General features: G+C 40.7%; 10 protein-coding genes across 12 annotated transcripts; 5 read left to right on the top strand and 5 right to left on the bottom strand.

Moving 5' to 3' along the window:
• Positions 1-733: 733 nt before the first annotated feature.
• Positions 734-10,453, bottom strand: cep78 (centrosomal protein 78). The gene is made up of 16 exons (XM_073467198.1): positions 10,350-10,453; positions 9,038-9,306; positions 8,700-8,875; positions 8,458-8,530; positions 8,248-8,351; positions 7,976-8,150; positions 7,737-7,850; positions 7,459-7,523; positions 7,239-7,341; positions 6,129-6,246; positions 5,767-5,809; positions 5,401-5,562; positions 5,198-5,275; positions 4,536-4,717; positions 2,339-2,501; positions 734-1,932 (listed from the first exon to the last, which is right to left on the bottom strand). The coding sequence occupies exons 2-16, from the start codon at positions 9,297-9,299 to the stop codon at positions 1,411-1,413; spliced, it is 2,340 nt and encodes a 779-aa protein (XP_073323299.1). The 5' UTR covers positions 9,300-9,306; positions 10,350-10,453; the 3' UTR covers positions 734-1,410.
• A 1,586-nt stretch (positions 10,454-12,039) lies between these two features.
• Positions 12,040-31,408, top strand: lifra (LIF receptor subunit alpha a). The gene is made up of 18 exons (XM_073465682.1): positions 12,040-12,138; positions 19,663-19,851; positions 20,020-20,156; positions 20,461-20,614; positions 21,035-21,310; positions 21,515-21,641; positions 22,833-22,951; positions 23,079-23,221; positions 23,495-23,648; positions 24,801-24,865; positions 25,077-25,311; positions 25,452-25,637; positions 25,818-25,919; positions 26,051-26,197; positions 26,462-26,599; positions 27,162-27,255; positions 27,377-27,443; positions 27,596-31,408. Exons 2-18 carry the CDS (start codon positions 19,764-19,766, stop codon positions 28,289-28,291), a joined length of 2,928 nt encoding a protein of 975 aa, XP_073321783.1. The 5' UTR covers positions 12,040-12,138; positions 19,663-19,763; the 3' UTR covers positions 28,292-31,408.
• A 538-nt stretch (positions 31,409-31,946) lies between these two features.
• spef2 (sperm flagellar 2) lies at positions 31,947-48,896 on the top strand. Its single transcript, XM_073465768.1, is given in 33 exon segments — positions 31,947-32,004; positions 33,399-33,501; positions 33,635-33,887; positions 34,126-34,296; positions 34,632-34,778; positions 35,300-35,376; positions 35,544-35,757; positions 36,137-36,325; positions 37,082-37,269; positions 38,240-38,408; positions 38,664-38,886; positions 39,023-39,096; positions 39,677-39,777; positions 39,934-40,175; positions 40,967-41,024; positions 41,126-41,295; positions 41,432-41,617; positions 42,084-42,217; positions 42,488-42,615; positions 43,000-43,138; positions 43,236-43,373; positions 43,550-43,688; positions 44,542-44,664; positions 44,890-45,028; positions 45,464-45,536; positions 45,711-45,867; positions 45,976-46,082; positions 46,372-46,554; positions 46,745-46,834; positions 47,165-47,335; positions 47,530-47,742; positions 47,966-48,088; positions 48,348-48,896. Coding segments are annotated over 33 exon segments (4,746 nt in total). The 3' UTR covers positions 48,414-48,896.
• A 1,233-nt stretch (positions 48,897-50,129) lies between these two features.
• On the top strand, positions 50,130-53,813 carry LOC140996175 (UDP-glucuronosyltransferase 3A1-like). The gene is made up of 9 exons (XM_073466472.1): positions 50,130-50,191; positions 50,281-50,401; positions 50,586-50,749; positions 50,952-51,116; positions 51,278-51,486; positions 52,217-52,362; positions 52,555-52,640; positions 53,064-53,283; positions 53,376-53,813. The coding sequence occupies exons 1-9, from the start codon at positions 50,158-50,160 to the stop codon at positions 53,641-53,643; spliced, it is 1,413 nt and encodes a 470-aa protein (XP_073322573.1). The 5' UTR covers positions 50,130-50,157; the 3' UTR covers positions 53,644-53,813.
• Positions 53,814-57,564: 3,751 nt separating this feature from the next.
• pdxp (pyridoxal (pyridoxine, vitamin B6) phosphatase) lies at positions 57,565-61,341 on the top strand. The gene is made up of 2 exons (XM_073465468.1): positions 57,565-58,259; positions 60,882-61,341. Exons 1-2 carry the CDS (start codon positions 57,662-57,664, stop codon positions 61,226-61,228), a joined length of 945 nt encoding a protein of 314 aa, XP_073321569.1. The 5' UTR covers positions 57,565-57,661; the 3' UTR covers positions 61,229-61,341.
• Positions 61,342-62,201: 860 nt separating this feature from the next.
• On the bottom strand, positions 62,202-65,240 carry kgd4 (alpha-ketoglutarate dehydrogenase subunit 4). Of its 2 annotated transcripts, none has more exons than XM_073465469.1 (5): positions 65,151-65,240; positions 64,785-64,884; positions 63,484-63,547; positions 63,149-63,357; positions 62,202-62,677 (listed from the first exon to the last, which is right to left on the bottom strand). In XM_073465469.1, the coding sequence occupies exons 2-5, from the start codon at positions 64,836-64,838 to the stop codon at positions 62,660-62,662; spliced, it is 345 nt and encodes a 114-aa protein (XP_073321570.1). In that variant the 5' UTR covers positions 64,839-64,884; positions 65,151-65,240; the 3' UTR covers positions 62,202-62,659. The 2 variants fall into 2 exon arrangements, with proteins under 2 accessions (XP_073321570.1, XP_073321571.1); XM_073465470.1 differs by having other exon boundaries at positions 64,785-64,881; positions 65,151-65,238.
• Positions 65,241-66,757: 1,517 nt separating this feature from the next.
• LOC140995466 (betaine--homocysteine S-methyltransferase 1) lies at positions 66,758-71,004 on the bottom strand. The gene is made up of 8 exons (XM_073465467.1): positions 70,930-71,004; positions 69,881-70,013; positions 69,645-69,757; positions 69,302-69,493; positions 69,073-69,220; positions 67,713-67,895; positions 67,353-67,581; positions 66,758-67,233 (listed from the first exon to the last, which is right to left on the bottom strand). Exons 1-8 carry the CDS (start codon positions 70,945-70,947, stop codon positions 67,056-67,058), a joined length of 1,194 nt encoding a protein of 397 aa, XP_073321568.1. The 5' UTR covers positions 70,948-71,004; the 3' UTR covers positions 66,758-67,055.
• A 377-nt stretch (positions 71,005-71,381) lies between these two features.
• Positions 71,382-74,547, bottom strand: LOC140995465 (betaine--homocysteine S-methyltransferase 1-like). The gene is made up of 8 exons (XM_073465466.1): positions 74,319-74,547; positions 73,377-73,509; positions 73,159-73,271; positions 72,681-72,872; positions 72,424-72,571; positions 72,139-72,321; positions 71,824-72,052; positions 71,382-71,736 (listed from the first exon to the last, which is right to left on the bottom strand). The coding sequence occupies exons 1-8, from the start codon at positions 74,334-74,336 to the stop codon at positions 71,547-71,549; spliced, it is 1,206 nt and encodes a 401-aa protein (XP_073321567.1). The 5' UTR covers positions 74,337-74,547; the 3' UTR covers positions 71,382-71,546.
• An 11,851-nt stretch (positions 74,548-86,398) lies between these two features.
• LOC140996008 (LHFPL tetraspan subfamily member 2a protein-like) lies at positions 86,399-102,084 on the top strand. Of its 2 annotated transcripts, none has more exons than XM_073466207.1 (3): positions 86,399-86,504; positions 98,500-99,159; positions 100,511-102,084. In XM_073466207.1, the coding sequence occupies exons 2-3, from the start codon at positions 98,748-98,750 to the stop codon at positions 100,765-100,767; spliced, it is 669 nt and encodes a 222-aa protein (XP_073322308.1). In that variant the 5' UTR covers positions 86,399-86,504; positions 98,500-98,747; the 3' UTR covers positions 100,768-102,084. The 2 variants fall into 2 exon arrangements, with proteins under 2 accessions (XP_073322308.1, XP_073322310.1); XM_073466209.1 differs by lacking the exon at positions 86,399-86,504 and adding an exon at positions 86,526-86,666.
• A 732-nt stretch (positions 102,085-102,816) lies between these two features.
• Positions 102,817-112,133, bottom strand: LOC140996620 (secretory carrier-associated membrane protein 1-like). The gene is made up of 9 exons (XM_073467060.1): positions 111,918-112,133; positions 110,249-110,329; positions 109,913-110,023; positions 109,284-109,392; positions 107,834-107,962; positions 107,530-107,689; positions 106,773-106,874; positions 106,566-106,683; positions 102,817-105,639 (listed from the first exon to the last, which is right to left on the bottom strand). Exons 1-9 carry the CDS (start codon positions 111,972-111,974, stop codon positions 105,484-105,486), a joined length of 1,023 nt encoding a protein of 340 aa, XP_073323161.1. The 5' UTR covers positions 111,975-112,133; the 3' UTR covers positions 102,817-105,483.
• Positions 112,134-121,896: the final 9,763 nt, after the last annotated feature.

The raw sequence follows: 121,896 nt of genomic DNA, 5'->3' as shown, positions 1-121,896 counted from the left end.
AGAGACGTGACAAACTGCCAAACAAAAAACAAAACAAAATCCCTACAGCTGTCTCTAAAATATCAGGTAGGTAACACAGAGAAGACATTATGAATGAACCACTTCATGCACTTTATGTAACCCTCTGCACAAGAGCTGCACGTTTGGCTTTTCCTGGTGTTTGGCGCTCACCACAAATGGAAAACATTACACATCTGTACAACAGAACACTGTGTCCCTCTCTTACCCAAAAAAAAAATCACATTCTGGTCCCACTTCTCTGTCTCTCGGCACTGCACCAAAAGTGACAGTAAACAACTCGTGCAGTCAACAGATGTTGGTCCTGGCAAAGGAGCTCACATGCTCTAGATTCAGTTTCTGCATCTAGAAAGCAGGTAGACACGGATCCAACATGGGATAATTCTAGCAATACATGCAGCACTGAGAATAATATATAATCCAGTAAAGCAGGGACTTTTTGTGTCACGGCACATTGATTTTATTCATCAATATTTCAGTGAGCAGGGGTGTGTGACTTCAGTATCCTGCACGAACTAACTCAAAGCTTAATTCCTCAGCACTACAGGTGTTAATGGCATAAACAGGATATAAGAGGGCATATTAAAAAATCTTCACAGGTTCACAGGTAAAGTTAGGTAAAGCCAGGCTCTTAATGCTCTGCGAAGGTGCATTATTAACATTTCTGGAGTGGCAGCAAAAAGCTTTTTCAATTTTGAAGCTTGGAAACACAACGTCAAACTGTGAAAATGTTTATTAAAAACATACATTTTAGAGTAGTGCAAAATACCTAACAGCACCAACAAAAGAACACTTCATCATAAAAGATTTTTTTAAAAAGGACAAATTCAATATGTAACAAAAAAATCTTTACAGTAGCATTCACTTTAAAAAATAAAATTACTGTTTAAAACAGCCATAGAAAGAGGAAATGGCGTTAATATTGTAATTTTCCTCTGAGACTTGATGCATTCTCATCCAAAATAGGATCACATTATCTGTAAATTTAGACCTGACTGAGGTATGGTTAGCTTGGAAACCCAAATAGCTACTATCACACTTAACTGAATGAAAAAGTTTTACTATAAATGACCCCAAGTGCAAAAACATGCTGCTTCACTAAAAAAGGATGAAATTACAATTAATACAAAAATATACATGGCATTGCATTTTTTGACACATTCGTCTCGATCAGTAACTGAATTTTTATTTTCATAGGAACTTCAACTCGACTACTCCTTTGGCTTATATGCAACAAGGTATTGAACTGACTTTGAATGCTTTCTCCCTAAAATTAAACAACCAAGATTGAAGATGTAAGAATTCTGGTATTAAATCCAGACAGCACTTCACGGAGAAGGCACTGTGAACACACATACAGGCAGAGCTTTTCATATTTCTCTGGTCAGCTGGTCAGAAGGATTCATCATCTGAGTGCCTTCCCAGACCGCTCAGGGACCTGATCTCCCTCCCAGGATAGTCGGACCCTTCTGACCCTGACTGACCTTCTGTCACCAGCCTTCTTTTCCCCTCATTCCTCGACCCCACTGATCCCACAGACTCTGCCTTGTCACTCATAATGTCACTAACGCTTGATCTTCCAGACAATCCACCATAAGACCCGTTGCTCCTGTGAGAGTTGCTGTTGGTGTGGCTTGGTTGAGACTGAAAAGTTCTACTAAAGTAAACCTTATCAAAGGATTTTTGGCTACGGTAACTGTGCTCCGAACCTGAGTCATGCTGGGTAACGGGCTTTGAATATCTATCTGGTTCCCTTTCTCCATCTGTACCAGGGTGTGCTGCAGGTACAGAGGCCTGAGTGAAGGTCACATCTAACAGCCTGCCGTCATGTGAGGACTCCCTGCCGGAGGAAGGAGATCTGTGAGTGTTGGTGTCAATCAGTCTACCAGGTGGAGCAGGCAGGACGCTGCCTACCTAAAGACAGAAATTGGGAGAGAAAATTTAATTAAATGGACAATTTCAAGTTATTCATGGGATACAGCTCATTCATCTCAACTAGAGAAGTACTTTTATTTAAAGTTTTCTACAAATTATATATTTCAATTTATACCAGTATATTGTATTTTACTTTGAACTATTTGATAAGCAAGTATTTGTCATTTTTAACATGATACTTTTTGGTGTATTTTAATTATTTGTATATGTGTAAAACAATAAGAGATGAAGTATAAAAGATAAAAAGATAAACAATTAATCCTTTAAGCAAAATGTAGTACTTGCTTATGCTCAAGTAGACTCACTGCTCCAAATGAAACCATGAGACTGAAGCACTGCTCGTATAATCACATCGCAACGTTTCCCAAGCACTGCAAACCCTTACCAATGAAGAAGCATCAGTTTTTGTCCCAACATCCCGATACTCCACTCTATTTGGCGATGCTTCACCAACCACATGTGGTCCTACTGTCGAGGAGAGCTGAGGTCTTCCCAGAGGTTGGAAATCTGACTTGTCAATTCCAGCCATTGAAGCTAGCTGACCGAGGCTACAAGAAAAGGAAAAAAAAAAGAAAAAGAAAAAATGTTAACAAATGCTACCTGACATACAGGTTGCCCTTTTTCTTTTTGCCACATCCATTAAGATGAATTTCTTAAAGATGTATTTAATCGGAATGGGTTGCAATGTTTTACTAAAACAAAGATTTTCTATTGTGTGGACGTCCTCATTTAACATTCAAGGACACTGGTTTAATTGTTTCCACTGGGCAAAAGAATACAATAATGGTTTACATGAGGAATGGATGAGTCACAGTACAAATGTATCAAAAAGCTGTCTTTAAAGAAAAACCGACTGCAGGGTGATTATGTCAAAGCAGAAAACACAGCAAATGAAGCTGTAGACAAGCAAAGAAAATGCAGGGAACAAAGATAGCAGCAGAGTAAGACCTAGCCTATGTTTAAGGAAAATACTGGGTGGATTCTGGTTTCCACCTATGGACTGCACCTTGTGACCTCGGTTTCATAACAACTTAGTATCCTTTATCGGCCATTTTGAGTATAAATCAAGGTAAACAATCAAAGAAATAACCTAAAAACAAAAGTAGATATCAATTTATGTCATGAAATAAATTAATATTAAAAGAAAATGAAATAGGTGGTTCTGTCACAGAGAAACTCTTCCTCTCAGAATGAAACTCTTGAACTGGGCTCAGTATCATGTTTCCGAACACCAACATGGAAACACAAAGAGCCTTTTGTTATTGAAGAGCATCTAAGAATGAAACAGAAAACAAGCACCACATTTACAGTAAAAAGTCACCTAACCAAAGACAGCCCAGCATTTTGGGAATTACACTTTTTCGCCACCGTTCCCTCGGTCACATGAGAGGATGTGTACCAAATAAAAGGTGTTGAAATACTTGACTGTTCCACTTTGACTTCGGATCACAATGCAGTCCAGTATGATGGACATCCATCCCACAACTCGATAAGGTCTTGCATACAAAAGCAAATTTCATGATGTATGAATATCACAAAATAGTTGATCAATCAAGCAGTTAATCAACAAATGTTAAAGATGCATGAAGTGATGTTTGTCCAAAAAGGGGTCAAAGGAATATAAAACAAATGCAGCAACAAAGCCGTGATGGACAGAGAACAACAAAGGTATGTCATTGGAGTTATTTAAAAATGTCCACCACAAAGAGTCCACTAATCCCTCGTCTTTTAGCTCTGGTTTGGTCCACCAACTCCTAAAAAAAAAAAAAAAAAAAAAATCTAGTTCCCTTTCTAGATGTTTGCCTCATTTTGTAGAGGACAGGTAACGCACACAGCGCCGGTACTCTACTTTAAATCATTCATTAGTCAGTTTATTCAGTTGTACAGAGCAACACAGACCTATATGTCACACAAGCTAAACAAAAGTAGGTGTGTGCGATGAATGAAATAACTGCAGTAGCACCCATGTGATACAGCTTTGTGACGTGTGTGTGAGCCAGAGCCGCTTGTTTGCATGTGGGGTGAACTGATAGTGCATCGCTATTCTATCTGGTAGTTGTAGTCGATCACGTGATGGTGAGACTGATGTGTTTACAAAAATGCAGCACAGCGACAATACAGACATTTCATACACGAGATGTATATAACATAAAGTCTCTCTCTCTCTGTCCATGCTATGTGGATAAATAAAGATGCTTTAAACAATGTCAGCATTTCTTTAGTACTGCATTCATTTGAAGTTCATGGAAAATTACCTTTCAAACCCCCCCAACACAGAAATACATTAAACTTGTGTTAAAATAAATCGCTGCTATTTAGTGGTTCCAACAAGGTGGTTCTCGACCGTGTCTGTTTGTTTGTTTGTCAGCAGGATTACACAAAACCTACTGAACGGATCAAAACACCTTTCAACTCAGATTCTGTCAAAATGAAACTGAACGTAAACTGAATGAACAGACACACATAATGAAAGGTCTGAATTTGAACAAACACGCTCTTTAAACTGCCTAGGCTCAGAACGAAACTGGCACAATCCAGGTCAAAAGAGAAACATCGTACTGGACAGTTTTAAGAGTACCCACCCAGCATCCTTGAGGAGATCCAGGAAAGCATGGAACTTGGTGAATGAGCTCTCAATGCTCTCAAGGACTGCCTCATCTTCAAAAGCACTGATAGCAGGTGGTGCTGATGTAGAGCCAGCACCTGCAAGGGCCTCTGACAGGGAGAGGTTGGTGTCACGAAGACGGGCATTCTCCAACTCGGACTGAATAGAAATAAAAAAAGGAAGAAAGCATAAACGGGAATCTTGAAGCCAGTCTTTTGAACATAAAACCATACTCCAACCCTTGGACAAGCATTACATCCAAATATTAAAGCATGTATGACTGTCTGTTGGTTTTGAGACACTGCAAAATTTACCCACCATCAAATGAGTTTCCACCCAATTTGAGTCTGAATAATAAACACTTCATCTGGAGTTAGAACCACTGTAAAAACCAACTTCAACATGGCTGACCGATCCTCAAATTACATAATGTTAGTGTGGCATAAATATCCTGCTGTCTCAAAACAAAGTTTGACACTGACTAGATCTCAAAAATAAGGACGACTATGATGTCCACAAACTTCACATCGAGAGTGCGTTCCACAGCTCATTCAAGCTGGCAACTGCTGCACAGAGAAGTTACAGTAGAAGAAATCAAACAAACAAACAAAAAATAGATTCAAGCATTTTTGAGATTACCTCCATGAGCCTTGACTCAGCTTTCAGTCTGGCTCTGCACTCCTCTGCCAGCCTCAGACGACACTCTTTTAGCTCCATCTGCAGGGCATTCACAAGAACACACACACACATATACACAGCAGTACTTCAAAATAAACAGTTCAAAAAAGAGTCCAAACACTTTTGTCCCTGTCCAGTTTTGGAACTAGCGTGATGTGACTAACCTGTAGATATTCAAACTGCCGTCCAGTGATCCTGTCCTGGAGATTTAGAGTAGGTGGTCTCTGCTCAACTTCTACCACGACTTCTTCCTCTTCCTCTTCCTCATCCTCATCCTCCTCTCCCTCCGAGTCCGACTCCACAGTAACCTTCACAGTGGCTGCACCCTAATGAGAATTTTTAACAGATGAAGATGATAATACTTTTGAAATTAAATGCCGTATTTGCACAATTCTTGACAGGGTCATCCATTTTCTACCACAGACCACCAGTCTCTGCCAAATACATAAATTATTTGAAATGAATTCAATCCATACTTGGCTGAGATGATTCTGATTTCACGGACAGAAGAAGAAAAGAAGAAAACTCACCTGAAAGGTCTGATCCATTACAGTGACTCCAGGAGGCATACCTCTGTAACAAAGGCATCCAACATAAAATTAGTCTTTTTTCCGTGAGCGTCATCACAGCAACACCTGAGGAGAGCTCTGTAAATATTACAGGTGTAATTGTTTTACGTAAAACTTTCAGTATGTTCTACAGACAGATTAAAACTGAACACCAAAATTTAAATTCACTTTCAAACCACACCCCAAAAAAACACAATCCAATCTGATTGGATGTATTTGTTCTATCAGTGTTTTCTAATAATAAGTGGGATGTCTTCAATTATAAATGGAATTCAGTATCTTTTTTGAACTTAGTGTATATTGGTTTGCCAACATCTCCTCACCTCTGGCGTCCAGCTCTTGCAGCAGCACGCCAAGGCACACAACGGGAGCGGGAATAGGGCATCTGTGTCTGAGCAGCCCCTGAACTCTGCCCACCAAGACATGATCCTTTACGAGGAGCTGCACCAGAGAGAGCGTTATATAGAGAGCTGAAAATTCATCAAGCCACAGGGAGTTTTTCTGGGAGCATTTGGGATTGGGCATGGTTGCAAAACAAAAATATGTGTAGTCATTGCTCATAATGGCTGCCAGGACACAGACGGGCCTATCATGAGTTAATTGATGCATAAATTACCAATAATAAGGTAATCATTAAATGCTTGGAGATCTACATCTACAAAAGGAGGGTCTAAACATCACAAGCAAAAGAGAATTATGGCTGTGTTCAATTGAAAATAATTTTAGTTACTGTATCAGTTTGCAATCTTCATCTTTTGCTTCTGATGTTTACGACTGTTTAAAGGTGTTGACTTTGGTGTCAGGTGAGGTTCTAAACAACTGTGTCATATATACATAATATATATTCATCAAAAAGTTAGACTTGTGGAACAATAACAAGCACTTAAAGGTCTTTTTACAAGTTTCTTTTTGCACTGGTTAGCAGAGCTGTCTGGAGTGTGAGGGAGCACAGCAAAAGAAATTAATTCAGTTCTTACCAGTTCTCAAGATGACTTAAAAGCCAAAAGGAAAAACATTTAAAATAATTATTATCAGTATGAGATAACAGACGCTATCCACACAGATTCAAACACATCCAACACTGAATGTAATGCCTGTTTTTGCACAGGCTGGAGCGTTGTAGATTTGTATTTCAACTATGGCTAAATGCAGTTTGGGAGTCTGAAAATCTATTTTAGATCAGTCTCTGAAAATGAACCTTTTTAGTCACAATAAAAGATCATTTTATGAGCCTGATGAAGTGCTGAGACAAAACCCTTTGCCACATAAATAAAAGAGAAAAGATTATGATTGTGTGGTCACCACCACAGAAATCTGTAGTATGTTTGTCTGACGAGGGATATCATGACCTTAACTGTTTGAATGAACAGACAGGTGCCTGTGTTTAATGTAGCCTTGAGGAAAAACAAGAAAATAAAAAAAAATCCACATACCTATCCTGAATGTAGTTTTCCCTCTGGCTGCACTGGGTAGTGCTCGCCTCTTTGGTCCGGAAGCTCTTTGTGGCTCTGTGGCTGCAGGATTGATCCAGCAGTACTAAAGTTCAACATGAAGAAGAAACAAATGTGAAGCTTGCATGAAGATACACAACTCATTCAATTCAAACTATTTCAATAATTTTTTTCTTAGACTTTGAATGATCCAGACGCTCACCTCTGGTGACTGTCCATTAGCATTCATCAGCACTTTCTCTATTATGGTTTTAATTAGGACCTTGTCTGTAAAAAAAACCCCAAAAAATTATTTAGCAAGGGAAAAAGTGTTTTCTTGACTTGTTTCTGAACACTTATACTATTAAAAGCAGTTATATAGCAATCATAGCATTTTTCAGTAATGAAAACAATTTTAATCATATTGAAAACTTGATTAGAATGAGCAATTAGAACACAGCAAACCAATAATTTATATTATAACTTTGGTTGACCTCTTACCAACTAAAGGGTTACTGCGAATGTCCAGTACACAAAGAGTAGAATTAGTTTTCAAGGCCTCCAACAAGCGACGAGCTCCTTCACTGGACAGACCACACCTCTGCAGGTCCACAGCTGTTGAACAAGTCACGAAACAGAAAACCTGAGCAAAATTCCTACAAAACAGAAATCAGCAACAAAAAAATAATATCTTCTCTTGTATTTCTCTCAAACCCACACACTACCCTACAAAAACTAACCTTTAACCCAGAGGTCCTCCGCCAGTTCATTAGCAAGAGCAGCAGCACCTCGGTCTCCGATCAAAGTGTTACAATTAAGGGTGACCCGGCGGAGACCTCCCATTCCCTCAAACTGTGGCTGTCGATACCGCAGAGACTCTGCCCATGCCGTACCGTGCCTCTGCATTCCCTGATGCTGAGAAAAACATTTCATAGGCCTTACGATTAATGATATATTACATGTCACTGCAGTAGAGTCCATAACGCAAAGTCTTAAAAATGACATACTACACCTTGATGATGTTGGCCATGTGCTCTGCCCCTCTCCAGGTGAGATTGCACCCCGTAAAATCTACCGTCCTGATGCTTTTGGAATACTTGACACTTTGGCAAATGACTGAAACATATGAAAATGTAAGTTACAAAGACAGCATACTCACATGCAGTACAGTAGTAGGGGCTTTCTGAACAATTTAAGGAAATAATACTGTGAATGTACACACCCTCTAAGCCCTCATCAGCTATTGGACAGTGAGCCAGAGACAGGTTTTCCAAGCAAACACTTTTTGCCAAACCCTGGAAAGAAATATCATTATTATTTACCAAGTAAATACATAAGTAAGGAAGATTCTGGTAATAAAGAGGGAAGAGAAAAGTGAAGAGTAAATACAAATGTGCTTTGGATTCGGCGGCATCTCTCTGACTTAAGTAAATCATTAAAGTTAAAACCTTAGTTTGTTTTTACCTTTGTCAAGGTGATCAGGTCCCTCTCTCTCAGTGGAAGCCCACTAAGCTGCAGCGTCTTGAGGTTAGGAGAGACAGTCAGACACTCTCTGAGGGCCTTGCACAACTTAAACGTCATGTCCTTGGAGCGAATGGCTGGGATCTTCTTCCTGAAGCTAGACTTATAGTACCTTCTATCTGAAATTGGTGATGATATGATTAAGGTTTATTGGCAAAATTGATAAGTCATTCACGTTTCTGATTTAACCTACATACATACACATACGCAATTAAGAGGGTATAAACTGTTTTTCCCCCACTGTTACTTGATGTACCAGGTTCATTTTTTTCCCCACTTACCTGTGTCTCCAGAACCAAGACTAGCTTGGTATGTGCTACTGATTGCAATGTGGTGCAGGTGTTTGTTGATGCAGATAGAGTTGAGAATGGGTGGCCAGTCTGTGAGTTTCACCCTGTCTCCATTAAAGTCCAGCATCCCTTTGTCGAGGTTCATCTTAACAGCGGGGAGAGGGACTAATTCCTGTCTGGCACAGGCAAAATCATAGTATGCCATAAAATCCTGGGCACCCCGCTGCCGAATGCGAGCGCTGTCTTGAACCATCTTTGACCTAGGAACATAAGTATTTTTAAGGTCAAGAAGCAAACATTTCCCTGGTCAGAATAATTCCAGATGAATTGGGCGATGAGATCTTATCCACTCCTCTTGTAGATGTGGTAAAACTGTGAATTGACAATGCTCTTGACTTCTAGGATAGGTTGACGATTCTTCAGTTTTGTCATAAAGGGGCTCTGTGGAACTTCTGTGTTGTGCTGGATGCTGGTCCTTACATTATGTCAGCGGACTCCATTTCTAAACTAACGTTAGCTACTATTGCTGTCTTGTAGTGGAGTAGAGAGAGACACTGTCTGAGACAAAGCACTCGTGAACGTACATAAAGTCACATCCTTTGGACTGTCATGGAAAAATAAATCTAGTTCAGCAGCCTTAAACAACTTTTAAAAAAGTTGTCCAGAGGCTTGTATAGGCAACTGAGAGAGACAAGGAAGGTCACATTTTCTTGTCACGTTACTGTCAGCTCACATATGGCCAATAAAAAGAGATAAATACATGTAAATTGCTACAAATTGTAACATAGAGCTCCTTTAAAGCAAGGTGCTTTAGGTCAGGTGCCCATATACATTTAAATGGGTTTTGCTTGCTGTTATCATTTCTCTGCTTCATACTGGCCATTAAAGATGCTTTGCAATGTGTCAATGTGATTACAATGTTACAGTCTATTGTGAATTTGACTGAAGACATGTTTGATTAGCCTAAAGATAACGGGTCACAGATTTAAATGCAACACCTGGACGACAACTTCCATACCTTGCAATAAATGAAATTGAAACAACTAAAAGACAGATTAGTTGGCTACTACCTTTAAAACCTAGCAAAGTTGCAACGAACTGTGAAGCTTTTAGTCCAACGCTATTTGATGCTACATGCTAAGTGTCAGTTGTAGTTAGCAAGCTAAGCTAAGCTCCTAGCAACCGTCGGTAAGGAGAGCTGCAAGTCGTAGTGCTGCTGACAAGCCGTCAACGGTCGTGATATTAACTGTGCTTTCATCCACTATTAAATAACATTTAATCACACTAAAATAATTTAATATACCTTCCACATGTAACTGGAGGCTCTATCGTCGTGCTACTGTTGTCTTGGTTATCCTCGACCACTGTCTGTAAAAATTATGTCTGTTATTGTTGTTGATGTGGAGAACCGCTCAAAAGCGGCGCTGTTGTGCCAGTGAAGCCCCGCCCACCTCTCTTCTTCACTGCGGCCTGTGTGCGTTCATCCAGAGACCTGCTGCCCCCTACCGGAGCGGAGACGCAAATTCATCCCCTGATGGAGGACTGCAGTGCGGTGTGCTGGAGTGTGTGCCGTGTTGAACATTCACAGAAATGTATTTATGAAAGAAAATAAAGTTTACAATGGATTTCATAACACATCAGTGGTTCTCAAAATTCACACGTGTCCTTAACGACTCTGTTCAACATTGCTCTTTGTCTCAGCCTGTTCTTGTGCTGCTGTGATAGCCTATGTGAATTTTTCACCTCCAGGAGATCATAAAGGCGTATCCAATAAATAAATAAATAAATACATAAATCTGAACAACACAGTATAGAACATCATAAAAAGATAATCAAAAAATAGTTTTGTTTAAAGGGGCAATATGTAAGAACCCATAAAACAGAAATGTGCAGATTGATATCATGATAGTGACTGGAACAATACAATATGTCCTATGATACAATTCCGATGCCATTGTATAACAGACGTACACAATCAATTGATACGGATACATATTACATATATGTTATCACGTGCTAAATATTATCATAAAATATTGGGTTTGTATTACAAGGCAACAATTTTTTTCTATTTCCTTCAAATATCTCTATAACTGTTACTCTGATACACTGTTTTTCACACCACGTCAAAGCACCAGTTCACCCAAAAGCGAAAACCTATTTATTATCTCCCCACCCCCATGCCAATGGAGAGCCAGGTGAAGTTTTGTAGACTGAATAACATATCTGGAGCTTCACAGCAGAACTGCATTGTAAATTTTTTATAAACAATTCAAGTAGAAGGGGACTTGTTTTAAAACTTAATTAAACAACGAAAAGAAAACATAAAATGTCTCAATACAGCTCGTCCAGTGTAATACAAGACTGAGGAAGCCCTGAGATCCCAAATTGATTTCAACAGACATTATTTAGACCCCTTTTTAAGGCTGGGGTAGAGCCAGCATCTTGTCATCGGAAGGTCGCTGGTTCGATTCCCCTGGTCCGCATGACAAAGTGTCCTTGGGCAAGATACTGAACCCACCTTAACCCACCTTCCATCAGCATGAGGCTGAGTATAATGACTGAACTTTCATTTTTGAGTGAATTTATCCTTTGAGAGATGCATTTACGTCCCACAATAATTCCGTCTACATTGCGGGGGTGTAACATGTTTTTGGAAAAGAAGTATACATGACATGTTAAAAAACATTACAGGAGTCCGTTCTCTTTGAAATAAACATCACTGAACTTCTTTCCACTCAGGTATCTGAGTGCAGATGCTCGGTAAAATCGGCTCCAACAGACTCGTGACCGCGGTCTGTAGGGGTGTTGTAAACATGGTCGTGACCCTAATTTGTAGCTAATTTTTCCTGTGTGACTTCAACGCAGCACGACAACGCCCTCTCTCCCATGCCAAACATTTTAGTCGGAGCTCATTGGTCAGCGCGACTGTCAATCAAACGCCTGGTTCGCTCTGTTCCAGTAATCCCAGCCAGTTCTGGGTTCAGTGGGAATGGTGTAAGTGCCCAGCACGGGGACGGGATTTTAAAGACGCTGGATTAGTGGATATATTACCGAAACAACAGTGATAAGGACTTCTTGCTACACCAGAGGTAAATGTGATTTGATTTGTGAACTCATATGAACGTTTAACCTTAGTTCGTTGGTGGTTACGTTAACGTTAGCGACTGTGAGCTAGCAGTATTTTTCCAAACATCAGTGGCCTGTCTGCGTGTGTGTGGTGGGGTGCTGCCTGCTCAGTGCATTTGAAATGACATTTAAGTCTGTTGGTCCAATTTAAGTGGCGTCACATTGCCTAACTCGATAAATTGTTGTTGTTAAAAATCATATTTATAATTTTAAAGTGTAATCACCGTCCGTCCGTTGTTTATTATTAGACTTGTGGTGGTGTACCCATCATGCTCCCCTAGTTGCTAATGCTAATGATACAAACCGTCCTGGGATGATGCAGTTTGGAAAATCTGCTGTATTAGCCTCTTTTACTAGAGGGGCAGACGCAGAATCAAAAATGACCATTACATATGAACATTTACTAGGTGTTGAGTGAGCAGACACATGATTTTATTCTTATTTCTGTGTAGTTGGGACCCCAAAGTGTACAGTATTAAGTGTATTTCGTCATCATGCTTCTCTTGCTCCTACACTACTTAAAAAATGGTTAAGGATATTTCAATGTTACACTTGTTTGTTCTGCTACTTATCTGAATTTTTAATTTGTGTTTTGTGAAATATTTTAGGTCACCAAAAATAATGCGACACATGCATATATACACCCATATCCCAGGATCCCTAGCTAATGTAGTCTAGTGTAGATTGAAGTGAATTAAATCAACTATTCTTTTTTATCTCAAAAAGGACCACCCTCAGTTTGACACTACATTGTGAACAAGTGCACATAAAATGAGTGTTTTTCTTCTCTGCAAAGACACAGTATGTTCTCACAGAAAACTGGGAATAGCAATAACGCACCCTACTCAGTAGTTGGTTACTTTCACAGGTAGGTAAGAGTACACAGAAATTATTACAATACTTTTCATGAGATCATTTCAGACATATAATAAAAAAAATATAGATATAATATAGAACTTGTATCAAAAAGAGAGGGTTAAGGTGGATCCATACTGATATTAGGGAATAAAAAAATCTGATATTGATACTGTATATCTGTCAATATGCACACGTTATTTGCAGTGATCTCTCAACTGTGGTTATCAAACACTTGTGATAAAGATAAATAATGGAGGAAGGGTGTTTTACAGTTTTATCAATACACTTTATCGTCTAAAATGACATCAGTGCACTGACTCCCAAACTCATTGGGAATTAAACAATTATAAATCATCCCAAGCATCTTTTTGTGCTTTATAGTCTCTTAAAAAATGTTTTCATGTTGGCCCATATCAGACGTTCACGCTGACGCTAATATAACTGTGAAATGCCACGGATTTATCACTCTGGCTCTAATCAGCAATCATTCCTTCACAGTACGCCTGCACAATTAATTGAAATATTATCAAATCTGCAATGTGGCCTTGATAAAGGTAAAGTGTAGGTAACACCAAAACAGCATTATAATGAAGTACTGTAGTGTAGCGATGTAGTAGAGATGCCCTGACCTGTTTTGTACAAACCCCAACAAATGTCCCATCATCATGATTTTAATATTTTTGATAAACAAAACGATTCCCGCCAATCGTGAATTATATCGCATTCATATCGTGCATATCTCACAGGTGGTTGTCATATTGTCTGCACCTGCATGAGGGAGACAAATAATGGCTACATGCATTTGCATAGACGTCTAACAGTTCAACATTAGCCTAGACTTATTTTCAGGAATAGAAAACACGAGTTGTTTGTGCTGTATCCTGTACCTAATGTTCTAAGGAATGCATCTAATGTAGTTCATGTGAGGGTGAATTGTAAAAACAGGTGGATAGTTTTAATGCCAAACTCGGTCATCCTAGTATGACTCAATATGAGAAACACTGAGCGTTAGTCACCATAAAAAAACTGGATGATTATTAGGCGCCTGCTTGTACCTGGCAGGACAATAGCTTTGCTGTTTGTGTTTTCCCAGCAGTCCCTTGACTGTGTTTGTGTTAAAAAGGGTCAGACTAGCTCGTCTCTTCGGGGGAGTCGGGTTGGACTTGCATGCCTTTGGTTCTCAATGTGTTTAATTGTCTTTAGCAAGTAATTTAGAAGCAAACATCTAACAGCAAATTGTGTATTTTTAAAGTGTTTTTTTTTAATTTATTTTTTTTACTCGCATCCTGTTCCTTCCAAGATTTACATTCATGAAGGATTATAGGGAAAGGGAAGGAAGGAAATGATGTTTGGTTGAAGTCCAAAAGCTACACACACAGGACTGAATGTCCCCTCTCCACTGAGGTCATCGTTCCGACATTTCACACAGACACACTCATCTGTTAACTCCCTGTTTTTTTTTTCCACTCTCTCTCTCAGTAGCATCCGGTCCTCCCCTCGTCCCATTTAAAGGTCACACATAATTAGAGGCAACTTTAGCTCATGTTTCAAAAAGTCACCGCACTTATAAAGTATACTAGAGGCACTGTGTGCTTACTTCTTTAGTCCTGGTGGTCATCGTATGACAGCGTAATGACAGCGTTGCCGAGTGTAGGCCCAGAAAAGACACACAAGTTTGTCAGGGTTTGGCTTCAGCTGCCTTCCCACACACTTTTAGTACAGAAAATACTGTCAGAGTTTCTGTTCTTTGTTTTTATGTGGTTGTGATTGTAAGGTGCTTTGAGGTTGGTGGCTGTGTATACTAGAAAAGTTTAAAGATCTAAAATGCTTATTTATTTTACGGAAAACGGTACAGCTTGGATATGTAAGGCGTCATCACGATTTGAAATCTGCTCGGATAGTGATGAAACTTTTCTCAGCTTGTTGTAGTGTTTTCCATGAGTAGTTATTTTTCTTTGCAAGCAGTTGTAGTTTGGAGTAATTTGGGCTTTTGTCCAGGTTTTGATTCTAGAGAAGATAATATTCTACTGTATACTTTAGGATAGGGACAGGCAATATGGCCTATAAATTATATTGTAATTTGTTTTAGGATATATCACAATACATGACGTATGTCTTAATATGTATATATATATATATTATTTCATATTATATATATATTTTTTCATTTAACTGACACAATTTAAACATATTTAAAAATATTTTCTGCAGATCTCACTCACTAAATCCACTTAAGAAACATGCACTTGTGCGCGCGCACACACACACACACACACACACACACACACACACACAGTTTTTAAATGCATGAAACAATACCTCTATATTGATATTGCATCAGTATTGTATGGATAAATATATTTTGCTTTCTCAAAATATTAGCATAAGGAGATTTTTGGTAATAATCATCAGTAATGTGGGTACAATGACTAAGTGGGTCAAGATGAATATTAGAACAGCTAGAATGGTCTCATGAGTTCAGAAAATTACATAATTTTACTGTAATTCAGCCTGTAAAGCCAGGAAAAGACAACATGTATGCCGTATCATGACATAACAATATCCAAAGTCTAAGATGATATATCAGTATAATATCGATATGTTGCCCAGCCCTACTTTGAGATGTCTTTATGACTGAAACCTGTGTTTGAATAGTTAATAGATTCATCTCAAAATAGTTATTGTGCGAAGTAAAGCGCTCCAGACAACACGACTCCAAGCAAACACACAGTTTTACATACGCCAGTAACTACCAGTATATATTTACTGACTTGCACCAGAACTATGTCAATACTCGGGTCAAATGAGGCCTTTTGAGTGAACTTTTTGAGAAATGATTGCGTCACATGACCGTCATGTGATGCAATCATTTCTGAGAAATGATTGCATCACGTGATGTTCAGTCCTGCACCTATATTTTGTGTGAGAGATTATACCTGGACATTTTCCATGGCTGACTCTAAAAGGCTGCCTTTCACAGCTGATTAGTCAAACAGAACAGTGGCAAAGTCCAGTGTGGACAGAGGAGGCCTGTTCCGAAGCCCAATGTTGTTTTTTAGGTGAGTCTGTTCTTTCCTAAAATAGGGCTACTGCAGACATACAGATGAGGTTTAGGCTAGGTTTTTAAGTAACAACAATATCCTTGTGGTTTTTGTAGTTTGTGGTCATATTTATTACTGCTGCGAGGACAAGGACCAGAGCGCAGCAGAGAAGTATTGATTTGTGTGTTGGTGTGCATTTGTGGCTATCAGTTTCTTGGGTAGATTTCCCAGAAACTATGGCTGCTTTTTCCCTGCTTCCCATCAGTGCACTCCCCCCCCCCCCAGAGCTCAGATAGTCGTGGGATATATTGAAGGTTGTTAAATGTTTCAGCCTGGTGCTAAAGTTGGAAAAATAATCTTTAGGCTCCAGGGCCACTAAAACATATAACCGCTCTTTTCATGTGGGGACCGGCTAGGCTTGCAACAGGTTTGGAAACCTTTCTGGTGCAGGCACATAAGTGTTTAAAACCTTGACTCCACACAGCTGTATTTATGTTGAGCCATGCCTCAGAATTTCATCTGGAGGTGATGTTTTTTAAGCCAGGAACACACTAGAAGCTTTTTTTAAATCCAGGCCAACAAATCCAGCACACATTTGGGTGAATAAAAGCAAAAGTTTTCCTATCCCTTCAACCAAGTCGACGTAAAGAAATCATAGTTAGATAGTTATTGTGTACTGTATTTTTTGGTTGGGTTGGAGCCCTGCAGTATTTACTTGGCAGCAGCAGGCTCCAGTACCATGTAAATGCACAGTAAAATCAATTATTGTGCATGCAAAAGAAACAACTGGATGTGACCTTGAAGTTCATCAATGTAGCCTTCATGTCTGAATTGGAGCTCTTTCAAAACCAGATGTGAAACCACTTAAGGAGCCAGTGGTAACAGCACCTCAGAGATTTGAGATTCCTCTCCCTCCTGCTGCAGCAAAATCTGTTCTTGTTTACATGTTTCTAATACTTGTCGTTATGTACTGGAGGTTTTCGGAAGCCCATTGGAGTACTTTTCTATCTGACCTATACAGATTTTTATTGTTTCCAGTATCCTCTTGGTTTTATCATTGCATTTTATTCCTGTATTTACATTCTGTCTTTCACCAGAGTTTAGATACAAATTAAACCAAAGTGGTGATGTGGAAATGTTGAGCAGGCAGTTAGATAAGCAGTCAAAAAGCTCTCAATGTTGTCCTTTCCCATAATGGAGGCTTTCTCTTCCTTGGAATCAGTGTGCCAGTGCTTATTTGTTTGTGTAGCCTGATGTGCACTGCTATTATGCCCTGCACGTCTCTGGCACCTGTAGCAGCTTGTTTTTCTCCCTGCATTGTGAAAGGAAAACAACTATATATTATTAATCCACCACGCTGTCGAAATAAAGATTGTAAACCTGCCTGGATTTGAGAGCAGGGTTGGGTTTTATTTATTTTTTAATCTATCTCTTAACTATCTTTTTAAATTAATCCATAAGCAAAGACTGATAAATGATGCAGAAAAACATGTCATTTGTTTCCTAAGGTTTGCTGTAGTCTAGCGTTGTACTGTTTGGTACATTGGTCACATTATGAATCAAATTGCTTCTAAGCTGTTTGAGGCCTGTCCTAACCTGTCTCAAGGGAAACCAGATGAACTGCACAGCAGCGTTTCGCTGAGATGTATTACATGCACAAATGTAATCATAACAATATTATTGCAACATCTCCTATTGTGCTTTAATCAGGGGTGTCGATTTTGCCGTTGTGTTTGTAGAAAGAACAACATTCACTTACTGTACTGATTTTCCACCCGCATGTTTTTGCAGTTAATCTATTTTTGATCATACTGATCAAAAATAGATTAACTGTAAAAACATTTTTGATTGATATGTCAGTCTGAAATACTGGAACACTTTGCAACTTGTTCCACCCCCCCTTGTATTCCTGTTTTGTCGTTAGTGTTGCATAAATGCCAGTGCGGTTTAGTTGAATTCATGCTTACGCAAGTATTTCATTGCAAATATTTGGACATATTCTTAATTAGGGCGGCAACTAATGATTAATAGCTTAATTAATCCTTTGGTCTTAACGACAGAGAACGGTGAAAAACGCCTACATTTCCTAAGGCCCAAGATTAAGTCTTTAAATTGCTTATTTCGTCAGACCAACACTCAAGAAACCCAAAGATAATCAATTTATTATCACATAAGATAAAAAACAAACAAACAAACAAAAAAAAATGCAGCAAATCCTCCCAGTTGAGATGCCAACAAATAACTGTTTGGCATTTTATCGTGGTAGCAAGATTCGTCTTTTATTAAAATAATTGATGATTAATTGTTAATTGTTTCTGCTCCATTCTTACTTTTGTTCATTTGTACATTTAAACTGTTTGCTTTAACTGCTGTAAAAGCTTCAGCAAACAGTAGATTGGCCCGCCACTTGTTTAGTCCATAACTTTGGTAGAGTAAACTTGGTAGGAGCATAAAATGTAAAAATATAAGAATGTGGTTGCAGTGGACAGCCAGTGAGAAGCTGTGGCAGAGCAACTTTCTGGCTAAGAGTATGTTGACAATAGAAATTAATATGCTGTGACCGTACAGCCAGTATAAAACAGGTTGTGGAAAAATAGTTTGTGTATGATGGTCTGTCATGCATGTAGTGCAAATAAAAACTTGTTTGAATTGAAGCTGGTGATATTATTCCCTGGAAGGTTTTCTGTGTGCTTTACACAAGTTTGGCAGTGTATATCTGTTTGATGTAATACTGAAACTGAAATTAAGGCGAAAGCGGTTGTTAAATGAGCTGGAACTTGTAAAGCCAGGCAAGGCAAGGCAAGGCAAGGCATAGCATAGCGCCTGATATACACAGAGTGCGTTGAGTTCATCTTGCAGGGACACAGCTGTCAGCCGTCTTTGTCGCCAGCTTTATTGTCTCTGTCTGCCTGATCGCCATCTGGCTGTACTATTGTACTAGCAATATGAGATACATTGGTAGCAATATTAGTACATAAGCAGCAAAACCCAAAGACTTCAATATTCACAAACTACACAAGTTGAGAAACGGGCAGGTGAACTGGAGCTTTATTTAAACTGCCTTATCTTATTTCTGTGTTTCCACATGTAGTCTGAAAGCAGCTGCCTGAGAGATGTCTTTTCTGGTGTTGATGTCAAACTTGGCTTTTCCTGGCAGTGGTACGCCTGCCTTTGGCATACATTCAGCAGTAGCTGGCAAGGAGTTATTGCAAAAATTGAAAACAGCGCAACAGATTGCAGCTCCTTTGGAGAACCTAAAAGGAACGGGATCAAACCAGCCAAATGTCAAGAGACATTTTATGGAATTTATGTCGGCATGACTCCAGCTTCACAGTTTCGCAACAGCTGCCCTCAGCACAGCACCACCTTCATAATATAAACTAGCACTCTGTGTTGACAGTGAGGGAGTTTTGTTTAAACTAGAAATGTTCCTAGGTTAGCTGACTAATCCTTACTTTCTCAGCATTAATTTGGTTGAATTTCCTCGTAATTTTGGTGTTACCCACTTGTGATGTTTGAGTTTAAGCAGATCTCTGTTGAACTCATTGCACATTAATCATTTTCTCTGTTCTGCTGTCTTTCTCACAGGCCACCCTCTGTCTGACGCTCGGCTCTCAGTATGGTGTTGCTGTAGCGGAGAGGACAGCCACCTTAAAATCTACAGACAGGGACTCGGCCAGTTGATCACCATGCCTCGCTCAAAGCCTAACTGTAGCTCAATCTGGCTCATCTGTCTTCTTCTGGGCCTCTTGGCTATATGCACTCATGCCAAAGATGGTAAGAACCAAAAAAGGAAAAATTCCTCCCTAGACATACTGATCAATCAATTATCGCCAATATTTAGTGGACATGATGTCAAAGAGCAAACATTTAGCTCACATGTTTGCTCTTTGGTTCTGTATAATTTTAAATCGCTTAATCCTGTCCTGATCTTTTTTTCTCCAGAACTTACTGTACCCCAGCAGGTGAGCCTGTCATCCAACATGTATACACAGCAACTATCCATATCCTGGCTGGGAGGAGCCGCCACAACCTTTGACCTCATGATTCTAAGAACTGAACTCAATGAAACTGTCTTTTATGTAAGAGCATTTACTCTATTTGTTCATTTGTTCTCATGCTTTTCTTATTGCATGGTTTTATTACAAGTCGGTTACATCCTGATGTGATAGGAGCTATAGCCTATCAGATTTTCTTTACTAACAAGTACCCTCATTTTTTTTAAACAATGGTGAAAAAGAAATGCACTGGGTAAATGATATAATAATTTAGACGACTTTCTTTCTTTTACCGCTTGAGCTATGACTGTCATCACCGACAATCAGCTACAAGCTTCATGTTGTTCTGGTTCATTCCCTCACTGTGTTTTCTGTGTGTTGCCTGTAGGAGACAGTGTCTGTGACGGTGAATCCAATGAGCGGTCGCCACCAGTGGAACTGGACCTCAGAGGAACCTCTGGAGTGTACCTCGCTGTCAGTCCAAATCCGCTCAAGAGATGGACAGATGACAAGTGAATGGAGCAATACTCAGATACTTCAAGGTCAGAGGCACAATAATTATATCCATGTGCTATGAATTATAGTATTATAGAGAAACATTAAGAAGGCTGTTTCTAATTCAAATTCAGTTCAGAGAGGCTTTATTGGCATGACTATACTGAAACACAGTATTGCTGTTGCTATTACAAAGCACCTTGTACAGGTAGTATGAAAATGAAAAAGTACAGTAAAGCATCATGATAACATCATAGTGCAAAAACACATGTCAGGATTATTTTGTAATGCAAATGACAAAAACAGGAACCTGGACATAAGTGATGGATATCAGCAACAATATGGAAATAATGCTTTGTAACAGTTTGCCAAGGAGGTGTGGGTGGGTGGGTGGGAGGGTGGGTATGCTAACTGTTTTAGTAACAAATTCAGGATGTTCTTCATTCTCCCTCACTCGTTCTTTTCAGGAAGCGATCTCCCCAGCAATGAGAAATTCCAGATGTACCCCCAGGACCGAGTTGTGCCTGTTGGGGCCAGCACCACCTTCTGTTGCATTGTGGAAGAGGGGAAGATCTTTGGCACCATCCGCACTGGCAACATAGTCATGAACACGACACGACTGAGTAGGCGAAGCTACGCTGCGACAGTGGCTAATCAGGGACCATCCGGCAGCACAGGAACCAACGTCCTTTGTTTTGACGAGCCGAGGACACTACTGACTGGAGCAGTGGTGTTTGTTGGATGTAAGACAATTAACTGGATGGATAAGAAGTGAAGTGTGAATGCATGTCATATCTAAGATGGTTAATCAGAAGAGTCTGCAGATTATTCCGGAGCTTTTTTTTTATATATAAATCTTGATAATTATGTATACCTATATAATCTTTATACATTTATGTATATGAGTAAACAAGTAAGTTAGTTTCTTCTTGTTGTCCTTTCCTCAGATCCACCACTGCCGACTGATTTTGTGTGCGAGACTCGTGACTTAACATCAGCTGTTTGCCAGTGGAATGAAGGACGAGACACACGCTTGTATGGCAGACGAGGAACAGTCTACTCTGTGAACAAGAGGTACCACATTCGCAGTCACACGCACAATAAATTACTTTTAAATATAGCGAAACCTCACCTGAGCTGTAACATGACCTGAAACCTGATACTTTGTCGAAAGCCGCAGAGGTCAGGTTGGGTGGCAGAGCTGTACACATTCACAAAAAGCAGGCTACAGTATGTAAAATATGTGTAGTGGGACACAAGCACCTAAATCTAAAGGAACAAACAGACCACACCAAACAAGTAAGGTGTGTTTCCCCACTGCACATAGTACCCCTTCTACGTAGGCAGGATTCATAACCGATCGTCACAGTGACATCATGTGAAACAGCTGTGACATTATCAACTCGACACAAACACATGAAGGATGTTAAAGGGGTGACTATTTGTCACAGCAAGAAAACAAACTTTGTGTTGGAAAAGGCTGAAGGCAGCAAGACAAAAGACTGCTGGAAAAAACAAGAGTGTTTCGGAAATCCTACATCAGAGCGCAGGTGACAAGACGACGCTGGTTGCGCCGTGTCTTGCAAGTGGCGGTTGTCAGTGATACAACAAAACAGTTACCAGTTAGACTTTTGCCATCTTGAGATATTACTACCTAATCACTCTCTTAATCCTTAGTTACATTAATCATACAATGGTTTCCATATCTGTGACTCAGCTCTGGAACGCCAAAGAAAACAGGAAAAAGCCCAGACACAACATATTAAACTCTCAGCAGAAAGACATAATGGTTGGGGACAGAGGTTACAGTGATGGATTTCTTTATTTTTTTGGCCAGATTCATAGCTGTTCAAAGACATGTTGGGATGTGGTACAATTTCACTTTGTCTGTGACATAATATCCCTGCATTATTTATGATAGTTTGCCATGCCTTTCTCGAAAAAGTGTTTTCTGCCCAGAAACAAATCCACCAAGAAAGAGAGGATGACAAGAAATATAAAGCACTCAGTCTAAGTAACCACTTGCTGCTTCTGTGTGTCCGTTTATCATTGATAGTGGATTGGCTGTGTGCCAGATCTTTTACAGGAATTGTCTGAAGGCGGGCCAAAAGAGAAGTTACATTACGAATGTGTTTGTCTGCATCTATAGTTTAGTTGCTGATGTGATTTTATTTTATTTTATTATATTGTGTTGTTTTAATTTTTACACTCTTAACAAATCTGTTGGTTAATAATTATTTTCTGTTTTTGTTTTGTTGGGGGCAGTCCGCAACAGAACCAGAGAGTGTATACTGTGAACCAGTGGGAGGGTAACTGGACACTGGTGGCAGTGAATCCTCTTGGCCAGTACAGCCTCACTGACTCTGCTGAACTCAGTCACAGAGGTAGGTAAACCATCCTTATTAATGGATGGATACACATTTATTTATTTTTTCACACAATTTTTCAAATTAGAGGTAAACATAGACATGAAATCCACCCATCTGATGTTGTTTCACTCTTTCTCCTCAGTGCGTCCAGTAGCACCAACTAACCTGTTCGTGTCTGTCCATGCCTGGAATGCCACTGTGATGTGGCAGTGGGATTACAACAACTATTTGTCACTGGCTCTTGTCTGCCAGGTAGAGCTTATCTCCCATGGAGACAAAACAAAGGTGAGTCGTGTGTGTTGCATTTGTCTGTGTGTATTAGTCCATGTAGAACCTCCTCTTTGTCTTTTGGTCATTAATGATTTCTGCACTGATTTCTGCACTTTCTTTAATATACAGTGTGACAATATCAGTTATTCTTCTACCACACTTTTATTACAATATATCTATGAGCTACCACATTTCTCTCATCAAATGTAAGCTAGTTTCAGTATGCATTGTCTCTTTGTGTCACCATCTATGTACCAAAAGGTAATAAAGTCTAATGTATGTGTCCAGCGTACCTTCTCTGGTGTGGGTCTGCGGTCAGTGGTTCTATTGGACTTGAATCCTGATGAGGATTACATTGTTCAAGTCCGCTGTGGTGCCCAGCAGAATTTCTGGAAGTGGGGAGACTGGAGTGGAGCACTTCCCTTTAAAACCAGAACTACTGGTAAGATATTTATTTGTTGCATCATTGAGATTTCAGTGTACAAGGGCTGCAACTGATGACAATTTTCATTCCTGATTAATGTATCAATAATGGTTTAGTTTATAAAATCAGTACAGGGTTTTTCTTGTCTTATCATTCGTCCAAAACCCAAAGTTGATATGAAAACAAATGCTGATTAATTTTCACATCCACTCATTGTTTTAGCCCGACCAAAAATGGGGATCAGTCAGTTGCACTACAAGGATGCCTGGATCAGTTTATGGTTAATGACTTTAATGTTTCAACATACTTACTTAATCTTATATAAATATTAGTAATTGTTATGAAGTATAAATAAAACGCAGAATTGTCTGTGGCATGCCACCTTTTGTCTGGTGTTTTCTGAATATACAGTGTATATTCATATTCTTATTTAATTGGAAAGGAAAAATATATACACTTTTCTACTTTTCCAGTAGACTGTAGTCTACTTACTCTTGACTGATTCAAGCACCCCTTTGTCCTCCAGAGAGAATTCCTTACAAGACAAGTCAGTTGTTTTGATCTTTGAGCATTTCTGAGGAAACATGCTGAGTAAGGTCGTTCTTATCTCCACAGCCAATAAAGAATTCCCAGCGGCATAAAATACAGGAGAATTTCATTTAGTCATCGCTCACGGGCTTAACCCACACCTTTTTTTGCTCCTCATTGTTTGTTGCACCTGCCCTTTTTTACAGGTTTATATTTGCATATGCCTAACCAACTGAGTATCACCAGAAACTAGCCAGAAGCGAGTTCCTGTAACGGACCGATTTAGCTCAATATCCAGGATGTCCTGCTCATAGGGACAGCTGGCAACCCTACTTCTAAAAGTTTGTTAGTTACAAAAGAGCTAGTGTGTTCCTTAAAGGCCCGATCACAGAACTGAGAACTTTCATCAACAGTTTTTTCAACTGTATAAATTAGAGGTATCTCTAAAAAAAGTTCCCTTGACAAAATATTCTTTACTAAAGTCCACTTATTGGAGAATTTCCATAGCTTTCAGCCACACTTGTGACCTTCCTCAGTTCTCCTCACGGAGATGGGTCAGTTGTCACATGACTTGAATTTTCGTGTGCACCTGTGTTGAGAACCATTTTTCTTTTTCATTGGTATTTCTGTGTCTTCTCTCAGTTCCAGACGCTCCTGAGGTGTGGGTTTGGATGAACAGAGACAACACTGGGCAGGTCGTTTGGAAGGTAATTATTTTGTCTTTGGAATTGAATTGTTTTAGATTTAGATTGTGGATTTACAGCATGTTCACATAAGTGCATTGCCTGCCAGGGTTCTTCTGTTTTAGTCTTATCCTCTCTCTCTTGCTTTCTTCCTCATTTCACTATCTTTATCCATTTTGACATAAAAAACTTTGACCTGTTGTGATTATATTCCCTTTCCCTTGATTTCTTCTAGCCACTGACTCAACGACAGAGCCACGGACAGCTCACGGGTTATGAAGTTACTTTCTGGAGCCCTGAAGAAAATCTACAACACACAGAAATCTTTTCGCCAGATACTTCTGCCGCTCCCTTCAACGTCACACAGTTCGCTGCCTTCAGCGGTAACAAGGTTACAGCAACTGTCATTGCAAAGAACAATGATGGTGTGTCTCAACCTGCGAGTGTGCTTATACCTCTGCATTTGATAGGTATGTGTGTGTGTCTTTTTCACTGTCTGCTTGTTTCCAAAGTAATGAAACACTGGTTAAAAGGCTAAAGCAGCAATCAGTTAGTTATAAAAGGAGTATATGAAGATATGGTTTCTACATTGCTTTTTTCACCATTCCAGATGTGAAGTCCCTTGCTGTGTCCAGGGTGGTTTATTCAGACAAAGGTTTCCCTTTATTCTGGCCGAGCGATACCAACGCCACCTGTGGTTATGTGGTGGAATGGTATGAAGCCTCCTGCAAGTGGAACTGTCCTGTGGAGTGGATCAAGGTGGCTGCTGGAAACACTAATGTCTCCCTCGAGTCAGGTACAGCCTTACTGCCTTCATTAAAAGCTTGGCAAAGGAAAGTGTTTAGTAAATTAAATTGAATTTTCAGCTTGCCACATTCTCAAACTTATTATTAATCACTAGTATCCACCAATAGAAGGATGTCAAATTTGAAATTATTCTGTATGATTATATAATAATCTCTTTCTTTGCCATCAGCCAACTTCCAGCCAGGTGTGAGGTTCAACTTTTCCCTGTACAGCTGCTCCTCAGAGCCCCCAGAGTTGCTGCAGCGCTGGCAGGGATACATGCAGGAGCTGGGTAAGGCTAGCACTGCTGCATGTGAAAAGCTTATCCTTTCGGAAGAAGCAAATGGCCTAAAAAAAAAAAATCACACTCTGAGTTTGAATTGCTGACTCTTTGTTCTCATTTTCTCTCTCTCACTTCCACAGTCCCCTCCAATCCTGTCTCTCTGTCAGCTCATCAGCAGGACTCTAATATTCTGCTCATCTGGGGAGACATCCCGCTGGTCAACAGAAGAGGCTTCATCTTGGGCTACAATGTTTATGTCAGTAACGGCTCCCAGCTCACACTTCTAGGTAAATGTCGTCATGTATAATGTCACCTCTGCAGACAGTACAGCGGTTACGGTAGAAAGCTTTAAAAGTGAATTGAATACAAAACTACACAATTAATGCTATCAGAACATTCATCCTGTTGCCGAACGTCCATTTTGTATCCTGTTAAACTAACTTACTTTTCTTCTCTTCGCTCTCTCCTTTGCTTCTCTTTTCTTTCTTTGTCTTTTCTTTCCTTTACCGGGCCTTACTCCCTTTTTGTTTTTTGCCCTGTCCTCTGAACAGCCAATCTGTCAGGCGTGGGAACCAGGAGCTACACAGTAAAAGGTTTCTCAGAGGGCTCCTATAAATTCACTGTCAAGGCCTACACAGCAGCAGGCGAGGGCACAGGCGCCCCTGCCTCCCTTAACCTGGAGCCATATGGTATGTGAATTTATTATGTAATACTATTTAAAGCTGAAGATGCTCTTCTATAAATAAGTTCACACAGTTATTTATACTCAAAAGAAGGGATGTGCACTAGTCTTTTAAATGCAGCTACCTCTGCTAGTCAGCACCAGAAATACTAGTCGATTAAACTTATTATTAGTATTTTATGAATGTACATATTTAAAGTAAATATTGACATAATTTGCACTGAAATTTCATGTCTTTGTTTAGTGTTGTTTTATAAAAAACAAGCATCCGTTACTAATGTAAACAAAATCAGTTAACTGTTGCGTCTAAGATGTATCCTTTGCGACGCGATTATGTGCACCAAATGAAAATTCCGTTGCAATAATCAACAACGTATCCTCAAGATTTTTTATTACATTGACTGTGAGAGTATTTTCTCACTTTTAGAGTAGTTGGTTAGTCTAAGTTTAAACCTTCATTCAAATTTCAGGGAAATTAGTCGTTAGGAAAACCTGTACTCAATTAGGAATTACAATCATCTTGCTTTGAGTCTGATATTTCTAATATTTCTACTGTTTTATCCTGACAGCTGACTGGCTGATCCTGGAAATCTTGGCTTCCCTGGGACTCACAGCCTTATTCCTGGTCATTGTCACCTTCATTTGCTACAAGAAAAGAAAATGGTGAGGCTTTTATGCTCATGCTGCCGTGTGCCTCTCTCCTGTTTGTGTGCTCCATTATTTGAATTTGTTTAGGCTTTTTATGATAATTTATGTTATAAGTGACATTTTGCTTTGTCACCAGGGTGAAAAAGGCGTTCTATCCAGACATACCTGAGCCTAAGCTGCCTGGTAATTGGTCCAGGACAAAGGTACAGTATTATCCTAATACAGTCTGTATACAGTCTCATGACTAAAATTCATTGTGTTCTAATTCTATATATTAATTGTATATTTTGATCATCCCTAATGAGAAGTTTAAAGATACTCAGTAAGGTGTTGAATCACTCTGTTTGTCTTGTAGGGGCCATTGGATGTGAAGCCACCTCCCCACAGTATGGTCCATATTGTAGAAAAGCCTGAGTGGGATTCTAGTAAAGAAATGCTCGTTGTCATTCCTGAAGAAGACGAGGATGATGAGGAACAGAGGATAGGAGATGAGCCGGTTGACACAGATGAGCCAACATCGTTGCGCTACTACAACCAAGTGGTAGATGAGCGGCCCATTAGACCGCGTTTCCCAGACTCCTCTGCTTCTTCCGCATCTTCTTTGGATTCAGCCCGTACCGATGTGACGTACACAGGGATTCAGACCTCGGGGTCCTCTTTGGTCTGGCCGATGGATCCACAGGGCTCCTCTGAGGGCCACCGACCCCTGGCTGATCTGTCCGTCAGCTGCGAGGGCGGAGGTGGAGGTTACAGGCCCCAGATGCAACCTCGAGCCCAAAGTGTAGACATGGGCCTGGCTTCCCCCGAGCCTTCTCTAGAGCCCCAGGCTGCCAGTGCTGGGGGCTATAAACCCCAGAGCTCCTGGCATTTTGACTCCCCCGTGGAGGCCGGGGAAAACAGCGGCTTGGCACCCTCCCTTGGATCCCCGACGTCCATTGCTTCCACTCAGTTCCTCCTCCCTGATGGAGAGGGACACGCAGAGGAGAAACGACAGCTGTCCTCATCGGCAGCAACCTGGTTCACCAACCTGCTGTCGTCCACAAAACCGTGATATCATCTCTCTCACACTACTAGCAGCCAGGCCAAGGGGGGCTAAACTAAAGCTTTGAGATTCATTACTGTTACCAGTGTCATGCGTCAAACAAGCCTTGCCTATATGGTTAAGGTAAATATCCCCTCTGATGTAGCACTACATCCTGACAGTTGCACTTTGACAGCAGGGTAATTATGCTATTTCGTGTCAAAGTTGATTTACACTTTCATGCACATATAAAAAATATCAAAATCTGTATATTTATACGGGGAAACATTTCTATTCTGACAACAAGATTTCTTCATATCTTGATATCCACCACCTTTACTGCGCCCCCTGGCATCCTGGTGGCTGTTGCATTCCCTCACTGCCTTTTCTGTGACTCCCTTCAATGGGCATTTAGCAATGGCATATCCTGTGTTTCAACTGAGTATATCGAGTTTTTAGCTTGCATTTCAAATGTCTTTATTTTTTTGTGATGTGTGAACTTTACTACACTACAGAAGAAAGCAGAAACCAAGAAGGTTTCAAACCAAATGACTGCACATTAAAAATAAAGGACATTTTTAGAAGACCACTACAAAAGAACAGTTTCAATAGAAGGAAGCTAAGTAGAGAGAAAACCTCCCTGTTATTAGTATTCATGTCTTCTGCTGATGAGCTACTGAATGGGAATGAAAAAATGGCTGTATATCAATACCAAGGTAGCTCCCATCCTTGCAGACGTCATCTCCTTTTCATATGTTACTGTCTGAACATTGAGATGTTGCAGATGCACAGTCATTATTTTTATCAGTTACAGGAGTGGTGCTTTCTATTATGGTCTGGAATTGTGTGGGTGATGAGCCCAGTGGATATACACTGATATAAGCTAGAATATAAACACAAACTGATGTAATTAATCAACGGACACACTATTGTGTTACTTTTGAGTGTTTTTATTGTTGTTTTTTCTTCATTACTTTTTTTTCTTGTTATGAAACACATTTCACAGTTAGGCCAGTGTAATGTGAAAGTAATTTGTTTCACACACTGCTTTGTTCCTAAATGTAAAATGAAAAAGAATATCTTACAGTAATTCAGTTGAACTGATCAGAAATGTATTGGACATACAGATTTCACTAACACTGAGCATAATGTCAAAAAAATATCCGTTTTAATCAATTTAGCACATGCACATATTTTTACATTTCGGTGACATAATTGAGGCAGTTTTACCGTCAGCCCTCAGTATATTTGTGTGGTTGTGAAGAATAATTTTTCTTTGGTTGCTTTATCTTCAAGCCAAGAGAGATGGCTGATAATGCATTTGATGTCGACTTGCTGCGCTTGGAAGCTTGTTTATTTTTAGAGAGATCTAAAGTACAGAAAGCACCTTTTTAAAATGCGATTACTTATCTTTTCATTGCAAATGTTTCCTGAGGCCTCCTTGGTAATGTTGTGATTGGAAAAGGGGACCAAAGGGAAAGCATGAATTGGGAAATGATAAAGAATTTCCAGAAATGCTATTATTTAGCTTTTGTTGACAACAATGTGAGGAAATGACCTTTGGCATTTCCGTAATGGTGTCAAACACAGGACACTAATAGCCCAAGTACAGTCCGCAGACTCCATTTGCTCCTCTCTGTTGTGTACAGAGTGGGCGCACCGTTGGTTAGGCTTCCCAAAAGCATCATTATGCAAATATTGTTCAGGATGTTTATTTTATTGTATACAGTCGGGCCCTGGCTTGCCTGTGTGGCAGCTTGTGGTCTATTGTTTCTCAGTGCCTCCAGCCAACAAGCTTTAAGTAAAACTACTGTGACATGAATGATGACTTAGATGAACTAATAACGATGGCTTCACTGATGAACTAATTACGGGCAGGCAGTCCTCTTTGACTACTGAGAAAAGTGTATCCCTTCTTTCTCTTTGTCTTGTAACACTGATCTGAATTTTAACTTGATTAGCAGGAGAAAAAACTGGTTGAAAGAATATATCGAAAGCTACAGTTTGCACCAGTCAAACAAAGTAATGGGTGAACTGGGCAATTGCATTTTTTGAGATCAGTGATCACTTCAAGGCAGTGGTTAAGTGTGGATATAGTTTTGAGTATTTAAACATGGCTGCAGATTGTTTTCCTTTGAAGCCTGCTTCCTCAAACAAGCAGGGCTTTGGAGACTAACCTATGAACGCTATGTGTTACATGCTTTTATGTTGATTTGGATCAACAAAATGGCACCTTTTTTTTTTTTTTTTTTAATTTTTCCTCGAAATCTTTGTTTTTATACAACCAACTGTACATAATTAAAAAAAAATTTTTTATTATTTTTTCCCTTACAATACATGTTGTTTTACATTGGAAGTAATATAAACTATACTACAAAAGGCAGATGTTGACTAACCAGCTTTCTTGGAAGAATAAAGGCATATGTTTGTGTTGATGGCACCATATCTAGAGTTCTATGAAATGTAGAGGCATCACACTGTATATTTGTTGTGTGCTTAAACACAATGGAATCATTTTTAAATATGTATGAAACATCTTGTAAACTGAATAAGAATTGTTATCCTGTCTTGATAGTTCAGCCTGCTTTGCATTTTTGTGTTGTTAGAGCATTGTCACTTTGCCAGACATTATAAGCATTGAGCCAGAGTACTCATCATGCAGACTTATACATGGCAACTGCTGACATGCAATTTTACTTTTAATGCCTTATTTTTGACCTTGTCCATCCATGTTTTCAATTGGAGTCTAAATTTACTCTGTAGAGCACTAAGATTTTGTGGTTTATACAGCAGTGTACACTTGCTGCCATACACATCGTCATCTCTAGCCCTGCATGCTGTATCACTACAAAAAAAGTGGCTTGTAAATCCCTTAAACTCCATGTTTATTTTACCCTCTGGCTTTAAAACACTAACACAGACTAATGTTGTGCATGACAACTGGACTGATTTATTGTGCACCTGGAAAAAGGCTTTCATTTCTGAAAATGCTTTACGTTACATGATGTTTTTGCAGAATATTTTACTATTGATTGATTGAAAAGAGACAGTGAACTGCTTCTGAGTGAATAAATTAATGTTAACACTAATAACACAAACTGAAATGCTACTTGTTTAAAGGCAATAAAGTTATTCGTCGGCCACTTGTCCAGTTGTCAGTGTTGCTGTCTTTTCCACTTGTCAGGTATCATCTCCACAGAAATGTAAATAACTGTCTGTTGAAGATCAAGGCGAATAAATGTGTTCAGAGTCACTTAGGAGTTAATTTTGAGGCCAGTGAATATAAGTTATTCATTTCTTTGGTTTTCCAAATTAGTGAGGGATGGCTGCAGTTGAGTGTTGCTAAAAATACTACCGTCCCTGCTGACCTTGTTAAGTGTGAAACTGCACAGGTCCTGGATCAGTGTGTTGTCATTTCATCCACGTGTTTTAGTGCCAGTGTAGATTTGAAAACTGATCCAGGGTCAGCTGGCCGCGCCCCTCCCATGAGCCCCCTCCTGAAGCACGACGGGAAAAACAGTTGACGTGTCACCATGGCAACAGTGCACCACTTAGTTTCCATCCGCTCCTGACCGTTTTCAGGCTTTACTAGCGAGCTAACGAGTCGTGTTATTGTCTAGTTAATGTTGGTAACATGTCAATTATTAGATAGTATATTATCTAAGTGAGAGTTAAAATAAAGAAGATGACGGATATATTATGCAGGTGGCTGAACGAGGACCTCCGGCTGTCACAAGTTGTTGGTAAGTGTGACCGAAGTTACAGCCTATCGAGCTGCCTGCTAGCTTAATCATGCTAACGACAGTAACTCGATGGTTTAGCTAGTTAGTTATGTTATCGTGACTTTTTTTCATGCCGATTTTTATTTATAAAGCTCAGTATCACAAATCACAATTTTCCTCAAGGGGATTCACTATCAGTACAGCATAGGACACATTTCAATAAAACTCAATTCGAATAGAGGAAAAGTTCCTTCTTTGAATGTACAAAGCTGACAATGTAAAAGCTATTTTTAGAAGGTACATGTCAAAGTTGATAGACAAACGATAACCTTGACAGCACAGGAAAGTGATATTGAGTGGTAGGTTATAGGGATGCTAATGATTAATCACTAATCGAATTGCTGTTAAGAATTTAATCGATTAAAAATGTATTAGCCGACATTTTCAGACATTTTCACAAATACATCGAAAAGTAGCTTGTTACAAATGAAGTATACTTGTTCAGGAAATATATCAAATAAAATCCAAAATACTGATATGAGAAATTGTATTTAATTCAAACAGAAGTCATTTGTCATTTTAAAATACAGCAAGACATTCAATACAGACTGATATCACATTTAAGCCAATTACTCGCATCATTATGGCTGATTTTGATGTTTACTTCATCTGTTTTTTTCACTCCTGATTTCTTCTCAAACTCTTCTTCTTAAACCTTAGAGGACGTTTGAGCACAAAATTAAAGGTGCACTATGTAGTTTTGGGGAAGAAATTTTAATCAAAGGAAAAAGATCTTCACTGACTGATTTTTGATGCCTATAAACTAAATAAACTAACTCTCTTTGTTTTCATGAATGAATAAACTGTATAAACAAACTGACCTTAAAGGACAACTCAATTTCATACTGTTTTACATTATTTATATTTGGCGGACCCTGCCACCTTTCTAGATTCAAACATTGTTCTTGGGAACTTACTTTCCTCTGAGAACAGTTTGTTTATTTAGTTATGGAAAAAATAAATAGTCATAAATAATAGCGTTCATATTATTACATCATTATTATTGTAAATATTAAAGCTCTGAATTTGAATTTCTTCTCCAAAACAACATAGTGCAACTTTAACTTATTTGTCAAAAATATCTGGCGAATACTGTTGCTTGGAAACGACTCAGAAAAAAATTTAATATCGTAAAAATGCCAAAATATCCATTTTGGCATTTTTACACGTGCTTTAAAAGAGTATTTTTGAAAAAATAAAAAACAACCTATATACAGATATATTATAGTTTAGTGTAACCCACTTACTTACATACATGCCTACGGACTTGCTTACTTACTTATAACCAACTTTAATGTGTATCCAACATAGTTATAAAGAAATGAAAATGTAATTTGTGTAAACAATCTTTACAGAGCCACAGACCTTTGCCAAGACTTTCTCCAATGGTTACCTAATCGGGGAAGTTCTGCATAAATATCAGTTGCAGAAGGATTTCAGTGTGTTTATGAAGAGAGAGTAAGTTGGCCTCTCTCTAGCTATCTATCCATGTTTTTTCGCTTTTTTCTGTAAAATATCTGACTGTTGCTTAATTCTCCGGCTCATTTAATGTGTTCATAATTACTAAAGTTAATCACACCTTTTCTCATAGCACTTCCGTCGCCAAACTGAATAATTTTACCCGCCTTGAGCCTACTCTCCAGTTACTGGGGATCTCCTTCAACATAAACACAGCCAAGGAACTGATGGAGGAGAGGCAGGGTGTTGCCACACGCCTCATTTACCAACTCTACGTCTCACTTGAAAGGAAGAAGAAAGCACAAATCAGCGGAACAGTGATGGAAATCATGCAGCCTGCAGCCAAAGCTCGCATGCACAAAAAGGAGCGTGAGATCTTCTCTGATGTAAGGCGGGTTGTATAGATGTATGTGCATGTTGTAAGGGGCAGTTTCTTTGTGCATGTTTTGTTCTGTAGATACATGTTGCGATAAGTCTTCTTACTCTATACCAATACTGTAGGGTGAAATATGGCAACTCTGGCTGTCTGTTAGTCTATTTTTTACATTTGAAGTTCACATTAGTTGTCTATCTAACATGAATAACCACAAAAACCAGCATCTTACTCTATCTCTTTTTATATAGCAACTACATCAGGTGGTGAAACGTGATGCAGATCTGATGCTGCAGAAAATATCTCAGCAGTATGAGGAGAAAAGCCAGCAATGGTATGACAAGTATGAGGTAATCCCTCCCATCCAGCAAAAGAGACAACTCAAATTCCAGGATGTCCAGAGCATGAAGAATATTGAGAAGGTACCAGGGACCATGGAAAGTAAAATATAGAGTTATAGTTATAGTGTTATAGTGTAAAAGTTTCCCCCTGTATTTCTCTAACATAAGATCGAAATGTATGACCAGACGTTAAAGCAGATTTGATTTTTACCAACTTGACTTTTTACATATTCTTTTGTCACTCTCAGTTGTCACACAGTTACCACAGTTACCATTTTTGATGTATTTTGGTGCTGGACATTACTTTAATACTATACTAGTACTGAGTGATAAACCTACACTTGAACCCCAGATGCTTGGTGATGGAGTAAAGTAAAGCTCATGCTACTAACAGTTGGGAAGTGTGTATGTTGCAGCTGCAGGTGTGTCACTGAAAGCACACTGACATCATGACTTGTAACCGGGCCACTCTTGTCCAGGTTCCCAAGCCACCTCCGTACCCTTCACAGCTTAACCGAGAGAGGAGTCAACGTCAGAAGCAACGCTTAGCACAAGAAGCTCAGGTGTGATCCAGCTTAAATATTGATAATTTACCAATTTACTCATTCTTATTTCATTTTTGGCTTGATGACACAGGGTGAGATATAGAGTGTTGTGTAGGCTAATGCTCGCTGACAATGGGCCTTAAATCTAGGCTGGTAGAAGTCCCTTTAAAAGCTCACATCGGTCGTCAGAATCTATTGAACACAATCATTAACACAGTAGAAAGTAGAAAGAACTTTGTATTTCTTCTTAAGTTCACCAGATGTTACCATTTTTACTGAAAACCAAAAGTTTGTTATTGCTCAAAACATTGTTTACAGAGGGGATTTGATTTCTGATTCACAAGGTTTTTCATGGGATTTTGCAGATTTACTTGGAATTCCAAGTGATGGCCAAGGAAATTATTTTGATACAAGTTCAAAAACATATTCTCCCAGTACATTAGTTACACATGTGTCGACAAAGAAGAAAACAAAGGAGTGAAATGAGTTTATTTGTCTTACTGTTATTATTACAATGCCTGTCCACTTTGTCCTTGCAGATGGTCCAGACTGAAATAGCCCAGTTTGAGGCGAAGAGGAAGAAATTATTTACTTATGGCTTTGCTTCCTCATCAAGGTGAGAGAGAGAAAAAACATTTACTGTAAACACTCACATCAATATTTTATTTATGTAGAATTATATTATTATTTATTTATTTATGTAGTTTTACAGCAACCTGAGATATTTACCAGCATATATTAGAACAGTGACATTATGTTTGATTAAAATCTTTTGGATTCTAGTGGTCAGCCCTTCCCTGGAGATTTTCCTCTTTCTGGCAGCAGTCAGGGCTGTGAAATGCCTGGAAATGGAAGTAAGCTGATCTTACAATCCAATAGCAAGTATATAGAGGATATCCGACATAGGCTGGAGGAGAATGCTGTAGCTCGTGAGCAGAGAGGGAAAAGAGTTGACAGATTCCTGGTGGAGCAGCGCAAGGCCCATGAAGCTCAAGAGGTGAAACCTCTCCTCTCCTCTCCTCTCCTCTCCTCTCCTCTCCTCTCCTCTCCTCTCCTCTCCTCTCCTCTCCTCTCCTCTCCTCTCCTCTCCTCTCCTCTCCTCTTATTGAGAAAAGTTCATGTATCTAATTCTAACAGAGATAAATACCTACTCAGGAGAGTTGAGAACTCATTCAGTACAGTCTGTTTCTCTACATCAAGAATCTTTCTCTAGTCATTAATATTTAGTCATCTATCCATTTGTTTCAGTAGACCACATGGAAAACATGTTTTAACTAAATCTAACATTTTTTTTTCTTTTACCTCACATGCTCTGTGTTATTTGACTTTACTTATTTTAAACCAAAATCAATCAACTGACCTGCCTCACCCTGCAGGAGGCAAAGCGAGATGAGCTACTGGTGAAGCGTGCAACACGTCAGACTAAGCAGGAGCAGCGTTTGGCAGCTCAGCTCCTCCAGATACGCAAGTCGAAGGAGGTGATCCGGGAGAACCGCCTGTTCAGAGAGCAGCAGTACCAGGAGCGGAGAGAGAAGGACTTTCAGGAAGCTCTGGAGAGAGAGGCGGTGAGATAGGATGAATAAGGAGGAAAAGAAATCCTCTCTATTGTCATTTCGTAATAGGCATAATAAGCAAAGGCTTGATTTTGTTAGTTCGTGCAGTATCATCAACAGAGTGTTAGGAGTTATGAAGAGAAGGACGGGGGGGTAGGAGGCAAAGTAAGACTATATGAACTATTACAGAAACAACTATATATTTATCTGTCATACTGTAGATGACAGATTTGGTTAAGAATGCACAGATACTTGGATAAACACTTTGCAAAGGATGAAGACCATAGTCAAGCATGGTTTCAGTGTTAAATACACAGTATGTTCATCTTCATTGTCAGGCAATCCTAGAGCAGATTGTCGCGCAATTAAGTTTCAGATTCTGCGGTTATTATCCGTTTTCAGTTCTTTATTAGGAGATTTAGGGAGAAAATCGCAGCAATCAAGTAAATGTCCATATGTATAAGGGGTCTGATAACTTATTATTATTTATGGTGTGTCCATTGGCAAACTAGGAAGCTGATTAAAATCTTTATTTCTTTTTTATGCAACCTTCAATATCAGTACTGACTACAAAATCTGATGTCTGTCATTTTGCGTAAGGATATTTTCCAGCACACCCTTACAGTAGTTATGCGTTTTGCACAATAAATGACCGATGTAACACCTCTCATCTTCATCTATTACTTTATCTAACAGTGGTGATTAGCAGGACCATTTATGTCAAACCTTCTCCACTGATCCCATCTTTCTGACCGGGGCCTGCTACAGGCTCTAGCTCAGCAGGCTAAGTTGGCAGCTGCTGAAGAGATCAGAATGGAGCTTGAATTCTGTAACAGGATTGCTGCTGAGCGAGCTCAGAGCAGACACAAGAAGCACTCTGCAGTCTGCAAGGACATTGTGGAGCAGATAGTGGACTTGGCCACCAAGGTTGGAGAATATCGACTGCTCTTTGAGAAGTACGTAGCACAATTGCTTTCAATGTTGCATTAGAAATATGTTTATGGTATTTGGGTTAACAGCTCGTAGTCAGTCAATTAATTATTATATCGAAATGTCAAAATGTGTTATGAAAATTGCATCTTTTGGTAGTTAACAAGTATTACTATCAGGAATGATTGTAAAATTTAGTTAAGAAAATCTAATTTTAAGAGTTGAATGTACCGTATTTGTGAAGACTTTGGTCACTCCCTGATCTGAACGATGAGATTGGGAGACTGAGTCCTAAACGATGTTTGTAAACTATGCTTGTTCACATTCAAACACAAAACATAACATAAAAGTTGTTTAGTTTTCAAAATAAAAGTAGGCACCTTTTTTGTCTTTTCAAAGAGACATGCAGTGTTCAGATAGAGGGTGAATAGAGGTGCTGCAGCAATGGACAGAATGAAAAAAAATTCATGTGTTTTTTGAACAGCAACATTTTCTAGCTGACACCCTAAATAAAAGTATGAACGTACAAATGAGCACAATGTGGGATATTTAATAGAAAAATAAGTATTGGTTTGTGTCTATCTTTATCAATGTTTTCTTCTTTGCTACAGGAAAATGTATTTTAGGAAAACATTAACAACCTGACATCTGAATTAGGACTGAAATCTGTCATGTAATGTTCAGTGCTTATTCAGATGCAAGTCAAAAACCTGTGAACAAATAACTTATATTGGAAACATTTTTGTACAAGTATAAATAAAATCAGATGTCAACGTTCTGTCTGCTTCTCATGACCCAATACCTCATTATTCACCGCCTGCACAACCCTGCATGTTGTTTAAGTGTGTTCTGCTACCCTAGACTTAACATATCCACCACACCAGCTCTTCTACTCATGGTTAGATTGACCATCTGTTGAAATGCAGGGCAGTTTAATTATTTTCAGGCTCAAGCTAAAAAAGGTTAGTAGTTCATTTTTTCTGCTGTCATGTCCAGTTTGATTCCAGAGAAGCTGATGAGAGAGTGGAAGGATTTGCTGTTCAGGGGTCTGCCTCTCTATGAGCCAATAAAGGGTCAACAGCCAGGGTTTTTCTCCACACCACCTGACCCTGTAGAGCTTGAGAAGCAGGAGATACTCAATAACCAGGACTATGATGAATACACTGTGAGTGTGAGACACGAGTGCTGTGTTTTTAAATATTTTTTGTTCTTGTGTGACAGACAGACTACTTGCATGTAGCTTGTCTGTCACGACTGAACCCACATTTTAAAACACAATCAGATTTTTCTAACATGAATGAAGTATGAAGTATGAATGAAAGTCAACCAAGCTACCTTTTTTGACACTGAAAAGTTTGAATTGTCCCTGAACTGAGTGCTGAAGATCCATTTTGTCTGAGCCATTTGTTATGTTTGTCAGAACATGGTAGGCGAGTGGACATGGCCAGAGGAAGCAGGGGAGACGCAATTAACCCCGACCAACAACGACATTCTTGGACATGTTATCCAGCGAGTGAAGAACATTGTTCATCCACCCCTCACGGAGCTCTGCTCACCTTCATTTCCTCACTTTACTCTGAAGGCCTGTGTCATGGGCAAATTTTGCTCGGGCAAGACCTCCTGCCTGGCCAAGATTGCTGAAGGTACACGGCTCACGGTCCAAACACAAACACAAACACAGACAACCACACACACAAGCCATGTGACACCACTTAATTATGTCTGACGAAAAATTTTATGGCTTATTTGTTGCTGAATGAGGTGTGTTTCCTGCTTTAGCCAGTGGCATCTATGTGTTATCAGCTGACACACTGATTGAGGAGGCCCTGAATGCTTACGTGAATGGAGAGGAGGTTAGTCACATACAGTCTCACCAATCTCTCCTGCTGGTGCTGAAAAAGTATTATCCTGTAAACATTTTATCTTTTAAAACAACTCTTTTTTGGACACCATTTACAGGCCACAGAGCAGCAGAGGGAGAAAGATAATGAGCAACTGATCACATCACTGAAACCTGGTTGGTTACTGAACACAGCCTTATTCTGTTTTATCCTATTAAAACTCTACATTAGGGTGTGTTTACTTACCTGTAACAACACTGCACTTCATATTAAGTGTTTCACACAGCTGCTTGTTTGATGTGATTTATGTCACTTTTAATTTCATTTTTTTAGAGCTTGACACTCAAGAGGAAAGTAGCGACAGTAATGTCAGAGTAAGTGTTGTTTGTTTATATGTTGCATCCGTGATTTTCTGACTCTATTTTGTGTTTACGTATACATAATGTAGCCTGTATTCAATTTATATTCTTAACCAGATTAAAATTTGCTTTCCTTGTGGATTCAAATAATGGCTGACTGACTGGCGTGTACATTTTTGGAATGAAATACTTAGTAACTTTTTTTCTGCTTACATGTGTCCCCTACCTAGCAGTCTGTCTGGGCCATGCATGGAGCAGCTGCAAAAAAAGAGCTGAAGAAAGGCAACGCCATCCCTAATGAGCTGATAGTGGACATTATAGTAGAGGCTATCAAGTAAGCACATAATATGTATTGCTGTAAAATGCAGCAATACATATTAAAAAATAAATAAATCACATAGCTAACATTTCAGAGAAATCTCAATTATACAATCTTACTTTTATACACAATGTGGACAAAATAAACAAATATTTGTTTTGTCCTTACAAGGCAGGTCCCAGCTCAGTCAGGTTGGATCCTGGATGGCTTTCCAGTGGACATCACCCAGGCATACCTGCTAGAGAAAGCCATGGGTGGGTCTGTAGATGTAGGGAATGCTGTTGTAAGCAGCAGGACGGACCTTGCTGCTGATTCTAACCCACCCAAACCTCCACCACCCCCAGTGCTGGACCTGGCTCTGCTGCTGGATATCCCTGATGAGTGTGTGGTCAGACGTGCATTCAGTCAGACAAGTACGTTACATTGGTTTGAGTTTTATGCTATATATCTGTGTGCACCCAAACATTATCTCTAAGTTAACTGGTTCCCAACCTGGAGGTCCTGACCCCCACGAGGGGTCATCAAAGTTCACTGGGGTTGTGATTCCTTCTTGATTTTAAGGGGAGGGATTTTAAGAATGATTTTTAGATTGTTTAGATTATTATTGAAGATATACACTAAACAAATAAAACAAACAGGATAAGGGCACAGTGAAGAACTGAACACAAGTAATATTTACAGAGCTGTCACTCTCTGCAAAACAGACCTGTCCTGTGTTCAGAATATAAACTGTTCAAACAACCAAAGAACTAACAGAACAACAGCCATGCAACGAGAAAACACTGAACTTGTCAAAAAAAAAAGAAGCCTATTAAGAATGTGGAATTGTATAAAAATTCCCCCAAAATATCAGGAAAACTCATTTTTGGTACGTATGCAAAGGAAAGTCTGCTAGAAATTCATCCACATTGCTTGTTTTAAACAATCATCCTGCAGTAATTTTGCTCACTATTGAGGTTAACTGTACAGTTTATCAGTTGTTCTGCACTGTTATTGTTATGCATTGAATATGATATGAAATATCCATGAAAAATGTCACTTAGTCAGGGGTCGGGAATTTACTTAATGATTGAAAAGGGGTCCTTTAAGGAAGTTGGGTGCCACTGTGTTAGATGGTGTGTGTGTATACATGTACAAGTAACTACAGAAATGTAAATTATATGTTTGTGTGTTTGTGTGGTTGCCAAACCTGGTGCCGGTACAGATACTTCTGCTGCTCGAACCTCTGATCCGACCTCATATCTGGCACAGATTCCACACAGGTAAAGAAAAAAAATCAAATAGGAAGCCAAACTTAAATGATTACATTACAGCTACTGAATGCATGTGGGTCTGTTAACTTACATTCTTTCCCCCCCTCAAGGATCACAGCTTTTCAGGACACCTGGCCCAAATTAGAGAAATGGTTTGGTGGAAAGCAAAACATTTTGGCCCGTGTTGATGCAGATGTAGACGAGGAGGAGCTTTACAAGAGGGTGGAGTCTATCTTGCAGCAAGTTATGATGCGAACACAGGAGGGTAAGTGGTTGTCATGTGTTTTAATGGTTAAGCTCAGAATCAGTTTACTAATTTTTCCATTAGATTAATTAACAAATAAGATTAAAAATAAGGTGTTTATATTCAGACACTGATGATGATGAACTTCTTTTTTAAAAAATAATTTATGCAGATCAAGATGTGGTGTTGGAGAGTGGGAAAGCTCCAGACTCCTCTTCAGCCACGTCTCCAGCTGTAGACCAACCTTTAAACCTCACAGACGAAGCCGCTGCCCCCACAGATTCACGTTCCAGCCTCAATGAGGAAAAAGCCCAAAGCGTGAAGTCACTTTCCAAATCCAACGCTAACTCCCCCATAGGTGATTTGATCAGTAGTCTGTGGATTACACTATTTAATTGTTATTTTAAAGTCACATTTGCACACAAAATATCTGCTTCAAAAAGGATGGATTTATAAATAATATATTTTGACCATGGACGTGTTTTTGTTTTTGTTTCTGTTTTTTTCAAAGCAATAATGACTTTTTTAAATGTACCAAAGTGATATAATAAGTAATTGGGTACAAACATAACCTGTGAGGCCACCAGGTCTGTCTGAATTGTCCAAGTTGAGCCCAAAGAATAGGGTCATCCATTTTTGGTTCCTGGCTGGTTAATAGCATTTTACTGACAAATGTTGACTTTGGCACATTTTGGCACTGAATTGTTTTCTCACTGCTGTAATCAATCAAAATTACAGTCATTATCAGTTAATTATTAGTAGTCAGTGATTAGCAGTAATTGTCACAGTGATGATTGATGTACTTTCTTCTGGCTTATCAATAGGGCACTCTCGGAAAGTGTCAACTTCCTCAACGACCAATGAGGACTCTCAGGGAGTCCCCAAGAACCCACCTGAGTCTGCCTCTCCCTGCCCAGGTTTATCCACCTGGGTCTATGTGGATGAACCACTTCCCTCTGTAGGTCACAACTTCTGTTTATGTTGTATTTGCTCATCAGAGTTGAAAATGCAGTCCTAATCTCTTACCTCTGTGCAAAATCTGGACATTCAAAATGACATTCAGATGCTGGGGGTTATCCATCACTGTTTCAGTCACGTGAAAATACATGTCATGTGGCATCTTTGTGAAATTGTTTGCATTACACTATATCTTGTCTTGTTTTATTGTCCTCTGTCCTTCCAAGGCCCCTGATTTGTTCGTCTCTGCCCTCCCCATCTCTACCTCTAGGAGATCCCAGAGAACCTGTGCTCCCATTGGGACGCAATGTGTGAATCTTATGTGAATAACATAAAGGCAGTGATGCAGAAGCTGCGCTCACAACAAACTGTTATTACCCATCGCCTATACAACAGCAGGTACTCTGCCAGGCCTGGAAGTGGTGTGAACATGTTTTTTTTAATATAGTACACTTAGTACTAAGCACATAACTACGCATTTGTTTGTACTCTGTAAACTGATTCTTACATCTGTACATGTGATTACATGAAAAGCTAGCAACAATGTAGGTAGCCATACAGCTTGACACACCACAAGCCATTAGCTAATCAACCACTATTAACAATCAATCAATCAAACACTAGGTTTTGTCATGAAAGTGTGTAGGTGCAGATGCAGTTTGAAAATTGAGCAGCTAAGTGTGGTTGTCATGGTCATTCTTATTTTACAAATGAAAGACAGATTTGGTCTGGTTTGATTTGGAAGTATTATAACAAGTGTTCCCTGGTTCCCTGTATCTATAGAGAGGACTACAAGCATTACCTGGGGCGTCCAGACTTAAAGCAGGAGTTAGTGACTCAGTGGCAGAAGGACTTCAATAGCATGCCTGATGATATGAGAGATGACGAGGAGACCAAAGCAGAGCTACACCTGAGAGTGGATGTAAGAAGAACATGTAATATAATACAATGCTCATATTCTTATTCTGATAATGAAATAAAAGGATAGAATATATTGAGATGTTCTATTATGTCTACAGGAACTGTGTGAACGTTTGTGGGAGTTGAGTGACAAGCGTAAGGGTGAGGATGAGCAAGAGAAGGATGCTCTCATGGGTGGAGGCTGGTTGGAGGACCACACTGTTGTCCTCGTCAACTACCACTCTATACTCATGCAGGTAAAAAAAAAAAAAAAATGTATGTATAATGATTTGGCTAGTTATGCCATTTCAGTTCTGAAGTTTATAAGCTTATGTTATGAACTTTTTTTTTTTCTGTGTCTTTTGGACCTCATTGTGTTTATTGTGTTTTTTCATGTATCTCTTCAGTGTCTTTGATTGTTTGTGTTGCATAGGTGGAGTTGGACCGTTTCCATACCACACTCTGTATTCTCAGAGTCTACTATTTGAGCATGTACAGTCAGGTGCTGCCTGAGCTACCCTCCAACTTAGTTCCTATCCACCTACTGGACACCCCAGAAATTAAGGACCAAGGCGAGAGGCAAGAAGCACACAATTAATAGCAACATGACCATGTTAAATAGATAATAAAATAAGATTACAATATTGTGAATAATTTATGGGTAGTTTGTGTTAAAGATAGTTAAACAGTTAAAGATGTATTTTGTTTCATTAGTACTGAATTTATTTCCCTCCTCCCCAGACTTCCTGACTCTTCTGGGACGGAAGGCTGCTCTCAGACTGAACCTGTCAAGGTCAAGGCAGGATTTAGAATCTACTCATATTTTACTTATCAAAGACTTCCGGAGATATTACATGTCCTGCTATCTTTGTTTATTGAAGTTGTTTCAGGTTGTACTACCTTATAAGACAGATGTTTTTTTGGTTCTTAATGCACTGCCTATAGTTTATAGTTAAAGTTGATCTGCTTAATTACATTATTATAGTAAGAGATGTTGACCCTTTTTCATTCATTAACTCTAGCCACCCCTTGAGAAACTGATCTCAGACCATGAGGAGGCAGTCACAGCCATCAACAAACTGGTAATGCTATGTGTGTGAGAGTTTGCATGAGCATCTCATGGAGGTTTACAGCATATACATTTATTTTCACTCCTGACATGTATGGGTTATACGTGTTTTTAGGTGTCAGCAGAAGCCCAGCAGGGGGAGACAAAAGAACAGAAGAAAGTGAAGGGGGAGGAGCAGGAGAAGGCCTCTGCAAGTGCAAACCAGAAGGGGAAAAGGAAGCAGTCATCAAAGAAAAAGAAAGGCATGTCTTTATTAGAGCATTAGGAATACTATGGAGCGGTGTCCTCTAAAGATGTGATGTATTTTTCAGTAGGTCCTCTACATCATTATCCATCTCCATATGTTGTTCCTTTAGGCCCACCATCCCCATGTCCTGCACCCAGCCCTGCACCAGCTGATGATGACTCTGAAAAGAGTCATGATCAAGAAGTCAAAAACAAAATACATAAAGAATATCTAGCTGCACTGGCTCATGAAGGTATGCACACATAAATGTTAAATATTCACTAGTTCACACTATCTTCAATCGTCATCTTAATATGAACTATTTTCGAAGTTGTCCTGTTTTACAAGAACTATGTACTATGAAGGATGTATGCAGATGAGTCTGTATCCGCGTGTACATGTGCGTGTTTATGGTCAATTCGCTTATATAGTTATGTTCATCTTTCTTTCTTCCTGCACGCATGTGTGTGTTTTCCAGAGAATGCAGCAAAGGTGCGCATTGCACTAGTGAAAGGTCATGGTCTGGTCATGGTGCACTCCCTGCAAAACAGGGCTGAACAGAGCTTAAGCTGCATGCAGAAGTGCTTAGAAGCACATTATCTTGCAGAAATGAAGAGGTAGGGAACAATATTAAGTTGGGTTTATGTATGGTGTATGAAATGGTGTGCATCACATGTTGATATAGGGGAAATAAATGTGAATGTTTTATTAGTGTTTTTTATTTTTAGTGTGTTTTCTATGTGTGTGAATGTATGTAATCCCCAGATTTTAATTGTTTGACTAGTGGGTTGCTGTTTTTATATTTATTTATTTATATGTCGCTGAGCATGCAAGATATCCAAAATAATGAAAGCCCCTACGTGCCCCTGAAGTCAGAAACTGTTATTTGATATATAAAAATACCTAACAGTCATGAAAAACTGTAGGTTATGGCCTTTACTGAGAATGAGCTATTTGTAACATCCAATCAACACATTTGGTGAGAGTTTTTGTAATCAGTTAAACAGAGAAGACATGGTTTATGTTTAATCTGTGTCCGTCTCCTTCCGTAGTATTGAGCAACTATCATTAGTGGCTCGCCATCACATAGAGGCTGGTGCTAAGTTGCAGAATCAGCTGGTGTTGGTATGTAATAATTTTATAATTGTATTAAGATATTGATATTGATTAATGTCTTCCCCCAGGTAGGTCTAGTGTGGTACTCACTAGTTACAGATTAGCTCTCTCAGGGTAACTGTAGGAAGAAATCTTAATCTCTCTTCCCATTTTTTAAGATTCTCTTTATATTCTTTTCTCCAGGAAGTTACTGACTTCTACCTGAATGGGGACTGTCTCATGTTTGCTAACCCACCTCCCCCTCCATGTCCACCTACTCTGGAGAGAGCCACAGGGTCTACCCTGACCATCACTCAGCTAGAGTCACTCCGTCAACAGCTATGCAGTTTTGCTCCATCAGGTGCACATGTGGGAGACAAGTTGTGATGCGATTGAGTCTATTAATCCTGCAATAATCTAAGATATCTATCCATCCATTGATCATTTTCCTTCCTTTTTTTACTTTCAGGCCTCATGTCCAGTTTTGAGTTCTCCAGCTTGTTCAGGGATATCACCTCTGTAACGCTGAGCAAAGACACCTTGCCTGAGCCCTGGATGGACATAAATGAAAGACAGGTATTCTTTAAAATATTATAGAAACTCAAATTAGGTTTATAATTAGTTTTTGCTTTGCTTCATAGCTCTAAATAATAAATTAAGGCAATAGAGTAGACAGTTTATGAATTATTTGAGTCAACTGACAAAACGTTTCAAAACCGAATAACTACATAAACTAGAAGCACTCTGCTGACTACTCCTGTGCAGAGAAAGCGAAGCAAGTCATAAAACATTCCTGCTACATACTGTCCAGTTACTTGTATAAAACACACATAGCATAGCTTGCCCTTTTCTTTCCTGTGCCCAGTTGATGGAGATTGAATCTCTACTGACGGAGAACACTGAGCTGATTAACTGCCGGCGGTTTCTTCTCAGTGCTGCCCTCCCTTGGCCATTTCCCTCCCTAACACAGCTGCTGGTTGTGCTACAACGTTTCAAGGCAGCAGATATTGGCAATGCAGGGTATATAAATGAGGAACAGTATCTACAGGTTAGTGTCTACACGCACAAACTCAGATGTACACTGCAAATTCTTTGGTCACACATTCTATTTCATTTACATGAAATTTACATTTATTTAGTATATATTGTACTGTTTATTTAGTATCAAGTGAAAACTGTAGCTCCCTGAAAGTAAAAATAAATGTTTAAGTTGCTTTTCTTGCCTACTTTATGACCAGACACAGTTGTGGTTTTCCAATGAGAGTCCCCCCGTCCCAGAGGATCCCTCTGAGCCTCTACCTTATGACCGTCTGGCTAATCTACGCAAGGTAAACTACCGGCAATGCCTGGCAACTTGCTTCTAAATCAAGGTGAAATTACTCTTGAAATGGGTACACAAAAAACACAACAGCCAAAAGAGGAATGAAAGAACATAAAGGCACAGTACAGTCTTACCCAATATTTGAAACTTTTACAGTAAAAATACCTTTCAGCCACAGTATTTTCAATGTAATCTTATTGTTAAAAGGAATTATTCTAAAACACAAAAGGATCCAGTCATCACAATGCTATCGATGTGGTTCCTAATCTCAAAAAGTCTCAACGGCATGTAAAAAATAAAATCAACAGTAATATTTGCCTCTGTTCTTCCTTCTTAGTTCTTTTTCCAGTTGTTTGCGGACCATTCTTTCTCTCCCCCTCGACTGGACTACGTGTCCATGCTGCAGTACTTTGCTGCGGACCCCAACCCCAGACAGGGCTTCATCAGAGCACTGAGTGTAGTGTTGGGACAACATCTCAAGCACTCCTCACCGGGCCACCTTGTCAAGGCGAGTTAATCAATGCACAAAGACAATTTTCTATTTTCAAGAATATTATTATTTGCTGTCAACAATGACTTCAGATGGTCCACAAAGAAATAGAAATATTATTTTCAATAATGGCCACTAAGATTTTGTAACAGCATATGTTTGAGTTACAGTATCTGGTCGTTAGTAAACTGTACTGTGTGTTGTGTAAACAGTCCATGCCCAGTATAGAAGAGGCTTCAGAGCTCAGTACCTCAGAACTTGATGGGGAGTACAAGGAAGATGAGACTCTATGTGCATCGAGCAGTTCGTTAGGGGAGGAAGTGTCCATCCCTGCTCTCCTTACAACCATCTGCCACAAAGTCACTAAGATGAAAGACTACAAAATCCTTCCCCCAGGCTGCCTGCGTCAGGAGGAACACACGGAGGTATTGCACTATATAGTTCAAACTGGGATTTTACGGAAAAATGTAGATGAATGGTTAAAGGAAAGACACAAATACTGACTACTGCATGAGTTTGCAGAATACCTTAGTGCATTTTAAAGGTTACAGGGTCTCTACTAAAAAAATGCATTTTTAAAGCATAGTCATTAATATAAATTAAACTCTTCCTTCATGGTAATACTGTTTATCTCTGCCGTCCCTCTAGCATCTGGTCGATATATTCAGAGACCTGGGCTACAAGCCTGAGGACTGTGTCCCCTTCTCTATTCTCTCTGAGCATCCTTTGATCCAGCGCCTGATTGAGACCTCAACACAATACCAACTTGTAGTAAGTCACTATGTGGACTCTTCACTTGTTATTTATTTCCCTTCTACAGTGTCAGGATTTCGCATCACTTATTCTCTGCTGTTCACCACTGTGTACATTAATATTCTCAATGCTTATTTTTGAACCTGACAAACCTACATAGGGCTTCACCTTCATCTGTCATCTCTGTCTCCTCTCTCCTTTCTTTCTTGTTGTTAACCCTTATTTATCTCTCAATCTTCTCTCCCTCTGCGTGTCTCTTTGTCTCCTTGTCTCTCAGAATATCCACAAAGTGCTACTGTCCCATCAGGATGAAGGAGAGACTAACAGCTTGACAGTTTCCTAAAGGATCAGACCTTTACAGTACATACATACTGCTATCTTCACCTCAATTACCTCCTATCGAACTAAAATATACCTTACACTTCAGAAATCCAAAAAATGTTGCTTTGTTCATTTTGAGGTATTCTCATTACTTTTACGTCTGAAATGTTTTCTAAAATGTATTGCGTACTTCAGTATTGAATAAACAGATTTGCTTCCATAACTAGTTTTAGTATGTAGTTATGTCTGTAACTGATATAGGTTTGGATGTCAAAATAGCTGAAATTGAACCTTCTTACTCGTTTTTTCCTCCCTGATACACACCAGCAGTTTTTCTAACTGACTTGTTTTTCTAATGACCTCCCTGACACAGAAAAGCATTGGTTGTGGCTACAATGAAAGCATTGTCCAGGATAACCTACATGTCAAGCCTGACTTGCCAGCAACTGCCTGCCAGGGTACCCACAGCCCTGTCACAGTCCACTCAGGAGTTATTGTAGCTTTGGTGGTCACTGCTGCCTGTCAACCAGTCAAGTTAGTGTGAATGCTGTTTGGAAGAAAATGACATTTTTTAAAAATAGGGACACATAAGTGATCAGTCTTGTTACTAAAGACAAAGAATTTATTAACACATAATTATTCCTAATTAGGTCCAGGTCTCACAACAAATATTAGCATCAATAAAGGCTGTCCTGTACTTATTGATGGGGGGGGTTGCATTCTGTCAGCAGCTTCGAGAGAACGTTACTCCTGTTGACATTTGTCTAATTTGATACGAGGGCTTAGGGAGCCCCCCCCACCCCCTGACCCACCACCCTTTCTCTCTTTCCCACCATTTCATTATCACTGCAGGTCCAGGGCTCTTAGACCTCTCAGTGTCTGACTTTTAGAGAAAGCACATGTCATATAGACAGAATCATACTTGCAGACTTGCATCCAAAACCTCCTGAGTAATTAGGGATAAATTAGCACCTTAATGTTGGACCATTTCCATTTGTTGCAAGACAAACCATACTGGATACAATCTAGATCCACTTAATAAGGATTTGGGATTTCCCCCCTATCAATTTGACACTGCAGACCATCTATATCTTCTGGCTCAAATGGATGTACTCAAAAGGTGATTTTACCATGATTTTTTTGTCGGTAATCCTGCGTTTGGTCCTGCGGATTTCTCCTGGAAAATTTGCTGATTATCTGGATCACAACTCTGTTTTAGCACCCGTCCGCCCCAGTCGCTCACTGGGTCTAACTCTGTAGCTGTTTTACGGAGTTAAAAGGGAAATCTTTCTCACACGGATATTGTTGTTCACACAGGAAGGTTTTCATTTCGGTTTATTTTTGAATCAGAAGACTATTTTAGGAGGACTTTGGATGCAGGTCAGTTTGTTGAACTCTGATAACAACATGGGGATTGTATTTTGGATGTTTTCTCTTCTGGCTCTTCCAGTACTTCAGTCTGCCAAGATCCTGACTGTCTGTCTAATTGGTGAGTAGTGGAGCAGTGATTGTTAAAGTGCCTTTTATTAGTTGTAATGGAGATATTTATTGTAAATGTTTGTTCAGAAATATGAGAAGACTTAGGTACAGGTTTTTAAAAGAGTTTGTGAAGGAAAGTATGTGTGTTATCTGCAAATGCACATAATATGTTGCAAACAGTGAGCCAGTGATAGCACAGTTATTTTTCCTCTCCTCCAGGAGGAAGCCACTACCTGTTATTAGATGAAATTTCTCATAACTTATACCAGCATGGCCATGAGGTCCGCATGCTTCTGCAACTGGGCAACCCTGTTATTACAGGTAAATTATAACAATGACAGCACAGCTTCTCTCTCATCCTTGCTCTGATTTAGTCACTCTAATTTCATACTGACAACCACACATTTCAGGTTTTTCCTATGCAGGTCGTGCAGACAGTTACCAGACGAGCAGCTGGTCCGTAGGAGAGACATATATCGAAGAATACAACAGCTGGTTCCTGGAGCAACAAACAGAGTTTCTACTGGGAAGGTATCAAACAGATACCCTTGAATTTTGTCTTTTTATTCTGTCATTTTGACTCTGTTTTAGACTTCCGAACCTTCTTAGATTAATGTAAATAGTTGAAGTTATTGGTCTATAACAGCACTGTATTTGATCAGATTTACATGCCTTTTTCTTACTCTCTCTTTTCCTTCCTCCCTCTTTCTCACAGGGATGACTTTAATAACTTTCTAAAATTCATGGGGCACCTGTCCTATCAGTGTGACAAGCTGTTAGGGGACAAAGAGGTAATAACTTTCCTCCAGAGGGAGCGCTACGACATCACCATCCTCGATGCTTTTAACCCCTGTTCCTTCCTCCTGGCTCGCAAACTTGGTACATCTGCTGTTCTTATTACTTTGATTAGTCATAATTACTATCATCCTTTTAAATCTTATTACATTGCTACATTACTACGGTGTTATAATTTCTGACAAATACACTGGCACTTATTTGTAGATTGAAGGTGTATTCATTCAAAATGTTCAATCGACAGCAGATGAAAAGTTCCATGCACTTTTCTCTTCATTTACTTCAGGTATCAACTATATAGCTTTCTATCCCGGCACTCTGAACGGTCCTCTGTCCATCGCTCTCCCCAGCCCAGTCTCTTACATCCCAGTCTTTAGCTCCCAGCTGTCTGACCACATGAACCTCTGGGGCCGTGCAAAAAACCTCTTCTATTCACTCCTGGCTCCTGTAGGTAAGAGTGGTGTTACAAGGGACATCACATATTGTCAAGGATATTTATCTGCTCAATTTCCTTCATACACTTTTTATTAATTAATTAAATCTGAATGGCCTTAAACAAACATTGGACATACAGTGGTGATTTTGGATTTTGTCTTGTGTCTCATATCAAAGGCCAAGAACTTGTATGGTCGACATTTAGGGAAGTAGCCGAGCGCCACCTTGACTCAGGCTCACCTCCTGGTGGTCTGGAGGAGTTACATCAAGGAGCCGAACTCTGGGCATTCAACACTGACTTTTCACTGGAGTTCCCACAGCCTCTTATGCCCTACAGTGTGCTGGTGGGGGGTCTGCTGAATAAACCTGCGAAGCCTCTGGAGCAGGTCTCTTTTCTTGACACACATGATAAACACATTAGTGAGACTTTTTTGTTGTTTTCAAATTAACTTCTTCCCCTCTCTCTACCTTTGCCAATCCCACTTCCCTCTGGAATATTGTTCTTCCCCATGCACAACCATCTCCCTCACATCCTGCACTATAAAAAATAATTATTAAATTAATTACTTGCAGTAAATTCATAGTAGTATAAAGTAATCATTTTACAGTAATATACATGAACATTACAGTAATGTATTGCATTTCTACAGTAACCAGACACAATTTTACTGTGGAAATACAGTAGTTTGAGGTAAAATCAATCATCTTTTATTATTGTAAATTCACAACAATTTGCAGTATGTTACAGCAGTTGACTATAACTCAACCACATTACTGTAAATCTGCAATAGGTTATTACTAAATTACTGTATGCCGCTGTACCCTTATCACAGATTTACTTGTACCGTAATTTACCATTGTTACTGTATTCTTACAACTCAGTCACCAGTAAATTCCTGGAAATTTATAGGATGTACACTACATTAAAACACTGCAATTTTTTTAAAAATTAAACTGTATAGAGGTACATAGAGGTGGATGATATGCTCTAAGTTTCATATTATGATTATGATATATGTAGCATTTTGACAATTAACGATATATATGATGCCTTCTGCAAATTTCCCTCTACATATTTTCTCAATTGCCCATACCCCAACCCTTTTGATCCCTCAGGATCTTCAGTTGTGGATCTCCAGTTTTGGAGAGGCGGGTTTCATTGTCGTAACTCTGGGATCAATGGTCTCTTCAGTCTCTGTGGACCATCTGCTTATAGAGCTTGTGGCTGGCTTCTCCAGGATCCCTCACGGCGTGCTCTGGAGGTTAAATATCATTTTAAACATTGTTTGTCACAGGTATCAACTTTTATGAGAAAACAGGAGATAAACAAACAGTATTTTTATTTTCAGAGTCATGAAAAGATGGGGAAAAAAACAACCAAAATAAATTTGGAATTTTCCGTTGATGTCAGGATGCTACGAGAAGCTCGTGAACCTGATGTGTTTTGCTTGCAGGTATGACCTCAGTCGGTGGCCACATCACTTGGACAGACCTCCTAATCTCAGGCTTGTGGACTGGCTGCCTCTTAATGACCTGCTGGGTAGGAACAGTCTGCCTCACTTATCATAACCATTTGTTACAAACATAAAGGTGAGTTACAATATATGGTAGATTGTCAAAGGGCTTGTTCAATGACTATCTGAAAGAGGACTAAAACAATGAATTTTGGGGGAGATTTCTGTCAGTCAAGACAACAGCAGAAGGAGGCTAGGTCACTGTTTCTCCATTTTTTCCCTTTAACCTCTTAATATTTACAGAAATACCATAATAATCAAGTGCTGCTTTTTAAAGTTATGTTTTATCTCATTAAAATTATAAACAAAGATACAAATACAGTGGGACTGATCATGGACGTACAATCTGGTCATCGATCTGTGCATTGTTTCATATGAATGAAAAAGACTGAACAAACACTATTAATGCCTCAGTAATGAATTCTTGTCATTTTTTTTGTTTTCCACAGGTCACAAAAAAGTGCGTCTCTTCATTACCCATGGTGGACAAAACAGCCTGCTGCAGGCAGTGTACCATGCTGTTCCTGTGCTGGCAATCCCTCTGTTTGGAGACCAGTTTGATAATGTGGTGAGGGCTGAAACAAAGGGACTTGGCCTCACCATCAAACCCACACACATCACCAGGGAACTGCTAAGCTCTGCTATTCAAACACTTATAAAGGACGTCAGGTATGTGGATGGTGTAGCTGGGCAACATTTGTGATGCCAGTACAGAGGTGTTTGTTTCTCTTTATTTTTTTCAACAATTGCTCCTTTTCTAGGTTCAAGTCTTCAGCTTTGTCCCTCAGCAAGATCCACAAATCCCATCCAGTCCCTCCAGCTCGTCGACTTGTCCAGTGGGTGGAGCACATCCTGCACAGTGGAGGTGGAACTCATTTAAGGCCGGTTTCACTGACGCAACCATGGCACCAGAGATACCTGTTGGATCTGGTGGTCCTTCTCTTCCTGGGGCTTCTTGGACCTGTAGTTCTCTGCTGGACGTTCTGTAGGAACAAGAACAGCAGGGATAAACGCAAAAAAACACAATAGCAGCAGTTAACATTTCCTCAGAGACACTTCAGGTTTATGCCTCAGTTCTGTGTTACATGTTTATCTTAAACTTATTGTGTACTGTTCCAGCATGAGAACTTGTAAAAAAGTGACTTCCCGCTACTCTAAAATACTGCAGATCTTCAGTAAATAAACCATGTTTGCTGTAACTGATTCAGACAATTCGTCTTTAAATACCTGAAACAATTGGTGATAGCAGGCATGTTATTGTAGGAGACATTTTTTCTGACACATGCAATGAACTAAAACTTCTTTATCAGCCCCGCCAGGACCAGAGAAGGTATCTCTTAAAGAGAAAGTCAACCAATTTTATACATAAAAGTGTGTTTGCAGGACTTGTAAACACACCTTAATGTGTGATAAATTGCCTCCAGTGATGTCACTCAATATCTAAGTTGCATTGTGGGTAATGTAAGCACCAGATTTTGAAAAGGACGAATTTGATTCAATTTGGTCATTTGTTTTTAAACTCCAAGAGTTCAAAAGTGTTATAGGAGTGCAAAGCCGGACCACAGGACTTTTTTTTTAAAAATGTTATGCCTACATTACCCACAATGCAACTTAGCCACTTAGTGACATCATTTGGAATTACATCAGATTATTTATCAGATTACATGCAGCTCCATCTGGAGCCACAAAAAACTTTATACTACTTTTTTCACATATGCAGTGGTTCTCCCCAAGACTTGTAAACACACTTTAAAATGTGAAATTTGGTGGAGTTACCCTTTAACGACAAAAATAAAATTTCAAAACAGGAGCTTTTTTCCCCAAAAATATGAACTTTAATTATCAAAAGTAAAGCTTCACTGCAAAGCAGACAAAATGAAAAAGGCTTAACTTAAAAAGAACAAAAATGTTTAAACATTAGTGTATAAATGTAAGTGCAACAGCCCTAATGCCAAGTGTCCTGGCCTTTCCCCTCCCAGCGCCTTCATGTCTACCAGACGGCTCATTTGTACCGCAGCGCCACAATGTCCAACACCTCTGTGCTGCTTTGACCTGCCTGCACTGCAAGCAGGGGTGGTTTACAGTACACACGCAAAATACGCACATACACCCCAACTGAGCAGAACTTTTTTGTTGCTGCACGTTTCCGAATGGTGGTAAACTGTGTTAGGAGATGAATGAATGCTGAGACTGTTTTTGTGTGCTGTTTTGCTTTGAGAGTCATATAATACTCCTACCTGCAAAGTGTGTGTGTGCATCATGTGTGTGTTTGTAGCAGCGTTATGGTCTGCTGGCTCTTCAGTTATTAACCACCAGCACCACCTGCAAGTCTCAACTCTGACCTCCACACCCTCCTCTGCTGCTCTCCACTGAGTCTCCTTCCCCTTTCTAAACAAGACACAAAAGCGCACAGCAATGTTCACGGTCAGCGCTCAAGCCAGACCAGGCCTAAGAGGACCCCCCCCCCTCTCCCTGTCCTGTCCCCCCTCTCATTCCTCACATCTGTGTTGGGGGTTAGCAGGGAGGAAAATATAGATTAGCAAGGAAATAATGACCAATTAGGACAGCTTGTTCTCTGTCCATTCAGCTGTCCATTCCTTTCCTGCATTTCATTTGTCTGTTTGTCTGGCAGTTGCAGGTGCCAGTGAGTCTTCCTCTGTCTCGCACGCAATCCAAAACAGGCCGGGCAAAGCAGCCGAAGCATGACAGGACAGGAGCACTGGGAGAAGAAAAAAGAAAAAGGGGGAAAAAAGCAAACTTTAATGAAGCAGAAGAAGAATACGCCAACTCAAAATAGAAAGCAGGAAAATCCTACAGCAGAGAAGAATCAGAAGAAAGAGTGATGAGCGTGCCAAAGAATAAAACAGAGAACACAGATAACAGTAATAGACCATTTAAACATTGTAACTGTAGTTAATTGACAGTTCTGTTTTTTTTTTTTCATCCAAGTTCGAGCTGTTTTATTTACAAACATGACACTTGGTTCATAACAGTTTTACCACAGGTTTTCTGCAGTGACAAGCTAATGAAATCTACAGATATAAAATCCTGTAATCACAATGTCGTATTCAAAGAAGTGCGATGGAGCAGGTGAAAGCTGATTTGTTATCGAAAGGTTTTACTTTTGAGTGTTCTTTTGAAGTCAGGAAGACATGTGTTGGGGGGAAAATGGATGATTAGATATAGTTTTAACTGGCATTAAAGGATAAGTTCACCCAAATATGAAAATTCTGTCATTATCTGCTCACACCCATAATGATGGAAAGTCAGTTGTGGGGACCCAAATTTTGATTTGAAAAGACGTTTTCACTGTAGCTGCTAAGCTAAAAGAGTTAGAATTGCACCCTGTCTGAAGTGGGTGCACAAGCTCGACCGCCTTAATGGAGCCATTTTATTTTATTGACGTTTTAAAACAAGTCCTGATCTACTTCAATTGTTTAGTGGAAGTGGATACTGGGTTGCAGACTTGTCACGTGGCTCTAGAAGGATGCCCACATGAGTTGTGTCTTAGTTATGATGAATATGGATTCAGAATCAGAAATGCAATAGTAGAGGGAACTGGTTGTGGCTGCTTATATAACTGAGGGTAAAAAAAGAGGAAATGAGAAATAAATCTGATAAGCTCTAATGTAAAACTCTGTGTATCAGCTCAGTGATTCCTCTACTAGTAACAGGCCCAACTGGGAGCCTGTAGAGTGCATGAATGTACTGTATGTATTAGAGTTCCTGGGGTTTTCACCAGTGTGTTCTGTATTTCAAATCTGTGTTGTTTTTGTGTCAGAGCCCCATCTAGTGACCGGAGAAAAAGTTGCCAGTGTGACTAGTTTCCAAACAATCCTGGCTTCCTGGATTTAAGCCTAATTCACAACTAGTCATAAAAAGAAAGTAAACAGTCAAGTATGGCTATGTGCTGGCCACTAGATTCATTCCATCACATTTTTCTGAATGACTGTACACGGCGTCTTTATAGTTGAAGATTATAATGAAAACATACATTCACTTATGGGTCTGTTTGGTCAAATACAACAGTCCTGCACTGAATGCGACTGCCATGAAGGCTATAATAACTGGTAACACACTTTATTATATAGGTCTGCAAACTTCATGGTAATCAGTTGGTAATTACCAAGAAACGTGTGAAATGTCTTTGAAATGATGCCCGAATTATTTCGGGGTGATTTCAAAGAAATTTCAAATATGTTTAATAATAATTAAACAATAATTACCACCTACTTTCCATGAAATTTGCAGACCTTTAAAATGAAGTTTTACCAGATGCTGCTAACACATTAGTGCCTCAATAATCAGAATCAGAATCGCTTTAATTGCCAAGTAAGTTTACACATACAAGGAATTTGCTGTGGTGTGTAGGTGCAAAACAACAAACAATACTAAAAATACCTAAAAGACATAATAAAAAAAATAAAAATATAAATAGAGTGTGACCGATTTTTAAAGTAGGTGAAGACTGTCCAGATTTATCCAGTAGTGCAAAAGGTTTGACCCGGATTGTGCAAGGTCGCAGTAGATACTGATATTGCAATGTGCAAATAACAATAAATTAATTTAACAAAATAATAATATAACACTTTGAGAGGGGTAGTTGTGCATAATGTTAAGACTTACATTACAACATTGACTTGTAATACAGTATTAATTGACGTCACACGTCTTCCACCACTGTTTATTTGGTGCAGCACTTTCACTGAGAGGTACTTTTATGACAACATGTTATATTTAAAGTGTCCACTGGGGGCGCCATGTAAATTTTTCAGAGGATGTTGCCAGTGACACACACGAATCTGATTGGTTGAAGTGCGGAAGTGTGATTGGTTAGTATTGACAGCGTGGGCGTGGCTAGACGTCAATGTTTATGTAGCCCCGCTGCCAGTGTATGTAACCGCACCAAGGACTCTGCAATGTGATTCCCTGACGTTGATTTGTTTTCATATCGTTTCCACGCCGTCTTCACCACGTTATGCACCGGCCTTTGACATGGGGGGCCACTAGCAGGTGAAAGACGGAGGAAACCGAGGAAAAAGCCGGGATGGCAGGCGCCTTTGGCTTCAAAGGCTGCCAGAAGATTCGAGGTCCGCAGCTGAGAAATCTGCTGGAGGCGAAGGACTTCATCCTGTTCGACTGCGACGGGGTCATATGGCACGGGGAGAACGCGATCACGGGCGCGGCGAAGGTGGTGAGTTCACTGATCCGCCACGGCAAAAACGTAGTGTTCGTCACCAACAACTGCACCAGGCCCCGGGAGAATTACGTGCACAAGTTCTGTCGGCTGGGCTTCACCGACGTGATGCTGGAGCAGATCTTCAGCTCGTCGTACTGCTCGGCTCTGTACCTGAGAGACGTCGTCAAGGTCCGCGGCCAGGTGTTCGTCATCGGCTGCGACGGACTGCGCAGAGAGCTGCAGCAGGCGGGCATCCCCTGCGTGGAGGAGGCGGACGACCCCGACGCCACCATCTACAACTGCGTCCTGGCTCCGGACGTCAAGGCGGTGCTGGTGGGACACGATGACCAAATGACTTTTCTCAAACTGGCCAAAGCCTCGTGCTACCTGAGGGACCCGGACTGTCTGTTCCTGGCCACCGACAACGACCCGTGGCACCCTCTGTCAGGTGGAAGGATACTGCCAGGTATGACGGTGGTGATGGGGCTCTCATTGTTCTGCACAATATCGTGCTCATTCCAGTCCAGATCAGGACCACCTCTGTGTGTTTGGGATATCACTGTCAGGGCCTGCTGGGCTCTGACCCAGGAGTCTCAGAGGTCAGGGGGCCCCTCAGATTGAAGTGACTGCATGCTTAACTAACAGCAAATCTATATTACAGTTTAGTTGATCAATTTAAATGCCTGAGGAAAATGTCACATACATAACAGGATTTCTATTGTCCTAATATTTAAAGGGGCACTATGTAGTTTTGGAGAAGAAATTCAAACTCAGAAATGTTTATTTTCCCATAAACGAGCTGTTCTCAGAGGAAATTGAGGTCCCCAGAACACTGTTTGAAGCTAGAAAGGTGGCAGGGTCCGCCACATAATGAAGATCTTTCTCTTCTGATTTGAATTTCTTCCTCAAAACTACATAGTGCACCTTTTTAAAAACAGAGTTTACAAAGTGCTTTGACAAACAAGCAAAGCAAAAAACCAGAAAACTCAGTAAGACCAATATTACAGAACATTAAACAGTCAAGCCAAACAAGGAAGCCTAAGTCTAAGGAGAAGTTAAGACAAGAAGGCAAAACACAAAATGCACGACACAAAATGTCAACATGAGTAATTACAAGTTTAAGGAATAAAAGCGATTTAAAACGGGCAAGATCACGAAAAAGCAATGCAGATAAAGAAATAAATAAAAGAATAAACTCAGTAATAAGACAACGTCACATCAGAAGAAATAAAAACATAAATAGATTAAGAACAGTAAAAGGAATAAAAAGATAGAAAGAGGGGAAAAATGTTGAAAAATGTGATGTAAAAAATCTAAGATGAAGTCTCATATCACGATTAGCCCCAGTTTACCCTATATGCTTTCGTGTTGTGTGTATCTGTGGAGACTTGGAGTGTCGGTGTGAATCTGCTGTGGCCGCAGGGTTTAATCTCCTCATGTCCGACACAAACAAAATAGTTTGAGCCAACAACAGAATTAAGGTTGAGGTCAACCAGCAAATTCTAGCTGCTGTCCTGCTGCGTCACACACTTATCTTATGGACAAAGAAATACAAACATGGCATGGTGTTCACTGTGATGAGTTACCCACAGCTGAATAGAGGGGCTCTCACTGACTGCCACTCACTCTGTGCATTGTTAATGTAACCCCATCACCTGTGTACAGTGCAGACTACAGTATGTTTAGCCTGGAAGCTCAGGGACTTTTGAAATACCACCTGGCCTCAGCTTTTGTGTCACTTTAACACACACATATATATTTAAAAATGAGCAGCATTATTTAAGTGACAGCTACAGTACACATCACTGCATCCTCCGTGATAAGGTCGGTTGGCCGTTATAATCACTGGTATCTGTTTACCTTTAAAGAACTGATTGGAAAATTACCATTGTGTATTATATAACATCTGACTTATATTGTTACCCTGGTTAATTTTTAACTCGCTCCAGTGGCTGGCTGGTTCTTCACGTACGTCGTGCCACGTCTGATCTTGGAAAGACTGATTTTAGTGTTAGTGCTGCAGTCTCTTGAAATCTCTACAACATGAACTAAACTAAGTGTTAAGTAGCTCTGTATTGCAACAGTAATTGGTAGTAATCACAGAGTGTTTGGTCAGTAACCCATGTCTGTCCTCCCCCGCTAATGCAGTAAAATATAAAAAAATCCATTTTTAACAACGCTGTTGTTTGCCTAATTACTTTACTCTGGTTTGCTTTGTGTTTGCTTTGCTTGATGTCTCTGTTCACGCACAGCATCACTGAAAATGAGGGCTTTCCTCAACTGATTCCCAGAGTCTTAAAAATAGGTTTGAATGAATATATTAAAAAAGTATTCAAACAGGGCCTCAACAAGAACTGTTTCAGGTGCTCAGTCTCACCATTAAAATATGCAATGGGGTTTTTTATTAATATGCCCGGGGGTTTTTTCCTGCGTGTCATCCATCCCCTCTCTCTCCTCATTTCCTAGCACAACCCTAGTAGGTAACCTCGAAGAAAGACAGAACAAAAATATTAAAAAGATTAGGTAATAATGCAGAACAAGACCTTTGCTTTACACATAATCAAATAAGCAAAACACAAAGTGAACTTTCAGGTATGAGATGCCAATTTTCCCTCCTCAGTAACCCAGAAACAGACCTTAACCAGTGGCTCTCTGGAAAACAGCAGTACTCGATTCGAGGGGTGGGACAAAGTATAAATACGGGAATGTATTATATCACTTCCTCTTGTGATACATCATTGATACAGTGGCACCAGATATCTATATTTTTATTAAAACATGCATGTGCTCTGAAATAATTCTCTTAATGTCACATACCAGAGTCCTCAAGCTCTCTGGTAACTCTATGCCCTCTTCTTTGGTTCATTGTGTCATATCAGTCATCAAATTTCATGAAACAGACACCACAATGCAGGAAATGAATACATAATAAACATAATTTATGGGGTATTTTTTCATCTTCAGTCACACAGATATTGTAATGTATTGTAGATGATAACTTGCACTGAATCAAGTATTGCAGAATAGTGTATCAAAATTAAATGTGTCCAAGGATGTCTAACCTTCCTCTTATCTCTACCCCCTGCAGGTTCTGGGTCCCTCACCGCAGCCCTGGAGGTGGCCTCAGGCCGCAAGGCCACTGTGATCGGCAAGCCCAGCCGCTTCATGTTCGAGTGCATCTCCAGTCAGTTCAGCGGGGTGGACCCCTCCCAGTGCCTGATGATTGGGGACCGTCTAGAGACCGACATGCTGTTCGGGTCCAACTGTGGCCTCGACACCATGCTCACTCTCACCGGCGTGTCTCAGATTGAAGAGGCCCAGGAGTACAGGAAGAGCGAGCTGACCACCAACCACAACCTGGTGCCCGACTACGTGGTGGACACCATTGCAGATTTCTTACCGGCTTTTGAGGAACTGGAAGATCAGAGCAATTGACGAGTCCTTTCGCCTCCAGTACGCAAACATGGAACACAGATTGCTTCTACTTCATTTCAAGTGCAATGTTTAATCTGGCGTTTGCAAAAAAAAATAAAAAATCCCTGTTCTGATCCAATTATCCAAAACTAAATGCTCCCCAAGAACAAGCGCTGTTTATGTTGTGACCATGACAGAATAATCAGAGTTATCTAGTGCATACCTCAGTGTTTCCTCCAGTGTTGTGCCCATTTGTGACTTGACGGTTCCTTGTTGCTGTAAGTGTTTCTATTAATATCTGAATATACTGCACTTTCTCGTTCATGAAGTTCGAATAGGTCGTGTTTGATATTGGGTTTTGAACATCAAGAGGTATTTTTGTAAAGCCTTGAATTGTTCTGTAACGGCATTCATGTGTTTAGGAGCTGCAGTAGGAGACGTACCTCAAACGCAGAACTGTTTTCTCATGTGTGTTTGCTTGAGTGTGACTCCTCCTCGAGGAGAAAATACAAACTGTGAGCTTCTTTCTCAGATCTGGTAGACTGAGGTGACAATCTGCCAGTCAGACAGGTGAAGTGTATATTCACTTTTGGCCTTTCTGTCATGTCTGTACAACTTGTGCCAATATTCATCTTGACTAATAAACAGCTTGCTGAATCTCATAGTTAGAAAACCATTAATGGTTGCCGCTGCACTGTTGTGAAATTTCAATGTTGTTAATGTTTACCATATAGAGCATGCCAGCAATGGTAACAACAATAAATTGATTGATCCTAGTTATGATGTGGTTGATGATGATGTCCTGTTATAAATGTCCTTATCTTCTGCTTGTCTCGTGTCTACGTGTCTACATCAAGCATGATAGGAACACCACAATCAAAATACAATATTCTTTTAATTGTTTAAATCCAGTAGTTCACAAGAACCCAACACCATTTCTTGAAATCCAGCATCTTTTCAGCCTTATTTAGCTCCAAAAAAACAGATCAGTGTATTGCAGTGCATGAAAAGCGTTTATTTTCTTCTATATACCAGAGCCGCATGCTTGGATTTGGGTATGATGGGACTGAAAGTGTAGCTCAAATAAATTATGACAAAATTCAAAAGTTCAAGTTGAGCTGGTATTTTAAAACCAAGGTTTGACATGAAACAAGAACTGTAAGGAATAGTTGCAGTGCCGGTACAGTCAATGAGGAAAACCTGGTAGTTTTGGTGATGGCTTGGTTGTGCGTAATACAATGAACATCCCTCAGTTTGGACTTAAAAATACAATAAAGATTTAACATCTAACCAAACAAACGTATGTACATTTTAACAGGATGTATGTAATAGTTTATTCTACATTATGTCTTATGTGGCATTAGGTTCTCTTGTGCTGAGGAACAGAAGTAAAGACACAAACTGATCTCCAACAGATAAGGACTTTGGTTGCAGTGATTCAGTCGCTTCATGTTACTCTGGTCCACCGCGCTGTGGGAAGGAGGCACAAAAGAAAAAACAAATCTGTTAAAAATACTCTCAGGAACATGAGATGAACGCCCATAATACATGATATTGCACATGCACTCAGTCTAAATAGGCCAAGTATATCTAGATTACATTTTCAGTTTTTGCAAAACTGTTAACCTGCTTTTCCATTACTGTTAGAAATCCACTGTGCGTGTCAGTGCAAAACAAACTTCCAATTTATTTCATCAGGTTTTAGTTTTGGAGTACACTGAAAAATTACACTACACCTACAGCAGCAAGGCAGACAACTCATGAGGGGATTTTTAAGGCCAAAAGGTTACTATGTATTGTTATCTCTAACCAAGGACAAAGGTTAGGTTCATGTAACTGTTACAAAATGTAATGTTCCACTGATCGTTTTGGCGGGACAGTTTCCCTCCTTTATCTGCAAAATGTTCAGGATACGGTCTAACATGTAAGTGGTGCCCTCACCTGGATGTATTCCATTTCGTCCACCGTCATCGGTCTCCTGCGGTACCTCGCAGTTAACAGCTGAATAGAGGCCAGGGTGTCTGGTGTGCCAGGGATCGGGGTCAAAGGTACATGAGGTCTCGATAACGGAGGCGGCGCTGCAGCTGAAGGAGAACCCGGAGCATTGTGCGGTGAGAAGTTAGCTGCTAGCGTTTTCAACGCCTCTTGGGCTAGAGAAGAGGAGAAAAATAGTCACTCTTAATAAAAGGCACCAATGACAAATCAGAAAGGGTGGGTTCCTTCATTTAGGCAATCATATAAACTATCGATCCATTATTCACTTTCTTCATACTCACCATTGGGCTTTGGGATGTCTGTTCTTTTGGGGAATTTGATCAGGGGATTATGAGGCCGAATAGCCTGCAAACACACACAAACACACACGTAAAATAAGACAGCTGTGTGAATTAAGAATTGTGTGTTAGTTAAAAGGTCAGTTACCCCAAACCAAAACAGATATTTTCCAACTTCCCCATGATGGATCTTGGCATGCAGATATGTTTCAGTTTCATGAGCTGAGTCTTTGAGGTATCCTGAACCCTCCCAGAAACAACAGCTGCCAGCAAGTTGATCCTGGCTTCACCTTTACAAATTTCTTTTTTTCTTTTTTAAGGCTATGAGCACCAGAGTAGTTCAGTGGCAGAAACCTCAAGCATGGGCAGTTAAAACTTGAAGTGTAACTCTTCAGTGATGAATGTGGCAAGTAAATTTGATCCATACCATTGCTGAAACAATCCGTCAGAGTGTCAGAAAACAAATGACAGACAACAATTTTTATTTTCTATGAACTGTTTAGATCAGAGGGCGAGCAGAAGTGGCAAAACATCGTGGTCCTAACCTCTAAAATTAAAATATTTGCTTCTTCTATTCACAGACATACTAAAATCTAATCAGCTAATTGAAATGAATCAAAAGATAACTTTGTATGCAAATAATCACTAGTTACTGTCTTAATATCCACACTGTTGACATAAAAAAGACTGATACAATATCTTTGTCACTGAGAATACAACAGTTCAGTGACTGATTTAACTTTTTGTTTATTTTTTACTCGTCCATGTTCAGCCTTGTCGTCCCTGTTTTTAGTTGTATGTCCATGCTATCGTCCTGTAAATTGTACTTGTGTGTTATGTAAATTACAATGAGAGCAACTTAAAACAAGAGTCAAACTCCTGGTATGTTTACGCACACCTGATCAATAAAGCTGTGTCTGATTTTGAATAACAAACAACAGGTCTGTCAGTTATCAAAGGTTACCTCCTGAACTGATCTGACTCCAGTGGTTAGCCGTGACAGACCGAGCTAACAACACTGCCAAAACGGTAAAAACTTCAATTAATGTCAACATTGTTTTAGTCAGTAAAAGACTGTTTCTGCTGCTGTCCCGACTCGATAACATACAGGACATGACTGAGTGTTTTGCGGTCTAACAAGGACATCAACAAGGGTACAACGCCACGTATCGCTAAAGCGGCCTCACAAAAATAACTCATCAACTGCTCACAACAACAGAAACGTGGCATTTTCACGACACAATATTCATCTGAGCTCTACGCACAGATGTCTGGAGTAATTTCAAAATCAGGAGCAACGTTACCTGGATGACTCGGGCGGTGGGGGCAGCCATTTTGGAGCTGACTTTGCTCCCCATGACGACCTCAGGTTCACTTCCGGTAAATAAAGGCTCCTTGTAGCTGCTGAAACGAGTCACAAGATGGCGCCGTTGTTATTATAAACAGTGAAGTCTCTATAGCATAATTCACACAGTGGTGCAGAGGATGCAGTTAAAGATAATGGTGCAGGTGGGCATGTCTACTGCAGCCTACAGATAAATAGCGTCAATATGAGACTTATATTTAAACTTTAAAGCTAACATGTTAATCTTCATGACACGCATAACCAAGGCTAGAAGGTATAAATTAATATTTTATTAGCTATTCCTTAACTCTAGTTATGGCTTTACCTCTCTGGCGTTTATGGTAAGCAGTCGACAGATGTGTTGTCACAAAGGTTGTCCTCCGAGGTCAAATCCTGAGGCCATACTACCGCCTGTTCACGCAACGTTAAGTTAGCCTCCTGTCAAGTAAGGACATACGAGAATAGACCAATAAAAGACCTTAATCCGATACAATGCGATTCCAGAAAGGCTCCAAAGGCTTTTTTTTTACTCATAAAGCAACCACGAGACAAGAGTATTGTTTGTGTGATACCTAAAAATGTCAGTAAAAGACTACAGTGCTAGGCAAAGGCAAAATATCATACCCTATCTTTAATTTCACTCCACCTTGAAAAAAAGAAAACGGAACGGATAACGTGGTCACGTGGGAAAGGCTTGCCCAATCAAAGATGAGGAAAGCAGCAGAGATCTTCTACCGAGGAAGATGTGTCACCCGCAGAAAATTCACAGTTCACTTTAAAGATATTCAAGCTAAAACATGAATCTCTCATGCAACAAAGCACAAATACTAAGTAATCACATATAATAATATAGAGACAGCTAGTCATTCTACAATATAATATGCCACTTAAACAGTATACATGAAAGTTAGCTTAATTAAATATACCATATTCAACATTGTTCTTTCATTATATTAATTTAAAGACATACAAAATTGGTCAAAATAATGGCAACAGAAGCTGGATATTCTGATGTTTTATCCCTGTTATGGATCAAACTGCCCTAGCCTACATTTACCATAATTTAACTTAAAACATCTTTTATTAGGCCTTCCCCGATGTATTCTAAACCCCACACCCCTAGTAATCATCTTGATTTGAACTTGTAAAATCAACAGAGGGCCCATTTCATACAAGATATTAAACCATTGATCAGAAAATACTGTGGAGCAGGTTTTATAGATTAGTTTGTGGTGTCTAAAATTTTGACAACACTTGGAATAAAGGACCACTTTAAACACAAGCGTACTGTCCCAATTTCATGTGATTGCTGCTAGCTGGGGGAACATCTTTCCTACTAGGCTCTTTGTGGCCAATGTCAAGCATATGGGCCATGATATCAGAACACTGCCATCTACTGGATTTGTAATTTGTTGCATGATTCCAGAGATTTCTATCTTTATTTATGTGTAATTACACATTCATAAATAATCTCCATCCTGTCTCCAGCCCTTGAAGCACAGCGCAGACAAAGGGATTTCCAAACCTCTACGGCTTGTGCTGACATTTCTTTTTGTAGACCACAGAGAGCCAATAATATGTGTTTGTTTCCTGTGTCTCACCAAACAGCCTTTTTTTCTCTTTTTTCATGGTAAGAATAACTTGTAAGTAATGAAAATCATAATAACAACTGCTGCACAGCTCATATAATATCTAAAATAGGCCTACTCATGAAATGGTAGCCCTTATTTTGAATTAAAACATGGCTCTGTTTAAGATTATATTATATTTGTCAATGCATAATAGTTCTTTACAGTCATAAATTTGCCTGTGGGCACGGTGCCATGATCATCACATCTTTACAGATGATGGAACAGTTAAAGCAGAGATAGAAAATGCCCCGCCACCCTGCCTTCATCCACCCATTCACACCAAGAAACTACATCTCAACAGTCAAGTGACCAATTCAAATTTTTATTTTTATTAAACAAACTGGTCCATGGAAAGCAAAAAAGGTCCCGATCTTAACATGGGCCGACTCTTAACTTGAGACACCACAGTGGCTTCATGTAAACTACATCCTTACAATCAACACATCCACAGAACAGTGCCAATCTCAATTGAAGATTCGGCCCTGATATTATGTTTGATAGGTGCTGCACTGTATTCAGACAGTGCAGACCACTGTGCAGCGTCAGTAGCTCCACGGCACGACTGCTTGATTCAGCTCAACTGTAGGTGATGAGTTGACTCAGTGGCTCTTTGACCTGTCGAACAGCTGCTTGAGTTGGTCCTGAGAGGTGGCCTCTTTCTGCTGCATGAGATCACTGTGGCCCTTGGTAACACCCCAGCCATCAGGGATGGACATGGAGGGACACTGAGGACGACCAGAGGCTGGCTTCAGTTTCTCCCAGTAGTCACGACGGGCTCTGAATGAGACAAAAAAACAAAAATACACATACGTTAGTACTCTCTCACATTTGACTGGGTTTAGGTGCATATATATGATGTTCAGTGTCACATTAACAAATAAAAAGTTGCCTCTGACCTGGCTCTGACCCAGGGCTTGGTGTGCATCTCCAGACCAGCACCCCAGTTGCCGTGTTTCTCTGATGCAGTTGGGAGGAAGCCTCTCTCAGGGGCCAGCTCCTCTGCAACAGCTCTGATGTGATAAGGCTCAAATCCACAGCAGCCACCAATGAAGCGAATGCCAACATTGTAGGCCTCTCTGGCGTACTTGTGCATGTCCCAGCGGGTCAGGATCCTGGGCTCCAGACCTGACAGAAGATTCAGGTTTATACACATTTAATTCTGTGTTGAATGGTTGACTTTGCTGCAAGTTAATGTAATTTTAGACACAATAACATTAACTGAATGTTAACATTTAAATGCAACACTGTAATATTACCGAAGGGGAATTCTGGCAGATCGATGAATCCCTGACAGCTGCAGTCGGGGGTGTGGTATGCCAGGGGCTGCACCATGTAGTGAGCCTTCAGCCCGGCCTTCTCCACTCCCTCCTTCATCATCTTGACAGTTTGCACGCAGGTCATGGGGTCAAAGTGGCAGTTGATTCCAATGATCTGGGCACCTACAGAAGAACGTACACTTGGTGTGAACTGACTGTTGCAGATAATGCAAATCTTGCAACCACAACTGCAAACCACAGTTGTTTTGTCCTCCTTCTTTGCCTGAGTCAATTAGACATTTCAATGATTCTTTTTAATGATTTTGGCACTTGGGACTCAACAAAATGACCAGAAACAGTGTTGGACAGTAGGCTGGTCCCAGTTAATTCATAATACCAGACGACTGACAACAGATCTGTCATATCTCATGTGTACCAGTTAGAAACCTTACGACACGCTACAGAGGGGTCATGTGAGGACAAGATGAGTTAATATGAACCTGTTAAGTAATTGTGTGTAAGTAATAGTAAATATATCGTGTTAAAATAATACTTTGATGAAAGTTAAAGTCACCTACAATTGTACTTGAGTAAAAGTCTTATAGTATCTGATATTAAATGTACTTGTAAGTGTCAAAGGCACAAGTAAAAGTAAATTAACATATAATTAGATGTATGTTTATACTATATTGATTGCTGGCCTGACTGATTATTGGATCAAATATTCTGCATTTTCCTCTTATCGTAATCTTTTTTATTTTTTTATTTTTCAAATCTAATGGATGATAAAATAAATAAATCAAACAATGAGGTACTTTGGCTCTGATGCAGCATGTAATCTGCAAATTAACAAGTAACTAAAGTTATAAAGTAAATATAGATGAGTAAGAAGTACAATATTTGCCTCCAAAATGTAGTAGAAGTATAACACAGCAGAAAATGGAAATACTCAAGTAAAGTAAAAGTACCTCAAAATTGTACTAGTACTAGTACTACTTGTAATAGTATGTTTAGCTTAAGAAATAAGGATTTTTTTAAACACACAAAGGAACACTTCATCCTTTATCTGATCAAAAACATTAGAAATCAAAATCCCCAAATAAAGAGATACGTGGTTTTCACTGGACAGGACGAATATGAAATCTTGTCATTGGAAAAGTAACAAGTACCTAAAGCTGTCAGACAAATTTAGTGGAGTGAAAAGCACAATATTTTCCCCTGAGATATAGTGCAGCAGAGGTATAAAGTACAAGTACTTTCATATTACTGTTTATACCATCTATCTAAAAACTGTGGGCTATCCCTTTTTAGATCTACAACCTGTTCTGATCATCAGTATATTACAGAACACTGAACCCACCAGCCTTCACCAGCCTGACGGCACACTCTGCAGGCGAGACACCGTGCATGTCTCCCTCTGGTCCGATGCACAGACAAGCGGCCACAGGCTTCCCTGTCTCCTTCAGCACCTGCACAGCCCACACGGCCTCTTCAACATGCTCAAAGTACTGCAGGACGGAGAGGCAGAGACGTCAACACAAACATCCACCAGAAATTACTAAACAAAGAGGAATAGAAAAAATCTCTACCTCAGCAATCAGGAAGTCCACGTTCTTCTTAATGAACACATCCAGCTGTTTCTTGAGGATGGCCTTCACCTCTGTCTCACTCTTGCAGCTCAGGTAGGATGGAGTCTGACACACTCCTCCGGCAACCAGAGCGTCGCCCTCATTGGCAACCTCACGGGCCAAGTCGCAGGCGGCCTCGTTGATCTGAGCCCCCTGCAGAACAAAACCAAGTTATGGTGAAACAGAGGTGAGAATCAAGTAGTAGTGGGAACATAAGTTCATTTGAGTCGTCTTAGCTACTGTTTTTCTATGTTTTCGATGTTCTGCTTATTCTTATGTAAGTGCGATGTCCCATTTAACTTACGGTGTGGGTGAGCTTGTTGCCCCTGTTCTCCAGTTTGTCATCACTGGCGTAGAAGGTGAAGGTCTGCATAACGTTGGCCCCAGCCCTCAGGAACTCCCTGTGCAGCTGTCGCACTGAAAAACAAACACAACACATCATAAGGAAAACATACTGACAAATCCATCTTAACTGTGGCCCAGAATGCTTAAAGGAAGGATAATAAAAAAGCCATTTGATGTTGAACTAGTTGTTCTCACCTGCTTCAGGGTGCTCTGTGGCGGCCTCAGGGGTCCAGGGACCGGCCTTCACATAGCCTCTCTTCTCCAGGGCAAACACGAAACCTCCATCGCCGATCACGATTTCCCCAGCGTCAAGACGCTCCAAGACTCCCTGTGAGAGTGGATCTATGTCAGCTTAGATTGACTAGATTACTCGGGCCACTGAGGCCACTGAGGCCCAAGGGTCTGCAGGTTTTCATCGAAAGAACACTTGACACCAGCTGACACCAGCATACTACTTTCTAATATAGGCCCTGGGCAGAGTTATGGCCCTTCTTATGGCCTTACGTTAATCATCCTTGAGAGCCAAACATGTTGGCTTTTTATTTTTGGCTTCAAGTCTGTATTAGAAGGGTTATATTTTAAGGAATATAGAAACTAGAAATACGATTTACATTATTCCTCTTTCCCAAATCCATTCCCATATGCCCCCGTTCTCTCAGTGCCCCCTTAGCCATGGAGAAAGCAACACATGTTGAGAACAGCTGCACTGCTCACAACGACTGATCGTCCTGCGCCTTTTGGTTCCAGCACTCTTGGCTGTCAGAGTTTAACATGTGTGACCATTTCAGCTTTATTTATTGCACTTTAGACTCCGTGTCTGCAAAATCCATCTGCATCCACATTCAGTTATAAAGTGTAAACTTTTAACAAAAGAGAATCACTGCAATGAGTTTGAATTCACTGCAGTTAAGCTGTATATTGATTGATTGATTCATTCACAAATTTTAATCTAAGAAACACTCCTGCCTGTGTATGAAATCTCATACACAAATATCTCAGATACAAAATGCATGCCACAACATACACAACTAGAAAAAGTTAGGAAACATTTTTCTCTGTAATCTGTCTTAATCTACCCTTGAATTACATGCATTTGTTCAATATGTTGATTTAGTTTGGAGCTCAAGAGTCTTTACAATTACACATCACACATCATGGTTATTAGCATCCCACAAAACTATCAGTTGTTATTCCCTTGCATGGATATTCTGCAAGTCAGTCTCTCCCCAAAAGTCAACACATACCTTCTTTCCTGGTGCCATAATCCTGCAGCTGTGTGGACCCCTGACTGCTCAAACTTTGAGATGCAGAAGCGACATTTGAGTGGAGCAGAGTGCCACTATAAATCTCTCTGAGGAAGGGGAGGGGTCTACGTAAGAGCCACTCTGATTGGCAAGAGCCAAGTTACACAACCACGATGTTTACTCCTTCCCCTCCACCCCTCTTTAACTGAATGAGAGTATTGTGAGTTTGTGCTACTAGTTCGGTCCGGATTAATTACGCTTGTTGGTGTTTGACTGTCCTTCTGTGAGTTTGGGGGTTTCTGGTTTTTTGATAGTTGGCAGCCACTTTTACAGACCAGTCAGTATTGAGTAACTTCCAAGTCAATGAATGTGTGACATGTTTATACCTACAGACAGTTTTATAAGTTTCTTTGAATGAATAAGACTCATCCCACAATGACAACATGCAAAAATTAAGTTACAAATTCAGATTTATTGTTTTGGGGTTTACATGGTAATACTCCACAAGTGGAGCATCGCTGTTACAAGTGCTTTTTATCTCCAAACAGAACTGGGAAAGACTCCTTCTCCCTCGTCCCTCTGTTGTACTGAAGGGACGGGTGGCTCGGTTTTCTTGCTTATGCAGTGGACTTGGCCTTCTTCTGCATCTCCAGCACGTGCTTCATCTCCTGGCTGCTGGTGGCCTCTTTGTGCTGCAGCAGGTCAGCGTGGCCCTTGGTCACACCCCAGCACTCTGGCGTGGACAGGGATGGGCACTTGGGACGACCGGATGCGGGCATCAGATTCTCCCAGTACTCACGACGGGACCTGGAGGAGATAAAGACGCAAGTTAGACACAGAAGAAGAGATTCACCAAATAGTTCTACTCCTAAAACTGTTCCTGGGATGGTTTACCTGGCTCTGACCCAGGGCTTGGTGTGCATCTCCAGACCAGCACCCCACATTCCATGTTTCTCTGAGCCAGGGGGCATTATCCCTCTCTCGGGGGCCAGCTCCTCTGCCACAGCCCTGATGTGATAAGGCTCAAAGCCACAGCAGCCACCAATGAAGCGGATGCCAGCCTTGTAGGCCTCTCTGGCGTACTTGTGCATGTCCCAGCGGGTCAGGATCCTGGGCTCCAGACCTGAGAGCAGAAGGAAAATTTAGGCAATCATGAAAAGGTGTCACCTGATGATGTTTTATTTTTTATATGTCTAAGCAAAATATTACCGAAGGGGAATTCTGGCAGATCGATGAATCCCTGACAGTTGCAGTCGGGGGTGTGGAATGCCAGGGGCTGCACCATGTAGTGAGCCTTCAGCCTGGCCTTCTCCACTCCCTCCCTCATCATCCTGACAGCTTTCACACAGGTCATGGGGTCAAAGTGGCAGTTGACTCCAATGATCTGGGCGCCTGGAGAACAGAGGGAAATGATTGATGCCATATCAGATAATACTGCTGACTTAAATGTAAACAAAAGGATAGATTTTCATGCAGGGTAGATTAAATACGTACCAGCTTTCACCAGCCTGACAGCACACTCTGCGGGTGAGATGCCGTGCATGTCTCCTTCCGGTCCGATGCACAGAGAAGCAGCCACAGGCTTTCCGCTGGTCTTCAGTACCTGAACTGCCCACTCGGCCTCCTCAACGTGCTCAAAGTACTGCAATCACAGGCACAACAAGAGTCACCACTGAGCGCCGTGTTTCATATTGGAGTAGATCTGACACGACACGTGTATTAAAATCTTCAAAAATCAGACGTGAATTCACCTCAGCAATCAGGAAGTCCACGTTCTTCTTGATGAACACTTCCATCTGCTTCTTGAAGATGGCCTTCACCTCCGTCTCACTCTTGCAGCTCAGGTAGGATGGAGTCTGACACACTCCACCAGCTACCAGAGCGTCTCCTTCACTGGCCACTTCTTTTGCCAGGTCACAGGCCCCCTCGTTGATTTGTGCCCCCTGAAAGAGTTAGGCATGTTTTTGTTGATGATCATGCTCTTTTCGAATTTCTTGACTTGCAAAGTTATTATTTGAATTGAGTCCTGTGTGTAATCCATGGCACAGTTCAAACGGGATCAACACGTTGTCTCTTGCATATTTTTTTTCAAAATAAAATCCAATGGGAGATATCAGAAGAAGACGGACTTTGCCTCTTCATGCACAATCAGTACAGGATACAGTGAATTTTCAAGATCTGCAAAGTCTTGCTAATGTTGGCTTTAAAGTGCTGTATTTGAGTACTCACAGTGTATTTCAGAGTCTGACCCCTGTTCTCCAGTTTGTCATCACTGGCGTAGAAGGTGAACGTCTGCATGACGTTAGCTCCTGCCCTCAGGAACTCCCTGTGCAGCTGCCGCACTGATGGAAACATACAGATTTTGTCATATTAAAGGTAAATACAGTGTATCTCTGGGCTTCATGTGGTTTTGGATACAATGTGTGTACGTGTGCTGCCTGTCTTACCAGCCTCAGGGTGTGTAACAGCAGCCTCGGGAGTCCATGGCCCGGCCTTCACGTAGCCCCTCTTCTCCAGGGCAAACACGAAGCCTCCATCACCAATCACCACCTCCCCGGCATTCAGACGCTCAAGGATTCCCTGCACACACATCAACATCTATACTGAAGGACACATACGCTTTTTCATATTCTGTGGATAACTTAAAGGGGCTCTATGTAGAAATTTACATGTATTAATCACTTTTTTATTGAGCGGATTGTAACGAGAAGTGAAAAATGAGACCTCAGTTGTCTATACAAGCCTTTGGACGATTTGTTTTAGTTGTTTAAAGCTGCTGGACTGTGGATTTCTTTCTGAAAGTCAGATTTTCCACGACAGTCCAAAGGATGTGACTTTAAGCATGTTCTCGGGTGCCTCGTCTCAGTGCTACTCTCCGCTAACAGAGAGCAACAGTAGCTATTGTCAGATTAGAAATTGAGTCTACCAATATCCAACAGTGTCCCTTTAATATCTCTAGAAATGCAACTGCAAAGAAAGACAATAATGTCTGGACAATATATACGTGATTTAAAGACAATATATATAGACACAATATGATAGAGGGACAAATATCTCTGTGAACAATGAAAATCTTATGATTCTGAACGTGTTTATGTGAGAGACGCTTTGGTTCAGGTACAAAGGTAAAAGCACTTTTTCACCTAAGATTCTCCAGCGGGAACTGCTTTAGTCTGGCTGTTTCACCAACCACAAGTGCAAGCACACACACACGAAACCTGCACCGTCAACCTTTTCCTTACAATGCCACAGTCCATCAACCAAGAGGACAACTATGACGTAGTATGTATTTACACTGCACGATGTTAAAGCCTGAGGAAATCTCTGTTCTAGACAGAATAACAGAATTCAAAATATATACAGGATTGTTCTCCGAGAGGTTGTTTTACCTTCTTTACAGGTGCCATCTCTTTTTCCCAGTTTCAGTTGCAGCACTAAGCACTTGGTAACAGTGAACCCCCTCTTTTGGGCAGGAGAGTGCCGAGAGAAGCTCCTCGCCCGTTTTATACTGCTTGGCGACTATGGGAGGATTTCATGTCGGTGCCACAATTCTGTATAATTGCCAAATTTCTGTTTGGAAATTGTGCAACGTAGTCTGGCTCACAGATCAATGAAGACGCCATGGGTTGAAACAGGCAGTTCAGGTAAAACAGGGATATGTGACAGAGAGAGCGATCTGTTAATGTGTTTAAAATTTAACTTATTCCCAAACCATGTGGGATTTGTTGCAAATACAAATTGTGGGCATCATTAATGTGTAACACACACAACTCTACAAGAGTTTATTGTGCAAATTAGCTTCATTGAGTTAAATGTTCGTACACGTTCATGACCTCTTAGTTAACCATCGTGATAACCTCAAAAAGAATCCTTCAGGCGTTCGTCTTCCTCATGCGACCCCTTAAATGTCTGATGCAACTAGGGACTTTACAGACTGGCTGTGTCCTCAGAGTCTGAATCTTTTGCGAATGCCTGAAGAGATAAGCTAGTGTTATGCACTTTGTCCATTTGGTAACGTTCCCCTTTAGTCTTGGCACTCAAGACTAAACAGTGACAAAGAGAAAAAAGCTTGGTGGCATCAGCTTCTCCTTTGTGAGAATCTGCTGTTCTTACTTGTCCGACATTTAAGTAAATTCAATTTCTTTGGACTTTTCTGTTGACAAATATAATTATTTTCACGTCTCTTTGTAAAACACTATTAGAATGCTTTCTTAAGTACACTTACAAAAAAACATACTTAACCCAGGTTAACCAGTAACACCTCTATTCTTGGCCACATTCTTCACTGCTGTCCTTATTTTTTTTCCATGCACAGTACACAGACACACAATAAAACACGTACACACACACACACACACACACACACGCTAGATACTGGGATATTGACCTTCAGTAGTGTGGTGGTGTGTAGCTCTGTCAGCTCTGGGTCTATCCAGTTTCAGGGGGAATGTTACAGATACGCTTCGGTGTTTATCAACAGAGTCAAAGTTCAGAAAAACGCCTCTAATCTATAGTTCACCATAGGATTTCACCAGTTTGTATTGGAGCTGCCCTGATCTTGTGCTGTTACTGATGTAAAAGGACTGTTTACTGCAGTAGTTAGACGTGATTCAGGCATTCATTTGGAAATGTGCTGTTCATTTTACACTTTTTTTACAAACCCATGCTGCGTAGCCAAGCATTAGTCAAACGGTAATGACTTTTTTTTATAAAGTTCGAGTGGAGATTTCAAAGTTTTCAAATATATCAAATAGGTTGTGCTTTTGGAGAGATGTGTACACAATGATGCTACATTTTTGGCCACAAAATGGTGTCTTGGATTTGTATTTGTCACTCGATGTAAACATCACACAGCTTCAATGAAGAGCTGGAACAAGATGATCTTCAGGGGCAAATCAAAGGGTCAAACTGGATTTTACATTTACAGATTAAAAAGGAATAGTTCAAGATTTTTTTGTCTCTCTTTCCAAGATTTCAATGACGAGATATCACTCTTGAATCTGTCTGTTTAATATGACACTAGAGCAGGAGATGGTTAGCTTAGCTTAGTTTAGCACAAAGACCAAAAACAAAAACAGTTAGCTTGGGGAAATACTGCCAACCAAAACTCAATAAGTAACACATTGTGTGCTGGTTGCTACATGTTGTAGCCTATTAAAACATCAAGTTAACCATTTTTTGGTGTTTCACAAGGACTACCTGGAGTCAGCCTCATGTTGACAACAGCACTCCATAAAGTCACCGTGCCCAGCCATACAAATCCCCTGTAAAACCACAAACTGTTGTTTTTACACTTACTTTGCACACAATAAAAATATATAGCATAACATTTTAAAGGAGACCTGTTATACTTCGTTTTTTTCCCTTTCCTTCAGTGTTTTATATAGGCTGTGCATGTAAAAGCTCCGAGCCTGCACCAACGGGACCTCCTCTCTCCCTCTGAAAACATTGCTCCTGAAGTGCCGAAATGCATTGTCAGTAAATTTGTGACTTTTTGACATCACATATGCCTATATTCACAGTGGAAGTGAAGCTAGCCGGAAGCTGAAAACACAAGAGAGCCAACCGGAGACACGGTGAGCAGTTTGGCTTAGGCGTGTGTGAGGTGACCAATCAGAGCAGGAGAAACATGAAGGTTAGCAAAACTGCGAATCTGTGACCTTTAACATCTAAGCTGTTGCCAAACAGAGCAGCATTATTGAAAAAAAAGTTGCTAAAAATTATGTACCTTGAACTGGGGAAAGGTAATGACTGTATGCATACAATCCAGCCATTCATCAAACAGAAAATCAAATGTCATGTTATGTTGTCCCGGCTGTATTTAGAGGGGAGTGGTCGGTTTTCTAAAAGGTGTAACAGCTTCACTTGCAAAGGCAACACCAGAGGGACTGTTTAAATGTGCAAGTGTGGTGCTCATGTGTTTTATGGTGAGTGTTTGTCAACTCGTTTGCAAGTGTGTGCATGTGTAGAAATAGCTCAGATGTATCAAGTGTCACTTAGGTGCTGAGTCAGGTGGAAGAGACCCCAAACTCCAAGTGCACGCTGAACTACGACCCTGTTCAGAAATGAGCCTCAAACACACCAAAGTGAACACTGCTCACCAAGCCCACTCCCCACATTACCTCATGTTCACTGACCTGATGGCTTATGCAACACAAAATAAAGGGACCAAAGAGGTTTGGAAAGATTTTTCTAAAGGGGTCTTTCACCTTCTTTTTGCATACAAAATTCAGAGCTCCTTCTCTCTGTCTCCTTCTGAATGAACCATGTGGGGCCTTGTGAGGTTACACTATAGATTCACTTCTATGAAATCTATTTACATGGTTATTTCTGCCATATCCTGTTTCGTCTGAGATATCCTAGGTATTCCAGTTGGAGTATCAGGCGTTGACCAGCAGCTGTACTGAGTGACATTTTCTTTTTTGCAGCCACAACTAGTTCACGCAGGCTGAGGCTGGAAGTGCAGTTGCAAAGGGACCAAAGGCTGAAGAAGAGGGTGAAAGGTCAAGGAGCATCGACTGATGGCTGATTTGGGGGATGGGAGGCCAGATTTAAAGGCATGAGAGTGTAGGGAAGCGGGTGCATGATATCATACGCGGCTTGCACATTTAGAATGACCTGGTTTGACACTGATAAAGTTGTGGTTAAATATTGACTCCTAATGGAGTGATAACATGTTGGACTTGTCACATGCTCTTCTGGCCAGATGGCAACAGAAACGGAGCAGAGAAAAGTTGGTGCAATACCCCAACATGCTGATCTCAAGTTGATTATTGATGATCTTACCCAGTTTCTTCATCCTTTAACTGTATGCACTGTGCATTCATGTTTTAGCCAGAAAACGCTGTGTGTCTGAGCCTGTGGAGCCGATACTAACCCGTCTCTCGACGTCTTCTCACAAGCTCTGTTTTCTTTGTTGCTTCACCCTCTTCTCTCCTGTTATAGGGGGACTCTCTGTGGCACTGCAGCCTCCTGTTTACCTCCACCCCTTCCTCTGGTCCAATCACAGTTCAAGCTGAAGAAGACATTCTGCTGAAACTGTCCATTCTTTGTGGATTTGTAGGCCACAGAACGATAAATAGGGAGAGAGACACTGAGTGAGTGAGAGAAAGAGAGAGAGAGAGAGTGCACTCCATGACCTAATACACTCACTGTAGTCTTTATATGTTTCTTATCTCTCTTATCGTGTTTAAAGACACTTATTGTGAGAAGCGGCATCTGGTTGCAATGAGTCATCATGACCTACTTGTTTCTAGGTTTTAATGTTAAACATTTACTAAACAAAAAGAGGGAAATCAAAATGACATGATGTAATACTACTCTCAGACACAGGAGGGCGTGATAGTACACTTTCTTCTTTTATGAGTGGAGAAACATACAGTAACTACCATCATGCTTTCATGCAGGACACCAGAGGTCACTGAATGGTTTGATCAGTGTGATTTGGCCTGAAATATCCAGTTTAAAGGGAAGTCTGAGCATATAGTGACTTTTAAAAAAAAAAAAAAAGGTGGAAAAAAACAAATAAGGGTTATAACAACACTCACATTTTATGCCTTTTGTTGAATGTAATTTGTTGGGAATTCAGACAGAAAACAACAGAAGTATAAAATGGGGTGAGTGTTCAATACAGAGAAGTGAAAGAAATGCTTTGATATACTTAGTTTGTGCACAAGTGCAGACATTAAAGGGCAAAACAAACGCAAAAACGCCTGAAGCTTTTGTCTTTCTCTGCCTCTCCAGTTTCTGCTTTTGTGCAAAAAATATATTAAAAAACATGTTTTCACTTCTCTGCATTTAAAAGACAAGTCCCCCCCCCAAAAAAAAATGAAAATTCAGTCATTATCTGCTTACCCCCATGTGGATGGAAAGTCAAGTGAAGTTTCATAGACCACAAAACATTTCTGAAGCTTCACAGTGCGCAGCATTCTCCTACACAACTGAAGTAGATGGGGACTTGTTTTAAAACATAACAAACAACAGATGAAACATAAAATGGCTCATCTGGCAAGTTTTTTTTTTACTCCCCTTTTTAAGCTGAAATCTTCACTGTATCTGCTGAGCTACAAGTGCTGATGACACCATCTGTAGTGGGTGCGCGAGCTTGACCACGAGTTGAGGGTGTAAATAACGTCTTTTCAAAACAATTCTGGATCTCGGATCTCGGACAAGTGGTATGGAGCCATTTTATGTTCTTGACATTTGTGTGTCAAGTGTTCTATAACCTTTCATTTGTCCCTCAGCTACGAATGTGTATTTTCACCATAATAACAATCAGCTGTACGACACGATATGTGAATTAATGTTGATTCAGCACATCAGCTATTGTACAGAAACACACTGATTAGTTTGGGGTGTACAGGTACAGTAGATGCTTCACAACAAGTGAACATAAACTTAAAACACACTTAAAATAAAGTACTTTGCTGTAATAAATGGTAACCCTTCAATTACCTCTTGGTGAGCAAATGCTATAAATATATATCTTTTTGTATAGTTTCACAGCTGTGCAGACCCTGCCACCACTTAAATGCGCATGAAAAGATAATCAGTGCAGGAGATTATATCGTCATCAAATTAGCCAGATGAGTGGAATAAAATCTTGACCTTTTATATCCAAGAAGAACCTGTGAATTTTTGGTGTCAAACACAATACTCCCTCTATTTCCTTGTGTTCATTTTCTTTATTAATAAGCTTGGAAACGATGAAGAAAATCCCGAGTTCACTGGTGTTTCTCTTTTGTTTGTTAGCAACCACTGATGTGTTGTCCAAACCCAATCCACCTGCATCCAAACGTCATGTTTATTTTGGCAGCTGTGTAACTGTTGATGCTTAGTTAGGTTTTAATGTGATTTTCACGGGAATGAGTCCGATGATGCTGTATGTTTGCAGGTTGATTAATATGTTGACATTAGCAGAAGAAGGTTTGTCAGATAAATAAAGTTTGGCTAAGCAAAGAGTCAAAATATTTGTAGAGTTAATGTTGAGCCAAGGTGCACAATCACCATATAAGATGATCTCTGGTTTACATATTTGTGTGCACACTCATGAGTCAGACGCAGATCGAGTAGCCCTGCTGTTTTTGTTGTTCAGATGAAATGCTACAACTTCGTTAATCATCATGTTGAAACATAATACATGAGACATTATTTCCTTTCTTATAAGGTCATGACTTCACTCACGCTTGGTTCATCCCAGGAGGGCCTGTGTGCTCTCATCTTTTATGTTCGTTTTTGTTTTTGTGGTCCAAAGTCTTGTGTCACCTCTCTGTCATACCTTATTTCTGTCTCATGTGTGTCCTGCTGTGACCTCATCTCCAACATCAAACTGTGCACTGCTGGGAAATCCCCAGCAACAAAAAAGGAAATGATGGATTCTCCTGTTTTCTAAATGCCAGGTCTCTGACCACACTGCTGCCTACTGTATGTTTATGTTTACCTCACTGAACGGAGGCATTTCAACCCCTAATTAAGTGGATTCTTTCTTCCTGGACTGGTAGTATGTGTGTAAAAAACAAATGAACTCACTGTATTTTACGAGGAAAATTAAGTCCTGTTTAGGTGCACTCACATACCAGTGTAGTAATGAGTACTGAGTGGTCATGGGTCGGAACATGAACATGCTGATGGGTGTGGTGGCTGCTGTGATCCCAGTGCAACAAGGTCTCTAGTGTGACGATGTCTTTCATGCTGTCAAGGTAAAGTGAGTCTGTGGGCTTTCTACCTGGGAGCAAAAAAGTAGATTATTAACTTTTGACTGTATTTAAAAAAATGTCATGTGTTTACTGTCAATAAAATCATGACACAGTGTGTTCCACAGCTGCTGAGCGTTGCCTGGTAAGACACACCTTTAGACACCTGACAAGCCAACTTCATGTTTCTTTAGGCTCAGTTTTCAGTGTTCAATCTTGTGTCAATGCAGTGGTCATCAGGGGCGCTGCCAGGGATTTTGGGCCCCATCACCACAGACCACGCGAACCCTGTGCAACTGCTGTAACCACATCTCCAGGACCCCATCGACCCATTCAAAACTGCACATACCTCTACCTTTGCATACTTACAAACGGAGTCACTCAATGCTTCAAACTGTCCAGCATCCATTACTGTTTTTGTTTCATATAATTATCATTATCAATAATCAATCAACAATCAATAACGTTAACGATGGCTCCATACTATTCGGTGTCCCAGCAAGACATGTCTTTGAGTGAGCATGCACAATACCATGGATTTGGAAATAGCTTACCTAAGTAGAATGCAGCCATCCTTCATGTTATAAGTTCCACCTGTGATTTACCTGCCTTGACAAGTCAAAATGTCCGCCATGAAAAAGTTCTACTTCTATCTGCTAGCAAGCACCGCTCAGGCAAGCACTGTTGCACTCAGGCAGGACCATACAGTCTCATGCAGATATAGGGGGGTGGTCAATATGGACGTCTGGCGTCCCCTGTCAGTCATGGGCCCTTAGAATCGTCCTAACTCCCCCCCCTCCATACAGCGCCAGTGGTGCTCATGCTATGGTTAGGTTTAGGCACAAAAACCACTCGGTTAGAGTTAGGAAAAGAACACGTTTTGGCTTAAAATACCTGTTTTGATCACCACAAACACAGCTTGAAATTGTCTCGAGGTCTCCTTAAAATATCCAGTGGTGGCTCACTTACAAATGTCGAAACGCAGTCTCTTACTACAATACAATCCCTGGCTTGGCAGCACTCTCATCTGTCACTCCACCACCATCGCCTCCCCCTCCGTATATGAAAGTCAGGTCATAAACATGTCATGTGAACGTGACATGTCATGTTTTATAGAAATGTTAATATGGTACGCAGTCACAAACAAATGTGAACATATCTGTGGTTTGCATAATTGTTAACTGCCAACATTTTATCCTGCTGCCCAGGACACATTCACATACACACTGCTGAACCAATGTGGCCATATGGGTCCCAGACCACCTCTGAGTGGTCTGGGACCCATATGGCCTCAAATCTTCATCTTTGCTTTAAAAATCTGACATGATTTAACTATTGCTGCAAGAAATGCAATTACACCAGCCCTTATTTCACAAATATTTATACACACATACATCAGGAATGGCATCATGGCATCATTTCTGCACAGAGACTAACTTTATCCCCACAGCCACTAACCATCAAACCCAGTCATCTCTCCCAGTGTCTCTGTCTGATTTCCCATGGAGTTGCCCTGCAGCTAAGAACATCTTCCTGCCTCTGAGACCGGAGCGCTGTCTTGACCACACTTCTCTATTTACAGACCTCTCTGCCTCCCACAGTGTTCTCACCAGGACGACACACACACAGACAGATCTGGTGTGGAAAGAGGAAGTCCTGAAGGCAGGGCTCGACCAAATGACACAGTGGAGACGCGAGGCGCCGTGTGAGCGAGGAGACAAACTGTAAAGTCTGTTTGAGGCTGTGAAGAATGTGAGGAGGGCGGCGTGAAGGCCTGCACTCAACAAGCTCCCACTGCAGCATCCCAGGGAGGAAATGAGAGCTGGTGTTAACAGGCTGGGAAGAGGAGTTGATGTGCTTTTTTTTTTTTTTAGGTTTTGTATATGGCTTGTTCAAAATAACAGAAACAGCACGCAGCGAGAATGCAGTAAATACCAATGTGGTGAGACTCATTATGGTTGAGATGCAGAGTCACAAACACTGCAAAATATGAGGGCGAAGCTGAAAGAAATCAGGATGGTAACAAGTGAATCAGTCCCACAAATGCTGACACTTTATGGGATCTTTGTTAATCATAATTTCTGATAGTCTCAACAAAAACTAGAGTGTATTGTAAATTATTTATACAATTTTGTGCAATCTATATACATAACTTGTGTTTAATAAACAGACGCATGCGGAGGAATCTACTGAGAGGGAGAAAGTGATGATGTTTTATATGTCTTCTGCTGGAAAGGACAGAAAAATACACCAAGGAGACATTTAACATCTAGCACACAAGCTACTTTTACTCAGTTTTATCAATATAACAGCTTCTCCATTGGCTCAAGCATGTTGGAATATGAAGCTGAACAAGTACAAGAACTTGCAGGGGATCCCTCAACCAGAGTGAAGAGGGTGTCACTGTAATATGTGAAGCCATGCTTTAAATGTCTGGTGCAGTGCCCGTTCAACACATGCTGTTCAAGAATAAAACATATGATGCATTATTATTCTTTAAACTATTTCGCATTACATTCAAATTAAAGCTTCAACTTGAACAGACATTTTCCTTGGGCCAACACTTCCTCAAGAACACACCCAAGGAAGAGAAGTTACAAAGCCCCCACAGTGGCAATGTTGTCAAAGTGAACTGCATACAGTTAGTTGGTTGGTTTGACCTCCCTGCTGCAGTTGTAAAGTAGAGCATGGATTTAATTAGCAGAGGTATTTAACCGGTAACGTTATTAGTGTTTACTATCTGGTACAGTGAGAGATTTACAGAGTCAGTCTTAAGCCTCCTGAGCTGCTCACAGACTCACCAGGACCGCCCTGAAAACATCAAACAAGTTTGTCCGTGGAGCTTCTGTGTTGTGGTTAGTTAGTTTATGTTGGCGGGCTCCATTTCCAACTCTATTTTCTAACGTAAGTTAGGACTGCTGTTGCTCTTCGTTAGCAGGAGAGGCACTGAAACCAGGCAAAGTCAAAATCTTTGGATTGTTGTGGAAAAATCTGTCTGTCACAAAGAAATGTATTGTCCAGCAGCATTAAACAACTTGAACAAAGTGACCACAGGCTTGTATAGACAACCGAGATGTCTCTTTTTTCACATCACGTGACAAATTTGCTCACATATGGCCAAAAAAAACATGTTTAATACATGTAAATTGCTACAAATTGTTACATAGAGCCTCTTTAAATCTGGATGATTACATCTTTCAAAGCCAGACCAGAACAACCAACCAGAGAGGCATCCTGCAGCAGCTGATGGTGCTGCCATGCAACTGTAAACTTTCTAGCCCTTGAGGCTAACGTCATCTAGCACACTAACAGAAACACATCCAGTTCCTGCTGAAGAATAAAAAAAACCTGCTTTGAATGTGTCTCCCCACTCATCCAGACTCGTTTAATCCCACTGCTTTTATTTTTTCTCAATGCAACGTGTCACTACAGCAAGTTGTTGCGACACACTAATCTCTATTTTGTTTACGTCTGCTTCTCCAAGACATCATAGAGCGATGTTTATTCAACATTCATTAATAGTATATTTGCCTACAGACAGACAGACAGACGGAGATCCCCTGCTTTATTGTTAGATATCAAAGCAAGTCTTCACGGTGAGTTAGATTTCAGGTGGAGTCTTGTATCCTCAGCTACAGTGTGTGGACCATATTAAACAATACTGGGACTGTTAGCCGACTGCTGCTTGATGATTTGAGGTTATAGACGAACAGGAATATTTTAAACATGTTTCTAAACCAGTGCAGAGACCTGAGAAAAGACCATATTTTCCATCTAGCATAAAAAAGCATGACATTTTTCCAAACCTGTCTGTAAATGATCCCTCTGATACTTATTATGTCGAGACTCACATGACTCTAAACAGAATAGTTCAAGGCCTCCATGAATCTAAAGGGACTTCCTCCGGCGATTTATCCCCGTCACCATTTAACATTACTTACGAGCCACACGATCCTTCATAACATGCAGTTGGGGCCCAGTGTCGTTCACTGTTCCCTGCTGCAGTGTATCTGCCCTCCCTAAAATGCTCATATGGTCCCAGTGTGACAGTCTTCCCCGAGTTGTCACAGTTCCACAGACCACATTGTAATAAGTGTGGTTTATGTCTCGAGCTCGGCTCCCTGAGTGGGAGGAAAGGAAAGAGCGGGAGGAGACACAGCGTGCAGGAGGAAGCTTAAGATCTGAAGCCCTCAGTGAAGAAAACAACTATGATTCCACAGCCAGTAATCAGAGCTGTCATGTCAAAGTTAAGTCTCAGGCGGTCCTGAAGCAATCTCAAGTGAAATTTCAATTCCTAAATATGCTTTTTCGCATTCTTTCTAAGAGTTTGATGAGACGATTGCTACCACTGTCATGTCTATGAAGCCGCAGCCGGCAACCAGTTAGCTTAGCTTAGCACAAGGACTGTAAACGGGAAAACAGCCAGCCTCGGTCGCTAATAAACATGTTTTTATCTTGTCAGTGTAAAAATGACATGATGTGGTTTTACTGGGTTGTTATGTGCCGTGCTATTTCTTAGCTTTGGACAGTGCCAGACTGTTTCCCTCGTTATGCTAAGCTAAAATAAGCTAAACAGCAGCTGACTGTAGCTTCACACTTAACATAATAACATGAGATTGATGTCAATCTTCTCATATAACGCTTTAAAAGAAAGCAAGTATGTGCATTCAGTTGTAGGACATTAAAACGACAGAGCTTTTCAACATTTTCTTTTCATGGCTGTGTTCGTATTCATTTATTTGGAAAATGGAAAAACGGCACACGTCTCCTTTAAAGTTGCAGCAGGTACTTTAGCCTGTATACTGCCAGGTTGCTTAATGTGTAACAATATATGATAATTCATTGTATGATTATATAATTATTTATTAATAATCTCAATCCACAATGTAACTGGTGACGTAATTATGTTCACTCCACTTTATGTAGAGTTATTCATATTTTTGTTGGGATGTAAATTTTAAGTAATTTCTTTAATCGATAGTCGGCTGCCTTAACAATCAATAATCGATTAATCATAAATAACGTATGAAATATGTTGAACCACTGACTTGATCTATGTTTGATGTAAAACCAGAGTCGGCTACATTAGGAGCTAAAAGAACAGTTATTGAATTTTAAACGAAATAACACAAAATAATGACAGAAATCTGATCCTTGTGTAAAATGTCTTTCTGTATTTTTAAAATTTCAAATTACTTGTTATTAAATACATTTTCTCACACCAGTATTTTGTGTTTTATTTGGATATATTTGAAAAACAAGCATCTGTAATCTGTTATTGTCGATTAAGACATTTTTAATCGGTTAAACGGCGATTAATCGATTAATCATTAATCAGTAACATCCCTTGTTGTTAGTCACTGTATTCAAAAACTCAGTGTTAAGAGCTCAATGTAGATATTAAGTCGCTTCCTATTAAAACACAGGCCTGTACTTCAACATCTCTGAGTGAATCATTTGGAAACTGAAAGGGAGAGTTGTGATTTATCAAAAAAACAAACACACAAACGAGGAGAGCCTGGAGGAATAAATCAGTCTCGACGCGTTTACGCGAGAAGTTTCTGGGAAGGGAGACTCCAGGAACTCATCATCATCATCATCATCATCATCTGTGCAACTTTTCCTCTTGTTCGACAGACGGGGGTGGGGGAGGGGAACCGGGGGGGGGAGGGAGGAGAGAGAGAGAGAGAAAGGAGGAGAAAGGACGACGTCAGGGAGAAGTGGGATGGCTTTATGTGAAGGAGAAGGGAAGAGAGAGGAGCGTCCTGAAGAAAAGAGAGCAGACTGTCGGTGAATGAATCCGGGAAGCGACAGAGCTGCGCCGGGAAAACAAAAAAGCAGCGCTTCACCAACAAAGGACAGAGCTCCACACTTTGACTTCCTGTAAGTAGAAAGACAAGAGCGACAGAGAGACGAGATGCGGCCGCTTTTAGCCTCTTGAATTCACACAAGTCCTGTTTTGGCTGGCAGGTATGAATCCTGCTGCTTCAAGTGTCATTTGGGAAGTTGTTGTTCACACTCATGCAAGTGCATCTAACGCTACCTGTGAGTAAGAGCTCATCTGATCTCATGCATAAGAGTTTAAATGAGATGTTGTGTCCTTGAACTGAGTGTTAATGCAGTTTACATGCATCACTGAGATAGTCAGTCTGAATTATGATTTTTTTTTTAATGTTTCCTGGAGGGATGTGCATCCTCTGACCACTGTGTGAGTCCAGGTACAACATCAGGTAACAGCTGGGCATCGCAGCACAGTGCCTCTAAAAGAAATCACCTCATATTCTAATTGTAAAGCACTTTTTTTTTTGTTTTTATTTCCCAACCTGTCTTTTACACATGTCCACTCAGCTTTTCCTCCTCTTTCTTTGCACCACAACCTCACGTCCTTGGAAGTGCAGGGAGGAGGTCCAGCTTATGTGAGAGCCACCCATGCAGCTCTCGCCTGATACCCACTGCACCGAGAGGGGAAGTGGTGCTCCATCATAAACTAAACAAAACCAGGAAAACGCTCAGTGTTTATTCTAGCCGAGTTCAAGGACAAACCGTAGTGAAATGATGGGAAGAGGAAATTTTTCCCGGCCTGCAGGTTAAACGAATGAATGACCGACCAAGTCAAGGATTTGTTTTATGATGCAATTTTAACTGACTTCAGTGTGACTGCCCCAACCTGCCAACTTTTCCCAGGCTGAGTTTTGACAGCTTTCAGATGACAGGTGCGAGCTTGTTTCATGTCGATGGATTGAGCAATGTGATGTGAGGGCAAAGAGAGAATTTCTTGCGTAGTGAAAAAAGAAGTTGTGGGTAGTAGTTTCTACACGTCAGATTTATCTGTTGAGGTTTTATATTAGACAGTAGAGAAACTGGTGACTCTGCTTCTTCTGTCTTTGATTTCATCCTGTGCAGTCGCCTACTGTTTAAAGGTGCAGTATGTAAGAATTTGCAACCCGTCTAAGATGTATCACCAAGTAATCGCTGCTAACATAGCTGCCTTTAGCTAGTTAGCTCAGTTAGTCATCCAGATTGGGAGCTCTGAGTGGTATTACAGCACAGCGTGGGCCGGGGCTAGCCTCTTAGCATGCTAACTTCAGACGATATATCTGCAAACGATACACAGACCCCTTTGATGTTACATCAAAGTTGTTATTTCTTCGCATTTTGTTGATATTTCTTTTTTTCTTAACGTTTTAGACAAAAGTCGCCTCATGTCCGCTGAGCCTCGGCCAAACGCTGCACTTGAACACACCGCTAAGAATACAGCTGGTGTCCAACAAGCTTGTACGATCTGCACCAGCGTGAAATGAAATACCTCTCTGCCAAATGCAAACCGTTGTTATGATTAAGCAGCGTTTTTTGACACCACTCTCGCTGAGATAGCAGCTTCTGATTGAGGATGTTTCTGATCAAAATTTTCAAATGGCAGTGGTGGATAAAAGTCAGGAGAAGCCGTGCCAGACGAGTGAAATCATGCATACTACAGCGACAGGCTCGAGGGGCTTTCCCTTTCTTTTTCCGTTTTTTGTCTCCTACACAGTGATTTCTCTCACAGACGAGCTGCCACTGATTCTACATGCTCAAAAGGCCAAAATGCTGCCAACAAGGGCTGTCCAGTGCCAACTCCAACAACAATGCCCGCCAGCTGACCGTTAGCCCGGTTTGTCAGGCCGTTAACTCGCTGCATGAGATTTAAGGTGTATTTATTCATTACGTTAGTACACAGTTATAAAAACACTATTGTTGTTGGAGGGGAAGGAAGATGAGAAATGTCACCCTTATGGTTAAGGTGTCCTTTGGGGGTTGCACGTGGGTGTGTGTGATGGCTGATTGTGTGGGGGCAGTTTTAACAAGGGGCTGTTAAAAATGAACAAATCGCCTGTGTGTACCATGTGTTTTTGAACATCATCGGAAGTTATTAGTCTAGGAAGAAATTCAGTGATTTATGAGTCGGATTAGTAGAAAGCTTTAGAGGCAGCCACCGCACAGCTGGATCCAAAAGTTCTCTATCCAACTGTTCTCACAGGCTAAGTAGTATTTCCCATGACGGCTAAACTGATTTTCTTATGTAAAGTCAGTGAAGTGCTCATTTACTGCAAGAAAGTTCCTATTTTTCAGCTTTTTTTGTCCCCCACCATGATTGTTTTACATGCAATTGTCTGCCAGTCTAACTTGTTAATGCAGCAGACTTTCATCTCAGATAGGGGAACATCTATGAATGCACCAACAAGATTTTGTACCCGGTCACAGACGCAGTACCCCTATATAGTAACATGATCATGAAAAATGTTTGTTGAGAGGGATTACATATATTAATTACAAGTATGTTTCTGCAGGTTTTCAAATTGTAGACGGGGAAATCAGCAGCTGCTTGGAAGGTATAAATCTAAACCAGTCTAAAAAATTATGTATCGTATAAAGTAAAAGCAACTAGCTAACATGCAAAAAACACCCATGAGGCGAAGAGTTCACTAGAAGTAGAAGAAAAGAGAAGTTTGTTTGTGCATCCATCATCTTTTTAGAAACAAACGAGACGGCTGAAGAAGTGACGAGGGAGCACAGCGAGGCCGTGTCATGCCTGTCTTTGTGCAAGTGAAATGTGAGGGTCACTGAGGGGCTTTGTGCGTCACAAACTGTGGGGCCTCCACAGAGTCAGCGCGGGGAGTGAGGGGGCCGGAGTGCTGCACAGATTGAATAGGTTAGGGGCCACAGCGGCCTGTCTTCAAGAATGAGGGAGTGCATTCTGGGCCGACGGTGGCATGTCTTTGAGAGCTGAAGAGTGAGTGAGGGGGCCGGTGTCGGCACGTCTTTGTGCAGCCTTTGTTGAGCTGAGTCGCTGCAGATGAAGAGAGCCGTTTTTTTTTTACATTCAGGCTTTTTTGGCACATGCACACACAAACACACGCACACACACAAACGAGCTTGGCCAATACTTTTCTCCGGGGAAGTCATGCGTTTTGATGCAATTACACCCTGGATGAGTGAGCACAGGCTGGCACCTCTCACAGTTTATGGGTGTGTATTTGTTTTTGTGTTTGTGTGTCACCAAAGTGAAGTATTGTTTCTGCACACTGTTGGAGGGCTCCTCACTGTTGACTTGTTGTTTACATTTTGGGGCCTCTTATTGTGATCGAAACCTCAGGCCCCCCTAGTTGTATTTGAAAGCTAGAACTGCTGGCATGTCTTCGGTCTTCGTACCCAGTCAGGGGAAAACGTTGAATGGCTTTTTACAGCTTGAATTGTTTTGTAGTGTTTAATCTGGGTCTGTAAAATAAATCTAAACTAACTCTGGAGCTCTAAACATGCATTTGAAGGCCACCATCACTCACTGGCTGGACTTATTAGACAGAGGTTGTGGTAATGCCTATCCATGGGAAACATTTTCTTCTCATTGCAGCTCTTTCATTCCCTGTTTATGGAGAGCTACAAAAGCCGTGGTTCACATGGTTATGGTTAGCAAGGAGGAGTTCTTGAAGAGAGCGGCTCGGCTCGTTTCATAATATCTGGGAGGATTGAGAAAGTTTCATTGAAACCAAAAAAAAATCATCTTTGTGCTTGTTATCTTCGGTGCTTTGTGTGTTTTGCATGACTCACTCTTTCGCTATCTGCCCTCGGTATCATGGAGCACGCTGTGAAAGCAGGTGGATGTTTGCTTACCCCAAGGCTACAGGTTTAGGTGTGACAATCAAAGGGAGCCATAATGTTCAACTCATTAGCGCAACTTGCCTCATATTTTTTTTGTTTGGAAGGTGTTGTTCTCCCCACCTGGTTTGGGTTTCACAAGTTCCCAAAGCTGCCTCTCAGACTGCTGGGGGGCAAAAACATGGCGTTGATCTGTCGTAGATACAAACGAGCTGTGATGAAAATTTACGAGTTATCACTGCAGGGCATGGGTGTCGCTATTCGGGCTAATGTTACAGCTTGCCTGCTGTTCTTATATCATCTTCTCTGCCATGACATGACAGAGTCTTGACGAAGCGATGCGAATGAAGACTTGAAGATCAATATAAAATTGGTTGGGTAATACAGAGTCGAGGGTGTGATATTTTCCCAGCGTGTGGGTGGTGTATGTTCAGTATTCAAGCTACATTGCTTCATTCACTCTCACATCACCTCCAGCTCAGCTGCTTGCATTCTTTCATGAAAGAGGGATATGTTTGGTCCTGCCCCACTCTGACTAGTATCATACTAGTTTCATATCTCTTGTGGTATTTATTTTTATTTTCCTGTTCTTGGAAAAGGGAATGAGACCCTCAGTAACGGCCATTGATTTCGTCACTGTCCACATTTTGTTTGAGTTGCTGTGTATCCCCGAAGAGGGTGAAACAGCCTCTTGTGTGGTTTTGGTTTGAGGGCCTTCCTCCTGGCAGGTCCAGATGCATGACCAGACCAGACGCAGCAGCTTAGGGAACAGATTGCCTTGGTTTGCGGTTTCTGGTTCAGGATCTGTGAGTTAAGAAAAAATGAGCTAATGGAGTCCTCCCAGCCCAGATCAACTGGGGGGGTCATCTGATCTGGGTGGGTGATCCACCAGTTGAAATATGCCTTTTCTAAACAGGGACGAGCTCATGGCCATTTTCGAGAAACAAAAGCATTTCCATCCTCTCTCATAATTTTTACAACCCTCATTCCAAAAAAGTTAGAAACACTGATGATTTGCTAATCCTTTTTGACTTATACTCAAATAGTACAAAGACTACAATGACACTCAGTAGAGCACATACCTCCGCCAAGGCCTGACAGTCACCTCTTTGTATTCACTCATAGATACCAGCCACCTGAATACGCCTGATTTTCTTCATCAAAATCCATATGTGCGACCCGGAGAAAGTAACGACAATGTCAGTGAAAATGAGAAAAAAAAATCCTGGATCCGAGGACTATTCTGGGCCAAGACCCATCCTCCATCCAAGTTCTAATAGTGCTGGTGATTGGCTGTCCTGGAATAAACCTAGGTTACGCCCAGAGTGTACGTTGTGTCATGTAATCTTTTGTTAAAACAAATTTCATAAAATTGGTATCGAAAAAAGTGTTCAGGAACTGACAATGAAGTCGAGGTGTTGGTGTCAGTAGTGATATTGAATTTCTTTTTTATGATACCTCGCCCCAACTTTATTGATTTTTGTAAATATATGCTTATTCTGAATTTGATGCCAGCAACACGTTTCAAAGAAGTTGGGACAGGAGCGACAAAAGACTGAAAAAAAGTTGCTGAATGCTCAAAAAGCACCTGTTTTGAACATTCAAACAGGTTCATTGGTGACAGGTGATGGTATCACCATTGGGTGCTGGAAGGGGCCTCCTTGAAAGGCCTCACAAGCAAGGATGGGGTGAAGTTTACCAGTTTGTGAAACACAAATGATAACTACATGGGCTCAGGAAAACTGTTACAAATGATTGTAATCTGTTTTTATTTCTGTTTTCAGCAAGGTCTCAAGGCAGTAAATTCATGCCCATGAATGGCCTTATTTCCTGCAAACTCTCACTGGCTGTGTCTAACCTCCCCTTTAAAGCCCAATCTGGGTCAACAGTACTTTAGATCTCTCCACCACCCACCTTCAGTCCTCATTCACTTTCACCCTCTACAACAGTGGCCTGCACTCATTACCTCAGCAGCTTGGCATGCTACCAGAGCCTTTGCTGATATCTCAGACCAATTACTCTAGATTTACTACTCAGCGACCTCCTGTAACCAACGGCCAACTGACTGACCCACATATGCCTGCTTTGTCTGGAGCTTTTAAAGGCCTCGGCTCTAACTGATGTTACGCTTCATTAGTAGAAATTTTTATTAAGCATATAAACTGCTCAGCCAACAGAGTTTCACAGCCAAACTCGTAGAGCACATGGCTGGCTGTCGGCCCGTGGATTGTATTTTTTGTAAACTTCCTTAAAGAAAGTTTGTCTAAGAGCAGCAAGGAGACTGTTCGTGTTGGCTCGCTGGATGCAGGATTGGAAAGCTGTGTGTAAGTTGGCTTCAGCTCCCTCACTACATGTAGTAATCCTGTGTGGCAGGCTGGGTTTGTGTCAGGACAGCAGAGCAGTGTGGGACGGAGCAGGAGCCGGTCCAGATCAGATGCAGATGTAGCGTATCTTCCGTATCATCTGTCAAACTCAGCATCACGGAGGACTCATGAAAGAAGCATAAGACTCCGCGATCTGTCAGTGTTGGTGATGATACATATCCATGACAGTGACTCCACAGGCACACGGAGAGCTGCAGTAACCAAGATCTGACAGTTCGGAGATACATATCTATAAAAAAAGCAACTGGGAGGCAGAGACCTCTCACCCACAGCGCCTCGATCGCCGGCTTATGAATAAGTCATAATTCTGTGTGTCTCATGTGCCGTGAAGTGTAAAATACTCCTCCCTCAGCGCTCGCGAAGAAAACACACAGAAAATCTTGACCTTGCCAAGGAAGTGCCGCTCATGCACTTTCCCAGAAGTCTGTTCAACAAGCAGCAAACAAGCGGAAAGTATTCATCAGATTCAGGATGTAGTGACCTTTCTACACTTTCAGCACACACACACACACACACACACACACGTAGGCAATCACACTTGTGCTGAACAATATGCAACAAAAGTGTATTGCCATTAATGTGACAGATGTGAGTCATGATTTTAGTGGGAATGGTAATTTTTGCACTTAATATTCACTGAAGAAATGTGAAAGTTAAGATTTTTTTGGTAGGTTCTGTAACAAACAAGCACTTTCCCTTACATATGTAGATCAGGATTTGTAGCCAGGGGCTACCAAACAGTAGCACCGACCAGGTGCATCTGCAAGTTTGTACAAATCAGCTGTATAAGTAGGCCTACATTAAACTGGAGAGGTTGCATCACTATCAAAGAACGTCTCTCTGGAGAAGAGCGAGGGCAGATTGTGCACTACTTAATCGATCGTGGATGCTCTTGTTCTCTCGTAAAATAAAAGCAGAAAATGCTAAAATGGGTCACCAGATATACTTGGGCGGCCCGTCTTCTGCTGTAGCATCAGTTATATCGGGACTGCAGAATTTATTTCAGTGAAACAGGAGCAAAGAACAACACCGAAGGCTTTTCTCACTGGAAAAGACGTTTTGTCTCTTCTCTTGATTGACTTCAGGAAGAGTTTGATTTACCAACTGGTGCTCTCCAACGGTTGATCTGATTGGCAGAAGTTAGCCCGTGATAGATGGTGTTAGACAGTTGGTTTGTCCAATCACCTGCCAAGTGTCTTTTGAAAGCATCTGTCCTTTTCAACAGTTTTTAGTGGTGCATTTCCAGATGGTGCTGTGTGGAAAAGTTGCTAATGGGGCTTATTGTGTTTGTTAGAATCAATTAGCATGGCAGAGTCTTTAAGTCACAATAAGTCTGTGCTAGCAGATACATCTGTAATTGCTGGAACGTCTCATCTTAAAAAAAGGGTGATTAAACCTGACTGCACACTTCCTCAAAATCATCTGCACTTTACCCCACTAGAAAAAAAAGTCCCTTTGAGTTCTCTTCTCCCTCTGAGCGCAGTCTTAAATGAGACCACAGGGAGCCATGATGAGGTACGAGTGAAGAGATTTCCTGTAAGAACCGGGGTGAGATCACAGAAGGTGCCTGCTGACTGCCTCGACAAGGTATGTTTAGGCTCCATCCCTGTAGTTTAGAGAGGCAGAGCTGCTAATTTGAGGGCATTGTAGTCTTAACAGAGAGCACCATGCCCGGCCTGGATGGACTATAATCAGCTGAGTCAAACTGCACTGAGAAACCTAAACTTGTGTGGCTGAATAGAAAAAACTCGACATGTGCACATATATATATGTACATGCAGTGTGCACACTTAGAATATAGACATTTACATCACATACATTTTCTGTGTCATAATGGTTGCTATAAATAGTGCTAAAACACCGGCTGTGTGGTGAGTCAAACTGAGTGAGTGCTGTTGTGTGAAACCACTGCAGAGTGGAAACTGTGATAACAATAAGGAGAGCCATGGTTTGTGAGGGTGCCTGGAATAACCTCAAGGACTATAATAGAATAAGGCACACCCCAAACCATTCTCCAACACATAAACACACTTCTAAAACCTGATTACAAGTATACTGCGCTCTGCCTTTTCCTTACAGTTGAAATTCCCTGGAAGTAAAATCACAAATACAAACATTCCTCTTACACTTTTTGCCAGAAACCTGTGTGAGGGTCGAGGGCAAGGACGCTGGAAGTCAGTCGAAATGACGTCATAGTAAATAGTGCGCAACAATTATGTATTTTGTATTAATTTGAATGGTCAGGATAACTTAAAGCAAATAATTATTTACAACCATTTCTAACAGTTTGAGACCAACATGCTATAGGTCAGCTACAGTCAGCAACAGCAAGGAGATGAAGAGGGAAGGAAATTCCCCAGACTTCCTTGTAAAATCGCTCAATTGTGAGTGTTGTTGAGTCAGGAGCAACTTTATGAACATTGTGAAACGCTCACTATGACAAATTCTTAATTGTTTGGGCCTTTGTGAAAATTTGGCTTATGTTACACATGAATTTATTTCTTTATTTTGCGTAAAGAATAAAAGTGGGAAAGTGAGACACATTGCACTTTTTTGAATCAATTGATTGTTTTTCTAATGACTTGTTTTAGGGGGCGCTGCAGCCTCCTCAGCACCCCTTCTCCCTGTGTCCGTGGTCGACGGTTTAGATTGGCAGAAGATAGGCCGACAGATCATCTTCACAATGCATGACTAAGCCTCAGAGGCTGTCAGACAGACACTGATGCTTCCTGTTTGCTTCCTGTTTACATCTGCCGTTTCCTTTTTGGCTGATAATGAATAGTTGTCGTAGCGTCTCTGTCCTGTTGCTGTGAGTTGACCCGGCTCGGTTGTAACTGAAATTCACTCCCTCAGTTTATCTTCAAGCTAGGTAATTATAATGCAGACAGTGTATTTTGGCTGAGGGTTCATACAATCTGTAATTAGGATGCAAAATTGGAGAAAGAGAATGAATCAAATTTTAAGTGGAGATGAACTTGACTGGGAATGTTACAGATAGGCATCGCTGTCAAACTCAAGACAAAGCAAACCTTTGTTCAAAACTTCATACCGATCACAACTACAGCAGAACTTCTTGAAAACACAACTGTGACTGAATCCTGCTGACCTGAATCACACCCGCATCTTAAGTGTTTCAAATCTCATACCTGCGCCTCAAATGTTGTCATGCCTGTGTGACTTTGTTATCGTGACCCAGTTCTGCCTTCACCCAGTTGGCCTTTTTAGCTGCATGAGATAATTCTCTTTATTTTGTGGCCTGGGAAACTGCTCAAGTGTTTTGCCTCGAACTGACTCAGATCATATCAGACACTATTCAACATCAGTTTTCATTCCTTACAGATGTGGCGAGATGATTTAGCATCCTAAATGGAGGCTGGCGGGGACGTTATGTGTAACCTAATCCCACACTTATTCCCCCGAGGGCATCAACGTGACTTATAACTCTTAATGAATGTTTGTGCAGTGAACTCTTCATCACCAACAAAGTGACACATTCAGTAAGAATTAGGGCGATAACATGATGGAACAGCCTCCCTTCCCTTTTATGTTCATCTGATAACTGATACAGAGTGGAGACAGTTTCAAAGAGTCGCTTCGCCCCAAAATATAAAAAAATTACTTCTCACTATCAAGCCACGCAAAAAATGTTGGCTTTCATGTTCCCACATATTAGTCTTTGAGATTTATGTCCTCACCCTAACACAGACGAGTTGATGGTTCTCACAGAATTAAATAATTACATTTAGATATTTGCCAGCAACTTGTTTTATGTCTTATATAAAATATAATCCTGTTACTCTGGATAATCCGCAAACCCCACTGTCTTTAAGAAGGGACTGTTTCTTCAGTAGAATGAATGGAAATACTGGAATGACTGAATGACTGAATACTGGTCTGGCCTTGTGCTCATTGATGGCTGTCCCCCCCCCCAGTAAGCAGACATTTGTAGGCGGGGTTGGAAACTGGGATGTCATATTCTTTAGCTAAAATAAACAAGAAGTGGATTTAGAAATGACGAAAGCAGAAGAAATCATTGCAACTATGCATTGTTTGGAGTTTAACTAACAAGTGAACTGCTCGACCTCAACTACGGCTTTAGTGTTGAATAAAAATGACGTCGGTGTGATGGGTGCTTCACTCACCGCTGATTTGTTAGGGCCAAATTAAACAAAGTTATCCCCCCACTTGCAACACGTAGTCATGCTCAGGGGCTCGCAAAATGTAGATGCCAATTTAGTGAGCCAGAATATGACTAAAGGCTGGACAGGAAAAGACATGAACCTTTGTGGGATTCGTGATTGGTCTCATAACGGCGTTTAAGATTAAAAATTCCTGGAGCACCAAATTCTCCTGTTTGTAGGCGAGGCAGATCACTGTATCTGTTCCCCCAAGGTCTGACCAAGTAAGAGCTGATCGATTTTTCCTGAAACCTCCTTTTCACCTCGACCATAACTTGTTTTTTTCCATTGGGGTTCCATCACTGAAACTATGGGAGGCGCCAAATCGCACAAAACACCAGTTTCAACATAACATGCTCTAAGGCTTATCTTAAATGTATCTTTGTGCAAGTACAATCATTCCAAGCCAAGCCAAGTCACTGGCAGAGTGACGATGTAGACGGGTGTTATTAAAACTAGGTTTTTAAAAGTATTGAAATAAAATGATTATTATGTTTAGCAACTGCACAAAATGGAAATCGTTTGACCTCTATTGTGGAGACTTGACGTCTAAATAAAGATAAAACCAACACTGAGTCCAGGAAGTGTTCCTACCCTTACAGTTTTTCATATAAGTTTAAGATATTTTTTGTAATTTGGGTGAATACACCCTTTAAACTTCTCTCAACCTTGTTGTGAGGACACACAGACTTGGAGATAAGAAGGTTCTCCTCCTGACTCCACCAGTGAGATCCACCAAGACAGCATTAGCCGGCCAAACTGTATTTAAACCAGATCCCACATATTTTCCCGAGTGTATCATAATGCTGGATCATGACATCAGACGGCTTCTGAGAAACCCTGGTGCTCTCATGGGACCGTCGCTGTGTCTAGGCCAGTGTGGTCACAGCAACTAAAAATCATAACATAGCAACAGTATGATAATCGCTTTGACTGCGACCAATACATACAGAGGATTAATTGCTCTGAAAATCTGTTACAGGGTTTAAGATATTGGTAATCAAGTTTGGATTGCTCTTCAAAGAGACATTTACTTTTTTTGCTGCAGCATCAAAAATAACATCATAAAATGCTCCAATACAGCCAATAACCACTCCCTCTAATGTATTGCACTCATTCACACTGTGAGTGATTGGGCTCCAGTACATGTCATGTGTGCGCTTGCCACAGCGGTGAGGATCTGGCATGTGTTGCTGTCAGACGCGGCATGCAGCAACAGAGCTCTGCATTGATCTGTGTTGACAGCTGCTCGGTGGCAAGCAACACAAGGCTCCAGTTGTTTTGCAGATAAATTCAAACACACAAAGGCCAAGTTATCATGAGTGGAACGATGACAGTATGAACTAAGATGTGTGTGTGTGTGATTCATGTTGACTCTTCCAACAGACATCTGGAAGTGTTGCTCATACAGTCACAGCTGGCTGATAGTGAATCTGAAGTAGCACTCTGTGGGAAGAAGGTGGGTGAGGACGGGTCTGTTTGATGACAGTGGTACAAATTAGACGTCTTGTGGGGCATCCTGCAAACACGAGGGGGCTTGATGAGTCATAGCGGATGGGAAATCTTGTCGCTGTTCATCCCTCATGCGCTTCTTCTACTTCCCTCTTGTGTACGTCAGTTACTCCCACTTCATGTACACAGATTGTGTGTGTCTCTGACCCTCTTGTGTCTCTCTGTGTGTAGCTTTTCAAGACCATGGCCGAGGGAAGCTGCTTCGGTGCGTTGTAGCCGTTTGGACCTTGCTTCAGAGGAGGGAACACATCTGCTCAGAGAGGATAAGATCAGCACTCACATCTGGATCTGAACAGGGAACCTACTGGACTTCACTCTTTGTAAGGAAAGGAATTTAAACTCCCCGATACCAGGAGCTTTAAAGGGCTTCAAGGATTTTTATTTTTTTTTATCATCAGTTATCAGAAAGACTCACCACCATGTGCCATGTTATTGTAACATGCCGCTCCATGCTCTGGACGCTGCTCAGCATTGTGGTGGCCTTCGCTGAGCTCATTGCCTTCATGAGCCCTGATTGGTTGCTGGGATTCCCTCGGTCGGACTCCAGCACGAGCGGTGCGGGAGTGGACTCCGGGGAGTACCGGCCGTCTCTTGGCCTCTACAGCCGCTGCCTTCGCATAGGGAAACGTGGTTTAGGGGTGAGCTGCGGGCCCTACGCTGGGACATTTGGAGAAGTGGCCAGTGGCTTCTGGCAGGCAGCCATTTTGTTTCTGGCAGCGGGGACGTTGGTGCTGGGAGGAGTGGCCTGCATCTCCATCTTCAGCCTGTGCTTCCAGAGCATCATGAAAAAGAGCTTATTCAACATCTGTGGGCTGCTCCAGGCTATCGGAGGTGAGACATCTACCTCTGTGTGTGGAGAAGGGAGTATGGGTGTCTGACAGACAAAAGAAAAGATCTTCCACAAAAACTGTGGTTTCTAATTAATTTCTCAATTATTAATTAGTAATTATTAGTTAAGTGTTGTCACGATACTGAAATTTCTAACTACCTTGAAAAATATCAATATTTGATATCATGTTCGATACTGCAGGGAAAAATTGACACAAGGGCATAACATTTTAGACTTTTATTAAAAGATAAGTATAACAAGGCTTGTTTATTGTGTTTTAAGCACAACAGCATTTAAGATAATATAGTTCTTCTGACCATAGTCAGAAGAGTGGGAGGAGGCGGGCTTATGTGGACACTGCAGCGGTGTCCGCATAATTATTAGCTAATTAGTTGTTTGATCTATAATATTTCAGAAAGTGTTGAATAATGTTGATCAGTGTTTCTGAAAGCCCAAGGTGACGTCCTCAAATGCCTTGTTGTGTCCACAACCTGAAGATATTCATACTCATAAACTTTAATGTTTTAAGAAGTTTAACTTTTTGGTGTAGTTCTAATTCCCTAACGTTTATTTAATGGTACACATAAGTTGCCTGTCTCTCCCTTAATAAAGGCTGGTGTACTGTGAAAACACCAGGTGAAACATAGAGATAAGTTGAGGGATTTATTGTTTTAAGAACAAACATTTTGACTTGCTTCCTCTGGGTCCACACGTTCAAAGTTCTCAGTTGAAAAGGAAGGAAATCAGAGTTTCCCACAGTATGTGCCTCCTGTATTTATGCTAATTAATATGTGTATAATCTGTTTACATGGGTATGGTGCGGTTTCTAAACTCAAGAAGTTAAACAGATTCACCTCCCTTGTTACAGAAGCTAATGCTAATAATCTGTGAAACATAGTGTATAGTGGTAACACATCTATGCAAGCATATAACTGTATTATTTATAATGTTGCCTTCAGGGACCTTCAGTGTTTTCTTGAGATTCAAGTTGAAACATCTGCGTTTACAAGTTGGCAGCATCTTGTGACATGCCAACAAACATTTCCTAACTGGAGGTTTGATGTTCCAACCAAACTTCGCCAAGTCTATTTGCATGTTTCTCTCAACAATGGGCTCCCACAGGTGTGTTTGGATGGACATGCCTGTCGAGTGTGTAATCTATCATCATGTGACATCACTGTAGTGGCGGTCAAATGGGGGTTTTCTTTGTCAGTTGAAAAAAATAGATGTATTCTTCACCAGAGCTGAGTCACCGTGTTCCCAGCTGCACTGTGATCTGTTTGTACTTCTCAGCCCCGATGTTTACACGTACGTGACTAAACCCCTTCGTCTCATCGTGTGCTCTCCCTCCAGGCCTGTTGCTGATGGTGGGCCTCATGCTGTACCCTGCCGGCTGGGGTTCAGAGAAGGTGATCGGCTACTGCGGCCTCGAGGCCTCGCCCTTCAGGCCGGCTCTGTGCTCGCTCGGCTGGGCGTTCTACACGGCGATCGGAGGGACGCTGGCGAGCTTCCTGTGCGCTGTTTTGTCTGCACAGGCTGAGATCGCCACCTCGAGCGATAAGGTTCAGGAGGAAATTGAGGAGGGGAAGAGTCTGATTTGCCTGCTCTGAGCCTTCGGAAACCTCGGGAAACTCCAGGAAATATATGGACACCTGTACATAGCCTGCATAAAATCAGCTGATTGTTGAAAAGCTAGAAGCCTTGGTAACAGTTTTTTAATTGATAGGCATGGTGCTCTCTTTTGAGAAGCCTACATGACGATACCAAGACGAAGGTTCAGGCTTCAGGTTAAACTGCCAGCACAGGCTAAGGAACATTACCTGTACATTTATCCACTACTTTTTTGACCAAGATACTGTTTATTTTTGTAATAATTCTTGCGGTAAACCACTGTATTGAAATAGCAGGAGATTAGTTAATAAAAGTGGCAGTGGATATGTCGTTAGTGCTATTATGGACAGGTTAAACACTGCCAGTAAAACAGTGTGTAGGGTTGTAATGTTCATTCACATGGTTCACCTGCAAACCTCAACACACCACTGAATGCTTGCAGATGCGGTCCCCAAAAACACCCAATAACAGCTTGCATGTGTTCACTGTGTGTAAGAGTGTGTGTTTTCTAAATGTCCTCATGCTTTGATTCACAGCAGGACGGCTACCTTTTAAACATGCCACTTAAGGGATTGTTCACTTTAAAGGGAGTTCCTCCTGTTAAATGGATTGTTTTGTGGGTCTATTGCAGCTTATTAACCGGCAGAGTGTTTGCAGAGACTTTGCCATATGGTGATCTTTCATGAGGGGGATGTTTGTTCACTGCAAGATAAAGCAGGCTGCCTTATCATGACGTACCTTATGGCACACCATGAAGACAAGATCTGGCTTTGTAAAGTTGTCCACAGCTCAAAAAAGTGAGTAAATATTCATCAGTGTGCTTTGGACATTTCTTTTACACTTTTCTTTTTTTTGTTTGGTACATTTGGAGTAACCCTATACCGTCTTTTACCGTCGATACTGTCTTTTGCACTTGTTCTTAATTCATTTCACATAGCTACGTATTTTGCTCACTTGTTTTCATTTGTTCTCCAACAGTGCTCCATTAAGTTGTGGTAAATGTAACATCATGTGATTGCGTTTATTCATTGTAGATGAGACGTGCAATAGTTGAACCTTAGTGTGTATGCTGCGAGATTGAGTGGACTGAAGAGTGAAGTCACGACATGGATTTGTATATAAAAAAGAAAGCATTCCTAGTCTGTCTGTGCTTAAGTTAATGTGTTGTCTGTCCAGCTGTTTTTGTTACATTAACAAAAGAGTAACAGCATCTGTGGCACTTTGTGTGTGATGCTGCATGTATGAGAGGTTGATATGTGTGAGGAGAGATACAGTCTGTGCTTTGTACTCTAATAAAACAGGCCTTCTTTAGTAAATCTGTGTGAGAAGTATTATTTGATTCTCATGTGCGACTTCCATATTCCTCTCCTGTAAAACCCAAACTTCTTGAGGAAACACTGACCCCTAGAGATGGAAAGTAGACAACACAGAACAGCAGCTTATTGTGCTGAACCAGCCTGGGTTGCATAGAAAGTTTAGTTTTTTTTCTTTTTTAATTAAATGCTGAAGTTTTACTCTATTGATCCTCTAAGAACTGCTGAAGTGTAAGAGTTTGACCACAGAACATCAACTTATTGGTTGAACCGCTTGCACCTCCTTATAACACAAACTGTGACAAGTAGTCATGAGTAGACTTTGCTTCATTTTTTGATGGCCACATGCCGAAAATGGCTGGGAACCACTGGCTTAAACCATCGATCCTACAAGGAACATTCATTTCTGAGTCTAGATGAGCACAGATATTGCAGGATGCACACAATGCATCTATTTCTGGCAATGTAAGATTAATAACTGCAACCTGATGAGGAAACTTTGTTTTAATGCCATACCACCAGACTACAGACCAGCATGTTTCCTCAGACTGAGGACTCTTCAATTCATCCTCAGCACTCAGTAATAAAAAAATTGTTTAATTTTGATTTATCCGACCTGCGCGAGTCAGAATCCAACTGTGACAAGCATTAAAAACAACTGTAATTACTATATCGTTTTAAGAAGCAGATTAAAGTTATCTTACTAAATAATCGTTTACTAAAAATCCACAAATGTTTCTTTCAAATTTTATTTCATGTTAATACCATAAATATACAAAACTCAAACTATTTCACATGCAACAAAGGCCAGACAAGAGTGCATTACGTTTTCTTTTTACATGTGATTGATAATGGGGATCAAATTTTCAACTTTACAAAATATACAAGTGTCCCTTTTGAATGAGTTTCTTCTCTGATTCAGTGAAATAACATGGTCACAGGTCAAAAACACAGTTTTGTGTCAGCAAACTACAGACACGTCGCTCTGTACTGCAGACCAGCTCGTCAAATACATCAAGAGATCACCAACTGCAGCATGGCTTCATATAACAGCTGTTTAAAACTGGAGATGAATCATGTGGGTGTCTGTAGCAAAGAAAAGTGGTGTAATATCTTATGGTAAAACATGGCAAGGGAACACATCACAAACCGAGATTTAAAAACAAATCTATATGGACATTTGGTAGATTTCTCACAGCTTTTCAGGACATAGAATAACACTTGAGGGAGATATCTTTTTTCGTCCTTTCATACCAACCATGCACGCATCCTCATCCACACACGCACAACTCTTGCAGGGTCAAGTTGCAAAGTCATTAAACACTTTTAAATCTAGCTGATGCTATGATCATGTCATTACAAAACCACACAAACGTAACACACAATATGAAATCAAACCAAAAACAAAGCTGCAACTTAAATTACACCATAAATAAAAACATGTTTGTCTTTTGCGCTAAGTTCAACGTAATACAAGAAATGTGCAGTGAATTTAAAACAAAATACTTCCAAACAAAAACAATACTGTCAAGATGTAGGCTGATTAATTTGTGACAAATTATTGACCATCAACTTCTCACAGGAGTTTTTTCATCCGCCATAATGTTCAGTCCATACATTTAAAATAACAGCAGTACCAGTCATCAGTCATCCATTGTGCACATCGTCAGACACTCACCACCACTATGAGAGGTGCTAAAGCATGACACGAATGTAACCCACGTCCATATTTCACTCCAGTGACAGTAGTCTGTACAACTTAGTGCTGAATAACACTGTTATTATCGTATATAAATGAATGTATCTTAGTGATATCACTGAATGTGCATCAAGTCCAATCCTCTGTTGCCTTAATCCAATGCTGACAGAGGAAAAGTCACTGGACTGACTTTTTTTGTCTGTAAAAATGCAAACGGACTGTTAGTCTATTAAGTGTACATATACACAGTATCAATGTTTTTACTATTTTATGTATGCAGGTTAATCTCAAGATAAATCATAGCTTTATCACTGTCCAAGGCAGGTCACTTCTCTCAGTACTCCCTATGAATGTTACAGGAAACATGACGGCAGGAGGCCACGAACAACTGGCTCTCAGATTCATAGCAGCGTTAGTTTTGAACCAAATGTGAGGGACTACAAAAACAACAGCCACATAGTAGTCTGTTAATGCCATACATACAGAAATGAAAATGTGAATAATTCTCACATTTTTCTCATTTGGCCATGAAAGCATCTGAACCCTTTGTGGTGAGAGCTGGTGACCTGGGTGTTCAGTGTGTCTTCACAAAAAGATCCAAACATCATCAATCAGTCAAACATGCAATAACTTTACAGCTCACTTCTCACAGAAACCAAAGGCAGACATTCCCCCGAAAACCAGTCTGTAGCCATCGAGAAGTGGACAGAATGAATTTGCCAAAATAAAAAAAGCTACCTGGAGTGTGCTAAACATGCATGTCGTTATCATGCTGTCAGATCTTAGTAAGCCACAGAGATGCTGACCCAGCCCACTTTGCCAATCAAAGTAGCACACAAAGCGGGAATAATTGTTCAACCGACAGGTGTCACTGGAGCACAGCTGGGGGCTGCGGGCAGGTCCTTAAATAAGAACATACTGACATATTTCTATTTATAGGGACTACCAGGATTAGTCAAGAGTCTCAGAATAGAAGCACAGATATAGGACGAGGTACAATTTACCTTTCAGATCTCAATGCCCAAGCACTGGATTATAAAAAAAAAAGAAAAAAAGCCAGAGCCACTATGTCCTTGAAGGGAAGTACACATCCACACACAGGCCCAGCCATTCAGACATACACTGTACTTTCAGTATGTGACCAGGAAAACAGAACTATGTGCAAAAAACACCATGATCAGATTATCACTTTATCATGACTCTATACTGTATTAACCAGGCAGGTAGCTGTTTGGAGGTCATCACCGTGACAAAAAATAAGGTATGCTAGAACTGCGACCTCTGGCTGACCTCAAGATGACAAGAAGAACAGGGGAAAGCGAAGGAGTAGGATGAAATCCCACACACTCAGAGCACACCTCGAGTCACTTAGAGGATGTTTCAAGGGATGTGAGCAGACCAGTCATCTGACTGAGAAGCAGACAGGAAGGATGTAGGAGAGTTTTTACTGAAACTTGATTTTAAGTGAAGGCGGACAACTCTGGTCACTTTATCTGACTAATTTCTCTGTTATTTCTGGTCTCTGACTCTTTGCACTTTTTAGGCAAAGTGTGCAGGGCAATCTTAGCAGAACGACATTCATAAATAGAATCAATTTGATTTGAGAGCCTGCAGGGCCAGAGTTGTGCACCTCCATCTTTTAGGAGTATGTGTATATGCATGTACTGTATTATGTGAGTGTGTGCATGTTCGTGTGTGTCAGTTTATGGTTTGAAGGCCCCACGAGCAGCATTGGTCGCAGCATTAGCCGCAGCGTTGGCAGCTGCAGTCTGAACGGTCTTGTTGGACATCACCCCAGTTGCAAACTCCTGCTGAGCCTTCTCAAAACTGGCACCGGTGGTTCGATACAGTGCGTGCACCTGGAAAGAGCAGAAGGGAAAATTAGCTGGAATCAAGTCAAAAGATTGAAATCTACCACAGGGTCTTTTTTGGCAGATCTTTCACTTCCTGGATAATCGTAACATTGATGTTTGGCCAGTGAATAATAATGACACACATGTTATCACCCTGATAGTGTTTGCTTGGGCTCACATTTCCTGTCATTGTCGAAATGTTAGTACTGTCCACCCTCCAGTATTGAAACAATATACAGGGGACCTCCCCATTTTCGATTGCCAAATTTAACATTTTTCAAGCATTTTCAAGGGGCATTTTCAAGCTTTTCCACCATCTTGCAGCTGTGGTAAAATACATATTAAAGTACATTTATATAGTCTTTCAACCCAACCCGTCAAGGCAGATGGCAGCCACCATGAGTCTTGGTCTGCTCCGAGTTTCTGCCTTTAAAGAGGTAGTTTTTCTCACCACTGTTGCTAGGTGCTTACTTGGGGGGGGGAAATGTTTAGTCTCTGTTAATTAATTAATTAAAGAGTATGGTCTACACTTGCTCCAATTGAGAAGTGTCATGATAATTTCTATTGTGAATTGGCGCTACGACTATACAGTACATATAAACACTCAAAATGAATTATTGTGCTGTAAACCAAAATACGTGTAACCTGTTTGTAAGTAGACTTGGCATCCTATATAACCCGTCTGAGCCAAAATAAGCCCATCTCTCAAACAGGCAATTTACTATCAAAGTAAGTGAGTTACAATTTCAAGCTGTTTCCAAGCCAGGATTTCCAGCAGTGGTACAACCTTGAACGTAAACATTTACTGATACTGTTTGAACCTGCTTTAAACCTTATTTTTAAGGTCTACCTACTGCCATTTTGTTTAGTGCATTTCAGGTCTATTAGACACGGCAACACTAACATGTTGGACTTCTTTGTGATCGTCTTACCTTTTTAAACATAATGAGCGAGCCCACAGAGAGTGCGGTGAACAGAGCTGCAATCAGTAGCATGATGATGCCCACTGGGATACTGGTGTTCAGCCCAGTTAAAGCTGCGATCCAACCACTAGCAAAAGAAAACAATTGTGACAATATGAGTGTACTTCAGTACACGCTCATCAAGGCAAAGAATCAGTAAAAGCACAAAATGCTCACCATGTTCCCCAGCCGGTGATGCCGATAGTTTGTAGGACGTGAACTCCAAACTGACAGATATAGACGAAGAAGAAGACAAAGAAGCGGAATGAACTGTCACTCCTGTAGTGGAGACAGAGAACAAGGTCATGTGAAACAATGTGCAGGCAATAAAATGTTTTTTTAAATACTAATCACAGTGATGTATCTGCAGAATGTACCAGTTAATTAAAAAAAAACTATATGTTATTAATTGTTCAGGGTGAGAAATTAACAACTATGAATTATTTATTGAAGACAGTTGTAGCACTTTGCTTAATTCACTTTGCTTTGATTAAATAAGCTAGTTTTCTTTCAGTAAATCAGATGCAAGGGGCTATTATAATAATTAGACTGAACCCATCCTTCACTTTCGTGCTTTCTGTTTGACACCCCTTAAAATACATATTTATCAGTAGTAAGGCGCTAAATGTTTTGATAAATTACTCTTATTGGCTTTTAACTCCCAAAGCTTTTATTGCACTTTCATTAATGAGATTTCACTCGCCAGATGGGCAATGTACTTGATTTGGTGCTTGGCATGTGTTAATAATGTAATTATGATGTGGTCGTGTATGTGTGGCAGGGTTAGGGTGTTGATGTGGACAATAGTATGGTCCATCTGCAAAACCCTAGAGAGGAGGATAAATAATGAGCTGGTTGTCCACTGAGACATGTTTTCACTTCGCTTCTTACTACTGTTGCAGAGGGCCGTGTAAGGTTCCATGTATCTGCTTACCTGAACGCCCCGTAAAGTGGTCTGTACCAGCAGACGAAAGAACACGGGGTAAAAAGCAGAAACCATAGCATGGCCAGGCCAAAATCTACACCACGAGAAGCATCCACACAGAACCAGGCCAGGCAGCCAAACATGTTCACAAAGAGTGTTCCTGCATGAACTGGAAGAAAAACAACAAAATGAAGACCTTGAGTGTCATTTGAGCACAAGAATGCTGTAAACTGTCATTTATTTTCAGCAAAATAAATACAAATTTCCTAAGGTATAGGAGGCAATACTTAGATGTATCAGATGATACACTTACACATCCAAAGGTTGTACATGATCTTGACGGTCTTTTGGAACTCTATAGGAATGTCCACTGCAATATCATGGTAGAAACACGGGCCAACGGGGAACTTCTCTGGCAGCGGAGGCCAGTTGTTCTTACGCCCTGTGTGGACAAAGGCAACAAGATGATCAGCTATCAGTGCATTAAGAGAGTTTTCACCTCTAACTGAGTCAGTACACTATGAAGCATACTTATATCAAGTCTGTGTCAAAGAATCGGAACAAAAGAATGAAGTAGAGTACATTGCCATTCAAAAAATACAAGGGACTGACTGATGACAAATAATTAGCACCGATATTTTGCAGTTAAAATGAAAATCTTGGTGTCAAAACCAGAAATGGAAAGTAACATTTACTCAATTACAGTTTTGAGGTACTTATACTTGACTTGAGTATTTATATTTTATACTTCCACTCCACTACATTTATTTGATCACTTTAGTCACTAGTTACGTTACTAATTCAGATTATTCAGCGCTGATTATCTATTACTCGTGACATGTACCCAATCAGAGATATTGAGTAAGACCACTGAGTGGTGACAGAGAGGATGCTGCATCAGAGTCCATGCAGCACATTTTATATGAATTTATGTACAATCAGACAAAAACAGAGATTGCAATATTCGGTAAAATGCTGAACACTGGATCCGATAATCAGCCGGGCCGATAACATCCCTTGTTAATACCATGTGTTCCAAACTTTTTGGTTACATTTTAAGAGATGTAATCTCCCTATTTATACCCTAAAACAAGTAGACTGTGAGAAAAGTATGGGTGTGAGAGACTGAGAAATGTTTATTATGAAATATTATTGGAAATTACCTGGATAGATTTGAAAATTGCTTTAATGTTTTTGAGGAGTTTGGAACCCAAAGTGGAAAAAATACTCTACATTTGTTTTAAAACTAATGCTAGCGTATCTTTTTCAATCAGAACTCTTCTCAGTTTTGATTATGTTAGCCACAGCACATTAAGCTGAAATAGCACTTTCCCCACCGTATCAAAAGTTTTATTCTCTGATAGTACAACTTGACTTTTCTCTGCTTGGACCTCATATTTGTTTCATAACTACTTAGTGTCTAAATAGTTGGATATTATGTAGATATTTTGCAGAAACCTCAATTATTTCAAACCGAATCTTCCCAATAAGATGATTCATTTGCAGCAGAGAGAAAAAAAAACAAAGGTATATTCATGCCTCTACTGAATGCTTAATAAATGAATGAACATTGTCTTATGTGTATGTAATATGTGACTTAGAGAGTTATAATGTTCATGTATTTTAATGTATGTTCATATATGTTGTCGCCATGGTAACACATAAACTTTCTGAGTCTTATCAAGACAATCATGAATCTGGCTTTGACCGGGAAGGACCCTTCAGACTCTGAGGTTAATGAGGTGAGTGATGGACTGACTGACCTGCGGCTCCGTGGGACTGTAGCTCTCTCTCCCGACGATCGAGCTCTGCTGCTTTCTTCTCCAACTCCTCCTGCCTTCTCAACAACTCAGCCTGAGCACGCGCTTGGTCCTAACACAGACACAGAAATGCTCTTAAAACTCCCCACCCAACATCTGACAGGTGTTATAATAACCAATCAGGTGAGTAATGAAGGTACTTTTCCACTCAGGTAAGCTTAGGTGCGTTAGTTTGAGAGAGGGGGCAAAAGGGGTTACGACTGGAAAAGCAATCAGCTACTGTTGTTTGCTTACTTGTCTTCTTTAGTTAGTCTTAGACTAGCTCTAAAATTGTACTGCAAGTGGAAAGCTAGTAGTGGGGAAAGGGCATTAAATGAATTCACACTTTTGGAGACAGTGACAAGAAGGCGTATGAAAACATCAGATGACAGACAGTACCTCATTACGCCGCTGATGAGCCATCAGAAAACAGATGAATATATGAAGGACAAGAGGAAATGTGAAAGAGAAGCCAAGATAGAGAGTGTCTTAATAATGTTATAGCGCTGTGAGTAAAAAATGTCTAAAGAAAAGTCAAAGGTCAAAAGAAAACTACATGGTTCAATGTATATAAACATGTTTCTGTGTCGTACCTGAGTCTGTTGCTGTGAGTACGCCGGTGGCTCTTCTGTGGGCTTCATGATGGCCGGTTGTGTGTTCTGGGCAGGGGCAGGAGCAGATTTTGGGGCATTTCCAGGGGCCGCCTGTAAACCAGCACAGACCCGCTACGTTAATATTTGCACAATCAAACGACAGTGAATCAAAACTGTAATTAGGCCACAGTCATATTTTGCCAGTTAAATCCTCTGTGACTGAGAGGTGCAGGAAGAGAGAAAGAGGGTAGCGGATAAAATGAGGTCACTGACTCAGAAGCACACACACCCCCACGCAAGCACACACTCATCAATAGTGATGCTAGTTGTGCTGACCGTTCTGGCGTCTGTGAAGGGGTTATACTCCTCCAGACCGCCAGGAGGGGCAGACTGGGTCACCTGCGTCACCGAAGGATCCTATGGGGCAGAGAGGAGCATGAAGGGTTTCAGGGTGTAAGCACTACAACCACAAAATCACAGCACGTTCACCGCTTCTATGAATGTTCTGACCAGATATTATTGATGTGTTAACAACAGGTAGGCTGAAAACACAGAGCAGATGTTCATGCCACATAATAAAAACATTCATGTTATTATAATCCACCTGAAGTGGCCTTTCTTGAGCTTGTGGCCATTCGAAACAAGGGATAGGTATGGGAGGATACAAGATTTTATCGCGGATTGGGATAAAAACACTCAGGATAAGTTGATTGTGGTGAATTTGCATTATGGGGTTATCACGAATCTCCTTTCCTGACGTGACTTGAAAAGCTTTATAGCTCCTTAACATACAGTCATATCTCGATTTTCCCTTTGGCCAGCATTTATTTATCCTTTGTTTATACGGGGGTGACCTCATGATTTATGATAAGCTCATCTAAGATAGTTTGATTGTTTTTAATTAAAAAAGGATGTTGACTATAAAAAAGATGTGCACTGCTTCTGATGCAATAAAATATTTGTTTCTTGACAAAAACGTAAGATCAAGCGATTCCAGTATGTTTGATTATCGGAATAATATTGCGAATTGCAATCATTTTGGGCAGCATAATCATGAATTTTTCAGCTGCAGAGGGAACTGGAAAGTGCCACTAAATGACATGCTTGCATGACAGGACAGTCTATCTTGCTACCATGTGCAATGAAGAGCCAAAAAAGTCTGCAGGTTTTCATCCCAACCAAGACTCCACCCACTGATAAACACGCTGTCCAGGGGAGGGAACAGTTAAATCACCTGCTTAAAGGTGTTCAGTCGTGATGGACCCCTGCAGACTGGTGCCAGCCTCTGCTCTGTGGTTAAAGGTAGGCTAGTTTACAAAGGGGGATTCAATCTGCTGGAGCACAACACAAATAAACAGCGTGTTGCCTGCACCTGGCCCTCCGATGAGAAGGAATATTAACCATCTGAATTAGTCTTTTGTGTAACTACACTAAGTAGAAGTCACTACTTGAAGTCAACATTAGTGTGAATGTGTTTTACGACGTGTACGCATGCAGCGTATTAAATAAACGCAAAGTTAAGTTTAAGTGAGACAATATACAACCCCAGTAGGACGTTTAAATCTCCCGAGCCTGCGTCTCAGAGAGATGATTATTAATAACTGAAGGCACATAATGTACCTAGCTGACACTAAACAGCCGGTTAGCTGTTTACCAAGCTAGCAGGTACCAGCAAATGTTTACAGACGGCGGGCACAGCGAGCTATCATCATGTGTCTTTGTTCTGTTGGCATAACCACTATTACAACGCTGAAAACACCCTTTACAACAACGTGCTACACACTCATTTATCGCTTCCTTTACGAAGTGAACAGCCAAATAATGTGAGTGATGAGATAAATAATGTGATGATGATGTGTTCACTCTGCTACCTAGCCGAGGAAAACCTCTAGCTAGCTGTCAGGCTACTAGCTAAGACAGTTTAGCGGGGATGCTAAGGTACGCCTGGCCTCACTGGGCTTCGCAGCGTACGCTTGCTAGCTAGCTAGCTAGCTAAGTTAGCTACCTGAAAGGGATTGCTGAAGTCCGGGTCTGCAAACGGGTTGCTGTCAAAGTCGGACATTGTACAGCCTTTCTAATAACGGGTTCCTGTGTGGAAGAGCTCCCTGGTTCTCCAGGGAAGGTTCAGTCTCGTAATGTGACTGCCTCTCTCTCTGCTGCCTGCGGTCTTCTCCGCCTCCTTCTGATGGAGACCCCTCCGTTAGCAGGTTAGCCAGTAGCACAAAAATGGCAGCAGACGAGAGGATGCGTGATGAGCGGCACCCTGCTACGTCACCGTTTCAGCACCGCGGACAGCGTGACGTCTGCACAGGTACAGTGCATGTGAACACACCGGTGCTGTTTACTGCCCTTTGTCTATAGATCATATATAAAATCATGATGTTTATATTTGATGCTTGAGCACTGATGATATATTTAAATCACAGAGATTATTACTCATTTTCCTTTTGAGACAGGGCCAGGCTCACACACCAGGGCTCCCCGTTCACCTCCAGCACCACATCTCCCACCTTATGTGCATAAGGTATGTACCCACCTTGTTCCCAAGTTTCCCACAAGATGCTGGAACACTACACTGTACTTTACTTAAGTATAGAGGTCGGCCAGTGTGTTTGTTTCAGGGCCGATACAGATACCGGTTATTATACCTGTATGTTAAGGTCACTGGAAACCATTATTTGGGGCGGATACTCAAAAAAAATTAGTTACTCAAAATTTAGAACAACCAGTGATGAAATAAAGTACAATTTACTCAAGTACTGTTCATAAGTCAATTTTCAGGTACTTTACTTGAGTATTTCCATTTTCTGCGTCTTTATACTTCCTCTCCACTACATTTATTTGATACATTTTAGTTTTTTGCTTTTTGCAGACTCTGATTATTCAGTGTTTATAGGCTGTTATTTGTGATGTGTTACCCATCAGATATTGTAGTGGGCGGAACATTGTGTGATTGCTGAATCAGAGCCAAAGTAGCACATTTTTGAATTAGTTTTTTTCCCCCGCAGTCTGACAGAAAATTCACAGACACTGACAATCAGAAAAATACTGAATATCAGCCCAGATAATCGGCCAGGGCCGATAATCGGTCTTTATACCTTTCCTCCCCTAAATTTCAGAGGGAATATTATACATTTTTATAACATCACACTGATCTACTTACAACTGCAGTTCCCTTAAAGATTGAGAGTTTAAATGTAAATATATATGATGAACTTATAAAATATGATGTGTAGCTTTTGATAAAAATGTCAGCAATTATTTAAAAGTATCCCAACTTTACCAACATTTATGCACACACATGGATCGATCATTAATAAGAATACACCTGAGTACTTTTGCTTTTCATATTTTAAGTTAATTTTCTTTTTATCATTATACGTCTGCTTCTATTTAAGTACGATTTTGAATGCAGGACTTTTAGGACTTTTCATGGACTATTATTAAATTGAGTTATTTGCAGTTAAGCTCGCAGCAAATACTTTCCACTATTGTGTGCCTGTAGTCCATACACTGTAGGGCTGTGACTGATGTCAAGATGTCAGTCCAAATTTATAGCTGTTTACTTTTACTGTCATCTCCATCTTTGTTTCTCAGGCACACTGCAAAAAAATCCAGAATTAAAATTTTATTTAATGTTCCCCTAAAGGGAATATTTCTACAAACATTAAAACTTTAAATTTTAAACACAATTGTAGCTAAAGGCAGGCCCCGCCCACCTGGGCTATGTTGTTGACTAAAATAAAACAAAGATCTCAAATTATTTTCCCCAGATTTGATTTTTACGCCATCCCCGCATTCATTCCTGTATGCACACAACACAGTGTTTGATCTCCTGTAGGTCAAATACCACAGCAATCTCCTCCACTTGATGATTATGATGATTATGTTAATGATGATAATGATGATGAGGAGTATGATGTATGGAAGTGTCTGCCGGCTGAGTCGGTGCCTGTGCGAAAGAGCTGGAGAGGCGAACCCAGACTGCCTCCTTCGTGATGTGTAACAGTGACCTCTTTCTCAGTGGCAATCCCAGACAATTTACCAGAAATCATTTTATTTCACTCGTCCCTATAAGAAGTATCAGACCCCCTGAGAGCTCCTGCGGTGTGTGCTTTTCCACATTGGCTTCGAGACTCTTTTAGTTGCCCCAAAATGGCCACTTGGGGGCGCTACGATCCAATAGGTCTCCTCAAACTCGTTTTGCAGAATCCTTTCTCATTTGCCATCAATTTATTTTCATTCAAACAAAGGGTGACCATGTGAAGAACATCACATCAGTTGACAGCCTGTAAATGTGATTTAAACATTTAAGCACCATTTACCCAGATTAAGTTTCAATTGAAGAACAAATGCTATTAGGAGGAAATCTTACAGTATGTGGTGAATGATGGAGGTTAAAATATTCCTTTTTATTGTCGAAACCAATTGCTCATTTTTGAACAAAAGGCACTGTGTTCCTTTGCTTTATAGTAGCCTCACACCTAATACATTTAACTTGTACTAACGTGCTTCTGTTAATAAGTAAATAAACACCTCATACCTCTGCCTTCCAGTATACTGTACCTATATAACATTTTGCTTTGATAGAATCTGGATAAACACAAACTGTGGATTTATTACGATTCAGCCCCTGTCCGCAAACACATGCACGCAGGCCCACAAACACACACACACACACACTCACACACACACACAAAATGAGCATCGGTTCCTTCCCTAATCTTGTATTAATGGACCCAATCACAGACTCTATGAATAATCAATGGCCAGTGGTCTGCAACCACAGTGCTGAGACCTTGAGTGAAACTGAATTTTCCTAATAAGACACACACACACATACACTCACACACCTTGAGGCCCTAATAAGCACTAATGCACTGTGGGTTGAGAATACGTCACATGGTTTGTTTGCTGCAGAATGTGAAAGATAAACACGCCGTGCCAGGGCTGTGCAGTGTGTGTGTGTGTGTGTGTGTGTATCTATGTACTGTATATGTGTGTGTATGGAGAGCTGTCTGTCCTTGTCCACTCTCTCCTGCCTCTCTCATGCGGCTTTTCCACAGATGACTCTGTGAGGAAACAACCTCTTTGGCTAATAGCTGCTACATTAGTCTCTTAACCAGCTGGTCATGGCCATTTAGAAATGTTCATTAGGTCGCGGACCAGAGTGGGTAGGTGTGATAGTTCACTCCCCGCTGTTGACTGTAGAAAGACGGGAAAAGAGACGGAGAGAGGAGAGCGTGAGGCAGACAGACAGACAGACAGACAGATGGAGAGGGAGAGAGAGGCAATTTACTGGGCAACATGATGACCGAGTGTTAAAAGCCGCAGATGCAATTATCATCATATTGCCCTGAATAAGAACCTTGTGCATAATTAGATCTCATTAAGGTCTATGAGTGTTATTTTAGGGCTCTGAAAAGGTTGGATAAGCAGGACGTGATATTATGGGTTATTAATGCTGCAACATCTGGTGCCATTCTGGCAATAGTCTGGTAGTCCTCTGAATGAAAACTCAATGTTGAACTAACGTTACGGCCATATAGTAAATACAGTGTGCTATTTTTGTATAGATGTATGGGTGGAGATAAATAGATAGATATGTGGGAATGTAAAGCTTATATATATGTGGTGTGTGTCTATGCATGTGAACCTGTTTGTGCTCTTGACCAGTCAGAGCACATTACACACCGCGGAGGGAAACAGCCCCTCTGTCGCCGGAAAAAAGCGATTGATTCTCCATTTCCATATTAATGAGCAGATTTGTTAAGAGCCTGCAGGAGAGGGAGAAAATAACAGGGTCTTCATAGGGCACGACATTTATAAATAAAGCTGATGCAGAGAAAAATGGAAATTAAACCTTTTAGTTTAATAAATTTGAGGCGTCCGCTGCAAAGCGAGCGATTTGCATTTCCATTTGTGGCCAAATAATGAGAGTGCGAGTCCATGATGAGCCCGCTAGTGCTGCTTTTGGGTCTCAAACAGTCAGACAATCACTCCAGCGTGCAGCCCTCCACATCATTGTCATTAGCTCAGGCCTGTTAACCTCGCTACTTGGCTTTCTAAGATTATTCGGCGAACTAGAGATTCTTATTGTCACTTTGAATGAGGTATAGGGTTACTCTCAAAGTAAAATATATTTACTTCTATATTTCCCAACGTGGATGCATCTCTATCTTTCCCCTTAAATATTCAACATCCTCTTGTCACTTTAAAATGATCCTTTGTTGTTCTAAAACAAACCCTGTCAGAAAGAGTCTCTGTCTCCAGCTCTGAACACTTGCACTCAGACACACACGACTCGCGCACACACGTGCACACACAAAGCATCACTGATTGAATTTATTGGGGAATGGATGTTGACTAGACCACTCCAAGTAGGCTAGATTGTTGTTGTTCCCAGATTGACAGACAGACCCAGAGCAGCTGATTGAAAGTGCCTTTTAGCTTGCTCTCACTGTATATTTGATTTGGCAAAATGGAAGGGGAGTCCAGTCTTTTCCCAGGATGCAAACACAAGTCCCTGCGTTTGTGTGGGAGTATGTGTGTGTTTGTGCGCGGCATGCGTACATTGACGAGTGGATGCTTTAGCAAATGCTGCATAAAATGTAGCCCTTTCAGGTATTAATTGAATAATGCAAGCACTCCCCTTGTCAGCCATCAAGTGGGCCACTTTCTCAGTGGCCTGTGCTGCTCAGCCTGCCTGTGAATTGACTAGATTTATCTGTGTTGTTCCAGCCAATGGATGCCATTTGTTCCAAATGTTTGACATAAACATGCAAAGAGCAGAGGCGTGCACTCATAAAATAAGCTTCTAGACTGTTGTTTTACAGCCCAAAGGGACCGATGTGGGGGGGGGCCTCTCAGCCTATCAAATCATGTGGAGCTCTTGCTGAGCCAACGGCGTGTTAAAGTTCTCTTTCAACCAATGATGTGATGAAAAGGAACAATTGCCGCCATAAAGAAAGAAAGGGAAAGGAAGAGGAGCATGGAGGAGGGAGACAGAGTGCAGTTGGAGGAGAGATGTGCAGCGCTCGGCTAAATATGCATACTTATTTTCCATGCCTTTAATGGGACACATCTCATTGGGCGCCTTATGACTGCTTCCAAACTATAAAAGATATTTAGCTTTACACCTGCAGAGAAATTCCCCATAATAAAGACAATATTGGCATATGGAGACTTTGCAGAATCCGCTCTATGCTTTCTAGTGCTGGCAAGACACCTATAGTAGTAATGCAGCTTGAAAAGAATTACACTGATGACTTTAGAGGTTTTATTTGACTTTTATTTCTGCATGGAAGTGACGAGAGAATGAGACTAATCAGGATATCCTTTACTGTAAGTGCTTTGTAGCGGCAGAGACTCCACTCAGATGTTGTCTATACTGTGTGTGTGGATTAGACTCAGGTGTGTGTGTACATCGAGGTTCGATTTGCTGATTTAGCACCTCTCTAATTTTCCACAGGGTAATATTTGCCTTACCTACCGGCCATCTGTTTTTATTACCCGGGTGAATATGTTTGTCTAAGGATATCAATAATCATAAACAAAGCCATGACTCTTTCACCTCTCCCTCTGCACACCCCTCTCGCTGTCTCTCACACAACACTGCTCTCAGCTCGCTCTCTGATTGCACACAGTATTTCAGTGTGTAATTGGTGAAAAGCAAACATTATCAAGCCTGGTTTCAGTCAAACTACGCGCACACATACAGTACATAACCACACACACACACATAAATTCACTCACACTGTGCCATGGCTCGTGCCTTGACTGAGTGTGTGCTCTCCTATTACAGACAGTAATTACCGTCAGTCACCCTGTGTGTCCATAACAAGCCAGCATAATGCCCTAATCAGGCCTGGATTAATCTAACCCTCTCTCTAATCACTCTAAAAGTGATTTATATTGTTTTTCCTGTTCGGAACAAATGAAATCTGTAGCCCAAATTAATACTGGCTTTTCATCACTGGGAAGTTAAAAAGCCAGTAACCATCACATTCTTGTCATTAAGGCTGCGTCTGAGGAGACACGGACGTGCGCAAACACACACAGGCACACACACTCGCTCATATGTGTGTTTAAGTTGGAAGGAAGAAATATATAATGTGATATTCCATTAACTTGGCAAACTAATAACATTAGTCTTCTGCTGAGAAAGGCTTTCAGACCATCAAATGGGGTCATCAGACGAATAAGTAAAATTTTATTGCTACTATTTCATATTCCATATCCTGCTACAATTTAATAATTACAACCACAGAACGGGTGCTGATAAATTACTTTCACATTGTGTAATAGCATCAAGAACTTTTTTGAGCTGTAAATTAAGCGCACTGAGAGTTTATTGGCCAGCCTCACGTGTGTCAGCAAAGAAATATTTTTGCGCCGTAATGGACGTGAAATCATTTTTTTTTTTTTTACCCATCTACCAATTATTCTGATGAAAAATGCTCTATATCCTTCTGTACAAGTCATTTGTCAAATTGTATCAGCCACAATCTTGCAATTTCTTGGTCCCGAGCTTTCATTTAAGATAGCATGCCTCCTATTTTGGTCCATGCCTCCTACTTTGTTTCATTTCCATTGTTAAACAAATCAATTCCAACCCTGACTCGCTTCCCATTGTTTTTCATTATGAAGAACGAAGGCCGGACACGAATCATAACAGAACCCTGAAATTTCCTGCTCACTACTCAGTTTGTGCTCGGAATACAAACCAACTCACAAGACGCACATTTAACAAATGCAAATTGTGAGCCAATCTGGTGGAGCTATCTGGGCTGCCGGTTCCATATTCATTTCCTCCACCCCACTGTTCACAAACTCCAAAAACAATCCAGGGGTTAACCTGAAAGGGAGAGGAAATGGAGGTCTGACAGTGTCCACTGTCTCGCTCTCTTTTCTTCTCCTTTATCTCTTTCTCTTCCACACGGTCTCTCACCTTTGCTCCCCTCTCCTTCCTCCCCTCTCCTCCCCGCTTCTCCCCTCAGTCCCCTCTCCCCTGTTCTCTTCATGCTGTGTAATTCTCATCTTACACACTCTGTTGCTCTGGACTATGAATAATGCATGGTGTGTGAGAAATCCTCAATCTCATGCTTGGCTCCCAGCGAGCATTACGGAGCTTGCATCTCTATTACGGAGATGAATAGGAGAGAGGGGAATATCGCATAGGATACGCTCTAACTTCATTCTTTGTTTTCAGCATTAAAGCCCCAATCTGGGATTTCTTTAAGTACATATGAATTATGTATATAAATATACAAGGAGACGCTTGCTGATGAAAAATAATATCGTCAAAACTTTTGTAATCTGCAATATCGCCACCAGAGCTCCATTTTTCTCCAGTGTCACAATACAAATAAATATGAACAACAAGAGCAAACTATTTACAGCATGAGAATAGATTTTAAAATTCATGCGCTCGTATGCTGCCAGCCCTTGAAAAATAATTTATTTTCAGTTAATCAATTTTTATAGAGAACTACTTTAAATTCAATCAAATAATGCTATAAAAAGCACCTCCATAACATTTTGGTGTGTTTCAATTCTGTAGGGTTTTTCATTCTTACCCTCGCTGTGATTTGATTTTATGGAAATGATAAGATGGCAACTGCAGGGACAATTCATTTACAAATACAGGAGTGCGAGTGTACATGAATCTTCTTTCCAAGTGAGTCCCACCGTTTGGAAATTTGTTCACAGCTGGAACACAACAGATAACAAAGCAGAATCAGGCTGCTGCTCCCTGTGAAACGCTCTGAGAAAAGGTCAGGTAAAACTTCATTATGTTTTCGAGCCACAGTCTCATCACACTTGGAACAAATGACTGCGCGAACGTTACTGTAGACACTGTGGAGAATGTAAACTTAATGAAGCGGCTGAGCTTAAGGTGAGAACTGTAAAGATGTAATATGAAACATTTCTGCATTGTCTGACAGCAACTAGACCAATGTAATATATATTTTGTTGTCTTGTGCACTTACATCAGGCTTTCCCAAAATGTTTCAAAAAATGTTCAAACCCATGTCATTTTGCTCAAGGTAGCCCATCGCTTTAACTTCTGACTGAGGAAGGAAGGAATACGATTTTAAAACACAACTACAGCAACTATGTCTATTGTTTGCATTGATAACCCCAATAGCAGAAAATACATAATGCGCCCTTGTAGCATTAAATATGTGAAATTTAATATAGCAGCAAACAGTTCTTTGCTATGTTAAGCTATATGGAGATAGATGGAGTAACGGTGTCCTGACAGAATTACTTCACACATGATGTTTAACCTTTAACCAAATGAAAACGGACCTCCTGTGGGTGGCCTACATCTGGTCGCAGGAGATTGTTGTTTACATTAATAAAAACCATAACAGCCAGAGCATCCATTCTTTTTGTCACTGAAAAGTCTTCCACCTCATCACGTTGTTTGTGCGTGGTGACGTCATTACATTACATGACGTGCAGTGCAAAACGTGGTCCAAACGAGAGGTGGATTACCCTGAAATGGCCACAGGAGATTGTTGTTTAGATGTTACTGTTAAATGTTACTGTTAAAAGCTAAGGCTTCTGTCATCTGCCTCATCACACTGTACACTTGCGATGACGCCTTTATGTTACATTTATTGCAAAACGTCGTGAGAACGTGCGGAGTGCCAGGAAAGGGAGCAAAGAAGCAGGTTGATAGAGGTCAGACGTTGAGTCAGTAGTTTTGAGCATAGTGTATTTATGGTTTTTGATTATAGTGCATTTTGTAGTTGTGAGCTTATTCAACATAGGAAGATACTCCAAGAACTAATATCATAATAAGCAACAATACCAAGGGAAGCTCTAGGTGTATAGTTCTATTGCAGATGAAACTATCAAAATGCCTCGGTATAAAAATGAGCATATCTCAAACCTAAAACATGTACATAGTTCAAAAGAGTGAAGGACTGTTAAGGAATATTTTGTCCATGTTTCTACATTTACAAATCTTTTGGATCGCTATGTTTGTGTTTTTATTTAGTAAAATTTAACGTCAGATTATGGGTTCTTTTTCACGATAAGCAAAAATACCATTGTATGCACTGGCGGATCATTTCTTCTTGAGTTCCAACAGTTTTCAAACCGTTTTGAAAATCTTTCCTCGATCTCTTCTTTGATTTTAGATGAGGCCACAGCAGGGGACACTGACAAGAACACAAAGATTTTGCTTTCTACTGAGCGAGCGTTATGTATGCATTACGTGTGTGTGCGTGTGTGTGTGTGTGTGTGTGTTTTACTATACTGTACATGTGAGCCGTGCTACGACACAGAGCCATGTTTTATGGGGTGTGTACATTCGATAAAAGCACTGAAGAGTTAAAGTGCTTTTCTACCATGCTCAAAGCCATGTGTCAGCACTAGACCACTAAATCCACACAATTCCCTTGAACAGTTTCCCTTCCTCTGATAGTCTATCATGCCTCGGTTTCAGGTGGCTGGCCACTGTGGCTGACGGGGCCGAGTCCTTGAGGAGATCATGTGTCTGTGGAAAGTACAGGACAAGCGCTGATGTTTGAGCTTTCAAACCGATGTCCCAGATGTTGCCTCCTTTTCCCTCTTGTCTCTGCTGTGTTTCATTGCCAATGTCTTTATGATATGAGGTCCATGGCTTGGCACATACAGTGGTACGATGTAATGGAACATATGCCATCATGAATACATGTTATTAGTGTAGATTTTTTTTCTCCTTTTTCTGATACTCTGAAAACATGTTCCTCATGTTTTTACCAATCTTTATATTTTCCATCTTTATGTTCTGCTCTACCTCGTATCGCACATCATTTGTAACATAAAGCAGGCAGAGAGAATATTATAGATAAAAACCTCCCCATTATTCCATGGTGCTGAAATCTTACAGAAATATGCCTCCCATTCTGGTAGACATGGCTTCCTCTTTTTGTCTTTTTCATGCCCATTTTGGATGACGCCCAGATGAATCACACTAACGACCTGGG

This window comes from Pagrus major, chromosome 5 (assembly GCF_040436345.1).
Source record: "Pagrus major chromosome 5, Pma_NU_1.0".
Lineage (NCBI taxonomy): Eukaryota > Metazoa > Chordata > Actinopteri > Spariformes > Sparidae > Pagrus > Pagrus major.
Note: the sequence above shows the minus strand (reverse complement) of the source record. Positions and strands in the feature narration are given on the sequence as shown.

Coding starts and splice junctions, on each gene's coding strand:
- cep78 (XM_073467198.1), bottom strand. CDS start 9,299: ATGGTTCAAGACAGCGCTCGCATTCGGCAGCGGGGTGCCCAGGATTTT. Junction 8,531..8,699: donor ACCTGATCACCTTGACAAAG/GTAAAAACAAAC, acceptor ATTTCTTTCCAG/GGTTTGGCAAAAAGTGTTTG. Junction 5,810..6,128: donor GCAAGAGCTGGACGCCAGAG/GTGAGGAGATGT, acceptor CCTTTGTTACAG/AGGTATGCCTCCTGGAGTCA.
- lifra (XM_073465682.1), top strand. CDS start 19,764: ATGCCTCGCTCAAAGCCTAACTGTAGCTCAATCTGGCTCATCTGTCTT. Junction 22,952..23,078: donor TGCTGAACTCAGTCACAGAG/GTAGGTAAACCA, acceptor CTTTCTCCTCAG/TGCGTCCAGTAGCACCAACT. Junction 24,866..25,076: donor CTGGGCAGGTCGTTTGGAAG/GTAATTATTTTG, acceptor GATTTCTTCTAG/CCACTGACTCAACGACAGAG.
- LOC140996175 (XM_073466472.1), top strand. CDS start 50,158: ATGCTTCTGCAACTGGGCAACCCTGTTATTACAG. Junction 50,192..50,280: donor GGGCAACCCTGTTATTACAG/GTAAATTATAAC, acceptor CACACATTTCAG/GTTTTTCCTATGCAGGTCGT. Junction 51,117..51,277: donor TTCACTCCTGGCTCCTGTAG/GTAAGAGTGGTG, acceptor CTCATATCAAAG/GCCAAGAACTTGTATGGTCG.
- pdxp (XM_073465468.1), top strand. CDS start 57,662: ATGGCAGGCGCCTTTGGCTTCAAAGGCTGCCAGAAGATTCGAGGTCCG. Junction 58,260..60,881: donor AGGTGGAAGGATACTGCCAG/GTATGACGGTGG, acceptor TACCCCCTGCAG/GTTCTGGGTCCCTCACCGCA.
- kgd4 (XM_073465469.1), bottom strand. CDS start 64,838: ATGGGGAGCAAAGTCAGCTCCAAAATGGCTGCCCCCACCGCCCGAGTC. Junction 63,548..64,784: donor CCACCGCCCGAGTCATCCAG/GTAACGTTGCTC, acceptor GTGTGTTTGCAG/GCTATTCGGCCTCATAATCC. Junction 63,358..63,483: donor AGACATCCCAAAGCCCAATG/GTGAGTATGAAG, acceptor CCTCTTCTCTAG/CCCAAGAGGCGTTGAAAACG.
- LOC140995466 (XM_073465467.1), bottom strand. Junction 69,758..69,880: donor CACAGAGCACCCTGAAGCAG/GTGAGAACAACT, acceptor TTTGTTTTTCAG/TGCGACAGCTGCACAGGGAG. Junction 67,582..67,712: donor TCTGCCAGAATTCCCCTTCG/GTAATATTACAG, acceptor ATCTTCTGTCAG/GTCTGGAGCCCAGGATCCTG.
- LOC140995465 (XM_073465466.1), bottom strand. Junction 73,272..73,376: donor TGTTACACACCCTGAGGCTG/GTAAGACAGGCA, acceptor TGTTTCCATCAG/TGCGGCAGCTGCACAGGGAG. Junction 72,572..72,680: donor TGGACTTCCTGATTGCTGAG/GTGAATTCACGT, acceptor CTGTGATTGCAG/TACTTTGAGCACGTTGAGGA.
- LOC140996008 (XM_073466207.1), top strand. CDS start 98,748: ATGTGCCATGTTATTGTAACATGCCGCTCCATGCTCTGGACGCTGCTC. Junction 99,160..100,510: donor GCTGCTCCAGGCTATCGGAG/GTGAGACATCTA, acceptor CTCTCCCTCCAG/GCCTGTTGCTGATGGTGGGC.
- LOC140996620 (XM_073467060.1), bottom strand. CDS start 111,974: ATGTCCGACTTTGACAGCAACCCGTTTGCAGACCCGGACTTCAGCAAT. Junction 109,393..109,912: donor ACTCACAGCAACAGACTCAG/GTACGACACAGA, acceptor TGTCTGTGTTAG/GACCAAGCGCGTGCTCAGGC. Junction 107,963..109,283: donor ACAGTCCCACGGAGCCGCAG/GTCAGTCAGTCC, acceptor TTGTCCACACAG/GGCGTAAGAACAACTGGCCT.